This window comes from Taudactylus pleione, unplaced genomic scaffold (assembly GCF_031769625.1).
Source record: "Taudactylus pleione unplaced genomic scaffold, aTauple2 ptg000012l, whole genome shotgun sequence".
In the NCBI taxonomy this organism is placed as follows: domain Eukaryota; kingdom Metazoa; phylum Chordata; class Amphibia; order Anura; family Myobatrachidae; genus Taudactylus; species Taudactylus pleione.
Genome location: NW_028284415.1, coordinates 7602958 through 7747136, shown reverse-complemented (window position 1 = coordinate 7747136; position 144179 = coordinate 7602958). Strand labels below are relative to the sequence as shown.

The following is a 144179-nucleotide window of genomic DNA, read 5'->3' as shown; positions in this document are numbered from 1 at the left end:
TGCCTACACACTAGGCGATATGGTCACGTTGTGATCTCGTGTCCGATTTCCCATGAACTCTCCCCAGCAGCTCCCTGGCAGTCCTCGACACGATTTGGTGTTAAAAAGTGTCCAATGTGACAAACGATCTATCGTGCATCATTATTTCCAGTGCATCGTGTCCCAGATTGGCAGATATTGCCTCAGCAGGCAAGATCTGAGGATGTGATGTACGACCAGCGGGTACGTGCATCGGCATCATGATCGTGAGTGGACACTCACAATTTGGACATATTTTACACGAATTGTCGTTCCGATGCGTCGAAATCAGGCAAATCGTGTAAAATATCACCTAGTGTGTAAGCACCTATAGAATCAAACTGTCGGGCTTATTACTGACACACACACACACACAGCTCTCGCACAGTGATGAGGAGGATTACCTTTTATCGCTGTACACAAGGAGGATCTGCTGCAAATTCAGTAATTTTTTACCACCACGTGCTAGTGGTATCTCCGCTGTTGGCATCTTGTGGTCACTGTAGGAAGAAAAGAGCTACAGTATCAGACTGGCAGTGGCGTAACTACGGTGGGTCGGGCCTGGTCCGGCCCACCCTAGTTAGCCACCAGTGTAGCGCCGACTGCAGTGAGTGCGGTCAGGACTACACATTTACACAGGACCGGCACTAGGCTTCCAGCGCCGGTCCTGTGCTGCACAGCTGAGCCCGTTCCCTCCCCCTGAGCGCTTGCCCAATAGCGCTAGGAGGCGGGCTCAGGCTGTGCATAACACACGCATCGCCGACAGCAGCCAAAGAGAGTCAGATAGACTCTCATTGACTGATGCAGCACCCACTGCAAGAGCCGGGCTTCCGTCCGGCTCCTGCAGTGGGTAATGGGACAGACGTCATGATCACTACTGGGTGCCTGCATAAGGGGGACCACTACTGGGAAAACTGCATTGGGGGGACTACTGCTGGGGGCACTATATAAAGGGCACTGCATAGGGGGGGGGGGACTACTACTGGGGGCACTATATAAAGAGCACTGCATAAGGGGATACTGCTACTGGGCGCACTGCATTGTGGGTACTGCTACTGGGGGCACTGCATAAGGGGGAACACTACATGGGGCACTGCATTTGAGGGGCCACTACTGGGGATACTGAGTAAGGGGAACTAATTGGGGGCTGTATAAGAGGGACCACTACTGTGGATACTGTATAAGGGGCACTACTATGGGCCTGCATAAGAGGGACCACAACTGCATACTGGGGGTACTGTATAAGGGGTACTACTGGGGTTAAGGTGCATATGGATAGGAATGTTCAGCTTGAAAATAAAGGGGTGTGTCATGTTGACACGCCCCATTTTGAAGTGACCACGCCCATTTTTTGCCGTGCGCGCACATCGGGGGGGCGGGAGCTCCCTTTTTAAATTTGCCCTGGGCTCCAAATACCCTAGTTACGCCACTGCAGACTGGGCACCATGATAGCGCTGCCAACCTCCTCCACACCTTCCCAAAGGCACGTCCAACCTTCGCTGTCTACCATGGTCCGATAGAACACCATGCACGGCGGAATCTGCCGCCTTCTCACCTTAACACGCATTTACACAGCCGCTTCCAAGTGACACTCTCTGCCTGTCTGGTGGTGATCTCTCCACAGTTTGGACTCCCCTATATAGGTCACTGGCTGCAGCGGCTGGACACGTAGTGACATTATGCCTTTCCAGGCAACAATCAGTCTCCCCTCTGAGTCCTAGCTCCCTGCACAATGTTTTGGGCAGGCAGTGGTGTTATGTAGGGAACACACATATATCAGTGATTGCCCCCCCTCGGCCAGTACCCCTGACTAGTGCCATCTTGGCAAAGGGGTAGATACGCCCCTGCCTAAGGGCCCTCTCATGCCCTAGACAGCTCTGAGTATGCCAATCCATTTATCCCACTTCCTCAACCTCCACCACCCCCTCACACACACACACACACACACATTCTTCACCAGCATGCACAAATAGAAGCACACATGCAAGTCACGCACTCAAAGACAGAAACACGTTTCCTTCCATGTTCTTTTACCTTGACAAGCAGCAGAGTTTGGTCTCTGGAAGGGCCAGTCCTGGATTTGCAGCAACTTTTCCTCTCCTTTTGACAGCAGCAGCACTTCAAATCTCTCTAGTGACAGTCCCGTGTAGCTCTGCCCCTTAGCCCCATTAAGCTCCGCCCCCTGCTCAGAGTGTTGCAGGACAGAGCCGTTGTTAGAGCCACGGCGGGTCCTAATTGCCCGCTAGCTCTAGCAAACCTCACAGAGACAGCAGCAGCGCTGCTGCTAATCTCCTAAAAAAAAAAAAAGTTGCAGAAATGACAGGAGGAGGAGGACTTCCCGCGCTCTGGCCCACTCTGGCTCTGCCTAAGAAGTCAGCATACTCCACCTTTATGCCCACTAAGTCCCGCCCCCACACAGAAAGGGTATGGCCACAAAGCAGTTGGGTCCACCGGGGAAATACCCGATTCCCCGGCAGCCCAGTCCAAGCCTGCCCTGCTCTCTATGGCCCTGTCTACCTGCCATTTCCTGACCTCAGTTTGTGACTGCCAAGTCTGTCTACCATTTGCCCTGCCTACCCTGATCTTAGCTCAATTCATTTTTATGTTAGCCGCCTGCCATTTCTCCATTTCGGTTGTGACTATTCCTTTGTGCTTTTGCATTGTACAGCTGTGCATATTGCTGCATTAGTATTTTCCACTACTGTCATTTCATTTGCGGGGTTGTTCTTCTGCTGGGTTGTCTCCTACAGATTTGTTCTCATTTAACTATACATCTGGCCAGACATACTGTAATTTAGATAGAGAAGCTTTTAGTGATATGCTAATGAAGAAAAGAACATCTTGTGGGTGACAAGGTGACACAACTCATGATAAGATGTCACAAGCTACTGTAGTATTCTATAGAACTTTATACAACACCTTATTACAAGTTGGGACATCTTATCACAAGATGTTCTTTCTCTAACATATCAAAACCACGCAAATGTCTGGCCAGAAGGATATATAAATGAGGACAAGTCTGTACATTTGTACCTTTATTTAATTTACCTTATCTTTATTGCATACATCCAGTTTATTGTATTGTCTTGATGGCAGCTGAGTACCAGTTAGCACATTGCGCTCTATGGGAATGTGGACTGTTATAGATTAAATCTGGAGGCTCATTCAATAGGTTTACACAGAAGCTTCTATATTTAAGTTTATACAAATAAAAAAATCAGGAACATATAATATAGACAATATAATAACATTGATAAATAAATTGAACATTTTAATTTTCACTGGAAAAAAAATAACCTTTCTTTTTTCTAGAAGAAAGCATTTGATCTACTCCCCCATTTCAAACACCCTGATATACTGGTCCAATAATCCTACATTTAAGAGAGAACCTTCTCTTTAAAATGAACGATTATATAATTTACTTGAATCAGGTCATCCTAATGATCAGGGGTCAAATATAAATATGAAAAAAAAATTATTACACTGAGTTTTAACCTGAAAGTTCAAACTGTAAATTTTATTCAAAACTATATGTTTAAAACAGGGATGGGGAACCTCATTTGGTCTGGCCCTCAGAGCTTTTTTCTGCTAGCCTCTATGCAGCAGTGCCACCTGGAACGTCCTTAGGACACCTCAGACGGTCACACTGCTGCCCTTACAGCTCCCAGAGCATCCTCAGGATGCTCCAGGCATTGCTGTAATCACTGGCGATTGTGGCACCACCGCCGTGTGACATCACATGGAGGGGGCGTGGCCTGCAACGGGCCTGCGAATAATGTTATGTATATCAAAATGGCCCTCAGCAGAAAAAAGGTTCCCCACCCCTGGTTTAAAAACTAAATAAACTGTTTCCAAATACTCATTTATGCTAACTCAAGTACAACATTGTAATCACAATCTCACATAGGTATCCTCATTGTTATGGAATAACTTGTTCCATTTTCTAGCTCAAACTGTGCCAAACATGTTATAGATATATTTGTTTGTGCCACCTCCACTTTTGGGCCACTAAATGAACCTACACTTTGTTATGTTTCTTAACATCCTACTGCGCTGACCCATAGATGACATAGTAATTAATGGCTAATCATCCAAATACACAAACATCCCAATACAATAAGTGCTGCAGATTTGGAAGCTGTTCTATTTCTGGGGTTTAATGTCGCAGAACATGCCTGGGAAAGAGTAATGATAGATGTCAGCTGAGGGATGTAAGCAATCCTGCATTGTACAGACACAGTCATAGTAATACTGTTATCTAGAAGCCAAGTTGTTATGTAGATGGAAATCTCCTCTTTATCTGATCACCCCAGCTACTTTTGGAAATAATTATGCTAGATTGCTGCAATGACTTCATATTTCCAGGGTTATGTCTACTAAATGTTGCTTAGTGCATTTGATTTAATCCATAGGTTCTGCGGCATGTTCACTGCATAGTTTATCAAAGGTTTCTCTACATTTCACAAACCAATTTCTCTCTTATGTCTGTTAATGTGTATAAAATAATTAGGGCTTATTTGTGATAAGTTAGGGAACAACTATTTTTCCACCTAAGTCCCAGATCTGACCCGAGATTTGGAACACATTTCCAAAACGGGTCAGATCCGGGAAAGACTCCTTTTCCATTGCACTTGGAGAGGGGTTTATTTATCAAGCGGTGAAAAACTTAATGAAGCGGACCAGAGGAGAAGTTGCCCATGGCAACCAATCAGCTCCTACCTATTATTTGATAGACTGTACTTAATAAATGTTACTTCGAAGTTGATTGGTTCCCATGGGCAACTTCTCCACTGGTCAGCTTCACTAAGTTTTTCACTGCTTGATAAATAAACCCCTCCACACATGGACCTCCTGGCCCCTCCCCCCTCCCCTCCCAAGTAATAGGCACGGGGGTTCGGCCTGTGAAGCCACACCCCTTCCTGCATGGTCACACCCCCTTCCAGTGTGGCATGCCCTCTTTTTGTTTGCAGCGGGTGACACCGCGGGGAGGGACGCCAATGCCCCCTTCACACTTCTGCAACTTCAGAGTGTGACTTATGTAAGCTAGGCCCTCCTCTCTTTTCATTTCTCTATGTATTTATGTACTGTAATCTGCAGGTTCTAATTATGTATCCATGTAAATTTGTCTGTAACTCTTTTTTAGATCACCTTTGTACTTGTGTTACTTGCTGTATGTTCTATCCTGTATGTAGCATGGTACATAATAATAATTCATAACCATTTCAGTGTATCAATAATATGTTCCGCTCACATTCTGCCCCAAATGTCTTCTTTGGGCTGTATTGTTGGAAATATGTGTGTACAGTTGCGGTGGTGTGGCAGAGTTATGTACACACCAGAGGAAGGCCTTATCACTGCAGACAGCCCAGTTGCTTAACCAGTTGGTTAGTTTATTCTGTGATAAATGTTGTACAGCCGTACTCACTGTGATACACTGGTTAAGATGTAGCGGAGCTTGAGTGGAGCAGGATTTGATGCACCTTACCAGATGTTGAGTGTATACTGCAATCAGTTAGCGGTGCAGGGTACAGATCACTGATGGAACTAAGGCCTGTATTCAATTAGCCGCGAAAAGTTGGAATCCGCTAAAAAGTATCCGATTGGAGGTGCTTGCTGCAGGTGTTTTTTTATGTTTTTTTAAACTTTACTTTAGCGACTTGAAACCATGCTTGCACCCATTTTGAAGTACCCCAAATTTGACAGGACTACTTATTTTAACAAAAAAAAACTGCTTAATGCTATTCTTCACCACTAGTGCAAAGACGCTAAATAGAAGAAATTGACACACCTTAAGTACCCCAAATAGCTTTATTAGGGCTATTCGGGGGCAATTACATTGACACCCAATGTTAATGTATCTTTTAGGGGGTGTCAGGCTGATTTTCCCCAATTCTTATAGTACTTTTCGCCTGGTTTGCAATCGCCGGGTTGCGTGTTTTGGAATTGAATATGGCGAATAGCGTGGGCGCACACACGATAAGTTTCTGCAGCTAAAATACATGATGTAGGCAAAAAGTCCGGCATGCGAAAAAGTATCGCGGGTGCGAAACTAATTGAATATGGCCCTAGGTGGGAAAAGTACATCTCCCACTGTGTCACTCTTACACACTAACAAGATGGCGTTACGCATGTGCAGTACAGACCTTGCTGGCCATCTTGGATCAGGGAATGAAGCCTCTCTGGAAGTACTTTATGCATGGAGTCTGCGCAGTTGCTTACTTCACTGTCAACATGTATGACCAGCTGCTGCTGCTGACCCCTGGTTAATCGCAGGAAATATTGCAATGTGACCAGTGTTTTCCATATCATTCAAGAAAATAATGATAGGTACATGGGCAGAGAAGGTGGGATACCTGGGCTTCATCCACCCAAAAAAAATATTTTATAATCTAGTGAGTAGGAGACAGATTCTGCGGTTTCTTTGTGAGACTTTGACTAATGAAATTATACACTTAAGTGCTCAGTGCAGCCAGTTTTATTTTAACCATCTATAGTTTTTTTTATTTAGCCAAATGCAGTTATGTATTGTGCTATTTCCAATAGGAGAAAATGTTCTCTAGGTTTGAATTGAATGTTTTTTTGTTTTTTTTCTTCATTAAATTTCCAAACTTTCTCCTAGACTGCTCTCTGCTGCAAGGAATTTGAATGGATTTATTGAAGACTGATCACCGAGCGGAAGAAAGTCTTTTATTCAGAGCTGTTTTAGATCACAAAAGCAGACTGCAAGTGCTCAGTGCTGTTTCTAGTGAGTGAACTTCGTCTAATGAATGAACTTCCCAAATTCAATGCAATGTATGACAGGGTTGTACAAACTTTCAGGATTAGTTACTAAATATGATTCTGTGCATAAGGCACAAATATATATTTTTTTCTGGGATGAGCTTCTATAATGGTTTGAAACAGAGTATAATTAGGTGTTTCACTTTCTGTGTTACCAGGAGTCTGTTTAGTTACACGAAATTGCCTAATATTTACATGGAATAATTGGATCTTGAACACTCACTCAGTGGGTTGCCTTCTGTCTAATTATTATATTAGTTAGACTGCGGACTTGACCCAAATTACGCTCTAAATAGCAAAATAGGAGTATAGGTCAGCACATTTATATAACAGTTTCATAACTTGGATAAGGTGCAATAAGGGAGATTGCTAGACTCTTCAGGAAGTCAGGGAGATTACTACTATTTTAGGGAGTCTCCCTGACAATCAGGGAGAGTTGGCAAGTATGGTGCCGTGTAGCATGTGGTCCACTCTGCGTTACTTACAGTATGTTCTTCTTTGGTCAGTCTCTGGGCTGTGAAATTATAGGCAAGAACCACACCCCCAGCCGATTACAAACATGGAGGAGCAGCAACTGGCAGCTTCATGGATAAAAAGCTGCCAGCCTCTCCATGTCAGCAGCTGGCTGTCAGGGTGGGAGGGGAGTGCTGTAGTGACAATCAAGACACTAAATTAGTGCCTTAAGCTCCCCCTACACCCTGGTACCCCACACCATTGTAAAAAATGCCCAATACAGTGGGATTTGTCTTGCTTGTACTCCATTAAATTTTACTTTTTAACATATTTTCTGCAGAAAGGCAAACCGAGACTCAACACATTGGGCTGGATGTACTAAAGGGGAAAATGCAGTAAAACCCCAGAAAATGCAGTTTTCGGGGGGTTTTACTGCATTCCCCATATGTACAAAGCACAGGAATTGCTTCAACCTAATGGGTAATGCCATTTTCAGGTAGCGTTACCCAATAGAAGCCTATGGGTTTCTTATCAGGATGCTCCCCGTTGGGAGCATCCTTTGCAATATTCTAGGTACATACCGCGGTAATCAACCACGGTATGTACCCGAAGACAGGCAGGGTGTACCATATCGCAGATGCGATGCTTAGTACATCCCGCCCTGTATTTGAACTGGATGGTCCATATATGAAAATGTAACTACTTGTTTGGAAAAGGAAGGAGTGGTTCAGAGATGCTTTCTTCACAGTGGCTATTACTGTATTTAATAGACTAGATCATCTGTCAAATGTCTCCTCTTTCATTCACTCAGAATATTGCCATTAGTGAGTTCCACTCTTACATCACCACTACACACTATAGGGTATATTTTTATGGGTCGATTTTGGTCAATATTAGGTAGATTTTTGGTCAATATTTTGTCAATTTTGTATTTCTGGGTCTAAATCACACATTTACTAAAGTCAAAAATCATCTGTTAGTAAATGTGTACTTTAGACCCTGAAACACAAAATCAGCCAAAAATCAACCAAACTTCGACCGAAAATCGGCCAAAATCGACTTTTAGCAAATATACACCTATGTGCCTAATTCAGAGCTGTAGCCACTTCGACTGCAAGCTAGCCACATTGCATGCTCGGAAATAAATGCATACTGACCTGATAACCCAGCTGCTTTTTAGCCGCTTACCCTTATGGATAAAAGACACCACTGAGGGCACCTTCATCTGGATACCAGGAGGGACTCATCTTAGCTGCAGCAGGCCATTTACGGCCGTAAGGAGATACATAAGCAGGGGTGGTTCAAGAGTGGTGGGAGGGGGGGCATGTGCACCCTCCTTGCAATGCCCCCCTTTCTCACCAGCGCATGCCCCCAGTAGACTTTGGCACCACGCCAGAGTCTACTGCACATGCACGATCTCCGAGAAAATGGCGCAGGTGCCACTTTCCCTGCGATTTCTGTCATGTGTAGTTGCATGTTCCTGAAGATATCTGCGATGGTGATGAAGAGGTACTGTAAGTATCATGAATGGGTGGAGGGTATGCATTGTGGGCCCCTCTCTACTACCCATTATAGATTAACCCATTACAGGAAAATATCTGTATAGTAATTTTTCAGTGTTATTATAAAAGTTTGTACAAAGTTGGAATAAACACTTTTATATTTCATCTGCAAGTTCTAAAACCCCTCTTCCATCAATACAACACCTTCACAAACCTGACCCACATCATTTATACATCCACATACCTGTCCCACATCATTTATACCTCCATATACCTGTCCTACATCATTTACACTTCCACATACCTGTCCTACATCATTTACACCTCCACGTACCTGTCCTACATCATTTACACCTCCACATACCTGTCCTACATCATTTTCACCTCCACATACCTGTCCTACATAATAATTTACACCTCCACATACCTGTCCTACATCATTTACACCTCCACATACCTGTCCTACATCATTTACACCTCCACATACCTGTCCTACATCATTTACACCTCCACATACCTGTCCCATATCATTTACACCCCCACATACCTGCCCCACATAATTTACACCTCCACATACCTGTCCTACATCATTTACACCTCCACATACCTGTCCTACATCATTTACACCTCCACATACCTGTCCTATATCATTTACACCTCCACGTACCTGTCCTACATCATTTACACCTCCACATACCTGTCCTACATCATTTACACCTCCACATACCTGTCACATATCATTTACACCTCCATGTACCCGTCCCACATCATTTACGCCTCCACATACCTGTCCCACATCATTTACACCTCCACATACCTGTCCCACATCATTTATGCCTCCACATTCCTATCCCACATCATTTACACCTCCACATACCTGTCCCACATCATTTACGCCTCCACATACCTGTACTACATCATTTATACCTCCACATACCTGTCCCACATCATTTACACCTCCACATACCTGTCCTACATCATTTATACCTCCACATACCTGTCCTACATCATTTATACCTCCACATACCTGTCACATATCATTTACACCTCCATGTACCCGTCCCACATCATTTACGCCTCCACATACCTGTCCCACATCATTTACGCCTCCACATACCTGTCCCACATCATTTACACCTCCACATACCTGTCCTACATCATTTATACCTCCACATACCTGTCCTACATCATTTATACCTCCACATACCTGTCCCACATCATTTACACCTCCACATACCTGTCCTACATCATTTATCCCATTATTGAGCTTTTTTTTTTTTTAGAGAATTTCACCTGAAAACTGACATGTCTTTAATGCCAAATTATGCTATTTAAACCCCTCCAAGTGCATGATTATTCATTGGGAGGGGTGTTCAAGAGATTCTGCACTGTCCCGAAATTTTTTGTTTAAAATAAAGATTTTGCTTACCTTTTCACCTAAATAGTAGGTGCGCTCCAAAAAATGTGATGCAAGTTCGCAATTGAATTGCAAATGTAATTCACGGTACAAGTTCGCCATGAGAACAGCTCACAGAATCCAACACGCACCTAATTGAATTGACCCCTTAAACTCAATGTGGAAACCATAAGGCAAAATTTCACTTATAAACATATAACAGCCAATTGCAGATTGAGGCAAATATTCCACAGGTGACAGCATAGAAAAACCGCACTTGCAGCATGCAAATGCCAATGCCAAGACTGTGTTAAAGCAATGCCCTCACTTCTGAGCCTTGGTAATATAAAGCAAAATGCAGGACGAATCTTAAAATGTAATTGCGCATTAGCATACAGCCCACAATGTTTTCTATAATCTCTCTCAAATGGAGGTAACAGAACATTTATGTTTCTTTATGCTTAAATAAATCGTGTACTATCATATAAATAGCAAGTGATCTCAAAACTGACAGGTTCTCTTTAAGGAGGCAGCAAAGGGTTAGTGAGGAGACATAAATAAGTACCAAAAACATCAGCATCTCAGGAACGTATGTCTTTCATGATTGGGATAAATTCAAAGAGACGGGACCATTTTAACTTTGTAACATTGCATCAGTCTTTCAGTTTACATACAGTAATACTGTAACAACATTGATTCTCTCCATTAGGGAAATTGCATTAGGAGCTGTCTGTTTAACTAGAAGTCGCCGAGAGAAATGGTTACCTTCCTGATGGTCATTCAAATACTGATATCCGATAGCTGTAGACAGCATTGTGTTATGGATAGGCAGGACCTCCAATAGACCCCAGTATTACTGACAGAACGGTCCTCTACTCAGCTCCATGTCTTTTAGAAAATCATACCAGGCTGGTAAACTAACTCATACTCTTTTGTATAATTAAGCTGATTACAAAAAAAGGATATGGTTCATATTTACTCATAATTCCACATTTCAGCAATCACAAAGTGATCTAAGACATGTCTTAGACTAGCCAACAGCCTGACTTAATCTCACAAACAAAATGGCCGCAGCTGACTGAAAATGGATTCTAAATTGTACAGCATTTCTGAGGAAAATATTGACTTACAGTTATAGCTCGATATATGCTATAAATGCTAGCATTTAAAGTATTTCAAGAACAAATATGTGTTTTCTAATGTACAAAAAAAGGTCCCCTAACTTGCTGTTTGACTAAAATGGTGTCTTAAATTAAAATACAGTCATGGTTCCTAAAACTGGTCCAATTATTAACAGCTACGGCTTTCTTGACAAAGATACATTGGACAGAAGCCAAAATATATTCTATATATTAGACTAAAAAAAACAGTCCTGTCTATTAATTCCTTAAAAATATAGTTGTTAAAGCAGACAGGATGGCCATATGAAAAGCACCCTTTATTAGACAATTTGAAGTAGAAAAAAGTTAATAAAATAAACGCAAAGTAATTTCTATGCGTTCCCATGAAAAATGTTGCCCTAAGCATGTTGCCAGCTGGCCTATATGATAAGTGCAGCCGTGGAAACAGATACTCCATCAAACAAAACTACCCTCCTCTATAGAAGATCCCCATCTGTACTGTTACTATTCTTATATAAAGATTTTTTTCTTGGAGATGGAACCTTATTTTCTTCTAATCACAAGGGATGACTATGTCTAACTTGCTTTATGCATTTATTGGTTCCTCCACAGACACGATATTCAATATGTATTTGGAACATTGTCCTACAGTACTGTATATATGGTTTTATCTAATTTTTAAAACAACACAAAATACACATTTTCAATGAGATCTAAAGATGTCATATGCGTGTGAACATGCTAAATGTAATTGCATTGTAATTATTATTAGCAGATAAACTATAAAGTACCGCGCATCTATTTACAGTACCCATGTCATGCCCATAGATGCAATTTATTCAGTTATATTACCAGAAATATAATGCATGTACAGAGTCTGTTTCCTTCTGCGTATGTGCTGCTGCCATTTTTATTTCAGTGCGGAGTGTGTCCACAGAAATGTGCACAGAGGCCCCCTCCTGTCTTAAAACACCCATGTCAAGTTGCAATTTTTACTCATAAGTATTGTTAGTCTCCTCTCCGTCTGCCTATCTGGGACACTTTTAGCAGCTGTACTCAGTTTGGCTGCCAATTGAAGACAAAGGGTGTATATTTACTAAAGTGAGGGTTTTGAAAAATGGAGTTATTGCCCATAGCAACCAATCAGATTCTACTTAACATTTAACTAGCACCTTATAGTAGCTCAAATCTGATTGGTTGCTATGGGCAACATCTCCACTTCTAAAAACTCTCACTTTAGTAAATATACCCCTAATACTCATTAATAAACGAGGTGCTGCGCCTCTTCCAGTGTTATCTGATTGTATCCCAAGGTTCCAGAAGCCATCACACATTTAACCAAAGAGACATACGCACAACCTAATTAGTAGACAAAGGGTGTAGAAGATCCCTTACCATTATATAATAATAATAATAATAATAATAATAATAATACAGACTAAAAATAGATTACATAGAATTTTCCATGTATTTTTCAGGTTTTCATGTATTAATCCTTGTGTATGAATCCTTCAAAAGTGCCTGAGTACAGACATAGTAGACTTCAGAAACGATAATTACAAGCGCTCCCACCATAGTATAACAGCCCACCTAAAACGTGCTGAAGCTAATTTCTCTTAGTAGGAGCTGTGCTATAGACAGTTTCTTACCTATAGAAATGTGTAAACTACTCACGTCATGCCATTAAAGATGGGAGCCCCATGATTTTATTCACCACCGAGTAGTTACGTGGTTCACAATTTAGTGGTTGGCACTTGAATAAGTTGTATGAATCTTATTTAAAACAACTGAAATGAGCAACTTGGAACCTTGAATTGGCGTGTGCAGAAAGTGTGACTGCGAGCTCTCGAAAAAGGGAACACAGAGCCTGCAAAGCTTTCATGTATACATTGTCTGCACTGTACAATAAAAGTATTAAAATAGTTTATTTAAAATGTTAAGTAGGTCCTCGGAATGTACACACGTCCCCCATCCACTGCGCACTTTGCAAAAGAGATATTGGGCTGTCAAATCTTCCATTTTGTTTTGAAAAATACCATTACAGCACTGGCCAATCTTAGTGGCATTCCAACGGATATGTATACATTATATTTACAGAAAATATCTTGAATTTATCAATCAGTTTTTGTTTTTTTTTAGATTTTCTTTCCCTTACCAGATGTATTGAGTGATTTTTTTTTTTGGTAGAAGAATCTGGCCATTTTCAACCGATATGACTTTTTTCACCCCTGTGTATAATAAAATATGGAGTTTAACATTAATTAGTTTGACAGACTGAAAGCATCGCTTAACACAGGACATAATATGATTGTGACATTGTAGAGGGAACCAGGAGAGACTTTCTGCAGGGAGCACTGGGCTCACTTGTGTTAAATCAGGAAGGCTGGGATGTCTCTTGGGGAACTTTCTAAACAGTTTACATAGAATGTGTGCCGTTCAGAAGACATATGGCTTCCAGGCCTTACATAGAGACAGGCTCAAAGAGTCTGTACTATATCTTCCCAATCCTAAGCCATTTGTATCATGTCATATCATGTAGATTTCATTAAACTATAATCATTCACAAACTTCATCTGAGCATGGCTGTAATGTTAGTTATGATTGGACTTGTTATGGGTTTTCGAGAACTTGACAATGAATGTGCTTGATGTATAAATGGCCTTTAAGCACAACCTGTAGAGTACCACTGAATAAAGCATTTACTATACCACAGTTAACTCTACTTTTAAATTGTTCTCTCCGTGAGAGCTGAAAGGGCCAGTAGAGGTTTGATGTGCGCAGGGCTTTGTGCAGATGTGAACCACATCCTTGTGGCCCTGCCCCAGTGAGGAGTGCTGCTACTTGAGGCAGCAGGAAGGGGGGGGTGCAATGAGTCACTGTCAATCACATTATTAAACTACTGTAAGTGGTCAGTATCCAAGAGGCTAGTCTACCATCCCTCAGGGTTTGGGGAGAGCTCCCTGAAATTCGTATGCCTCCGGAACATTTTGGGAAGTTAGGCCAGTGATTTACATAAAGCCAGACATTTACATAAATATTAAGTGGGTAATCCATGTTGTTTGTGGCAGCTCTTATATTAGATACTTGTGATTGTGGTGGCTCCAGAGGTGGGGCAGTCCACAATTCAAATAGGGGAACCACACCAACTGCCAGTGAGTTCCAGCTGGAGATGTTTGGCAGCTTTTGAAAGGACAATTGGTGTGGCTCCCCTGTTTGAATTTTGGACTGTGCTGCAGCCCCGCCTCTGGAGTTTAAGGAGGGGCTCTAGACTGCACACCCTAATAGTAATGAAAGGTGCCATCATGCTGAGATTTCAAAGTGACATATACAAAAAACAGAGTTGCAGATGCACTATGTGATCATTACTGTATACATTTAAATTTATAATATAGAATTTCAGAAGTAGTTTGCATATCAATGGCCACTGATATGGGCCTGCCAACCAGCATCAAGGTCACCTCATTGAGCAGGTCCCTAACACTCTGGGGTCCACATCTGGGACGCAGGGCACCCCAAAAGTCAGCTCAGCCAAAGACCTCCCCAGGGCATCACACGAAAAAAAGGGTGACTGAAGCGTTAAAGTATCAGGTGTGTAAAGTAATTAACAAGTGTTATATAATAATGATAAGGATAGAATATGTGTGAAAAAGTACATAAATAATAAACAAACATGAAAGTGATATACAAAGTGACTATGGGGCATATGTATCAAAGCTTGATGTGAGATAAAATTGTGATATATATCACAAACCAATTAGCTTCTACCTTACATTATGCAGACTATGTTTAAGAAATTATAGTTTGGAGCTGATTGGTTGGTGATATGTATTTCACAATTTTATCTCACATCAAGCTTTGATACATATGCCCCTATATGTATTAAACATATCACTTTCATGTTTGTTTATTAAGGGGGGGCATGATCAGTGTAATCGCTCTCCTCCCACAGGCAAAGTTGACTGCTGTGGCTGCTGCTCCACAGCCACGAGCAGTCTCCCACTGCAGCTCAGCACACGCTGTGTGCTGGGCTGCTGAGAGAGAGAGAAGGGAGGGGGGAGCGGCGCCGGACCCGGGCCCCCGCCGGGCCCCTCAGGAAGCCCGGGCCCGGGTAATCTGTACCCGCCCCCCCCCCCCTCTCGGTGCCCCTGGGGGCACTGTATAAAGGGGGTGGCCGCTACTGGGGCACTTTGGAGGGGGGGACTACTACTGGGGGCAATGCATAGGGAGGACTACTACTGGGGGCAATGCATAGGGGGCACTACTACTGGGAGCACTGCTTAGCGGGGACTACTACTGGGGGCTATGCATAGGGGGACTACTACTGGGGGCACTGCATAGGGGGGGACCACTTCTGGGGGCACTGTATAAGGGGCACTACTGGGGGCACTGCATAGGGGGACCACTACTGGGGGCACTGTATATGGGGCACTGCAGGGGGACCACTACTGGGGGCACTGCATAGGGGGGCCCAAAGCATATTCTTGCACCTGGGCGCACCACTTTCCGCCACTGGCCGTGCTCATAGGTGTTGCTATCACCTGAAATGCTTTTCAAAAGTAAGCAAGTATGCTTAAGATTGATGCAATAAATGGCAATAATTACGTTTATGTAGCTTTATGTAGCCTTTGCTCTTTAAGGGACCTATTAATCAACAAATATTTGAGGGCTATCCCCCAAAAACACCCTTTTTCTGTGGTGTACCACATATATTAAGTTTGCCCTTGATATTTCCAGGGAGGATCGCAGCAGATATTGGAGAAATTCGCTGCAGTCCTCGGTTTTAAACCACAAAATTAGCCCCCATAGGTTTTTTACTTAAATCACAATATGTGTCTCTTTATAAATGAAAATCATAATATGGGGCCATTACTGTTTTTTATTTATTTTGCAACTTTTTTGTTAAATTATTTTTATGTCTGCAATATTTTCTGTAGTGTTATGGCTTCTATCTTTTTACTCACCTTTCCTTATCTAATGTAGATGAAGAGAATAGAAAAAAAAAACACATCATCGATCAAGCAGACTACTCAATACAACTTTTTCAATTAAAAAGTTGAGATTGACAAACCCGCTTATCCAAAGCAGCCAATCAGGAAGGGTCTCTTATCCTTAATTTCATCCTGCCCTGCCTATTAAACCAACACTGCATCTCATCAGGCACTGTATGTACTGTAGGTATACCACAAAGTAAAACTGGAAGTTTTAATCTGGATTTACCATGTGGTGTGACATACACCAAATACGTTTTCGGGATTAGAGACCACAATACTAAATTCCATTTTAGTAAATCTACTGCAAAGTGTTGATAACTGGTTGCTGTCAAGAGGGCCTGATTCAGCAAGGATCACTATTCTGCTAATACGCATGCTACGCGGTTGCTAATATCAGCGGTGAAATGCAAATGTTTGCAATCGCATTGCGATCACAGCCTAACACAAGGGCGCCTACTTCCCCTCACTCACATCCGTATACTAGGGTAACACAGCAAAACATTCGTTATCATCGAGTAACACTAGACCCATACGCACAGATAAGGCAGGTCAGAGCTCACTTAGGAATTGCTAACTTCTGCGCGCTATGAGACCTCAGGAGGCGTCTGGTATCGCAGTGGCTAATTTATGCACACACTTGCAACGGCGTTGAAACCCACTGGCATGTCTGCATTCAACAGACCACCCCCGTCACCATCCACAATGACACTTCCTGTCAATCAATCTGCTCTCAGTCTGCAAAACCTCTGCAAACGCAGTTCCCATCGCAATTGCTAGTTCATGCATGCGCACTGCGATGCACGTGCAATGCAAATTAATTGACCGATTGCGTGTATATTAGCAACTGCGTTCCTTGCTGAATCAGGCCCAGAGTCTGCCTGTCCCATGTTGCTGTGGAGCTTTACACATTTTGCACTCAAGTGCATTCTCTTATGAACTCCAGTTTCTGAGCCAAGCCCAATATAAGGGATGCAGTCATTATATCGACATCTAAAAAGTCAACACCACATAATATTGACTGCCGGACCCAGTAGACACGACTCACCGAACCAAGCAAGTCACCGTTTGACCACCAGGAATGTTCTGTCAACATTCTAATCATGTTGACATTTTGTCAGTGTCAATGTCGACATGCCAAGCATATATTTGACCCTGTAGACAAATATACAGAGCCCCCAATATAAACTTCAAAACATTAACTGGTATCCAGATAATGTTCTTATCTATACTACAGTACTAACCCCCAGTCCACAACCCACTACTCATATTAAAGCTTTTGTTACACTAGTCCACAATCTACTGTACCTACATTTACTTGTCATAATCTTACTTGTCCTAATCTTTTATGTTCCCAGTGCACCACTAATCTTAGCTCTAATGTCAACATTCCTAGTTCATCCCCACAGTCAAACCAACAATCCTATCACTTACCTATGATTGTATGATCAGCCAATAGTGTTTCATCAGCTACTTGCACATGACTAAGGGGGAGATGTATCAAGCCTTGGAAAGAGATAAAGTAGAGAAGTTTCCCAAAGCAACCAATCAGCTTTTAGAACAGTCTTTGAAGTGACAGTTAGAAGCTGGTTGTTTGCTTTGTGCAAATACTCCACTTTATCTTTCTCCAAGGCTTGATACATCTCATCTTATATGACTGACACTGTGCTAGCAAGACGAACATCATTACTATGTAAAATCAAAGTGCCCAGCTTTACCCCTAGAGCATGGGTTATCAGTGTGAGATGCAGTCAGGAAGCCGATGGTCGCAATGCCGATCGTCGGCTTCGCAACTGTCAAATCCCGGCAAGGTACTATAATGACAGGCGTTGAAATCCTGATGCCTGTCATTAGACCTACATTGGGAGGTAAGCCGGGCGCGGACAGCCGCGTAGTACTTAGGGTTAGGCAGCCCCCCGGGAGGGTAAGGGTTAGGCTAGGGGAGGGGGGGTTAGGGTTAGGCACCTCCGGGCGGAGGTTAGGGCTAGGCACCTTAGGTTTAGGCACTTAGAGGGGGGGTTAGGGTTAGGCACTTGCGGAGGAGGTTAGGGTAAGGCACCCCTAAATGAGGGTTAGAGTTAGGGGGTAGAATAGGGTTAGTTGTACTTACCTTTTTAGCTTGGGATCTTCACCCCTGCCGGGCTTCCACTGTCGGGATTTGCGACCGGTGGTATATAATACTGATTCCATCAGTGTATGTCTTGTACCCCTGGTTTACACATAGTATAAAGCTGTAGATGCTTCTTCTGTCACGATGAGCTGAAACTATCTCAGCTATTTCCGTGAGACAGTCATGGTAAAGCATGGAGTCAGAAGGTTTAATGGTTTTGTGCTAATACATGCAACCTTTACCCACCAAGTCACATAGGAAAGCACACAGCACGTAATCATTCCACAAACTGCTCTGTCACCAACTCGTTCTCATAGGCTCCTTAAACTTTGCTGGAAACCAGGCTAATTACGCCAACAACTATTAGACTATTACTCTGGTCTCAAGAAAACTAAATTACATACTTGTGTTTGTTGCTAAATAGTTAAATGAATCATGGTTAAAACATCCTGCTCTTGAAATTTAAAGGGTTTTTTTTTTTTCTTAGAAAAATTACAAAAATGTTACAAATTTATGTTAGAAATATACTGTAAGCAGTATTAAGTATTAATTTTGATCTAAGATTATATAAGAACAGGGGCGGATAAAGGGCCTGCGTCAGAGATGGGCGGAATCGCAGAGCCGCACACAAGCAGCTTTGCAATTCCAGCCATCTTAATGCAAATGCAGAAGGAGGTGTCAGACCATTTGTGGGCGACAACGGGGTTTGGTGACTCAAACGCAGGTGTGTTGCGACCGTTTTCGAGGAGTGTCTCAGCCTGCGACTGCAATCCCTTATGCAGTAAAAATCTGAGTCTCAGTGTTGGCAACCTTTCTGAGTAATTGATTGTCCTGTGACCGATGCTGCGCCTTTATGCGCAGTCGTTTGGATTTCTGAAACCGCTGGTGGGCATCTCAAAACAAATCCCGGCTTCTGGCACATTTGTATATTTTCACACAGGCGCTGCATACTAATTTACAGCACCAGTAAGTTTAGCGTCCATCAATGCCATAACAGGGGGGCGGGGTAGTCAGCGCCGTGAAGTGCACCACTGCCCAGACCCTCGACAGGACTCTCTGAGCAGCTGTACTTACATGTGGAAGAGTGCATGACATACTGAACAAAGGTAAGCCGGGCGCGGACAGCCGCTGTGGGGGAGGGTTAGGCTTCAGGGCTCCCGGGGGGACTTAGGGTAGGCACCTCCCAGTAGGGTTAGGGTTAGGCTAGGGAAAGGGGAGGTTAGGGTTAGGCACCCCCGGAGGGAGGCTAGGCTTAGCCGCTCCCCCTGGAGACTTAGGTTTAGGCTGCGGGAATGGGAGGGGTTAGGTTTAGGCACTTAGCGTTGGGTTAGGGTTAGGCACTAGGAGGGAAGGTTAAGGTTAGGCACCCCTAAGGGAGGGTTATGGGGAGGGTAGCATTACTTATGAATCCCGCTGTCGGGATCTTCACCCCTGCCGGGCTTCCAGCATTGGGATTTGAACCGCCGGCCATGCAGCCGGCGGTAATACATACTGGTTCCATCCAAAGGATGTTTCGGGCGGCACTGGCTGCAGGGTGCCGTTCCAGGCACTTTACTAGCCACAAGCAAGGCAACGACGGTGCCGCCCAGAGAATCCTGTGCTCTGTGCAGCAGCATTGGTCAAACACCCAGGAGCGTTGAGAGGGGGAAACGGGTACTACTTACATGTGCCTGGTCGGCTGGGGGGGACCGGTCAGTAGAATATAGGGCACACGCTGATGTGTGCTGGGACGCGGAGGGTCCAGGGAGGCTGCTACCCATGTATAAAAAAATAGGCTAGAACTCATGTTGGACAAGTTACAGTTCAATAATAATCTGACATTTGTATGTATATTTTGAGAGACAGGAAAGCCTGGGCTTGTAGAACTTTGCTGTACAATAAATCAAGAGAGGATAAACTGAGAGGGAATATAGCCAGGTTTCTTCAGGGAATGAAGGGGTCCTAGACCAAAATAACATTATAGGGCTCTTTGGGGCATATTAATCACAATCCGCATTTTTAATGCGGATGTGATAAATATTTTTGTGTAAATTGGCAAACTGAAAATTAATATTTCCAGCCAAAAGTATTAATGTTCTTTTGCCAGAAGACGGGCTCCTATAAGAGCCTGTCCTGGTGAAGAGCTGGAAGCAGTGTGATAGCGCACATGCACGGGCCGGCGGCAGGCGCATGCGTCACCAGAAAATCTGCAAATTAGTAGTCCATAGGCTACTATAGGGTAATGCTGTCTGGAGTTATCCTATCGTGGCCAAGCTCCGGAATGCTTTGCCTACTGTAGCGCGGTAAATCTGACAGCTTCGCAGCTGTGACTACTGTCAGAAATGGAGGGACCACAGCGTGCTGTATATCAAAGATATCTGCTTTGGTCCCTCCTTCATACGTACGGCTTGTAAGAATGGAAATACCTGGGGAAAATATCTTTAAACTGCTGTGTCATATGCAGAAGGACTTTAACAAACACGATGGTACTGTATAAAGGCATGATAAAGGAAGCCAGGAAGAAGGAAATAAGTAAAGGTTTCAGGATGACATGTACATAACAATGATGTCATGTGGAACCCCCTTGGTTCTATTGTTACACGGGTACACACTAGATGATGTCTAGTGTGTACCGACCACGTTAGCGACGGAACCTGGCAGGGTGCCGCCTTCGGCAAGGACATACACACTTGCCAATGCCGGAAGCGATGGAGTGATGGCGGGGGCCATGCCGCATTCAGCACTGACTACATGTGGGAGCGCGCATCATCAGTGACCTAGTGTGTACACACTGGACTACTTAGAGAATTTGAAGTAACGAATGGTCGTTATCGGCAAATTCATTTTAAAATGTCGTCTAGTGTGTACCCCGCTTTACATTTTTGAATATACAATGTGCTAGCTTTGTATTACTTAGAGGTCCATTCATTATGCTAATTATCAGGGCCCGATAACTAGGTATCCGACTCGCTTAATTTGCCCAAAACGTTGGTGAAAAAGTACATTTTTATCTGCTTTAGTATATATACCCCCTAGATTCTATCTATGGTACATGGTCATTTCCTGTACTCACAGGAGACACATCCGCACCCTGGTATGCCAAATAAAATCTGCAAAGTGGAACTGTGACATCAAATTCCAACTTTCCACCACGTTTCATGAAATGAAGCTTTTCTACGTTTCCTCTAAACAGTACTTGGTTTAGTCTTATTTATGGCTTAAATGAATCAGGAGAGTAAGTGTATATCTATACTGTATTTATTACATGTTGACTGTTTGAACCTCTTTATTTTAGAATTGGCAAAGTGCATACATAATGTACTTCTCTGTTGAATTGTAGTTGGAGGAAGCAGAATGCAATAAAAGTATACATTAGTAGGGGGTATAATCTCGGGTCCTTCTATGGATAGGAAATGGTGGTGCACCCTGTGCACGGGAAGGTATGGAATGGAACCTTGTATTTGCACTGCCCCACAAAACTAGGAGCCCAGGTGCATTTATTCAGCACTTATCCGAGGATGCCCTTACTGCGCCCAAACATCTGCTCCTTACGCCGCCATATTCCTTCACTAAGCCTTGTACTTAGCAGGAACCTAGGTGCAACAGAGGACATCGGAGCACCTTGTGCTGAAATTTGTGCCTTGTCTCTCTCCAAAGCATTAGGGTGGGGTACACTTTAACTACCCATTTTAATGATTTTGGGCCTGATTCAGAGATGTACGTTCATCCGATGATAAACGTACATCTCCGATGTTTCCCGGTCGTGTCGTCCCCATTTTCCAGAAGAGAGGGGGCCGGGGTCTGCATCAGCAAACGCAGATTAATGGCCTCTTACGTGACCAGCACCCAGTCAGGCTGCAAGAAGCTTCAGCTCCCGCAGCTTGACCAAAGGAGCAACCATCGCCACCATCAGCCATGATGGTTGTGATGGTGATCCCAGCTTGCGACGTCGATCATAGTGATGGGATCGCAAATGCAGCAAGGGAGGTGTCTGACACCTCCTTTCGCATTTGCATCAGAGATGGACAGATTTGCACAGCCACTTGTGTGCGGCTCTATAAATCCGACCATCTCTGAATCAGGTACTTAGGGCCTGATTCAGAGAGAGACGATAATGCGATCGCAGCTACAATTTCACACGTAACGCAGCTGCGAAAATATGGTAATGTCTGCAAAGATCACACGGGCATAATTATGCCCAATGCTGCCTGCTTACCTGCGTGCGACGACGCATACTTGCATAAATACCTGTAACATCGCTGCACTTCGGTGGCCATCTTGCCCTTGCAGGAGGTCTGACCTGTCGCAGCCTTTGGAGCTCTTTTAACATGCAGAGCAGCGTATGCACTCGCGGTGGCTAATTTATGCACACGTAGGTAACGGACAGGCACACCTGCGTTTCTCAAACCAACCACCTGTCACAACCCCCAAACGCTGACAACCTGTCACTCACTCTGCGATGGATTGCTATCAGTGACGTGCGGTGAGGTAAATGGCTGGGGAGGCACTGGCTAGTATCAGAGTCAGATTTACAGATACATATATAAACCCGAGGGTTCATGTTAGAGATGAGTGGCTCGGATTCTGTGGAATCTGAACCGCTCCGAACATAGGGGATCCGAGTTCCCCGCCTGACTCGGATCCCTGTTCAGGGCCGAACGGCGGCCTCCTGATGTCGGATTCTCGCGAGAGAATCCAACGTCAGGGCTCCTCTAGTGTAGGGCAGACCACTGTGATAGTGGTCTGCCCTACACAGACACAATCACACAGCCACCAGCAGCAGCTGTGTTTGTATTGTAATAGCAGCCAATGAGAGTCAGGCAGACTCTCATTGGCTGCTGCACGGAGGGAGTCGGTTGGAGCTCACTTATGAGCTCCGTCTTCCGGCTCCCTCCACGCGTAATAGAGCAGAGCAGACGGCGGCAGGAGCGGGGATTCGGGTAAGTTTTTTTTTTTTTTTGTGTGTGTTTGTAGGGGGGTGCTACTGGGGGCATGCTAATGGGGGCACTGCTACTGGGGGGCATACTACTACTGGGGGCCTGCTAATGGGGCCACTACTACTGGGGGCCTGCTAATGGGGGCACTACTACTGGGGGCCTGCTAATGGGGGCACTGCTACTGGGGGCCTGCTAATGGGAGCACTGCTACTGGGGGGCATACTACTACTGGGGGCCTTCTAATGGGGGCACTACTACAGGGGGCATGCTAATGGGGCACTACTACTGGTGGCCTGCTAATTGGGGCACTACTACTGGGGTCACTGCTACTGGGGGCATACTACTGGGGGCATGCTAATGGGGACACTGCTACTGGGGGCACTGCTACTGGGGGGCATACTACTACTGGGGGTATGCTAATGGGGGCACTACTACTGGGTGCCTGCTACAGGGGGCATACTACTGGGGGGAATACTACTGGGGGCATGCTAATGGGGACACTGCTACTGGGGGGCATACTACTACTGGGGGCATACTACTGGGGGCATGCTAATGGGGGCTACTACTCCTGGGTGCCTGCTACAAGGGGCATACTACTGGGGGGCATACTACTGTGGGCATGCTAATGGGGGCACTGCTACTGGGGGGCATACTACTACTGGGGGCCTGCTAATGGGGGCACTACTACTGTGGGAATGCTAATGGGGGCACTGCTACTGGGGGGCATACTACTACTGGGGGCCTGCTAATGGGGGCACTACTAATGGAGGCCTGCTAATGGGGGCATACTACTACTGGGGGGGGCATACTACTACTGGGGGCATGCTAATGGGGGCACTACTACTGGGGGCATGCTAATGGTGGCACTGCTACTGGAAGGCATACTACTACTGGGGGCATGCTAATGGGGGCACTACTACTGGGGGCCTGCTACGGGGGGCATACTACTGGGGGCCTGCTACTGGGAGGCATACTACTACTGGGGCATACTACTGGGGGCCTGCTAATGGGGGGCATACTACTACTGGGGCATACTACTGGGGGCCTGCTAATGGGGGCACTGCTACTGGGGACACTGCATAGGGGGCCCTACTACTAAGGGGACTGCATAGGGGGCACCACTACTGGGGGCATTGTGTAAGGGACACCACTGCTAGGTGCATTGTATAAGTGGCACTACTACTGGGGGCATTGTATAAGGGGCATTACTACTGTGGGCTTTGAGTATAAGGGTCACTACAGTGGGCATTGTGTAAAAGGGTCACTACTGTGGGCATTGTGTAAAAGGGGCACTACTGGGTGTCGTAACATAAATAAGAGACACGACTATATGGTGTAATGTGAATCAGGGGCACTATGTGGCGTAATGTGAATAAGATTGTGCACTGTGACTCCTAGGGCTGTAGCCAACTTTGTAAACAAGTACTGTGACTCTGCTAGCCGTACCCCACTGGGTGGGTGCACTACTTTTCATTTCTGCCACTGCTGTGTGGCAATGTGTCATAGATGTGCTTTAAACTGTGGTGTCTGTGACGCTGCTTTGTCGCTTGGTAACCAGTCAGCTCACTGCAACCTTTGGCCAATAATGATAAAAACTATAATTTAAACTGTGACGTGGGTCTAAATTGACTGTAAATGACTGGAAATGAAGGTTATTGAGGTTAATAATACTCTAGGAAAAAAAAAAAAGCCCAATTTATGTGATTTTAGCTTTTTTTGTAAATTTTTGTAAAAAATCCAAATCCAAAGCCAGTCACCGCATTTGGCAAATCCAAATCCAAATCAGGACGATGGATTAGAGCCAAATCCGGCAAAAATAGTCCAGCGCAAATCCCTAGTTCGTGTGGGCATTATACAAAGGTGCAGCAGTATATAGAGCTGGATATTTGGTGAGGTTTGATCAGGGATGTGCGGAAAAGGTAGACAGGGGAGGCAGTGCCTCACCTGCCATACAATTTTTACTCCAGAGTTTTGACTATAAAAATGACTAGAATAATACAAAGAAGATATTTATAATATTTTCTTAACATTTTTCTTATCAGAGTTTTGACTATAAAAATTGAGTATACCTAAGTATGACAACAGGAAAGGCTCTGCCTCACCTGCCTCACCTCACTGCACATCACTGTTTCCTATGTGCGTCCGTAATCACAGTGTGACCACTGCGCACGCACAGTGTGGCTTATACACATGCGTGATGGCTAACAATCACTTGATTGCATGCGTAATCGCCTTTACGTCCGTTTCTGAATCAGGCCCTTAGTACACAAGTTTTTAATTACCTCAGCTGCTAACATTTTTTACATAATAACACATCTGAAAATTGTAAATACTAGTTTGCAGGGGAGAAGATGGAAATAGCAGAAGGACATTTTTATCTGTTTGACAGATCTGTATTAACTCTGTTACTACTGTTGGCCTCTGCCTTGAAGCCCTTTATATGAAACTCTGCATAAAATATCACTGAAGGGGTTAAGTAAAGTGCTTTCAAAACAGTTTGTTGCAGAGTGAAATTATCTCATTGAATTGTTACATCATCCAGTGGTGAAATTCTTGTGGTTTTAGATTTATTTCCCCATCCTAGTTTTGTAGTAAATTTGCCCACAGGTTATTGACTAATAATATATTCATTGTCATTTCACTCATCTCCCCCACAGCCAGCTGCAGGTGCCCCTCACAGAGGTGTCCTTGCTGTCCGAACTGACAAATGGGGGTAATCTATCAAAATACCACAGGCATGTGAAATCCTTCAATGGATCCTTATTTCCTGCACTCAGGTGAATCTTAAAAGATAATTCAATTGTTGTCTGTATGAAAAAGATTTGCATAAGAAATGGCAGAAATCTGAGAAATGGGATAATGACATTTTATTTTGCATATATTAGTGTTGATATTAATATTGTAATCATAAAAAGTTTTAACGTTCACGGTCATGCCATTTGTGAGATAACATAAATTATGAGTGTACAGCCATGGCTAAACGTTTTGAGAATGGCACAAGTATTGGTTTTCACATTGTCTGCTGCTTCAGTTTTTATGATGGCAATTTGCATATACTCCAGAACGTCATGAAGAGTGATCAGATGAATTGCAATTAATTGCAAAGTCCATCTTTGCCATGACAATTAACTTAATCCCAAAAACAACATTTCCACTGCATTTCAGTCCTGCCACAAAAGGACCAGCTGACATGTCAGTGAATCTCTCGTTAACACAGGTGAGTATTGACGAGGACAAGGCTGGAGATCACTCTGTCATGCTGATTGAGTTAGAATAACAGACTAGAAGCTTTAAAAGGAGGGTGAAGCTTGAAATCATTGTTCTTCCTCTGTTAACCATGGTTACCTGCAATGAAACATGTGCAGTCATCATTGCTTTGCACAAAAAGAGCTTCACAGGCAAGGATATTGCTGCTAGTAAGATAGCACCTAAATCAAATTTATCGGATCATCAAGAACTTCAAAGAGAGAGGTTCAATAGTTGTGAAAAAGGCTTCAGGGTGCCCAAGAACGTCCAGCAAGTGCCAGGACAGTCTCCTAAATTTGATTTAACTGCGGGATCGGGGCACCACCAGTGCAGAGCTTGCTCAGGAATGGCAGCAGGCAGGTGTGAGTGCATCTTCATGAACAGAGAGGCGAAGACTTTTGGAGGATGGCCTGGTGTCAAGAAGGACAGCAAAGAAGCCACTTCTCTACAGGAAAAACATCAGGGACAGACTGATATTCTACAAAAGTTATAGGGATTGGACTACTGAGGACTGGGGTAAAGTTATTTTCTCTGATGAATCCCTTTTCAGATTATTTGGGACATCTGGAAAACACTTGTCCGGAGAAGGAAAGGTGAGCACTACCATCAGTCCTGTGTCATGCCAACAGTAAAGCATCTTGAGATAATTCATGTGTGGGGTTGCTTCTCAGCCAAGGGAGTGGACTCACTCACAATTTTTCCTAAGAACACAGCAATGAATAAAGAATGGTACCAAAACATCCTCCAAGTGCAACTTCTCCCAACCATCCAAGAACAGTTTGGTGACGAACAATGCCTTTTCCAGCATGATGGAGCACCTTGCCATAAGGCAAAGTGATAACTAAGTGGCTCGGGGAAGAAAACATCGAAATTTTGGGTTCATGGCCAGGAAACTCCCCAGACCTTAATCCCATTGAGAACTTGTGGTAAATCCTCACGAGGCTGCTGGACAAAAAAAAACCCACAAATACTGACAAACTCCAAGCATTGATTAGACAAGAAGGGGCGGCCATCAGTCAGTATGTGGCCCAGAAGTTAATTGACAGCATGCCAGGGAGAACTGCAGAGGTCTTGAAAAGAAGGGTCAACACTGCAAATATTGACTCTGCGTAAACTTAATGTAATTGTCAATAAAAGCCTTTGACACTTATGAAATGCTTGTAACTTTACTTCAGTATACCATAGTAACATCTCACAAAAAGGTCTAAAAACACTGAAGCAGCAAACTTTGTGAAAACCAGTACTTGCGTCATTCTCAAACATTTTGGCCATGGCTGTACATCTCATAGGATTATCAGTAACTTTAGTAAAACACCCCTGTTTCCTCGGGAATTGTTAGGCTACATTGTCATACTGTATGCAGGTGTATCAGCTAGTCCCACTGTACTCTCTCTAGTACCAGCAAATCACAATACAGACAGTATGATAAACACCATATCAATTGCTGCTGAACTGCCTTCTGTTATACAGCCCATCTCAGCAACAATCTTGCACATTGTGGGGCTGATTCTAATTTGGAGGCACTGCTGATGTTGGCTGATTTTCTTCTGTGAATGGGTCTGAGTCGCACTGTGCATGTGTACGGAGTCTGTGCGCACAGAATTGCAGTTGTTATAGAGACACACGGGAGATGCACAGTCTCAAACTGTATTGGGTGTTCCTGGGCGGTGATAGAGAGGTGGCACACTCATATAGTCCAACTAAAAGGGCATGTTACGGGGGTGTCGTGATAGTGGTTGTGGAGTCAGACGCACAATCATTCACATTGGAGGTCGCAGTCAGGAGTTTCGCTGGTGCGACCGATGGTTGCATCTAAAGACGCTGACAGTGGGCCACTCAGTCCTTGCACAGTCAGACTCAGTCCTTGCTAGAGTGAATATACATGGGCACTTATTTTGTTCCTGTGGTTCATTCTGTTCAAGCTGCAGTCACTGAAGGTTGGAAAAAAATAGATGACTGATCTCTATGGTGAATAGGATTATCAATACACGCTGACTATTTCCCAAACATTTGACGCATACATGACAGCAATTCAAAATGCTGCAAAGGCCAAAATGCAGGCTAGTTGGGCTTGCTGGGGGGTTGGGTATGAAATACTGGCGGCTGAGTAGCCAACGGTTAATAACCCGACAGCGGCATCCCGAAGGTTCAACATCCCGACAGGGGCTTGTAAGTATATTAACCCTCCCCTCTCCCTACCCTAACCCTGCCTTAGTGGGGCCTAACCCTAACCTTCCCCTGGTGGTGCCTAACCCCCCCTGCCCGCACCCTAACCCCCCCCCCCCCTAGGTGGTGCCTAACCCTAACCCTACCCTCCCCGGAGCCTAACCATAAACCAGAAACATGACGTCTGCTCACTGGTGTGGTTATACTCTAGACACAAATGCCACACAACAAAAATGCTAAATGCTACAACACAAGTCAGAGTTGGATGTAGAGGCAAGTTGCATATTTTATTGTTGTCGTTGGCTGCATCTTGCTCTTTTGTTAGTGCACATGTGTGTCTTGCAATTCCCTCTGACAAAGGTGCCGCAACAGAGGTTAGAGGTGCCGTGTAGACGCACCCAAAGTACAATAAGGAGGAGGTGTGGGCATGTTAAAAAAACAAAAATGGATGCCAAAAAAAGGCAAATGTATCTGTTTGGAGGGACTTGCAAGCAGGGCCGGCCCTGGAGTGTTTGGCGCCAGGGCCGGCTCCAGGGGTCTAAGCACCCTATGCCGGGCCGGTTCGTTGCGCCCTGTAATCCGCGATGGGGGTGTGGCCTCGTTACCATAGGCCATGCCCCTAAGTGACGATATTTGGAGGAGTGCCCGCATGGCACGCCTCCAAATAACGTCAGGCTGAGGGTAGGACCCAGCCCTCCGTCACCGGCTGGGTTTCCACCTTCCCTCTCCTGTCAGTGAATGGATGCAGCGCACATGCGCCCCACATCCATTCACACTTCGGGGGTCTCACAGCTGCAGTGATGGGGGTCCCCAACCTCACAATTTGACCACCCGTGGACCACTTCGGCCCACGGGTGGAACAGTGTAACAATACTGTCCCGCTGAAATCGGGATGTTCAGGAGGGGTGCGCCCTCTATGGGTGCCGCCCCTGTTCGACCGCACTGGTCGAACACCCCTAGAGCCGGCCCTGTTTGGTGCCCCCCTGCAAACTATAAATTAATTTGCACCCTCCTACAAATATGTCCTCTTGACATGTCTCTTTACAGTGTTTCATATTTTGAAATGTAATGTGCAACATGTTGTAAAATAAGTGAATTGACTCCTGTGTCTGTGCTCACCTTGTTTATTGCTCCAATAAAAATGTTTTAAAAAAAAATAATAATAATTGCCCCCCCCCCCCCCCGTTTTACATTTTACCATTTTAATGTCATTTATGTCCGCGGCTGCCCACCCTACCCCAGGACCACTCCTTAGTTTCACCCTGCCAAGCCCGCCCATGACTGGTGTACTGGCTGCCTCTGCCTGCATGTCACAGACGCGGCGAATGTTAAGGCGCCTGAAAACAAGCAGCGGGGAGGGCACCTCTCCAGCCTAGCACCCCCCTGCAATGATTTACCTCGCAGACTGCATTGTGCTGGCCCTGCTTGCAGGTCCTAAAACCCTGGGACAAGCTGCGAGCTGAATAGATGATGGCAACTACAGGCCATGGCCGATTCGTCCAAAGCATTGAAGACACCCAATAATTCAAATGAAGGTAAACTGTTGAGGAAATGATTTAACGATTAGATTACTGTGTTTAGCCTGTTTTCTACTCCGTTTGGGAAGGGGAAAGCTGGGTACACACGTAAAGATTTTCTGTCCAACCATCCAACGGTTGATTGGTTGGAATGAAAATCTGATATGTTATGGGAGTAAATGATGATCAGCAATTTGCTCCTAAATGCCAGAAAACAGATGAAAATGGTCGGTCAGACAAGTTGGTTAAATGTTTGATCTAAACAATTTGTTTAAACAACAGTTTATGCATCCGAATACTTGAATAAGTTTGAGGATAGATAAGCACCCTGTTTGATATGTAATTTTGTTAGGTAAGTTAAGGGTTAAAAGCTGGAGGGGGATGTGGTTAGTATTCGTCACTTGAGGAGTATAAGCTTATGGTAGGATTTATGGGAGGGCTTAGAGGTTCCATATAAATAGCCTGGTGAGGGGAGCCATCTTCCTCTTTCCAGTTTATTTCAACCAGGCTGGCTAAGTGACATATGTATTGTATCTTATATGTCTGTCTTTCTCTTCTTCTTTCACATTTCACACCCCATTTATTTCCCCTGGTCTTCCACCCTCTCTGTCTCCTGTTAATTTTATCTTTTACTACCTTCCTTTTTCTAATTTCCCCCCTGTCCTTTCCTTTCTGCACATGTTCCATACTCCCCCCTTCCCCTGCTTGTGTTTCCATATAGTCCCTGTTACCTGCCAGTGCCCTCCCTCCCTGTCATTTCCAGATACACAGGCCCCGTGTCCCCCCCCGCCCCCGGCTGCCAGGCCTCTCACCTCCGTGGCTGCTTCCCCAGCCAGGCGAGGGCCATGGTCCGCTCAGGCGCAAGGCTCCACCTGCCTGCACTCCCGCTGCCGGCTCTCGATTGCCGCCCCCCCACATCGACCACCCCTTCCCCGCGGCCCCCACTCCCCGTCTCCCCTCACGCTAAGCGCGGCCATCCTGCTCCCTGCACCTGTGGCTAGCTCCACCCACAGGGTTGCGGCGGCCATCTTGTGCAGCCAGGCGACGCATGGTGCTCTGCCGCACCCCTCCGACCCCCCCCATGCCCCCACTACTTAAGAACAGGGGGGCACCTCCCTGCACAGCCCCCCCCCCTGCTCTGCCAGCACCAGAGACCCCCTTGGTGCGGTGTCCCCTAGCGCGCCACCCACCAACTTGTCCCCTTTCCCCCCCGCACCCTGGGGTGGGGGTTACACCCCCCCTTGCATTTAGGGGCGGCTGGTGCACAGCACAATAATCCTGCCCCATTCAAGCCTACAATGACGCGCCGCCGGGCTGCCCCCCCCCCTTATTTCCCTGCCACCGGGATGCTGCACATAAGCCCAATGCATTTTTCAGCCACTTATCATCCGCCCCGCTTATGCACTGCCAGCCACTGCCCCCCACTCTCCACCAGTTCGCCCCCTCCCTGCTAACTTTTTTCCCAGGGATTGGCGCCTCACTACAAGGCGCAATAGCTATGCCCATCCAGCCGCATGCCACTACAGCTGTTTTCCTGAACCCATACATGTTTCCACCCCCTCCTCACACCCCTCCCCCCAAAACCTGATCCCGTACCCCCGCTGGCTACAGCATCTCCTGCTCTTTCTTCTGCGGAGGGACTTTGTTGCGTGGGTTTCGCCGGATATTTTTTCGAGCCCCCAGGTCACAGTTTTTTGAGCTTCTAGGACCATTGTCGAAGTCCAGCGGACAGATGGTGCTGATGTCGAATCAAGTCGTGGTGGGCGCACCGCGCAGCGAGGGACTGTTGGCGAAAACAAAGGAGCCAGTGGCTGGGCCTTCCACGTCAGGATCAGGTGAGCATGGTGTTAACCCATTTGCGCAGCACACATTCCCCTTCCACTGATGATTCTAGCGATTCTTCCAGTTCATTTGTAAATCCGCGCAAGCTTAGGCGTTACTTAGTGAAAATTTAATGGGTAGCAAGGGTGCCCTTAGAGATTTAACACAGTGTCAGCAATTGAGGTAACGGATGAAGCGCGGTTTATGGTTCACTGAGCGAATACGGCTATCCTTATAGATTTAAAGTTTTAAAGTAGGGAGCGGTTAGTGAAGAGTAAATTTGTGGATATGTTTGTGATTACGGCTCACGCACATAGGTTTAGTTCAGGCTAAGTCAGCAGGAGTAATGGCGGGGGCCTTCGGGTATGTTATGTTTTTTGCGGCGTGCTACCTTGAGTCCAGACACAACAGGAGGGACAGGCAGTGTTTTCAATTAGGTTTCAAGGATGTTGAGGTTTGGCTTGTTCGACCAACTGCCTAGCTTGCCTGCGGAATCCTCGGTTGGTCGGAAGCAGCCCTTTCTGGCCTGCCCAGATCTGTGGGCATCAGCCGCTGGTAGTGCTACGCGTGTAATAACACGCAGGGTCATATGGGGCAGGCTGTGGATACAGTCATATCTGCATGCTCTGTGGGAGCATTCATCCAGCCAAGGTGTGCGCGTTGGTCTGCCGCACAGGGTCAAGGAGAATATTGCAGCAGCAGCGCAGAGGTGTTCAGAAAAGCACCGTCATTGATTAATTTGGGGGTTTTTGGCGTGGGTTTGCATTTATCTTTGACACAGGAATATCCGTGGTTTCTGAGAGGAATCTGAAAGCGGAAGTCGGGTGCGGGCCCATGCGTGGCCCCTTTTGCTCCACCCACTTTTGGTAGGGTTTAGGTGCACCGCCTTCAAGGGGGTGTCGTAGAAGGAATTGGGTAAATTGGGGTTGTTACAGAGTCTCTTACATAAATGGAAGGGTTCGGCAATCACACAAAATATCTGTCAGATCACTGCGCCGTTTAACAAACGGGGGGAGGGCTCTACTAGCTAAGGCAGATATCGCATCTGCTTTTTGACTGCTGCCCATTTCACCCCGAGTCCTTTAAATATTTGGGGTTTGGAGTTGCAGGGCTCAATTACGTTACACAGAGGGAAAGCCCTTATGGCCTTGTGGTTAAGATGACTGTTTTTACATGCCGGCCGATTGGCTTTTTCATTTCGTGTACTTTAGTTGAAGGTTTTAGTTACTTTTTGCAGTAGTTGTCCATGCGGGTATTGGGACATACTGTTGTGTCCCGCTACCTGGATGTTTTCATGTTATGGGGCTAGTAGATACCAGAGTTTGCCAGTATTCAATTAATTTCCTTAGTTTAGTCGTTATGGGAGCCCCGATGGCTCGTGACAGGTAAGAAGGTTCAGTTATGCGCATTATCTTATTTGCGGATAGAAATCGATACCTTGATAGGATTATGCCGCTTGCCTAGGGCGAAGGCGTGGCGTTTTGGGGAGTTGCTAGTAGCATTTCATTTTGGCAAAAAAAAAAGTTTCGCTAGTACAGTTGCAGTCGCTATCGGGCCCCCTCAGTTTGGCATTTAGAGTCATACATAGGGGTCGGTTTTTCAGTAGACAGCTAGAAGGAGCCACAGCAGGGGTTAGGAAGCCTCGTCACCTCATATGTGTCCCTCTGGAGCGGAGTGGACATGCTGCGCATTTGTTTGTTTTTTATGCGCAAATTCAACGGAGTACAGTTCTGCACACGTCACCCGTAGCCAAGTCCAAACTTAGACCGTTACGTATGCATCCTGTTCATTAAGTGGTGCATTTGAAGGGGAGTGTGGCACGGAGCCTTGGCCGGTTTCCTGTGGGGTTCAGGGCCTAGACAGGAACATCCTTATTCTTGAGAATTTTTCAATTGTAGTGGCGGTCGAACTGCGGTCCAGCAAGCCTTGCATTAGGCAAATCCTGTTTGGTGATAACTTAGGTGTGGTATAAGAAGGCTCTAATCTAGGACGGACTTGGATCCGGCCTCGCAGTGGTTAGGCATCTATGTGTTTAAGGAATATTGAGTTTAGGGCACGGCATGTTTCGGGCGTTGCTACCAAGATAGTGGACATCTTATATCGTTCAGTAGGACATGTTTAATTCGCTCGCGCCTCCTGCTAATTTACATGGTTTCTCCGTCCCCTTCCATGCCTGGCGGATCGTCACGCCGGCATCCAGGGACTAGCACGGAAGTCATGGGCACCAAGTACATTAAGACCTACACGCTAGTTTTGTGCGATTGGCAAGGTGTTTAGCTTCCAAGAGCGGGCGGTTTCAGATGGTTAATGATTGTATGGCAGAGTTTGTCTGTAGCTGCTATGACAGGGGTCGTTCCAAGGCGGCTTGTCTCCAGCGTTACCCAGTATAATTTTCCAAGTTGCACGTTTGGCGGATCCTGACAAATTATTTGTATTAAACAAGGCATTTAATAGGGTGGGCAAGAGAGTATTAACAAAGGTATTTAATAGGGTGGGCAAGGGAGCGTCCTAACAAAGGCGTTGCGTGGAGCCCCATCAACGCAGCCCTATTACAGGATTTGATTGGGCCAGTAAAGGAGTGGCTTCGGTCAAGTGCTTGGCGCCTTCCCCCCCCCCCCCTTTTTGGTTAGCATTTTCATTAGCTTACTTTAGGGCTTTTAGAATGGGTGAGCTAGTTGCTGCTACTAAGATTTCTGCGCTATCAGGTTTAATGTTAAAATAAGGTGGTTATCAAACCGGTATTGAGCTTGTGCTGAATAGATGGGTCTAAGACAGATTAACTGGCAGGGAGCGAGGGATTTCTATTCAGATACATGCAGATCCAGTGATTTGGCCAGTTGCTCTATGGGGTACTTTAATAGGGTTTGCCCTCCAGGTGGCGGGCAGTGGTTATCCATGTTAATCTAACTCCCTTTTGTCCAGGTCGTAGTTTATGAGGGTGTTTCAGAATTAGATTATAGCTAGGGCAGTGGAAGTCGTATTTAAAACAAGTAGCATTAAGTAGTTGCGCTCCTTGCGAGTTTGTTGGGAAACCCAGGGACCTTATGCCTACTGCCGCTAGGGATTCTGAAAGGATTTTCAGCTTTTGCCCTCAAGGAGGTTTTGCTGTTTTTCATCTTCAGATGGGTCACCCAACTATTTGTTTCCCTTTCCTTGTGGTTAGATTATTGTTATTATACATAGCAATTTCTGTTTGTATTAAATACCAATATCTGTCTGTATAAATGCCAATTCTGTCTAGGTGAACTTTCGGACAAGGTTGTCCGTGAGTGCTAACTGTCGGGTGTGGGAAAATTCCTATATTTACTGGGCTAGCCAGCACCCTTTGGAGTTACATGCCCAATTTTGGTTGTGAGTGCGTAAGTGGCATTGCTTAGGATTACGAGAAATGCACTGTAAGTGCCTGCTAGATGCCCCATGGGCAGCAAAGGAGAAGTTTGGGGCCAGACTTGGGAGGCAATGATTTGGTCGCGTTCATGGGTATTGAACAGATATGGCCATTGCACGCTTGTCATTTAGCGTTTGGTGGACGCGTCATACAATACCCAAGTTTATGTCACGGGGCAGAGAGCTTGCATAGGCCCGACGAGGTACATCTCACGAGCGCGGCTAGAGCAGTTGACCGATGACCTCTGCAGTTTTCAATTTCATTAAAAAGGTCACAGTTTTGGTGGCGGGCCTGGTTCTGCGAACCGGGCTTTGGCGGGAAGCAGTGCTCATGGGCGGCCTATTATTAGCGCAGGAGTGCCTGTGGTAGCATTCTTCCTTTGAGAGCGGCCAGTTTGTCACCGCCTAAAGGGGGGACATGGTCATTGTTCCAAGGGAGGGACCAATGCTGTGCCAATTAGGGAAGGATGGTACTGCCCCAGGTCAGTCTGTGCAGGGCGGGGATCCGCCCCTTTTTATTTGTATTGATATCCACTGGGCTGTGGCCTTTGAGCACTGCTTTCTTCTTGCCACCTATTCTAGAATTTCAATTTGATCAATAAATTCTGGCTGTGACCTCTTTGAATTCCATGTACATGTGTCAGTGTGTTTATTTCTAGGTTTAGGATTAAGTTAAGTTAACAAAAGGGAATAATAAAACAAATGGGTGACTTATTGTCCATTTTCCAGCATTTGGGAGCAAATTGCTGATTGTCATTTCCTTTCATACCTTACCAGATTTCATTCCAACCAATCAACTAGTTGGATGGTTGGACAGAAAATCTTTACGTGTGTACCCACCCGAAGGCTATTAATGTGGACTTTAGAAGTTAACCTTTATATTTGCATCTTGCTCAATTTGCATCTCACAGGCTCCATGTGACTAGGGTACTTATTATCTACACTTTTCTGCCATTTACTGTAACATGTATGAATTCTGTATTGCAATTTTCAGCATATTTGGTGCAGCTACACTTCCGGAGGTATTACTGGTACCTGTGCTCCTGTAAAGGCCCCCATACATCAGCAATCTGAAAACCACAATTGAACAATTTGAAAACTTGTTGCCCGATATTAGGATTTCCCAATCTAGCAATCTGCGACCATACACTACACTACAGATCTTTTTCAGTGATTTGCAGATCGATTGCAGCAAACACAGATCTGCCAATCTTGAAAGGCCAATCCTTTTACTAGTAACGGTCTGCAAATCTGCTGATCATCTCCATACACTAGCAATCTACAGCCCCAATCCATCTGTGATATCCAACATGTTGGACAATCTGATTTAACAATTCCAATCACTTTTTGGTTGCAATCTGCAATCTGTGAAGCCCATACATTGCAGATTTTTATACACAATCGATTGCCAATTGCAGAATTGCCACAATCGATTGCTGATGTATGTAAATTGTTAGTGTATGGACATGATCAGCAGATTTGCAGACCGTTACCAGTAAAATGATGGGCCTTTCAAGACTGGCAGATCTGTGTTTGCTGCAATCAATCTGCAAATCACAGAAAAAGATCTGTAATATATGGGCGCAGATTGCTAGATTGGGAAATCCTAAAATCGGGCAATAAATCTTCACATTTTTCCATTGTGGTTTTCAGCTTGCTGATGTATGGGGGCCTTAAGGCAAAGTGGTCGCATTTTGCATCTGTGACCAATTCAGAACAGGTTGCAAAAAGCAACTTTTTCTCCAGATGCATCTTCGTCTGCATTCAACAGTCTGAATAAGGTCCAAAATGTCTGACAGTATACAATATATGCACATACAGCAGTTGCCACATGGGTCCTTTATTACAAATAATGGGGTTTGCCTCAGGCAAATCGTTGCACAAAATTGTACAACAGAGAGTTTTATTGTAAAATGGCCCTTACAGTGTAACTCCACCCATTCAGCAGCAATATAAGCTTATGTGGGCGATGCATCAATATTAGGCCATTCTGAAAGATGAGGGTGGAATGTGGCTCGTGAACATCTAAGAACATGGCCAACAGAGAGAAGCAAATAAGCCTTTGATTTTCTATTTTAACCCTTTGTACTCCACCCAAATATAAATATTTTTATTTTTGGGCAGAATTAAGCTGGATACAAACTATACGATGTATTGCACAATATATATTGTTCTGCCACGGATCAGACCGATATATCGTACACATAGTATAGTGTGCACGTCCGGTCCATGTTCATCACATCATCCTATCTGCTGTTCTGCAGGGCAGATGAGACGATGCAATGAAAGGCACTGTGCTGCTACATGCAGCATGTAACGATACATTGCGCCGTTGTACACTGTTTCGTATGTGCATGATGTATTGTTACGTTGCATCGCTGGGTCGCACCATCGTACATTGTGTACCCAGTTTTACTCTTCAAGAGCTGAAGATGTATTCAAATTTTATTTTTGAAATATAGGTCTGCATCATTATCTCACAAACATATGCAGCACTAAACAGTGCTTTCTGCTGGTAATCTTTAAACGTTCCCATGGTGCATGTAAAAAAGTATACTACTTCAGTACTGTATAATAAAAATAATAATAATAATAATTACACTAAACTTAAATAAATGCTTGTATAGTATAATCATTCATCCATCTTCTAGTGTGTTTACAGCTAAAACAGCCCTAACAGCTACATTTCATTAAACATATTTTAATAACATGCCACCAACAATAATATAACAAGCAGGAAATAAAATTTCTAAACAGAAGATTAAAACCACAGGTAACGTACCACAGAAACACCATTTTGTAACAATTAGGAGTCTACTATATGAGAATTACTGTGAATGCTTGCTGATGGTTACAGCACATTTGAACTGTTTTGTCTTTGTTAATAGATATGTTTTAAAATGTGCCATGAGTTTACTTTCTGCTGTCAAATTCAAACCATCCAAACAGAGCTGCAGATGACTTGTACTAAACATCTTCTCCAGAATGCGAAAACAAAAATAGCTGTCAGACTCTTCAAACACCACAGTCATGTTAAAGATTGGTTAATTTCCTCCTGATGAAATGTCCTAGACATTAACACACACACAAACAGCTACTAGAGATGCTGTACTGTGTGAGCAAACCACTGTTATAACACTGCCTGTAACACTGAAGTGCTGTAAGGTCCCTGGGCTATTCTGTCTGCTGGAGAGGGCTCTGGGAGCTGATTGGTCAGAAGTTTTTTCTGGAGGTCTTACTGGTGGTAATGAAGATCAAATATCAAACTCATGTTTCTCCTAGACAATGACATCAGCTGGAAGAGTGATGCTGATTATAGTAACGGGGAGGAGAATCCAGAAGGATGGAACTTAATTAATCCAGCACAGCTGAACGAGAAGCATTTGCCTCATGTACAAGGTCAGTGTTTGATGGGACCACATTCTCTGAAGCTTCAAAGTTTTTGCTGCTAATCTAGAAGCAGCTGAGCCGGCTGAGGACGATTGGATGTTTTGCTGACTTTCCTCATGGTGGTCTTGCTAAGGACTCATTTTTGACATTGGAATTGCAATTTAAGGAACAAGATGACACTTCTTGGTTCTGAACATTCTTTACTGATACGGAGCAAGTTCAGATCAGGTAGGGGGCACCTGTACTCAGATCCTTTTAATTGTTGAAATTAAAAAATAAAATCTATATATATATATATATATATATATATATATATATATATATAATATTTTTATTTATTTTTTATTTTTTTATATATGTGGACGAAGCATCCAAAAATATAATCTTTTTCAAAATCTATTAGTGATCTTTATTTGTAGATGGCAAAAGTCCATAGAGCCGATGATGGCGATTCGGAAATTTAAAATAAAATTGGTTAGGCTGTGTGGTTAGGGCAGCCGAGAGAGAATAGCAAGATAGGTGACCACAGCTGCTGCAGAGACTCTTTGTCAACTCACACTAATTCAGCATACGCCGTCTTTCGTTGGTTCATACATTTGATCTACAAGAAGAATAATTAGTAGGTCTGATTTCCAAGAGGTTCTGCAGCAGCTAGTGCTTGGTCATATCTGAGGAACACAATATGCTATTTCAGAATGACAGCTAGTAAGAGATTGTGTTACTGATCAGTCTAATATGTCAAAATACACCTCCTGTACATAGGAAAGGAACAAGACAAATCGGTGCTTTTATTATACCAGTACGGGCTTATTATAACATTTGGGGCTTGATAGTTCTTTAACTTTTTTAGCAGCTCCCTGTATCCTAGTACTTCAATAACTGACAGTTCTAGTCCCAGTGTCAGCAGCCAGACCAGTATCTGTATAACTGTTGAATAGATGCTGAATTTAGCCCCCAGCACCTCTTTCTTGGCTGTTTGTGAGCTACTTAAATAAGCATTATCCGGAGGAGCAAGCCACTTCCTACCACAGCCTTGTTAAGCCGTTTACATGGAAAATGTTGTGTTTGGAGAGTTTGCAAACAGCTACAGTATACAGGCATCTGTCTCCATAAAGGCAGAGACACGTGTATACACACTATTTTTCCTAATATACATCATGAGTGGGGACAGAATCACAAAAAGTCCACTTTTTAAAAGTAAAAAAGATGTGCATCAGATTTGCAACACTTTAACTTGAAGAATGCTAATTAATATATCTTTGAAGTTTAGACCTCCTAGTAAACCTGATGTTTTTGGTGTGAGTGTGTGTGTATATATATATATATATATATATGTGTGTGTGTGTATATATATATGTGTATATATGTATGTGTGTGTATTCTAGTAATTATGGTATTATCAAAAAAGCATATTGCAAAATACTGTACATAAAAACCTGTTGGTGTGTGTTAGTGACAAATAAATAAATATATATATATATAACGGTATTATTTTTTAATCTACTGGGATTTGTTTCCATTTGTGTTGCCAATTACTGCTGTATGTCAACCATTGTTGTAGCCAAGAATACTGGTAAAATCAAATAACTGACCCCTGAGTATTAACTTTTACCAATCTACTGTATAAAATGTTGTGTGGCATCAAAGTCTGAACAAGTGCATGGAATATATAATGACTGTGAACATGTGTCCATTGAATTCTATATTGTATGGTTTCTCTTCTAATACCTAAACAGTTTTCTGTGTTGTAAAATACCCAATTTAATAACAAACTCACATTTGCATTATAACAGGTGTTTTTTGAAGTGTGCAATTTACAAGCAACAGTTTAACAACTTAACAAATAACTAATATTTTATATTTGCAACCTGCAAAGAATGACTGTCATAATTTTAGGTGGCAGCAAGCGGACCATCCAGTAATCCTCCCTAGAGTGTATTCTCCTTCAGAACTCTGGTACACACATACAGGCTCCTTCGCATTTTGTAACTACAAAAAGTCTGCTTGCATTGGGGTATAAAACAAGGGGAATTGAAAGACACTTGCCCAATTCTGTCACCACCTATTTTAGCCTCAAAATTGATTTTGTTTGTAAACCGTATATGTTATACTGTATGCATTACCAGCGGCACTGTAGCCTAGAAAGAGAAGGGACTCCGGAGTTAATAAACAGTATGATTACTTTTGCAATACCGTGACACTATTTTATGCTTCTCGAGCTGGTAAATATGTAATACATGGCACAGCATCCAGCAGCCGCGGGCTTTTTTTTTTAATACAATTTTTTTTCTGTTGAGGAATGTTTTGTGAGTGGAAACAGGTCATCCAGTTCTTTATCATGTACCAGAGGTTGGAAAGTCTGTGCCTCTGTCCAGTGACAAACATTAAGGTGACACTCGGATAAGAGGTGCACTGTTTCCTGTCACATGCTGCTTGTCAATGTCAGTTGTACCTACTCTGCAAGATAAATGATGTAATGAACACAGGGATTATGTACTGTACTCTAATGCATTAGCTAAAAGTTTACTTTAAGGCAGCACTGCCCTCTTGTGGAACAAAACAGAAATGACTGCAATTAACAAGTCTGAACATTAGGCTGTGACGTTGTAAATTGTTGGTATTAAAACATTATAAAGTATAAATGTTAATAAGCCATATAAAAGTAATTTTGTAAAAACTTATAATTCTTGTAGCAAGAACTACCTTTTCATACAAATATGCCTGCAATAGCGTTATCCAATTAGAATTATAGTGGGTTACAGAAGAACATTTTCAGGTTTCACACATTCATGCTATGCTTTTATTTCTTACACTTAAGTATTTAGTTTATACCCATCATTGTAATGTTGCCTCTCCACATGAGTCTATTCTGTGAATCAGGCCTTGTACTTACGGGACTGGAACTTCTGACAATTTCAGTTTTTGGTTTCACTGTTAGGACCACATTTTATAAGCATAAGGACAATTTTTAGGAAAAAATGCACGGCGTCTTAAGCTGAAATACCTGGAACATGGCTTTTGGTGTGTGCCCTGGTAAAAAAAAAAAAGTACTTCAACTGTATTTGAACAAAACAAGTGTATGTTTAAAATACAAAATCTTGGGCGCCATTGACATGAGCCTTTTGTAATAATATTCTCACGCTGTGTTTCAAATGGAACCTGTTGTGTACAAACTGCTCTAAAAATCGTGCCGTCATCGGGATTACTGATTGCACACCTCTGCTGCTAACATAAGCTGGAAGACTCTGCTGGCATGATTTTACAGACCGCTGCGAACCACAGTTTATACTGATCATCTGTACAGCAGAGCATTTTCAGAGCAGTTTATTCATTGTGCTCCATTTGAAATATGACATGAGCAAATTCTTGCAATAGGTTCATCTGAGTAATAACCCTTACCCTGAGTCATTTCTTCTCATATTAAGTCATTCATTGAAGGCCCTGCTCACAATGACAGAGGAGGGGAGATATATACAGTACACAATGGATAGAGATGTACAAAAGTAATTCTGTCTAGCTGACAAATACATAAGCTCTGCTCCATCCCTTTTGAAGAATCAATTCTTCAGTGACCCTGGTCTTTCAGAACATGTCTAACCGTAAGTTCATCCAACTTTTTCCAGATCGGTGTACATTATCTAAAATAAGGCGAATATTTATAGCTTTGATTTTAAAGTTTCAAAACACTTGCTTAGATTTTAAAGCACTTTTATGCATTAAAGTTATTTGTGATGAATCAATTGTATTTTTTAATACCCTTCATAAAATTGTGGTCCTGTGACTTTGCTTGCAATCAAGAATACCATCGGCCTTAAATAAGTATAAATAGCAGCTATTAATACCTGAATAAACAGTTTATCATACCAATCCAGGTAACAACTTTTTACACCACATACAGACCTTTTCATTATACTGTATTATCAATGCATAGACTGTTAACTCTTAACCCACCACTAGCATAGACATATAATGGAGGGTGTAGGATTATTGCAGCACAATCTGGTGCACCCATTACACTTTGGGGGTTATACACATTCATCTCATTGTGCTCCATCTGTTGTGAGGAACTGCATGCCCTATAATGTTATTAACTGCAAATGTGACTTTTATACTTGCCAAGTATTTTACATTATGCCCCTATTTCTCTTATACATCCTGCTAAGACTGTTTTATTGATTTGCTTATGGATGCTGACTGGGGATGTTATTGTTTTGTATAACTTCTTTTGAAGTAATTGTGCTCTTTGCATAGCTCAGGATGTACTGGCCTGGGACTTGCAACACCAATGGTGCTCCTCTTGCTAGGTAAAGATTGTGTAAGTTGAAGTAACAGTTGGACATTATAAGGATGTGTTCACCTCAAGTTTGGATGATCTACGTTTGCACCCAATTGGATAGGGGAAAAATATAAAGATAAATACCCCAAAAACCTTGACGTGTAACATCCTCCATCTGAGGTTTAATATATTAATATTACTGATGTGAGTGCTGAACTCTGGAACTGTGTGTATATATAACAAATATATATATATATATATATATATATATAATGATCCTTTTTCTCATTCTATGAGACTTGTATTACTTCCTACAATCAATATGATAAATCCTTTTGAGACTATTTTCACCTTTTTGCCAGTTATTTAGTCTAGTTCCTAAAGAGGAGGAGAGAATATTGATAGATGGGATGAGCGAAGGTTTCATACTGTGCCAGTGAGGAATAGGAATGCACAATGGAAACTTTTTTGTGATGTTCTGACAGAAGAAAATAAATAAACATGTAAGTTTGTGTTAATAATTTCTCTTTTTATACTCATGATGATGATGAGAATCCATCTTAGGTTTCAATGCACTCTAATGTTACTAGTGCCGCTGAGAATAGTTTTATGCATCAACCAACAATATCCCATTGTTATTTATTCTAGCATGTATTGCATATATGATATGAGAGGGAACCTAACATAGATTCTGGGATCCCATATGTGGTTCTTACCCCTAGGTAACATCACTCTGGTCATGATATCACTTTCTCCAGCAAAGTGGAGCCCAACTAAGATCTTGTGCTGTGTTAGACATGAGTTGACTTTGTATTTAAAGAATTATGATGCATGAGGAGGTTCTGGACAGCTGCAATTCTCCATTGTACTCCGGCACTTGTCTATGGCATTTAGGTAGGACAATGCCATGTGTCCTGTAACATTTAAATTCCCCCCCTCCCCCCCTTCCCCTTAACTGAGTCGGGAGACTAATGACACTGCAGCTCATGTCATTGTAAAACTCGATCTATCTTTAATAGTCCTTCCATCTGATACAAAAAGTAGGGAGCTTGCTTACCGATACTGGTAATGGATCGTTATTCAGGGCTGACGCCTGCTTTACTTCATGTGCAGCGTAGAATTGATTTAAAAAAAAAAAGGTTGCAGTAAAGTGACTATTCCATTTAGGTATTTGGTGCTCATACATGCAGTAAATATGTCTGAACTGTTATCGGTCAGTCCTATATAGCAACGGCTACAATTGGTGGATCTTTCTGAACGTCTAAGTTCTGACACTTTCCCTGTTAGATTTTACTGTTTCACTTTTTACAATCATTGTCTGTGTAAAGTACGTAAAGCTGAAAGTTTCCTCAGACTGTCCATGCTATAATAATTAAAATGTTAATTTATTTTGTAAATGCATTGGAAGGATTACATAATGCACATTATCTAGTAAACTTATCACACCTCTCTTGACATTAATTAATGAACCCCACTCAAGTACCTTTCCAGAGTTTAAAGACTATTATCTAAGCAGTTATATGTACACTTGTTCTATGAAGTGGTAAAACCATATAATATTATTTGTAGGGACAAGAGCATGCCATTAAATGAGAAGGGGTTTTTTTGTTTGTTTTTTTCTGGTTTGTTGACTCCCTCCCTCCCTCCCTCCCTCCCCCAACTAGTACATCCGTGGGGTTTCTGGACCTGGGATCACTGCAGTTTTGAAAATGCCTCTCTTGCAGATTAATATTGTTTGTGTTATAAAGCTCAGAGACCCACCACCAAGACAATTTCTTGCAACCATTGCTAAGAAATAAAGTGATTTTCTATTTGCCCCCACACAGCTATAAAAAAGGTATATAAAACCAGTCTTATATGATGACTAGACATTGCAAAGCTTACTGCCTGTTGCCTGGGAAATACATGTTTGTTTTCTGCCTTGCCTCCTCCTCAAGTTGATTAGTTTCACATGCCATGGGTACCAGTAAAGGCCCTCATACATCAGCAGTTGTTTGCAGCAATCGTGCAATTTGCAGTCGATTGTGTATAAAAATCTTTCCCTTTTTCAATCGATTGCAGATTGCAGAATTGCCACAATCGATTGAAAAAGGGAAAGATTTTTATACACAATTGATTGCAAATTGCAGGATTGCTGCAATCAATTGCTGATGTATGGGGGCCTTTAGAAAACAAAGCATTCGCTGTGTCCTTGTAATAAACTCTTCGTATGAACATAGCTACCCTAATACATTTTGATGTAAGTGATCACAATATATCTAGATTGGGGCATTCTTAATTTTAAATAAATCATTAAGTAGCTCGGTGTTTGCAAAACATAGCTTTACGGAAATGGCATCATTCATTTGCTAAGACCTAATGATGGCACTTTGTGATGTCACTAGGTTCTAAAGAATTAACTGCGGGAATATTGGTTCAGCCCACAAGCTAGCCTACAGTGATGGCTATGCGTTGGCATAGGCTTTGCCATAAGTTCTGTATCATAATGTGGGTTTGAAAGACCTGAACACAGTTTTTCTAAATTGTGCATGGAATAAACATTTTTAAATTTGAAGAAAGTGTTTTGTACTAGTTTAATCTGGCCTGTAATATGCATCGTTATGGTTGCATTATAGATGAGAACAGTTTCAACATCGGCCACTCAGCTGGTGTGAATGACGCTGATGTATTCATTTCTACATAAACTGTACTTGTTGCCCAACAGCTGACTGCTCCAGGAATGGCTGGCCAAAAATCGGCAGGGTTTCGTTATCACTAATATGCCGCTATTGGGTGCTTGTCAGGAGAGCTAGGAACAGAGGCACCAGTCACTAAAATGATGTGGTGTGACCCATTAACCCTTGCCGAAGCTCAGGGGCCTGCTAAGTAACTTATGTATATACAGCAGATGTGTTCTGTACAGGAACACTTTCTCTGTAAATATTGCTCTTTGGGAGTGTGTCCCAGAGCTGATGGTTAAATTATATTAACAAACATAAACCAGATATGTTGAAGGAACTCTTGCTACAGAAGTCCCACAATAAACCTTAAATTAGTTAAATAATTTCTTATGTAAAAATAATCATTTATATTTCTGTTTTAGGAATAAAGGTACACTGAGCTTATTCTGTAGTGTTTAAACTGTGCTCTATATTAAATATTGAAATAAAAATAATTATAAAGAAGTCCTACTAGATTGTATTTTATAAATGCTCACTCATTAATTTTTCCTTTATTAGTAGAATGATGATTGGCACCTCTACGCTACCAGCTGAAGCTATGAATTGAGGGATAGCTTTAGGTAGTGCTTCATAGAATCTATAGAGTAAGGTGCATAGTTTCTCTTCCTAGGGTGGAAATGCAACTGATCAGTTCATTGTGAATAGAGTTTTTATAACGTGTGCATACATTTTACAAAATGGTACTACATTTCTGGGATCTGCTTTATCCAATCATCCTATGAACTTAATTAATGAATAAATACATTTTTATATGCAGAATATTCACTTGCAACGAAAAGATAAGTTAAATCCGATAGAGCCATGGATAAGGATAAGCACAGTGTCAGAGTATAATTATGGTAGGTCAGAATCAAAAAACAAAACACCATAACTCCCTCTTCTCTACAAGGCTCCTCTAGAAGGGTCGGGCAGAGGCGTGATGTGGCACCCCTGAATGCAGTGCACAACATTGTCTATGTAGCATTAGGAAATGGAGACAAATGTTATTGATATTGCCTCAGATCAGCATCTTTTAACAATCTGTTTTCTGAAACTCCAACCTTGGCCACCATAATAGTATATATAGTTAGGTGGCCCTTGATTGTAAGCATCAACTGTTCTATATTGCAAACATCTTGTAACCCTCAATTTCATTTTGGCAATAATTGCTTTTAGCATTTTTTAATGGCACTAGCCACTGTAGCCTATAGACTACACTGCACAATCTTTTTTGGGAGAGGGATCTGTAATGCACAATGCGCAGTCATCAGATCGACAAGGACAGTAGCACTGCCGGCTCCCGAAGAAGAAGTGAAGTGATTGCATTAGAGATCATTTCACTTCTAACACATTGCAGGGACGGGCAATTATAGGAGCCCCTGTACCTACATGTGTATTTTGCTACATACAGACAAAACTTCATTTCTTATTGCTGAAAATATCGATTAAATAATATAATTATTGGGTTTAAAACACGATCATTAATAAATTTGTCCCTATATCTGCACAATGTATATGTATTTTGGTGGTGTTGCTTGATCTAATGGTACCTCTATTTCTAGTGTGTTCATATATCTTTAGAGTGTGCTGATTAATGACCTAGAGAGATTTTTGGTAATGACAGTTGGAAGGAGTGTGCACATACCCCTTGCACAAAGAGCGACAAGGGTGAGGTTTTGAGAGGAAGAAACTCTGTGCTGCAGACAGACAGCAGCAATAGTAGCAGCTAACAGTCAATCGCATGTCCTCGAGAGCTACCAACAGTGGATGTTTTCCAGGTCTCCTTACAGAATCGCAAGTGTAATAATTAGCTCTACCTGTGGATCTTTTCAAACGTGTCAGTGAGTAATGAATACACCTGTACACCAGCTAGGTGGTCTGGAAAATGTGAACTGTTAGTAGCTCTCGAGGACCAAGGTTGCCTACCCCTGTCCTATTCTATAGCACTGACTCCCCCTCCTGCACACCTCTTCCTGAGGTCAGCATTAATACACCCTGAAAAGTTGGAATTAACAATTTATTGCTTTTGCATAAGACCTTCAGTTCTTCAATATTTGCTTTATTACTCAACTTATGGAGGGCACGCAGGCAGCGTCTAAGTGAGTGGAGTGCCGGACCCTTTTGGACTTTGTTTAATATTGGCTCCCCTCCTCCCGAATGACCAGCAAATTGTGGCATTTTGCTGTGAGGGGGCGGGGCTTAATAATATGGTGCTCTCTTGTCTGTCAGGGGGGTTTCTAGGTACTCAGAAAACCACGCTGCGTGCACTACTGTGTTAATAGTGCATTTTTATCAATTAACAAAATGCAAAGTGAATGAACAGAAGGGAAATCTAAATCAAATCAATATATGGGGGTCTATTCATAATCACTTAATTTTCACATGCTTTTTGTATAAATTAACACTTTCATATACTTTTGGATAAATTAAGTGTTAGGGCTATTCAAGTTTTGAAAAAAAAATTGGGGGGCAACTTAGTGGTCTTAGTGTTCGCCATCCTCAGATGGCATACAGCCCCCGATAATCTTCACAGGCTGCTGTATTACACAGATTTACATGGCAGACACTGCAGCCAGCAGAGGGATCTATTCAAATCCCTCCCTGATGAAACTGCACTGCAGAGCCCCGGGAGCTGAGAGCAGGTGAGAAGGAGAGGTGAGAGGAAGCTCACGGCAGGGGAGAGGTTCCTCCCAGCTTCTCGGCAGCGGTGGCAGGTGGTGAGAGGGAGCGGGGGAGAGGATGCTACCATCCAGACTCCTGGCAGCGGCAGGTAAGAGGGAACGGGGGGGTGGGGGGGAGAGAGCAGAGGGGAGAGAGGATGCAGCGGCGGAGGATGGGAGACTGCAGCAGGGGAAGGAGAGAGGACACAGGCGTAGACGGAGCAGACATCGAGGAAAGGATGGGAGGTGTTTTTTTTACGCACAGCAGCATGGAAATTCATAGGGACATGGCAGGTGTAGGGGGGAAAGTTATCAGTTTTCCGAAAAGCTGACTCCGCAAAAGGAGCAGCTTTTCAGAAGTGATGCTTTTGTTAGTGAGGCATGATGAATGCCTCCAAACAGCTATTTAAACTCGTAGCGAGTTTATAACATAATTTTCACTAGTGATAATTATGTAATGATGAATAGAGCCCTTGGTATGACCACCCTTTAGGGAGAATTTACGAAGCAGCGGCGCCTGTAAGACACTGCTTCCCTGCGGTTTGCAGGTTCATATTTAAATCGGCACCTGCAGTCAGTGTAAAGCCCGGCGTGACTCCAGGTGTAGTTTAAAATATTCCCCTGCAACCCGCCGGGAAACCGTGGCTTACAGAAGCCGCTCTTTCAGAAATTCTCCCCTTTGCCTTCAAAACAGTATCAATTGTAAGCTAAAAACACCCACAAGGTGGCAGAAAACTAGTCTCATGGAGGGAAGTGCCTGTCTGCACCTATATTACTAATTTTCAGTCTGTTTCTGTGTGAGCATTGTACAGACTTTAGAAGAAATGAGGACTTTGCATCATACTTGCCTACTGTGCTGCTACATCTGAGAGGTGTGCCATAAAATTGATTTACATCCAAATGTCTACAAGTCCCAAAGCAGTTAGTAAAATCTATTTGTTGATGAAAACACACTGATACTTTTCAGAAAATACATGTAGCCATAGGGATCATTGTGCCTTATACCCAATGCAGGGAAGTTATACTAATGATCCCATTTGGATGTACAGTATATATCTCTGTTTTATTTTTATCGGGGTAATGTGCAATCAGGGAGATTGCTAGACTTTTCAGGGACTTGTTTGGGAATGTTTGACTGGCGCTGAGTTTCATACAAAAAGAGATCCAATTAGATATGCAGCCATGAACAGCAGGGGCTTTTCAACAGAGCTCCTCAAACAGACAATAGGAAGAATTGGTTCTGGGCCTTCCGGCGCTTCCTTTGGATCTATGGGTATCTTGGTGTTCCCCTCAAATGAAGGAAAGTGTACACATGTAAAAACTAGCAGATAAGCAATAGCGATGTAAGAATCACACTCACCATTTTTCCGTGAGTGTGTAGCGTTGGGCCTAGTAATCACCGTGGTCCTACGGTGGTTGCCAATTGCAATAGTGATGTCACCGATGGTCTAACTTGATATCTTCAAATGGTCAGAGGAAGAAAAACATAGAAAGCACTTCCATGGTGCGGATCAATATGTTTCAGAAAGCCAGGTTATATCCAGTACAATATTGTACTCACCTTTTATAGAATATCATATGGTCTTTGGACATTTATTTCATTTTCTGTAAGACCCCGATGTCTGTCGGTGTCTGCCCAATCAGGGTTTTCATAGGGCACCAACTGTCCCACCACAATTCAATGTATAATAACACTCAGTTCCAGTTGACGACTGGATAATTTTTTTTTTTTTAAAAGGCAACTTTAAACAGCAGCTTTGTTTCGTGTGTATTGTTGTTATATTTCTTAATTGCCTTGTGGCTGCTCTGCTTTCCTCTCACAGTACAAAAACATACTGATAGTGTGTGTTAGGGAATATGAACTGTAAGCTCCAATGGTGCAGGGGCTGATGTGAATGATAAATATTCTCAGCACTGCGTAATATGGTGACATTATGTAAACACAGCAACAAAAATAGTTATGCTGCAAATGGGCAGGACATACTGCTTGTGTATGCAAAGGTTAGTAAGCAGATCTTTAAAGCGAAAGTGGTGCTGTCTTGAAGCAAAACCAGTATATAAATAAATACATATCTTTTCACAAAGTGGTTTAAAGTTCTGCATCTGGCCTGAATGTATCTACCAGTTTCATAAAAACTGGAACTAGGGCTAATACATTTTAACAAGGCAGAGACATAATAGCAATAGGAAATTTGGTATTTTTGGAATGGAAACCCTATTATACAAAAAGGCATAGACTAACCCGCTTGGTTTTGACTTTAACATTCTTGCTGTTTTAAAAATACTGGAATACTCATATGTATTCCCGCTGCAGTGCCGGTTTGCTCTCTCTTACATTTAGCCCATGGTGACTGAATGAGGGAGTAGAGTGTGGGGGAAGAGGTGGTTGGGCGGTAGGTGGATTAGAGGGAGGGAGTACAGTGTGTTCACAGCGGGCTGGGTTCAGTAGAGTGGTGGCAGAGTGCGGATTGTATTTAGCGGAGAGTGGGGGGACAGAGTCCACGGCTGAGCCCCAGCTGCTGGGATCACTTTACATTTACTGCAAATCTATTTTACCAACAAGGCCACCAAGTGCTACCTCGGGCCATGGCATGGTTGTTTCTTGGGGCCCTCACCTTAAGGCTGCTTGTGCAGCCACTCTATTTATCTAAGCCCGCATAGTGGACCAACATATATGAAGATAAATATTCGGTAGAGCAGCAAATCTATACAATAGCCTTCCCACCCTCTGAAAAAAAATGTAATTTACACTGCAAAAAATGTTAACATAGTGATTTTCTTGCTGGAGAGTAATATTTGTTCTTGTTTAAAAACTAAAGCATTGGTATGCTTACATGCAAGACAATAAATAACTATATCCACAACATTTATATTAAAAATCAATCTGACTTATCAATGTATACGTATTACAGAACAACTAGGATTAATAGGCCTCAAGTTTTAGCACCTAGGAAAATGTCAGGCTAGGTAGGCCGAGGACGTCTTATCTCCTGTCACATTCCATATCCATGAATTCAACATCAACCGACCTGTATGCCACTACAGTACATAAATATAGCCATAACTGGGTCACTCTGACTGCGGTTAAGAATACTGTTTACACCATCCCATCACAGTCCTGGAGATTATATTTGATCTAGTGATGTAAATAAACTTCTATCTTGCAGAAAAATAATCTAAACACGGTGAAAGAGACCTGATAGGGCGTCCTTTCTCTCCATGTTGTCATCCTGACTGCATCTTTGGCAACTTATGACTGTTGATAATTTAGAAGGCCATCACATATTTTCCAGATAGACCGATGTTAACTTTTGCCTAGAAAGACTCTGTGTCTCCCTTTGAAGCTCTTTATGAGATAGAAAATGCATGTTTATGAGTTTTAAGGGGCTTGTAATTAGCCTTTTTTCCTTGTTTGACTTTTTTTTATTTATTGTAAGTGTACTTTTTACAATTCTAATTTTTCCATGGTCAAATTTCCTTTAAATCCCAATTGAATAAATTGGGGTAAAAGAAAAACATGTATAGCTCATTTTGGATCAAAATCCATGGAGCCCCCTTCCTCTTCAAAAAAACAGAGCTAAGCCCCCAATGCGTGACGGTAAAGATAAAAGACATAACTAATGTTTATAGAGTTTTTAAGATTTGTGGATTTGTCCATTACTTACAGAACAAGAAAACTAAAGTTCACTTGATAAGATGGAAGTTCAGGCAATGATTGCAAAGGAGAGGTTGACCACTTGGGCAGTTACCTGGAGGCTTGCTTGGACTGCCATTTGGACATATATGTGAGTGGGGTATTGCCTTAGACTCAGTTGTTTGGGAATTGAACTCAGGATTCGGTGGTCACAGCACTTCTAAAATCTGGACAATCTATATCCATACTAGCTTATACAGACTGTAGCTGGTCTATGAATCAAGGCATACCCTTCTACCTTCTTCGTCTCTTCCCTTGTATCTTGGGACATTGTAATCTCTTAGCATTTGTCAAATGCCAGCCATATTTCATATATGTATTTATAGTTGGTACAATCATTGTCCAGAAATAAAAGGGCTGTAACTTTTTGGCATATTCCTCACTTTTTGGTCCCCATCATTGTTCTATTGTCATTCTCAATTCTCCTTTGTTTTTGGCAAAAAAAATGTTTGTACTCTTTATCCCCACTACAACTGTGGCAATGGCAGCAGTTAGGCCAGCCACTGGCTTTTTGTGACAGAGCAGAAGATCCCAAAGCAAATATTTGTGGCCTTCCCCACTTGTGGACGTGGCTAAAAGATCGGAAGTGTAGAATTGGGTAGGTAGCAAGTCTTGGAATTGGGTGAAGGAAACCTACGCATATTAAGGCAACTGGCTCTCAGTGATAGAAACTAGCCTTATTGGATGTAGTAGAAATGAATATTCGTATCTCACCTCCTTTACACTCTGTCCTCTTTCAGTCTGCCTTATTTTTATTTTTGTGAATAGGATTACTTTATTTTAGAGATGTGCAGGTTCCGTTCCCAGAGAACCGACAACAACCGAATTTAGGGGTTCCGAGTTGAACCGAGTCCGGATCTTCACGCGGTTCGGAACTCGGATTTAAAAACTGAACTCTGGTTTTGGATTGCATGTAAACAGGTCAAAATTATATAATTTTTAGCTGTTTTTTCAAATATTTATAAAAAAAAAAAAAAAAAGAACCAAATCCAAAAAACCAGGATGAATCTGGATCCAAAACCAAAACACAGGGGTCAATGCACATCTTTACTCTATTTGCATATTGACCCTAGCAAGCAGCTTGAACGTTTCCTTAACACCTCTACTTTTCTCTCCAGCGAGGCTGCCTCTGTGGCACTTAACTGCTGTCCAGAAATGCCAATCCATTAATGAGAAGACCTGACAGTGAAAAGAATCTGTCTGTAGGGGATATTATACGCCAGGACTGAGCCTGTATCTTTCTCTAAAAAGCTAGTGGTCAAAGCATTGACACACAAGGTTTCATGTTAATTTAGCATTACCCAGAAGTCTATTCTTCAACTCCAGCTAATAATCTTAGGTACTGTATAGCATCTTGCAGCAGTGCTTAATATACACCAAGCATAGTATCTGTTACGTGAGGTAAACTGCTAATGGCCTCATGTCATGGTTATGTCGAACTTTTTACATTTGCTTACATTTTTATTCCAGTATGTCAGGTGGTGGCCAGACATCTTTGGTAAATATGTAGGAAATTGACTCTGTCTGTTATACATATACGATAAAGCCTATGACCAGCATTTCTAAAATAAGCCATTGCAACATCTGTACTTAGCCGGAGGCAGAAAATAACTCTTTGATAATTTATCAAGGGAAGTGGAGGCTGACACTGCAGCTAATACATGAATGCTGGACAATATCCATCAATCGATTTCCACAACTGAACTGACTACTGTAATCACAGCCATAAAAGCTGCACTATAAAATTGCATGGACTTGTTGAAAGAAATCTTTCTCTCCTATATAAATGTTTTTTTTTTTTTTTGCACAACCCCTGTAGAGTCGTCTGCTAGTTGCCGTTACTGCTAAACCTATTATTTATAATGTATGACTTCTTGTACATCCAGCATACAGTTCCTGCAGCTGTCACCACTTTCTTTCCATCTGTTTCTAGTTAGATATGAAGAACGGTTCCTTCCATGTACAGAAGGGGAGGAAAAGCCTTGTATTTCCTAGGCCTGCTCAGCACGTGCCTGCGGTGCCTATATTGTGACTTCAATGGGCCACTGCTTTGCTTTGGTTCTTAACAATATCACAACCAATGTCTATTTAAGCTCAGTATAAATAACATTTGGGCATTAAATCACCACCTGTTTTTCTTTTCTCCACTTTGTGGTTCAAACGCATGATACACTTTAATACAACCATTTATTTCTGTTTCCTATAAGCCATGCGCCATGTCTCCTATAAAGTATCTAACAAGACATGGCCGTGCTATGGGGATATTTCATTAGTTGTGTTCCTAAGATATTTACAAATATTTTTGGATATATATCAGTGGATTTCTTATGCTGGGCATACACGGCCAGATAAAATGTCTGTCAGACCGACAGACATTTTATCTGGCAGCCTGTCAGCCGCAGATGTCGCTGGCATACAATGTGAGATTTCTCTCACAGTGTATAGCCCGACATCCGTGCTCCGCCCCTGGGGAGGAGACATTTCCCTGTTCTTTCCGTAGGAAGGAACACAGGAAATGTCTGACTGTCGGCCGCGGCTGGGCATACACTGCCCGATGCGGCCGACAGTTTGCCGGTAAATATCGCATCGGACGGGCATGCTGGACAATCCAGCATGCCCGACCGAGCAATATTTAACCCTCGGTCGCCCCCCCACGCTACAATTATCGGGGCGATCCGCCGATATCAGGCGGATCGCTCCGATAATTGTAGCGTGTATGGCCAGCATTAGAGGTGTAAATTTGTGGCAATCTTCACATTGTGTTTTGGCTTCAGTATTCCACAGAATGACATGTCACACTTTGCTTCTAAATTCTGTATCCCAAAACTGGAGATGGAGGCCCCTGTCACTATGCTGTGGAGTGGTTTGGGTATAATAAGTAAGAAGTATGGGCAGTATGGGGATTATCACGCACGACACATATGTGCAAATTCCAAGCCACAAATGTGAAAATGAGGAGAACGTTACATTTCTGAAATCAGATGTAAAATCCTTCTCGACCCTCATAGTCCAGTTACTTTGGGTATATTTGAGATTTAAAACAAGGGGTTCTCTCTCCAGAACCTTGCTGCCCCCCATTAAGTAGAGTAATACCCAAGTGAGCGCAAGGTAAATACCTTTCGGGTCCACACCAATATTTGAGATTTGGGTATAATGTAGTGATCTTCACAGATAGAATCTTGTTTACCAAAAGTGTCTTTCTGGCTCCCTGGTTTAATAATTAAATCTACCCTGCATATTTTTGTGATTCCTAGCACTTCCTGATGATGCATTTAACTTGTAGTTTTATTAGACATCTACAGAGATTTCTGCGTGTGGATCCAGTTAGAAATTTTACATACAATTTTTTATTTTGACAAACTCATATGAAAGAATCATTTTTGACTTTTTTTTTATTTGAGGTGTTCTAGTTGTATTGCTTTGCATAGGGGCCCTGTCGCGGGAGTGGCCCATGTGACCAGCAGCGCTATACAGACTGGTGGCAGCAGCACCTTCACCCACCACTCACACCACTGTCACTGTGTGCTCTGTGCACAGACTGCTATGTAGCCTATCCTATTCAAGTGACCGTGGGCCAAAGCACCTCTCCCTCCACCCCTTACCGGCTGCACACATGGTGCCACTGCTATTTCTTGCATTGAAGATGTCAATTAATTTTGTTTTTGTTATTGCTCAGCTCTAACTTGATGGATCGAAATGAGATGCAGGTTATTTATAGGAGTTTCCACTACAAAATGATGCAGTTTTCATTAAAACCAGTTCAGCAGTCTTTGCGCCAACTTGGAAAAAACAGACAGACACAACCTTCATATTATATTAGTATAGATCTAGTATCGTCCTTTTTAGTAATCAGTCAGCCACGTGGTGTTAGAATTCTTATGTCAGCCTTCCTACATAAGAGGGCATTTGTAATGTAGAGAGCAATCTGTGAATAATTACAGGAACATAAAGTACCTCAACTACATTAGTGTTATTAGTGCTAATGCCCAGCCAAACACATTTCGTTTTAGCTTCTGATCTTAAACCACTAAAGTGCTAACGTCAAAATTCTCCAGCTTGGTGTGGCCCAGTAACCGTGATTTTGTCTGCATGAAATTATACCCCAATATTAACTTTGTTAACAACCAGACATTTTACATCTAACCCTACTATGCAAATGATAGGCAACAATTGTAGAAGAAAGTGCATGCGCCTTCTTTTCTAGTAGCAGATCCTTGTCCATTGGAGACAACTGATTGGGGAAGTCCTCATTCTTGACATTCTTCTTCTAACAGTTCTACAGTTACGACTTCAACAGAGAAGAAACCGACAACATCTGGTGGATCATGGTCTCATACCCCGTGAGTATACCAGGGTAACATTTCATCCTTTCTGGACATACAAACCATTTTACCCTTTCTAACAAAGATCTGTCCTTTTTATGATATGCTGAGTAAAAAGATGAATTATTAGGCAGCGGCGTCCTGTGCTGTTGGATTTTTTTTTTTTTTATAAATATATACTTTTTTTTGTATTTTAGGGGCTTCATTTTGTGGAACTGAGGTTCTGTTGTAAATGTTTTAGGAGATTTATATAGAGGTAGACTAAATGCAGTGTTATACAGAGAACATCAGCCTACATGTTTATATAACTCCTGCAGAACCTAATGATGTCACAAACTTCTCCATCATTCATAAGCTGGTAGTAAAGTGGGGAACGAGCGTGCACATTGAAGTTGGTGTGGTCCATTAGATTTTGTTGAAAGCAAGGCCAAAGGGCTAACAAAGGGGGAGCAGTCAATGTTAACTAAAGTTTGGGAGTCCAGACCAGCCCCACTCTAAAGCTGGCCACACACTAGACCAACTTACATCCAACCAGCCAACTTGTTAATTGGTTGGAATGAAAATTTGGTAACGTATGGGAGTAAATGATGATCAGCAATTTGCTCCTAAATGCCAGAAAAGAGATGAAAATGGTCGTTCAGACAAGTTTGTTAAATGTTTGATCTAAACTATTTGTTCAAACAACAGTTTTGGTCCATTTTCCAACGTTTGGGAGCAAATTGCTGATTGTCATTTGCTTTCATACATTACCAGATTTTCATTCCAACCAATCAACTAGTTGGCTGGTTGGACAGATAATCTTTAGATGTGTGGCCAGCTTAAGGCATATCAGCCGTTCTGGCATATGACAGCATTGCAACGTTGTCCATCCAGGCCTCCTATGATAAGTACTGTGGTGCAATTGCCATCATCATGTTACAGTGTATTAATTGTTGAATATTTAATTTTTAATAAAATTCTGTCACATTTTATAAAATTTTATTAAATACTAGCTGGGATACCCAGCGTTGACCAGGTTGAAAAATGGACCTTGAAATACATCTGCAGACTTCTTTTTCTACACTGCTACCTCAACACTGAGGTATAAACAACGGGCCTGATTCAGAGCTGAAAGCTATTCCAATGTTCCCACTGTTGAGCGATGATCGGTGGTTTGCACATGAATCACAGCAACATTGCAAACGTGCTGTGAATGGATCGCGCTCGCTGTGAGGATTCACTCACAATTGATTGACAGAAAGAGACCGTTTTGTGGGGGTTTACAGGGAGTTCCGGCCAAAACGCGGGTGTGTCGGGGCCATATCCTGGACATGTACAGCCAGCATCTGCAATTGCGCACACAAAGAACAAAGTTCCAGTGTCTCAATTACCATGTCCTTTCTGAGTGACCATAGACTCACTTGAGGAGTCGATGTTTTGAGGATCTGCGTACAATGCTGCGTTTGTGTACACAGTTGCAGGCAGCTACGAGGGCTCCGGTGGGTGTCTCAATACGAATCCTTCCAGCTGCTGCATTAGCATATTTTAGCAATTGCTAAGCGGCAAAATTCACTAATGCGTTTGTATTCGCGTAGAAGTATCATGCCCAATGTTTGTTTTTACATTAGAAACCAGAATGAAAAGGCTGTTGGAAGTCCCCCTCTTGAACATGCCACATACAACTGCATAAACTTAGTTTGAATGTGGTATACTAAAGGAGGAAAGCTTTGACAAAGAACACAGTAGTAATTCACACCTGAATAACAATGCAATTTAGGAATAAATGGCAGTGCAGGCAGGCGTATTCTCTGACTGTTTGGAATGGGGTATATTAGGAGCAGAGTGACTTACACGACAGAAATCAGTATAGATTCCAAATCACTGCTGAGCAGAAATCAGTGGAGAACAGAAATCATTGCCAAGCAGACATCTCTGCAGACTAACATAGGAGAAAATGTGCTTGGAGGAAATTAGTAGCTGTCAGTGCAGGTGCAGTGTGACAGTTGATCCTCTGACTCACTGCTCGTCCGTTGGAGCTCTGACTGCCCCATTGGTACATATCAGCCTGTGCCTTCAGATCACTGCAGTTTTAGGCACTAGAAGACAGCCTAAGCGAACTTGCTCAAACCAACATTTCAAATCAGAGACTCCACTGAATACTTGGTGGGCACCATGTAGACCTCCAAGGCCCTGACGAACTTCAAACATTGCCAAAAACCTAATCCTCGTCTAACTACACCACCATGCCAAATTTGGTGGGGCTAGGTACAAAACTCTGGGTGTGCATAAAAGGACAAACAGACACACTCGCTTATTATATAGATGATTTGTAAACTCCAGTTTATTATTTGTCACAAAGATTAATCTATTGTAAAAACTCTACCAACCTGTATTATGTTTACATGCCCAATCTGGATGCAAGCATTTATGTATTTGTACTTGCTTGGTCTAGCTTTCGTCAGACTGTAGTGGCATAGGGCCTGTTCCAGAGGTGGGCGCTATGCCAATTTTTGCGCAGTTGGCTGATATACATACATACAAATTATTTTATTAGGATGTGTCATATTTGCTGACTTTCTGTATGTCCCCTCCAGGAGATTTGCTGGAGGCGTAGTGCTGCATTGTCGTCATTGTGGCCCCACCCCCTAACGTTTACAGCTGCAATATGTGGCATTTTACACTGGGAGACAGGACTACATGTCTTGTGGCTGCAATTTGCAACATTTTAAAGCAGGGTGTGGGGCTAGGATGACATGATTCAATGTGTATCCCGTCATCCAACCTCCTGGCCACTCACTTCAGTCAGGATGTACGGAGCAGCGGAAGACTGTCACACTCTGTCGGGAGGTCAGAAGAACCTCCGTAAATTAGGGACTCTCCCGGACCTTCCAGGAGAATTGGCATGTATTATATGGGATGTGTACATGCCTGGTCACATTGCATGTTTCACAATCTCTAAATTAAAATACATTAAATGTATGGTTAAAACTGGAACATGACATACAGTATTTACCATCTATTTGCCCATTTTCAAATTTTGAAAAATAACAGTAAATGTGGCATGTACAAAAGTTGGGTCACCCTTTCCATCAAAGTATAAATAATTGATTTTTTTTTCTTTTAACAGCTCAAAACATAATTGACTCATTAGACCTTAAACTGAGCCAGGAAATGACCATTCCAGAGATTCATAAGTACTGACCCTTCTGCCCTCTTAGGATAGGGTGCCTAGCAGCTGACTGGGGACATGCAAATAAAGATGACTGACTGTTACAGAGCAGGAAATGTTTTTAAAAGTATCCAGCTTGGAATTTTCACTGTCAGAGACCACAAGAAGTGAAGGGGAAAGGGTTTGACAAGATTTGGAAGGCTCAGAAATGTCTGTGTGTCCCAGGGTGTAAGACTGCCCAAGAGCAAGTGAAGACATTGAACTGAAAACTGTAGGATTCCTGAAGTACTTCACAGTTTCTTAGACTTCTGTTATTGAAGTTTTGTGTGGAGATCTCGCACATGCAGTGCACACTGGAAGACTTGCGAATATTTCTACTCTAGAAGATTTCTGCAAGGAAAACCTCCTTAGAGAAAGGATAGAAAGACTTCCAAGGGAAACATTTAAAGTGATAAATTCTGTCAGGAGGTGCTATGAAGTAATGACAGATGCCCAACTTCTGCACATGACACATTCACCGTTTTATTTATTTTTCATATATTAAAGTCAGCAAATGGTAATTGTGAATTAAATTGTGAAGAATATATTATATTTAAGTCTGTACCCTGCAGAGCTCATGTCAACTTTTCTCTTTTTTTCACTTGGAGATAGAGTATTAATGTCCAAAGAGGCCTGTGTGCAGCGGGAGCCCACCTCTAAGCAGTGGGCTCCCGCCCCAGCCCCAGATCTTAACTTGTACCAGCAAACTGGTCTCGCCTCCGTAGCGCCATCTTCCAGTGATATTCAGGAGGATGGCGCATGCAAACAAGAGAGCAAAGGTTCTGGCACAGTGCCAGAGTCTATGCTTTCTCTGCGCAGTACAACCTTCCCGAAGAGGTCACTGGGAAGATGACGCTGCAGGGTGTGCGGTGACCAATATTCACGCAGATTATCAGATGCTCTGATGCTGAATCTTCGGATGCAGTGGATCACGAAAGACTGAAGTGGGCGCCTTTCTACAACAGAGGCCCCTGCTGCTTTTGCATATTTTAGTACAGCCACTGTGTACAAACATGCAGCAGCTGTGCAATACTGCCCATCTGTATATCAGGCCCATACTATAACATGCAATTGGACAAGGGGTACCCACATCCATACAACTAAATATCAACCATAGTCTACTCACCCTCTTGCACCCTCCAATTCTCACACTCCTGCTTACTGCCCTTTACACTGGTTCATTCCATATGTCTTCCATTTGTCTACCCCCTTACCTTTAGAGTAGACTGTAAGCTCCATGAGCAGGGCCCTCCTCCCGCCTGTTCTCATTACCTACTTCTCTTACACACCAGCTACACTCTACACCTCCTTCTTGGGCTCTCTGCCCCAGTACTCCACTCCTTTGTTGTTTTCGTTTCTACAGACCTCCTAGACCAGTTATCTGCTCCCACGCTAATAGGTAAAGGTTTCAGCATACTCTGAATATTTCCAATGTACCACTTGCATCAGTGACTGTGTTGAGAGTTGTAGTGCTATTTGTTACTTATCTAATGTATTCAGGGGCGTTTCTAGAGAGGAGGGGGCCCATTTGCACTCCAACATGTGCCCCCTTCTCTCTACCCAGCAGCGCACTGAGCTGTGCGCGGCCAGCCCCAGGGCTATAGACTCTGGGCACTAGAGTGTGCCCAGACTCTATAGTGTATGCACAGGGCACCAGAAAAATGGCCGCGGCAGCCATTTTTCCTGTACTGCGCATGCGCAAACGACGGGAAAATGTCCACCACGGCCACTTTCCAGTCGTTTTACAGCACCGGACCCCTGTAGAGGTAAGTAATATTATGGGTGCAGGGTGTGCGGGGCCCCCCTGGACCCAGGGGCCTGTGTTCCCCGCACACCCTGCACCCATTATAGATACGCCCCTGAATGTAGTATATTGTTCTCTGTACTGTACTGTTTTACCCTGTACTATTTCATTGTTTTAATTTTCTGCACTGCACTGAGGACCACTTGTGGTGCCCTATACAGTAAATAGTTTATTATTATTATTATTATTATTATTATTATTATTAATACTGTGTGTGTGTGTGTGTGTATGTGTATATATATATATATATCTGCGTATTCAATATGTGGGGGGTGTTTATGCCTTTGGTGAGGCCCTGCAAGTAATGAAATTATATAGGTTTCATTCACTTTCTGTGATTTGGTAATTTGGTTATTTTAAGCACAAGGGTTGATGTGTGATGTACAATTCTGATAGTAGTTGTATAGATATATACTGCTGGTACAGCAATGTCCCACCTCCTTTTCTATTGTTGCAGATTGGTGTGCTATGTACACGAGTATTACATATTATGTTTGTAATGGTCTAAGGCTGGGTACACACTAGAGAGATATTGGCACAATATGTTGTTTAGAGGCAAATTGGAATGACATATCGTGCAGATCGCAGTGTGTACACTCAGTTGCGCTCTCCTGTGCGTAGTATACAACATCTTCTGGTTGGCCTTGCTACAGGTCAATCAGAAGATATCATGAATTAGGAGGTGCACATCATCTAGTGTGTATGACCAACCGGATGACCAAGCGGTATGTCATTCTGATTTGACCTCTAAAGTAGCCAGTGAGCTAAAGATGGTTGTTCTAGTGTGTACAGGAGCAACGAGAAATTGTATACGATCAAACGACATGTTAAATCGTTCCGTCGCTTGAAGGATTGCACAGTGTGTATGCTCAATATCGTTTGTTCTGGGATGAAGGGAAACTGGAACAACCATTGCCATGTTTTGGCATCATTCTGATGTGTACCCGGCCTAATGATAAGCTTACTATTTTATACTTTTGCAATCTTGCCTGGAATCACTGCTAGTGAAAGTCACTAACCACAATACACTGGTTGTTAAATGCACTGTATTATAAAGCATATTACACTGAGTACATACAGCTGTGCCTGTAAAAGACTGATGTCTCCCTGCTGTACTATTAACCACATCAGGAACCAGGAAGGGTTTTCTCTCTATGCTGAAGAAACTCCATTGTCGCAGGTGAAAAAAAAAAAATCTGTAAACTCAACACTGTTTGTTATTTTTTCTTTTCCCCTAGCGTAAGGGAGTAAGTAGGTCGGACATGATTTTCGTATTATTCCACTGTGTAGGCAATGTACAGTCGGGATATTGTTGATCTTTTTGGGCCTGACGGTGCTCCTAATAACATCATGCTCTGCCTCCAGTGGTGTCGCAACCATCACTTGTAGCTAGGCCATCCAAAGCTTTTGTATTGTGAGAGCTATAACAATCTCAAGATTGTCAGGAGAGCTCAGGGAAAATATACAAGGATTATGGGGAAGAGAAGACTAATAATGGTACTCTTCATAAATAGTGAGTTCTTCAAGTCGCTGAACTAACCAGTCATAGAAACTAGGTACTGTATGTCCTACAACAAGATTATTACAAATTCACTCCTTAATATTTACATTACGAAAAAGAGTTTTAATTCAGATTTTTACATTATAAATCCAGGATGCCCAATGTTAAACCTGTTCATTAATTCCTGTGGCTCTCACCATAAATAAATAGGAACTCCCATATTTTTATCTTCAAGGAATAGTATTTTAATTGATTAAACTGTCACCTAGGACCATTGGCCAGCTTAGGTCTGTACATTGCAAACCACATACAGACCAGTGATAGCAAAGATGCTTGATATATGCTGAAAAAACTCCTGATGTTGACTGGTTGGGCGACTTTGGTTGCAACAAGGTGACATTTGGGAGAAGTGTGTTGAACATACCACCCACTGACAAGAGCGTGATGTGTTTTAAAAGTGAATTTGCTACTCATTAGGACTTCATATACTGTGCATACATCATCCATGAGAGGATTAGTCAGCAATGAAGCAAATGGATCATTATGCCAAGTCTTCATGGGTCACCATTAATACAAGAATTAAGAATGGAGATACTATGGCTATGATGTACAATATTCCCATCAGTAGCACAGATGTACAAATATAAATAATATCATGTATACTAATCTGTCTTATTTTTCTGTTTTGCTGTTGCAGCCCTCAAGAGTCCAGCTGCATTCCAAGATCAGAGAAAAAACTTGGAACGAACCAAGGTACAGCCTGTAATCCTATATGCTTGCCTCCAAATATCAGGAGCAATATTTATATCCAGACACTACATACTTCTGTATCTTAATTTCTCACGCTGGAATCCAGATTTGTAGATATGCACAGGGTCACTAATAAATATATATATTAGACCAAAGTGTAAACCGTGGAGCTAGGTAAATAATATCGCTCAAGAAAGTCCGAGGTTCCATATATGTGTATTTTCTTAAAGTGCCTAGTGAATTACCATCAATAAGGAATGGAAGAAAAACTTGTCGAGATCACAATGAAATCCAATAATCAGAAAAATATAAGAGAACAACGGCACCTCCTAGTGCAATAATAAATCACAACACCACTATGATCTATAAATATAAAAAGTGGCACTGTAATAAATATAATAATACAGCTTATCTAATAAACAATCAATGGCTCCAAACAAGATATCTACAAGAACTTTGCCTTTTATTAATTCACTCAAATAGTGTAATATTAACTTAGCGTATCATAGTGTAATCCTGTTTAAACATAAATACAGGAGGACAGCGAGGCCAATTAAATACATGCAACATTTTAAAAAAATATGAATAGCTTATCTTTTGGCTCAGCCAATATACCAGGAGGAAATAGAAGTTCCAACACGTTTTGTCATTGAGCAACTGAACGGTGTCACCTTGACTTCAACAGGGGCATAGTATAATGGTAAAATTATCCACTGATTATATATATATATACAGGTTGAGTCTCCCATATCCAAATATTCCGAAGTATGGAATATTCTGAAATATAGGATATTTTAAACAAGGCTGAGATAGTGAACCTTTGCTTTATGATGGTTCAATGTACAGAAACTTTGTTTAAGGCACAGAATTATTAAAAATATTGTATAAAATTACCTTCAGGCTTTGTGTATAAGGTGTATATAAAACATAAATGCATTCTGTGTTTAGATTTGGTCTCGTTCCCAAGATATATCATTATGGTATGCAAATATTCCAAAATACGGAATATTCCGATATACAAAATACCCCTAGTCCCAAGCATTTTGGATATTGGAGACTCCACCTGTATACCAAATTCATTAACGTAACAGGTGGATTTGTAGTCCGACAAATAAAAAATGAAATAACAAAAAATACATATATACTGTATATATAGAATACTGAACTGGCACTCATCTGCAAACATAGAAATACCTCTCCCCCGTTGCCCACCAATGTCAGTACAGGTAAATCATAGTCGGATGTCATCTTCACAGGTAGCACTCAGAGAATAAAGCACACACTTGTATGGGTAAGGAAACCATTTTTTTTCCTTACTTTTCTAAGTCTGTGTTTCATTCTCGGAGTATCATCACATCTACCTGTGATGTGCGTGCGTGTGTGTGTTTGTTTCTGTCTAACTAATGATCATATCTCTGGTTTGTTTAGTGAGGTGACAAGTGCGTATTATAGTTATGCTAATCAAATAAGTCATACAATCACTCCATCTGCATATACTATAGTTACCTTAGTACCTAGAGCTGAGCTGTATCCCAGTCCTGCGTTTTGCGGTGGAACAAGCCGTTTTTAGTGTGATGATAGTGATACAATCTTTCAATTTTGCTTTTGAGTTCCCCTTCTGCGCTGCATTTATAAATCACATTTTGCACAATGTGAAGTCTATGAACAGAGCTGACACAGTGACGGCCTATTCATTCTGCCCTGTAATGGGGTTGAGGTAGGGCTGGATACACTTGAAAGCAAATTCCACCAGAGAAATGTGTGAAATTTTGCTGCCAAATGCAGACTGCGGTGACTATCCCACAGATGTAAAGTCCCCTTGCCTCCAGTAACCATGACATTATGTGGCCTTTCATTAAGGACCAGCTTGTGAGACCTGTGGATTGGTCAGCAAAGCAACAGTTCCACCATCATGAAAAAAAATAATAAATAAACCCCACAAATCATGACATTCTTTTTTGGTATTATTCCAATGCAGTAGTGTTGTCCATGAATAATATTTCTTAGTACTTATTTGTTGGATTAGGATAGCAATTTTTTTTCGGCACAAAAATGCATATGTACCCTTGTAACTTTGTACGTTGTATTCCTCTGACCTTAAATGTACGTTGTATTCCTCTGACCTTAAATGTACCTTGTAAAATAAAATCTGTTTTTATAGTCGGGCAGTAAGGAAGTTTGCTGTCTGGCAAGAGAGAGATGGGAATAGAATCTGACCCTAGTAAATATGAACCCTTACAACATGGGTGACCAGTCTATCTGGAGAGCATAAAGTCTCTTTCTGAGACTGCTGATCTCTAAATGCAGGAAATGTACTGAGTCATCCCTCACTCACTAATCATAACATTTTACCTCCTGCTTTTTCAATCAGCGGATAAAATATGAAGTCATAGTTGAAACCAAGGACCAGAAATATGTAGATGAGTTTGGAAATATCATAAAATGGTACCTGTTCTTCATTCCTTTCTCTTCAGTCTTATAGTGGCAATTTGTAACCCTTTGGTTCCCATCATTTGGGAAAGTAGGATTTATTCACTAACCTACTATTCATTGAATGGGGAGGGGGATTGGAGATTGTAGTCAGTTGATTTATAATCATTCATTAGTCTCACTTGCCCTACCCAGAGCAGCACTGATATATCACTTTGGAATACAGTATATGTAGGGCTGTAGAGAGTACCTGGCCGGGCCTGGGTAATGACAAGGGGGCTTGAGCTTATGTTTGGAGGTGTTGCCACGCACCCTGCCAAAAATAAAATAAACTATTATTTGCGATGTTGCATAGCGATGGCACTCTCCACAGGGGGCGCCGTTTTTCCCCCTTACTATTTGGTGCAGGCAGAGAAGACTGCTGCTGTACTCACTGCAGCCCAACACACAGCAGTGTGTGTTAGGCGATGCTGCCGCTGACAGGAGGGGGGAGGGAGCAGTGGACCCGGGCCCCCACCGGGCCACTCCAGCAAGCTCTGGCACAGGTAATCAGTACCCGGACCCCCACCCCCTCGGCGTCCCTTTGTACAGTTGCACTGACTGTACCCAGTGATTTAATTTGCTTTATTTGGCTCTATACTCAAGGGTCATATGAGAAATGGCAAATGCCACCTACCAGAAGTCCCATTTACAAGCATTTTCTACTTCCTAGAAGTAATGGAATATCTCTGACCTGTCAAATGTAGAAATTCAAATGTTTGAAATGTCTAATTGCAGAGATTACCTACTTCAGATAGTATGCTAAACATGGCAGTCTTCCCAGTGTATACAACCTGTTCCGTAGCCTATTGCAGGTACTCTAAAGACTGTGGGGTCTATTTACTAAGCAGTGTTAGGAGACAGAGTGAAAAGTGATAAGTCTGTGATAAGGTGCCAGCCAATCAGCTCCCAACTGTCATTTTTCAAACACAGCCTGTGAGATGACAGTTGGGAGCTGATTGGCTGGCACCTTATCACTTTCTTATCACTTTTCACTCTGGGCAAAACTTACTAAGCGGTGGTTTGATGGAAGTTTCTATTCTATTCTAAACCCCGGCGGTTTGGTGGGGGTTTCTATTCTATTCTAAACCCTGGGGGTTTTGTGGTGGTTTTTCAGGGGTTTCTAAATGACAGCCCTGTTCTATTCTATTCTAAAATGTATTTTGACTGTGGTTTGGTGGCAGTTTTGCTATCTGCAGATTTACTAAGTCCAAAACCGCTGCAAAACTGCCATCAAAACACATGTTATAATAGAATAGAACAGGGCTGTCATTTAGAACTGCTGCAAAACCGCCACCAAACCCCTGGAGTTTAGAATAGAATAGAAATCGCCACCAAACCGCCGGGGTTTAGAATAGAATAGAAACTGCCGTCAAACCGCCGCTTAGTCAATTTTGCCCTCTGTCTCCTAACACTGCTTAGTAAATAGACCCCTATGTGAGACATCTGAAATATTTGGGCAACTATGAAGACCCAGTAAATTCATGGACTGTTTTTTTAATTTGTTTAATTTTTATTTTATAGTAGTCTGCTTTAACACAATCTATACAATGCATTTTAATGTACTGACTTGCTGTGATGTATCTACGATGTGATGTCCACTTAGATCAGGAGGTATATTTCTTAATATTGGTGCTTTGCTCAGTTATATATTGGTGTTTGTGGAGGATTAACTGCTAGTTATTGTGTACCTCCCAAAGGAAGGGCAACATTATTCTCTTTGGGTGAAAGACATTCCACATTACAAGCCACAAAAGTTTCTGGAGTGCCGCCACCACCACCATCACAACAACAAATACAAACATTTACTAAAATAATAAACGAGTACTAAAAATGTTAGTGGCTCACGTGTCCTTCCTTTTTTTAATATAGTTTGCCCAGGTTAGGGTGATAATTTGTAGTCCGGAGATGAAGACATGCATCAGAATTTTGTACTGTTATTCAACTGTGAGCAGGACTAACTGTGGCAAGGTCCACTCACCAGAGGGCCAGGCTGTGCTGGGTATGCAGGCCTCACTTTGGTTTAGTGGTGGATCCAGGGGGAGGGGCGGCCAGCCAGACCCCCTCCCTTAGCACACACACTTTCTCTAGAATAGCATTTTGGATGGCTTCCCTCTCCTCCCCAGCTCCTCATCTCCTTCACAGGGCAAATTCTCATCCATCTCCACCTCTTCCCTCACTGAGCATCACTGAGAGCTCGGCCCCGGGAAGGAGATGAGGCATTGAGGAGAAGAGGGACACCACCCGACGTACTAATCACGATTGGCACTGAAAACCTCCTTGACTGCCACCTTGTGGCACCAGTGACAAGGTTGCTGACTCCTATTCTATTCTAAAGTGTGTTCATATTTGCTTCACCTATCTGGGAAACAATGGAAAGTATAGAGCATAGGTATAGAGTATCCACTTGTATTTGTGTATATACTCCCTATTTAAAACCTCCCAATGTTCATATTGTATACATTTTATTTTATGACTCTTTTCTAGAGTGAAGATTATTTGAAGCACAAGGTCAGAAGCAGGCCAGAAAGGTCTGATCTGATTAATATGCATATTTTGCCAGGTAAGTCTGATGTCTGTATCTAGTAGATACAAAGTATTTGGCATTTTAGGGCCAAAACATTTTAAAGAAATGATAATATATTGAACAAATTTGTACCAAAATCATCCTTTATTTTAATTTTGTCCTAGATTCAGCAGCTGAAGGCTCAGCTCAGGCTACTCAGATGAAACTCAAAAGGGCTCGCCTGGCGGATGACCTGAATGAAAGGATTGCCCTTAGACCAGGTCCTTTGGAATTGGTGGAAAAGAATATCATTCCTTTGGAATCTACTGTGAAAGAGGCCATGAAAGGTAAAACATGTTCTCTTCCATTGCATGTCTCTCACCAGAGTATATGTTGTATAGTCCCTGCACCCACAATTATACTCGCTTCTCCGAAGTCCCACGTCGGTCAGCACTGCAGTACAGCAAAAATCACTGGGAAAATGGCGTGGTGTCCATTTTCCCGATGTTTTGCACCCGACGGGTGCCATGTTCCCAGAAGCCTGCACATGCGCAGTAGACTCTGGCACAAAACCAGAGCCTACCGTTCTGCCAGAGAGGGGAGGGGCTCTCACTGGCCCTCTCCTCTCTTAAACTGCCTCTGCTCATACACCTTTCCTTTTTGCATAAGACATCTGCTGCGACTTAGGGCTCCAGTAGTTTTAGCTACTGTAAACTCATTGTGAATGCAATTTAAGAGCTGCAGCCATTTATCATTAGTGATAGAGCTGTTCTAATGCAGCGCTATCGAATTTTAATTTCTTCATTAGAAAGAACAGGGTGCTGATATTTAACAACGAGCGATATTCGTGACTTACTGCTCGTTGTCTTAATTTCAACTCTCCAGCTTCTAGTACCTGTAAAATAGAGCAAAAGCGTTGCAGTCCTGGTGGCAATGAAACAGAGCCGTAACTAGACTTTTTGGTTCCCTGTGCGAGAAAGAACATTGGGCCCGCCACTCCCCATTTGTCAAACAGGGACATAAGACGTGCGCCCGAAAAAGGGTCATGGCCTCTTGGGGAAGGGCCAGGGAAGAGACAAGGGAGGCCAGGAGATGCTGGGGATAAAAGAAGAGAAAGCTACATGTGGAAATGATAATAAACAGAAAATTGACAGGCCTGATCAACGCTTCCTGCCCTGCGGTGCCCTGTGCCATGGCACTGGTCGCAACACACAAGTTACGGCCCTGCCATAAACAATAGAAGTCAGAGGCTGGCTGCGGGTGATGCTGGAACTTGTAGTCCCACCTCAGTTCCCTCACAGCAGCCAATTACATGTTCGAGTGCAGTGAGAGCTCGGTGCTAGGGAGGACACAGCCATGCAGTGAGTGCTCGGTGCTAGGGAGGACACAGCCGTGTAGTGAGTGCTCGGTGCTAGGGAGGACACAGCTGCTGTGTTACCCCACCCGGTGCTCAGTCATGATATGCGATATGTGACTGTGACACCGCCAGCACTGCTCCCCGCACTGGCTCGACTATGATATGGGTTTTGGCACCATCATCCCGTCCACTTCTCCCTCACTATAGCGCTGCTGACATCGAGTGTGACGAAGAGACCAAGGGAAACAGCTCCGGTGGATGCAGCCTCTGTGTATCGGGACGGGTGAGCTTGGGTCTACGGGACACTGGTGCACTCCTACAGGCACATGTGTTAAACACCGCATATGCGCCAGGAAGGCCAACTAATGGCGCCCGCATTGATTTCAGAAGAAAAAAAACTGCTTAATTCATCAGCGCTGTTTGGACAAGAAAAAACGCTGCCCAGTTTCTAGCACTACCGCATGCCGGCGAGCACGTCATTGATAAATACAAGTAAGAGAAAAAAAGAAAACACAGCGAGTGGTAACATTAAATAGCATTGCAGGAGGAACTCGTTAGTAAATGGAGCCTTTAGACGCTTCACCACCGGTAGCGATTCCTGCACTTTAAGTAATTTTCATGAAATTTGTACCTTATTCGCATCATAGCCACATACAAATTTGCTTATAGTGTACTAGGTGCTTTGGATTCGTATTTTTGTCACAAAGGAATTGGTATAGCCGCAGATGAAGCAAAACGAGGCATGGCGCGGATCTCTTATCGGACTTCCATCTTTTGTTGCATTAGTGATGGAAATAAGATGCATATTTTGTCAAAAAGCCTCTGGCGACGGGCTCAGTCGCAAAGTCTGGGACTTGCCAAATGCAGCTGTTTGGCGCGATTTGAGGATAGCTAGATAAATAATGTAACTGCGCTAATATGTGTAAAGCAGCTCAATTGTGAGCAAATTTTAAATAGACTAATAATATGGAAAAATTAGCGCTATATGAAATCAGTGTTAATAATTAGTGGCACTGTAAAAAAGATTAATTAGTTATTATGTTTATAACGCATTATGGAAAGGCAAAGTTACTTGGGAACGGGACCCACCATATTTCAACTCTCCATAAGGAGAGTATTTACAGTGCCACTAACACTGCACAACAATGAAAATGTTTCCGATGTGAAAATAGTTACTTCTAATTGATTTCAGCATGCAAAGAATGAATATGACATTAAAACTCTCAGTTAGCTCTGAGTGCCGAGATATAGCCCATTTATGACGATGTATGGGTATTCCTTGTGAAGTGGGCAGAATGGAGAGAACCTTACCAGCAATCTGCATTCCGCGCAGAGGGGGTGGGGCCTAATGACCCAATTAAATGAATCAGTTATTTGTCCCCTCCCCTGTTCAAATATATGCGATTCACGGGATTACCCACACAAGATAACTAAGGTGCACTGAGTGACAAGCATAGTGAGCGATTCCACCAAGACATTTCAGCAATGGAACAAAGAAATCAGGGTAGGTGAATCACTACTGTTGGACAGTGACAAGAGATGCCCCATAAGAGGAGTACAAGCGACAAGCAAAGAGAAAGCACTCCCATGAATAGGCAACTATATTAGATAGTACTTTCGTATGCTGTATGTTTGTTTCGTATGCTGTATGTTTGTTTCATTTTGTGTTCTTATTTGTGATTGATTGAATTAAAACAACTGTTATTTCTTTTCTATCAAGAAAATTTCAGATTATTTTAAAATAGCTTTTCACTATGACTATATTACTAATGTACATACAGTATAATGCAAGTAGTGTAGCTCAAAAAATAGAGCTAGTAAAAACATTCTGAAATCATTTTAGTTTTTCTTGACCTCAAATTAATAATGTATGACTATTTTTAGAAAGGAAACAAATGAAAAGTATTAATTTGTTGTACAGTGTAATTATTAACACTGATTTCATATAGCGCTAATTTTTTCCATATTATTAGGCGATTTGAGGATAGGTGTATGTTGCGCCCATGAACTGTCCCTGCCTGTCAATCACTTTGCGAATAAATCCTCTCTGCAAGCGACAAGGAAAATTAAACTTGATGCATGCGTAGTGCAACTCGTATGCATGCGCAGGTTACGATAATCGCTCAAACTGTGCGGATGGCGTTTTTTGTTTGCTTCTTTTACAATTTTTTATTTCAAATATATTAGTTAAAAAAAACCCACTCATGCTGTGACCTTGCACCTGTGATTGATATCCCTGAGTATTATTGAGAGGGGACCTTATTATGTGTCTGTGTTTGTATTTACTTATTATATTTTGTCAAATGTGAACTATAGACTATGGGTCTGATTCAGAGGTGCACACAGATGCGTCTTTTGCCGCATATTTAGACGCAACCACTGTCAGCGACACACCCACGTCTGGCTAGCCACCCCCTGCTTCCTCCCAGGAGCGCCCATTTAAAATCCACAGCTCTTGCGTACAAATTTGTTCTGCGCTAACCATTGGGTCACATGCAAAGTGCGACTCAGAAGCATGCGCAGACAGGAAACATCGGCTGATTGCGTCTCACATTGTCACAGCATCCACCTTTGAATCTGGCCCATTGTCAGCTATATGCTCTTCTTATATATAGCCATACACTAGTTACAGTATTGTTGATTGACTCCTGTATTATTAATCTATGAAGGCAGTCCAGCCACATATCCCAAGCCTGTGGATGCCTTTGCTTTTGAAGAAGACAGCAGCAATGATGCCTTATCCCCTGAAGAGAGAAGCGATGACTCCCAGGGAATCTCATCTTCATCTCCACAAGAGACCAAAAATATGGACACCGCTGGTTCTCCACATTCTGCTCCAGTGCAGGTAAACTTTCTAACCAGTCTTAAAGTTTAAGTAACAGTCTCCTTAGAGGATATCTTTAGCAGGTTTGGTATTCTAAAGCAGTGGTTCTCAAACTTGGTCCTCAGGACCCCACACAGTTCACATTTTCCAGGTTATCCAGCAGGTACACAGGAGTATACATTACTCATTGACACATATTGAAAGATCCACAGTTGGAGATAATTATTTCACTTGTGATTCCGTGAATAGACCTGGAAAATATGCACTGTTTGGGGTCCTGAGGACTGAGTTTGAGAACCTGTGATCTAAAGTGTCACAAATGCCATCAACCACCATTGAAGATGTTCAGCAATTGTAGTTTCTGTGGTGGTTATGGAGCTACATTACAAAATGAATATAAGTTATTGGCATTTCTGACTTGGTATTCAATTAAGGACCATTTCATTAATGGTGTCTTTAGGCATGGAGCCTCGGGGACGACAAGCCACACCTCTGGTACACAGAACATGATATGTCATCAGAATCACATACCCCTATTCATTACCTCAGGCAAAATAATGTTCACTAGACATTACCAGAGTCGGAGAATTTAGCTGTTCTGCTGCCTGATATGTTAAGTGAAATGGTGCCCATCTACACCTTTATATAAAGTACCATAAACCTTTGTAAATAAACTGAGCACAATTAAATAAAAAAAAATTCTAAATATTAGATCTACCAACAAAAGAAATTGAGATTTTGCTATCAAGGGCATTCCCATTTAAAATACATAATGACCTTAATTTTCTTGCTATATAGATGAGTAATATTGTCATTTGCCTCAAGTTTTTATGCCCAGAATTCCTCCATCATTTTTGCTTCATTTAAATTTCTCCCTTATTGTTATACTTAAACAACATCACAGCCGAATAAATTGACACCATTGTCTTCACAATAATTTTTTTTTTATTATAGAGATTAAAATACCACGCACAGTACCATTATACCACATTATACACATATGCCTGCATGCCAATTTCCTTTAAATAATTTATTTGATGTAAAAAGAAAAATTCAATACATACTAAATTTTAATAAATATCTTATCAGCGTTGGTTTGGAGGGGTGAGAGGGGGAGGGGAACAAAACTGTTCACCACTTATGCAAGTATTACACTTCAGTTTATTTTTAGTCACACCCCACTGTAAGATTGGCATTCTAGATTCCAACTCGCCCCTTTACTTCAACATAGACTAAATCAAATATATACGTATGAATCAACGTGTGGCCAATGGTTCCATTTTCCATTAATAATGTACAGTACTTTAGTTATCTGCTTAATTATTAATTTGTTAAAACAGTGAATAAGAATTGTGGACCCTGTATTAAGTAACAATGCTAAAAGACAATTATTAGTTGTTGGTACACACAAGGCTGCCAAATAAAGTATCCGAAGGTCCTGCCCCAAATGGTAATATAAGAATCTCATTGGTTAGAAACTCGTGGTCTATATGGTTGTCAGTTTCATTTAATAGCGGAGTATACTCAGCACAAATGGTCTGTGAGCAGTAGCAACCAATCAGGCTTTCGGTGGTGTCACACAAGCTGTTTTTCACAAAGCAAAAGGACAGCTAGAGAAGCACCTGCCCAATAAAGCAGAATGTTTTCCTGTTTGCAGAAAACACATTAAAGGTCTCATTCAGAGGCACATGCAATTTGCATGCAATGCCATTGTTCACAGTGGAGCAATTATTTGCAACTGCGCATGTGTAAAAATTTCTGAAAACCCCTATGGTGCATGCTTTACACAGAGTGTGTGAGCAAAGATGCTGTTGCAACTGGGACAGACTGTATAAGCAATGTAATGGTAAAGTGCTAGGCGTTTCAGGGTGGTGACTGGGAGGTGGCTGTCACAAGATGGTATTTGTGCGGTGGGCTTTCCCTTACTGCATTAATAATAGTATTCTGCAGCAGTTTTTATTTTTTAGTAGCTGCCAGAGCAGAAAATCTGCTTGTGTGACACGATCTGGACAAAATGAAAACCTTTGTATAAGACAGCAGATTTTAAAAAATGGCTACTATTTTCTAGAAGAAGAGAAGGACATTTGTAAGATAAAGCAAAAGCTTTGGTATTTCCTAACCTATGCTACAAAATTGACAGTGTAAGATGACTTTGATATTAGATACACCACATATGTTGACATTTTCTCCATGTTAATTAGTGAGCCCCTTCTACAGTATATCTGTATGTTAAAATCAAAGGTGGTCTTTCAGTTATGCTATGGCATGGAGGAGCTATTTAAGAAAACTCCTCCAAAAACCATTTGATACATTTAGGTGATACTAAAATAACAGGGTGCGAAATGAGAATGTAACAAGTCAGTCAAAAACACAAATGAGTTGTCCTTTCTGTAACAATTAGTAGACATAATATAGCATTAGCTTTAAATATACTAGGAAGTAAAAAAAAAATGTTGATTTGTAGTGACAGGTTCACAATAATACACTTTTATGTAGATAGCGAACGCTGCTGAAATATATATTCGTACATGACGCTGTCTGTATAAATTCTGATTTGTTGTCTAAATCCACCATTAAGCTGTCATGCAGTTACAAAACTGACACAAAGCCTATAGATCAAATCTTCTTGGACTCCATGACTAATACCTAGAGCACTGACCTTTAGAAGAGTTGAATCTATCAATTTATTTTGTCAATTGCATCATAAAGGACATTAAAATAAAATCTGTACATCATTTTGTTTAGAAAACTAGATCACTGACTGACATTAGACGGGGCTAGTAAACTTTCCGTGTTGTAATAATGCTTCAGAAGATAGCAATGTTCTGTGTAGGGTATACAGGGGGATTGTTAACCCAGATATGACAGGACTTTGGCTCATGCTGCTTACTCCTCATTCCTGTGTCTTTGTAACACAGTGTACTTGGCATAAGAGCCTTTGATTTTTCCAAGCTCTAAGGGCAGTCAGCCAAAGTATTGTCTACGTGCTATGTCTGCTTGCAGAGGGCTCATAAAATATGATTGGTCTTGGAGGCTTGTATGTTGTAGTGAGGGCATCATGCTCACAATCTAGCAGTTAGGATTTTTAGGTAAGAAATATTTTTGTGATCTACATCATGTTGTTTTTTGTTGTTTTTGGAGGTCTAAGGCCCCAAAAAAATTCAACATAGCAAGAATCTGAGAACAGATATGTTTTCAGCCCACCCGCAGTGTTTCTTTTCTGTCTGCCATGAAATCTATTTGAATGGTTGACATTTTTTTTCCAATTTACTTATAAGATAACTACATAAATCTACAGCAATTGTTAACCTTGTTTGTAATATAGTATACCACCTCTGCCACGAGGCAATCCCATGATTCTGCAGCTTTGCATTTAAAGTATTAACTAACTGACTAATTAATTATAATTAATTCATTAATTAAATAAAATGTGTTCCCACTCTTTCAAGGTTTTATTTATGGGGTTCTTTAAGAAAAGACATACAGTATAGAAGTTTTGCCTTAAAATTTCTTTAGGATTGCACTTTGTGTAACTTATGTAGCCTCTTCCTATAAAAATGTAAAAAAAATAAAATATAGGGTTAGTTAACTTCATATTAAAATGTACCTTTTTATAAAATACACATTCTGTAGTCCTTTATTTCTATTTTCTAAAATGATAGATATTATTATTATTATTATTATTATTATCTCATTTTTTTTTTTTAACCTGAGTATTTTAGTTACTTATCATTTTTTAGAATATACAAAAATAAGTCTCATTCTTGGCACTGCACCCCAAGGCAGCAGAAAAAAAAATGTACAATAAGTCACCCACTTATATTTCAAGAATACACAACAAAAAAACGGTCTTACAGTTCAGCGCTATGGGTTGGTGTTCTGTTTTTTACTCAGGTTGTATCAATAAATTTCCCTCAAGGAATTTCCAGTCATTAGCCATAGCTGGACAGAATTTCCAGATATCCTGAATTAAATAAAATGTCCTCTAGAGATGTATTACTAGGTGTCTGCCAAGCACGCTGTGCAACATGATAACTAGATACATATAGTCTCTTCTAGTCTGCACAGAGTAGGAATTTCAGTGCTTGTGTCATTTTCCAGACATTGTGCAGATTATTGAATTGTCGCCTCTGTTTTACTAGTTTCTGAATACATAATTTAAGAGCTCTCAGATTACTGTATTCTGTATATGAATTACTGGAGAATAGATTTGAATATCTGTTTTATACCTACTCTTAAAGGTTTTCCCCATATTAAATCATTATATTGGATGCTATTAACACTACAGTAACTCCTGATACTTAATATAGGATTACTCTCTGAAATTTGATAACTGATTACTGATGCTGTTTGACAGGTGAATATTTGACAAGCTACTGATTACTAAAGAGGGTGAATTTATTACAACCTAACTATCAATTGGCAGCAACAGGGTATATTTCATTCTCAACAGGTAGTTTCAGGCAGAAATAAAATTTTAAGTATTGAAAGTCATTCCAGTAAGTTCTAGTAAACAGTTTAAAGAATTTAAGAAGGAACCTAATTTTCTTCTATCACCCTCTTAGTTGTTTATAAAAATTACAGAAAATAGTTTGAATTCGAAAAAAACACATTTAAATTGATTTTATTCTGTTTTCATTCTTAGTGGTAAATTTACGAAGATGGGAGTTCTATTAAGAAGTGATGTTATACATAGCAACTAATCAGATTCTAGGTATTATCTTCTAGAAGGTGCTAGATAAATGAGAAGTAGAATCTGATTGGTTGATATGGGCAACATCACTTCTTAATAGAACTCCCATCTTAGTCAATTTACCCCTTAGTATGTTGTTATCTGTGGCAAGCATCTAAACCACCATCATATATGGCTATGGATACTCTGTTGCTGTTTTTCAGCTTTGCATTTATCTAATGGAAATAATTACCTATGCATGAATATATAATATTGTAATTTACATGCAGAGTTCATAACTCAGTAGACATAGGGGCAGATTCAGAGGTGGACAATAACTTGACCGATGGTTTTAGATCTGCGCATGTGCAACTCTCGCTGCAATGTTGATTCATGCTGAGTTTTTGGATGCATGCAGCAGATCTAAGAAGCCTGGAGGCCTGTGTCTCATGACTAAAGACACCAATTTCAACATTCATATACCTGCTCAAAATGCTGCTACTGAAGATGAATCACCAACACCACTTGTGTCCACCTCTGAATCAGATCCATAATCCTTTTCTCAGTAAAGAGCTTGCCCATCAGTCTGACATGCGATAATCGTCTCATAATACAATATTTCATAGGCATAAGTAAAAGGTGGAAATCTCACTATATTGGATGGAGGTTGATATCATTTGAACATAGCCAATATCTGGACGCAGAGGAGCCAACTCTTTGGGTGTTTGTACTCCCAATACACTAACTGCATCTACGCAGGACATTTTTCTGTCATATGAAGGAGGGGGGTTTTGACCAGCGTACCCCCATTTTTAAAAGTTGGCTCCTACTGTATATTTGGAGGAATGAGAACATGACAGCAGGAAAATATGGGGTATGCAGTCGGGATGCCGACGGTCTAAATGCCGACTGCCGGCATCCCGACTGTCTAATCTTGGCAAGTGTCTAATGACAGGCGTCAAAATCCTGACGCCTGTCATTAGACCCACAGCTGGGAGCCCGACACCTGGCATACCGATCGAAGGACAGACGCGGACAGCCACGGGGGGGAAGGGTTAGGTTAAGGGCTCCCAGGGGGGACTTAAGGTTAGGCACCCCCTGGGAGGTTAGGGTTAGGCTAGGGGAAGGGGGGGTTAGGGTTAGGCACCCCTGGGGGGAGGTTAGGGTTAGGCACCCCCCCGGGAGATTTAGGGTTAGGCTGCAGGGAAGGGGGGGTTAGGTTTAGGCACTTAGAGGAGGGTTAAGATTAGGCACTTGGGGGGGGTTAGGGTTAGGCACCCCTAAGGGAGGGTTAGGGGGGGGAGGTTAGGTTAGTAAATAGAAAAAATACTCACCTGTCGGGATCTTCACTGCCGGGTCTTCCGCTGTCGGGATTTGAACCACCGGCCTTGCAACCATACTGATTCCAAATATGGTATAGACACCATTGGCTTGCTCATTGTCACAACAGGGGGATTGCATGTCTACCATAAATAATCTTCAGTATCAGACAAAATTAAAGAAACAGTAAAGTTATATTTTGTTTAAGATGCAGATGGCCACAACAGCCATTTTAAGATGTAATACTAATCTAATAATTAGTGTAATCAGAATCCCTATTAATGTTCCACTGCATAGGTTTACCTGATTACTTCTGCAATAAGGACATGACCTAAACTTATCCTCCACTAAGAAGTTTTAAAATAAACAGCTTCATAGATGACATATAAGTATTCATCTGTAATAAAAAGGTGCATTATAAAACAGTAATTTCATGGTTTCACATACCTAGTCTATACACTATTTATCATATATCATACCAAATTGCAGGTCATCTGCCCAATGGAGGGCTCTGTGTCTGGTGGTAAAACCCAAGTACAGATTGAGAGCTCAATATTTTCCTGTGACATTGTACACTTTTTTGCATTTTATTCCAAGCAGCCTTAAATTACTGCAGTAAAATAGGGAAAGTATGAGTATAAACTGTCCATAAATCTGTAGCTTTAAATCTGTGACTGTCATCTTAGAAATTCTGCCTCTAATCCTGGTGCGGTGTCTGAGAGATCTGGCATGTCTGCTGTCTCACTGTGTGGTGGAATAAATAAATGCATTTAAACAGAGACTTGTTCTCCACTTATACTAGAATCATACCCAAGAAATTGAAAATGATGTACAGGATATGAGTGCATTCCAGAGTCACCCCTGCTCACATCACTCTGAAAACCAGCTGTCTACAACGGGACCTCAGACAGCTATCTCTACAGCAGTGAAGGTAAAAGTCAATAATTGTTGTCTTAAGCTGCTATAAAACCTATAATGATTACTTTTAGGTGATCGTCAACTAACAATTTTGAATTTATAACGTAATCAACATGTAGAAGTTTTTTTTTTTCATTAATTGTATACAGGTTGAGTCTCCCATATCCAAATAATGCAGAATATTCCGAAATACTGAATTTTTTTGAGCACGTCTGAGATAGACACCTTTGCGTTCTGATGGTTCAATGTACACAAGCTTTGTGTAAGGCACAGAATTATTAAAAATATTGTATCAAATTACCTTCAGGCTGTGTGTATGATGTGTACATGAAACATAAAAGCATTCTTTAGACTTGGGTCCCATCCCCTAGAAATGTCATTATGGTATGCAACTATGCATATATTCCAAAATACGGAAAAACCTGATATCCAAAATTGTTCTGGTCCCAACCATTTTGGATATGGGAGACTCAACCTGTATTTCATTGTGAATCACATTGAACCTGAATGATGTCATATTACAAATACAGGTGCCTGTTTCGTCATACTACATATACAGGTGTACAGGTGCCTATTTCGTCATACTACATATACAGGTGTACAGGTGCCTATTTCGTCATACTACATATACAGGTGTACAGGTGCCTATTTCATCATACTACATATACAGGTGCCTGTTTCGTCATACTACATATACAGGTGCCTGTTTCATCATACTACATATACAGGTGCCTGTTTCATCATACTACATATACAGGTGCCTGTTTCTTGAATGTGTTGACGACAAGTAAACTTAGCAGATAAGTACAATAGATGAATTTAACAAAATGCACCAGAAAATTACCAACTTGTAGCAGAGAGGCTCTGGGTAATGCATACATTATAAAGTAGAACTACTGTACAGCAATAACTTCTGCTCTTGTTTGGAATTTTCAGTCCAAGTCTCCAGCAGACAGTAAGAACAGGCACAAGAAGCCAAAAGACATCAAGCCAAAGGTGAAAAAGCTGAAATATCACCAGTACATTCCTCCAGACCAGAAGGCAGAGAAATCTCCTCCACCCATGGACTCTGCCTATGCCCGGCTCCTCCAACAGCAGCAGCTCTTTCTTCAACTGCAGATCCTAAGTCAACAACAGCAACAACACTTCAGTTACCAGGGCATGCACCACTCACATCTCAAGTACGTGCTAAGCTCCATTTAATGTATTATTTTACCCCATTACAACTGATGGATTGAGAACTTATTAGCTAATGGCTCTAAATTGTTTGTCTGTTTGCCGGTTGAAAAACTACATTGTTTGGTTTTCATTTCATTTATAAACCTAGGAAGCAGCAGATTGTAAGTGGGACAGTCACCACTACTGCCAGGGAACTAACTATTTCCTAGATGGCAGTTCCAGTATTTGTAGGCATCTCCATGAGATAGTTGGTTCAACACATATTTGCAGCAGATAGCATTATGGAAAGGACCACAAAAGAAAAAGCAGTTATTCTTAGAAACTATGTAGTTTACGTGTTGTGACAACGTCCAATGGGCTTGATTCAGAGCCGGACGCTCTGAACGAGCGCCCGCTCTGAATCAGGGCGTTTTTTTGGAGCGTCCTCCTGGACGCTCGCATAGCTGTGGGTTACCACCCACAGCTTATGCGAGCGTCCATGAAGATGGTCGCGATGGTCTTGGGGCTTGCAACGAGACCCTGCGGTAGGGTCTCGGTGACCGCAAACCCTGGAGTGATTTTGGCTCTATCAGAGCCAAAATCACTCCCACTGACATCACTAGTGATGTCAGTGGGGCCGGACCCAGATGGTAGGCGTTCCCGTCTGGCAGCCACGCCCCCGGCACGCCCACCAAAGGGGGCGTGCTGTCACTCAACATCAACAGCACGCCCCCTTTGGTGCGAGACCTGGAGCGACAGCTTGGCTGTCGCTATCTGGGTCTCGCGCATGCGATAGCTTCCTCTGTCGTGCGCATGCGCACTAGGGCACCATCGACCCGTTTGCGAGCGCTCAGCGCTCGCAAGCGGGTCTGAATCAGGCCCAATATTCCTAACTTTAGTACATGTACATAGTGGTGGTAAAACTCTTTCTCTTAGGGGCATATTCAATTGCCGGCGAAAAGTCCCGGACTTTTCGCCTGCATCGCTGATTTTGGGTCCAGAAAAGTATCGCGCATGTGGCCGCTTTTCTCCTTATTCAATTCCAAGGGTTGCGAAAACAGGACCCGGCGAAACTCAAACAGGCGAAAAGTGCTGAAAGTTTAGGGGAAATTAGCCTGACACCCCCCAAAAGATGCACTGACATGGGGGATCAGTATGGATAGCCCCGAATAGCCCTGCTCAAGGTATTTGGGGTACTTAAATGGTCTCAATAGGTGCAAATTAGTGTATTTGTATAAAGGGTGAAGAATAGCATTTAGCAATATTTTTTTCATCAAAATAACTTGTCCGAGCAAATTTGGGGTACCTGAAAATGGGTGCTAGCATATTTAAAAGTTGCTAAAGTGAAGTTTTAAAAATTATGGAAAATCCACCTGCCGCAAACACCAGCAAAGTAAAAAACACCTGGGGCATACTTGGGCACCCCCCTGGAGTCTATTTCGCTAGTTTTTAAGTTTGTCCCCCAACTTTGCACTTTTTCACCCACAAAATTAAAGTACTGTTTGGGGTGTTCTAAAGTTTTTTTTTTTTGTTTTTTTACTTTTTTTGACGCAGTTAACCTTTTGGGGGACTGTCCAAAAACTGCACAGGGGTTCCCGCAACTTTGCACCCCAAAAACTCAAAACTCCATTCAGAGGCAAATCTTTTTTGCCTATCTGAATGCTGAGGCGAAAAGTCATTGAAATTGAATTGGGCAGAAAGTCTTCAACTGACGAAATGTCGTCATCCGCGAAAACTTTTCGCCGATCACGGCTTTTCGCCTGCAATTGAATACGGCCCTTAGTTGTAAATATATTAGCTGGAGAGAACATGCAAACTAAACCACTCAAAGTTGCGGGGACTTAAAGAACTTGAAGACTTTTGAATAACACTCATTTTGTGTATTATACATGCATGCCTACAAGTTTTGATAAAATTAAAAAATAAATAAATAAAAATATATGTGTGTATGTGTGTGCATATATATATATATATATATATATATATATATATATAATATATACACACACAGGGCTCTTTGCACTGAATACAATTTTAATTTAGTGTAATGGTGCAATAATAATGCAACAACATTGTTGAAAAAAAAATTTAATCTAATTGGAAAATGCAAAGTATAGATTGTTTAATTAAACAATCCAAATCAGGTCATCAATGTTTTATTTCCTTATAGGCAGCCAAATGATCAAATGACTCGGAATGCCAACACACCAACAGTTCACAGTCCTTCCTTGTCTCCCGTTAAGACCACTTTTTCTGGCCAGACCAATGTGTCATCTATGAAACCAGGATTACTGCCCTCCAATCTGGATGACTTGAAAGTATGTTATAATGGATTGTCTAACGAAAACACTTTATGCATTTTGTCTGAAAATTTATAAGAAAACGATTTCAAGTTGATTAAGAAGGATCTGCATAAACCATAATGATTAGGGTTGCAAAATCCTATAAAAAATATTTGTATTAATAATATTTGGAATGTACTAACTAATAGTATTTTTAGTGAGACATTTTGGTTCTATATCTGTGAAATATAGGAAATATGTTTTATTTCAGCCTGAAGTAAATTAATGTCAATAAAAACTTTTTTAAAATAAACATTTAAATGACGATTCACAAATGAAAATAACTTTAAAGCTTTATATCCAACTGGTATAGCAACAAATTCAAAATTTTAGAATACTTTCTTTCTTTTCAAGGTTTCTGAGTTAAGACAACAACTTAGAATACGTGGTTTGCCTGTTTCTGGTACAAAGACATCACTGATGGAACGACTACGGCCCTTCCAGGAGTGCAGTAGTAACAGTGTTCCAACATTTGGTGAAATTACAACAGTCACTTTCCCAGTTACACCAAATAATTCACTTTCAAGTTACCAAACACACCCATCAGCAGGTGTTATGTCAAATGGATTCTATCAGTTTGGTAGCACTAGCTCCACCCCACCAATATCCCCAGCTTCTTCTGACCTTTCTGTTAGTGGTTCTCTGCCTGATACTTTCAGTGATGGGCCAATGTCTTCTCCTCAGTTTGGTCTACACCCATCCCCTATCCATTTAAGTGCTGAGGAAAGTCTAATGAGCAGCATAAACAGTGGTAGCTACCAAGTAGAACTGGAAGGCATTGATGCTGAAAAAGACAAAATGTTGGTGGAGAAGCAGAAGGTCATCAATGAGTTGACCTGGAAGCTACAGCAAGAGCAAAGACAAGTTGAAGAGCTGAGGCTGCAGCTGCAAAAGCGGAAAGGGAGCTGTGGGCCTCAAGACAAGACTCTCCCATCTCATCACTTTTTTGGGGTACCTATCAAACAGGAAAATGTGTCCAGTTGTCCCTTTGCATCGAAGCAAATGGCTATGAAAACACAGACAAATAATACAACTGAGAAACTGGGATCATGCACTACGCAGCCAATGCCTTGCCTGCTAAATAATCATTGCATGGAGACCACAAACCAAAACTCTATCATGTCTTCCACATTCTTAAGTCCCCAGTGTTCCCCTCAACACTCTCCACTTGGAACTACAAATAGTCCACAGCACATCAGTCTACCCCCATCTCCCAACAATCACTACTTACTGTCTGTATCGCCAAGCTCCCAAGGAGATGCGCGCAGCGTATCGCCACATATCAACCATCGGATTCGCACAGCCCAGGTATAAATAAACCCAGACGTATACATGTATGTGTCCTTTTATTGTCTGAGAATTCAATAAAGATACCAGTTTACATATGATTTTCTTTTGGTGACATCATTTTACGGTATACAGTATGGCAAATTTGTGTACATTTTTCTTGGTTAAATAAATTGGTGGGTAAATTTGTATTTACCAAGCAATTTATTTTTAAAGGATTATAAAAATGCCCTCCAATTAGGGAACCCATATTTAAGGAACTAGTTTGGTGGGTCTCAGGCAAATAATTTAAGCTTAAAATAACTATTTATTTTGACTTATTTATACTTTTTATAAAATGGATTAGCAGATTCTAACTCTGTCCAGCAAACATAATTTAAATTAAAGTGAAATTATTAATCTACAGCAAACCCTAAAATAACTACAACTAACTATTGTCTTACAAATTTGCTTTTATAGAATGCTGGGAGCACAGTCTGCTTTTCTCCAAACCAGAACATATTACAGCCACCTTATCTTGAACAATCAGAAAACAAGCATAGCAACAAAGATGGAGTACCCCCAAAGAGCCCACCAGTGCTAGGAAAGGTAGGATCTTCTGGGACATAACATTTTGAGTGGGCTGAGAATTTAAAATATTGCAGTTTGTATCTGTTTGTGGACATAATGCTGTATCCATCTGGTTCTAGACACTGAAATATACTCAATATATTGTACTGAACTAGAGCAGATTATACACTCATAGTACAGTATATTAGGTATGGCAGCTCCTGCACAAACCTTGAATTACAGAATATTCTCTGAACAATTTATTATTTATTGTTTTTAAATTAAAAATAACAAACTTTTATTTGTGCATAATAAGCAAAAAAACATATTTGGAACAATCTGTAACTGATTCCGTAACCCTGCATACCTGCAGGTGTTTTATACATTTATGGCCAGAGCTATTAAGTCAATATCAGGTATAATTAACAGGACTAAGAAAAATTGTACTTAATCGTGATTCTGCCCTTTTCTATTTTTACACACTGCAACCATACCATCTTGACCCTGAATCCATTTAGCAACTCAGAAAATTTGTAGAGAGTGTGTGATTTACACCAAAATTGGCAGAACCGGAAATGGGTCTATGGGGAAAGCTTAAATTAAGCTTTTTCCTTTTAAGAGTCAATGCAATCATTACAGTAAATATGTTTTCAAATCTAGAAATAATAAAAAATTTCAACACTGTTCCCTGAGATAGTCACCTTTATTGTTCATTTAGCTGCAAAATTTTACACATAATGCCAACTAAAATGTAACTTAAGTGCTTCAGTACTGCCTTAACCACCCCACACAACATCATCTACACAGCTCTGTTCATAATATCAATTCTCTGAAATGTAAATATGCAAAGACAGTACAGAATGTCATTCCACAGAATGGTAACACACAAGTGATATTTGAAGATTGCAGAGCTGGAATCATTGCAAAAAGGACAGTTTCACTGTAAAACTTGGTTTGCGTGAAAAGACACTACAATTTTGCTCCTTTCTAATCAATACATTTAACCTTTCCAAAGGCTTCTCCATTTGACAGATTCAAAGTTGCATAACTTGCCAAAGTGTCCTTAGTGCTTCAAAAAGGCCTATTAAAAATAGATAGTGTGAAAAGTTTTGAAAAGAGGCAAGCTTAAATGAAGGATGAAAAAAGCATAGTATTACTTATAAGGGCTGTTGGTGTTTGGAAATCACATCTTCACATTCAGAAAATGCCATTAAAATTGAAAAATGACTGATTTTTAAATGACACATGGATAAAACTATGGTGATATTTCTTGAGTTTTGGACCTTTTTTTTATTGTATATTGAGAATAAATCATATCTAAATTTAAATATAAAAGTTAAAGCCAGTTCCAAAAGGGCAAAATGATCATATAGTATTTGAACCTAACATATTTAAAACAAAATACTTTATATTCTATACATTCAAACCAGAAAATATCTTTCCATTCATATTTTTCAGCACAGTTTTTTTTTCCCTGGAATGTGGAATTCTTTGTAAATTTAAACATCAGTGTAAATATAAACAAGAAAACCTAATCAAATTAATATTAAGTATCAGATAAAAAAAACACATATTTAATTATACTTTATATACTGTATTTACTTGCAGATAACTGCTTTACAACCATCTCCCCAGGCAGGTCAAAAGCTTTCAACCCCATGTACGACTTTCTCTAACGCAACCTCATCAGTTTCCAAGCAGCTCCCCTCCTATGAGGATGCAGTCAGACAGGTAAAAAGTTCTAGGTCATTTACTATATTTTCTAACCCTTTTTTTTTCAAGACATTTTAAAAACAAAGTTTTTGGAAAGATTTGGACTAAGCATAAAATTACCAGGGTCATTATTGTAGCACATGCTGAAATATAATTACTCAAATATTACTATGCTTTGTCTTGGAATCATAAATAATTGGTCCAAAAATTTCACCATGGAATCCAGTGATGTCATTGATAGGTGGTTAGCTATTGACATTTAACTATTTGGTATGCAAACTTACTTAATATTTCACTGTAAAGCATATGCAGCAACACTCCATTTTAAAAGTGTGTTTTTTGAACATCAGAGAATATTTTTGTATTGTGTTATCTTGCAAATCGGGATAGTAGTATATTTAGAAAATATTACCTTTTTTAATCATTAAAAAATATTGTCCCATGGAATACAAGTTGAGATTTGGCAAACCTATTTTATTAAGCTATGGTTGGCAGGAATCTGGGAAAGATGACTAAAGCTGGAGATACATGTATACACAATGTACTGAATTTGTTCCTATCGACTTTTTTGTGTGACTTGTAAAATTTAAATACTGAAATAATCTTACATTAGTCAATATTATTACATACATACAATCATTTGTTAATAAAGGTTCTCATTGCAATCTGTTCCTTCCACAGCAAATCACAAGAAGTCAGCAGATGGATGAACTTCTTGATGTCCTGATTGAGAGTGGAGGTAAGACTGCAACCAAAGAAAATCTTACAATATAAGATTGCAGCTTTCACAAATGTGTACATTAAACATTTTTAATCTTAATTGAACCACAGATATCCTCACAGGATCTTTCCAGTAAGCCTGATGTCAACTGAATAAATGTATCCAATTTAGCTACACACATAGTGGTGCTTGAAAGTTTGTGAACTCTTAAGAAGTTTTTATATTTCTGCTGAAATTTGGCATAAAACTACCTCAGATTTTCACACAATTCCTAAAATAGATAAAGAGAACCAAATCAAACAAATGAGACCAAAAAATTAGACATGCTCTTTTTTTTTTTTTTTTTTTTGAGAAAAATTATACAATACAGTATTACACATCTGTAAGTGGCAAAAGTATGTGAACATTTCCTTTCAGTATCTGGTTTGACCCCTATGTGCAGCAATAACTGCTTCACCACTAGCCTACAAGCTGTATTTAGCCATTCATCTGTCTGTGCCAACTTGTCCACACTTCTGGAGGATTAGGCCAGATGAATAGTACTGCCCACCTATTAGAAACTTAAAAGTGTTATTTGGGAAAGGTACAAAATTGCTTTAACTTAGTCATACCTGTATGATTAAATGTGATGTGTCCATTATATTGCTTCAGAAATGCCAGCCAATGCCAAAGATGAGAGGCCATGTGGGCAGAAGCTCAGTCAGCTGAGTGTGTCAACTGGAAACTCAAATGTGTCTACTTCAAACTCTCACCTTCCATATGACAACTGCTCAAACAATGACAACCACCTTGAAGTCTTACTAAATTCTCACAGCCCCATCGGAAAACCCACTGAAATCCCACTGCTTAAGATTGGGAATGATGAAGCACATTTTGAACGGGTTATCAATGGATTTCAAGGAAAAGTTAATGAAGATATACTACCATCCCGAGAAATCTTGGACACTTCACTATCTCCCATGGAGACCCAAATGTCGCCATCATCTGCAGAAAGCACTGCCCTCCATCATTTGAGTTTTACTGAATCTCCTTGGGAAACTATGGAGTGGTTGGACTTAACGCCACCAAGTTCAGCTACAGGTTTGGGGTCACTTGCAACTACTGGTCCTAACATTTTCAATACTGATTTCCTAGATGTTACAGATCTCAACTTAAATAATGCAATGGACCTGCACTTAGAACAGTGGTAGAGGCTTTTGGGAAGTTCCGGTTATACAGATATCAATGCAAAATGCCAGATAGTGACCTTACCAATTACCAGCTTTGTAATTTAAGACATTTAGGCTTCTATGTGACTGATAGGGGTTCAAAATAAGCCATAAATGATCTACAGTAACTAGCAATAAAACTCCCTATTGCCTCTGCTGCCTAAATCACATATCCAAGAGAGCAGTATTAAGCTCTAATGCAGCATGTCAGGATTGTATAAATCACAGCAATATTCTTAAAATCCAAAATAAACAAACTAAAAGAGGGAGTAACTGCTTTGTACCAAATATGTACACACAAAAGAATTACAAAACTTGTGGAATAACTTTTTTATGCATTTCTCTTTTTTTACACTTTAGTGTTTGTGCGGTACACAGAAGTGTCAACTACATTGGTGGCATTAGACCAAAGATTGTCTACCAACACTGTGCTTTAATTGTGGTTTAATTCCTGCCTAGTAGTGTTATAGACATCTCAAAGATGAGTTTAGTAGAGCAGGTGTCCAATTGAAGCATTACATTTAAATGAAAACACAACTTCTTTTTGGACAGTCATATGTGCAACTAAATAGAAAAAATGCAAATGAACCTAGCTCTTAAAAATACATGTTTAATTCAAAATATTAATTCTTACTGGAAATATCCTTTTACATTAAAGTTTTACTTAAAAAAAAAAGAAAGGTCCACTATGCCTTTTTGTTTGAAACCTACATTATGTGCCAATATTTAAAAGGAAAAAAAAACTTTAATTAATCAATATATTTTTTTTTTATATTCATTTCAATATTGGTACAATACTGTAATCTGCTGTACTATAATTTTAATGTTCCCTTAAGGTGACATTTTGGATGCTGTATAACAATAGGTCATATATATCACTTTATGTCAGTGTTTTAGTAATTTTGGTGCTCATGGGAAATTTTTTTTTTATCATGAGACCTATTATCAATTTTTCCTCCTAAAATCTTGTCTTCCGTGTCAAAAATTAAAAGGACGATTTCATAAAAGTGAACTTCAGTTTCTGAAATGTTCTCCAGTAGAGAAAAGCTCACAACTTGCAGTCAATGGGAAAATTCTAATTTGAAGGGTGCGAAACAGTGGGGGAGATGTATGAAGCCTTGGAGAGTGATACAGTGGAGAATTTACCCAAAGCAACCAATCTGCTTCTGTCAATTATCTAGCACAGTCTACGACATGACAGTTAGAAGCTCATTGATTGTTTTGGGAAACTACTTCACTTTATTTCTTTCCGAGGCTTGATACATCTCCCCCAGTGTCACATAGGTTTCCCTTTATGCTCTATGCACTTCTTCACCCTTGACACAACTTTCCTGCTTTCTCTAGAAGTTTTCTTCTAAACATAAGCTGGACTTCACAACATAAACAATATTTAATGACAGACTGCATTATTAGCCTAGATGTCCAATGTTGGACTTAAACAGGGTCCTGTAGATCTGATGTAACCAGCACATGCGTTTGGAGAACACGTTTGCATCAAATTGTTATATATAATATATTAGAGATGAGCGGGTTCAGATTAGTTTGGATCTCCACGCCGAGTTCTGATTTTTCCCTGCACAAAACGGGACTCAGAAAGAGGCAAAACTAAATTTTTCATGGACAAACATCATCATTCCTGGGCTCAGAAAGAGGCAAAACGTAATTTGTCATGGACAAACATCATCATTCCTGGACAAGGGGCCTGATTCAGAGATGAACGCTCTGACCAGATCGCTCGCTCTGAATCAGTGCCCTCCTCCATGAAAATGGAGCGGCCTCCTGGCTGCTCGCATAGCTGTGGGTGACCACCCACAGCATATGCGAGCGTCCATGATGATGGTCGCAATGGTCTTGACCATCGCGACCATCGGGCTTGCGACGGAGACCCTGCGGTAGGGTCTCGCTGCCGCAAGCCCTGGAGTGATTTTGGCTCTATCAGAGCCAAAATCACTCCCACTGACATCACTAGTGATGTCAGTGGGGCCGGCTTCAGACGGGAACGCCTCCGTCTGGCAGGCACGCCCCCTATCAACATCGACAGCACGCCCCCTTTGCTGCGAGACCCGGAGTGATGGAGAGCCCGTCACTCGCCGGGTCTCGCGCATGCGCACGACGGAGCTCCCTCTGTCATGCGCATGTGCATCGACCCGCTTGCGAGCGTCCTGCGCTCGCGAGCGGGTCTGAATGACCCCCTTAGTCCAGGAATGATGATGTTTGTCCATGAAAAATTAAATTTTGCCTCTTTCTGAGTCCCGTTTTTTGCCGGGAAAAATCAGATCTCTGCTTGGTGATCCGAACTAATCCGAACCCGCTCATCTCTAATATATATATATATATATATATATGTGTGTGTGTGTTTTTTATCTGGACTGTATAAATTATACAATAAATGTTAATACACAGTGTAGTCTGTTAGCCTGGCAAATACAGATTCTGTACAGACATCACTTCTCCCAAATATTAAAGGGTTGACAACTACTTTCAAATTCACTTTGTATTTACGCTACTGGAAGAAAATACACACTAATTTTTTTATTATTATTATTTTTTACTGTTTAGCCCCATTCCTTCATCTGTAAAGGATTTAATAGGACACATTTATGTCAATCAAAAATGTGTAATGTAAAAGCAGAAACTTCTACAACTAGTTGTAACATTTATAATGTATATATGGTGCAATTCTTGTATGTGTTTAAAAGCATTTTTAAACTACAGAAAGTGTTTATACAAGATAAGTTGTTATGTTCACCATGTTAACGATACATTGCTGCATGCTGTATATAAGTAGAAGTAGCTGTTTATGTTGAAGGCACCATTTTCTTTTATTGTACAAATGTTCACTGTGCACTGCTAATATAGAGTATGATCACAGATTGTGTCTAGAGATGTTATTTTTAAGAATTACTTAGAAGCCATTCCATACAAATCTAAGAGTCGCACTTTATGTCAGCATAGTTATAACAGTTTTTCGCTGTTTAATAGCATTTCCTTTTGTTTCAAACGTGTTTTTTTTTAATTAAGATAAAGCCCTATATTTTGACCCTATTCATTTTTTAAACCATTTTAAACAGGTTAAAATTAAAATACGGTCTCTCAATGGAGAAGTTTTGAGGCACATCAGTTATTTCTCAGACATCCTTGCATCTTTTTATTTAGCAATCAATTCACAGTATGTCCCACAAAAACGGTTTATTTATGCACAGTAAATAAAATAAAAAGTATTGGATACTGTTACGCCATATGTAAAGGTTATTCATGCCACATTAATAATAATGACACACATTTTGTCTTTCACTAAAACCAACCAACATTCATTTGTGATAGAGCTCATAAAAAAATATTAATTAATGTGGTGTGAATGGCAGGAATTAGTTGTAAATCATAGTATCCAATAAAATTTTAACTGCTCATTCAGTCGAATATCTATTTGTTATGGGTTACAGCATATTTTAAGCATGCACTCACATAAACTTAAGGAAATGCTAATACTCTTTTGTATTGCTCTACAAGCAGGAATTATCTGCATATAAAGATGTACGAGGCTGATCACCATAAGAATAATTTGATTCCTGCTATTCACATTGACAAGAGCGTACGATAATAAATTTAAAGCTTTGCATATTTTCTTATGAAGACTTTAAAATTAAATGTCCATCTCAGTCTAGGGGGAGATATGTTAAAACTCCCAAAGAGGACAAGTGGAGAATTTAGCCATAGCAGTCAAGAACCTCTTCAGAAGGTTTGATTTCACACCTAGGGGTAAATTTACTAAGATGGGAGTTCTATTAAGAATTGATGTTACCCATAGCAACCTATCAGATTCCAGGTATTATCTTCTAGAAGGTGCTAGATAAATGAAATGTAGAATCTGAGTGGCAACATCACTTCTTAATAGACTCCCATCTTAGTAAATGTACCCCCTAGTCTTATGAAGTCAGGGATCTCTGTTAGACTGTACATTAATGAGCAGCATAAGCAAAGAATGTGAGTCTGGGATTCTGGGAAATAATTCTGCTCTTCTGAGGCAATATCTTAACTTTATTTAAATGAGCAATTCAGAATTGGATCATTTTGTCATATCATTATTTTACAATTAGAATGTCTTTGTTACATTTATATAAGGGAAAATAAATTTGTACTTTTTTGCCAGCATTTCAGTGAATATGAAGAACAGTTAGCAGCTGATTTTTATTTTTATTTTTTTATTTTCAGATCCAAGTTCACTAACATGATACAAATAATATTTTCTGTTAGAAAAAAATAAAACAAAGATACATTATATTTTGTAATAGTTGCAAAATAAATTATGAGCTTAATATAATATGGATTCATAGTCTATTAAAGTATTCATTAATATATTTTAAGTTTCAGTAATATTTTGGAGGCAGTCATTTAATCATTTCCTGTTGCTGATGGAAAAAAAAAAAAAAATTTCCAATGTTATTGTTTTACAGTAACAATTTGTGAAATGTTACCACCAGTATAGTTATCAAATATTCTGATGAATCTTATAATGCCCAGCTACTGTCTGTAACAGCCGATTCAATGTGCACCACCTCTAGCAATTCCCACTTAATCAATCTTAACTACCAAGAGGACATAGATTTATATTCTGCTAGGGTGATACTGGAATAAATGCTAGGTATGTTATGATATCTATAAGGGGACCAAGTCCTTCTTGGACACAATGATGCTTTTTAATAAACTAAACACTATGGTACAGGAACTCCATTTTCATGTGTCATGTTTAGTAACATGATGGATGCTCTCCATATCATCCACAAAAGAAAAACATTTTCATCTTTTTCATCTATACTATTGTGGGGAAATTCATGAAAGCATTTGATATAATATGCGGCTTTATGTAAAACTAAAGTCAGTTGGCGAGTGCATTATCTCCAAATCCATACAATAATCTCTTTGGTGAAGTCATTAAGTTCTCTCATTATTCAGGTATTTGAATTGCCAAAAAACTACATTTCAATGTCACTGATTTCTGCAAAATGTCTGAGCAGTAAAGACTAAGTTACCACACGTCTAGCATAAATAATTAATCTTAAAATTGCCACCGTCTCCATCATGGGGTTGCTACATGTAGTCATTTTTCTTAGGCTCTATGGTTAGTGCGTCAGCCCAGAATGAAAATCAGGGCTGAGTGATGCTGTTGAGGGGAAATGTGAGAAGGAAGACCAATTTGAAGCTATAATTCTGGGCATCGCAGTTTATGATTGGTTCTCCCACTTTCACCTACCTTGTGCATCCATTCTGAAATGCTGAACTAAAATATTCACCCACATTAGATGGTAATGGAACTTCAATCCTATTTAGTAGCACAACTGACTGAAATAAGGTTCTGTAAAAAAAATATATTATTTCTAATATGTTGCTTTTCCATCTGTAGTGTTTAATAAAATTCATTGGCATTTAGAATTTATTCTAAATATTAGTATTCCCTTTTATAATGTGGTGTGTGTTGAAAGAACTTGACAATTCATAGTTCTGACAAATGCAATCTCTAAAGGACTAAGGGGGAGGGCAAAAATATTTTGTAAATGTCCTACCATTTCCCTGTTGTATATTTTTTGGACTTTGGTGATAACAGTTTTATTCAGTGTATGCAATAATTTAAGTATGTGGTAAGAAGTACAAAATTAAATCAAAGCAACATTTGAGGTCATGAAGGGGATAGTGTATGCCTTAATTAGAAATATATCTTTTAGTTTTCTCTTCCTGACCAGTTAGATGCAAACATTGCGATATAAATTATAGGGTTATTCCAAAAGTGTGCCTTAAATAAAAAAAATATATATATATTTTATGCAACTTTTTAAAGGTATATGTTGAACAAAAAAAATCTATGTATATTTTTTCCAGTTTTGAAACTATGTAAAATATGTTATGCCCTTTTGTGAAAAAATCTGCAATTCCATTTTTGAATAAAAAGTAAAAAAATGCATTTTTTCATCTTCTTTTAAAAGAAAAACAATTTTAGCTGCTAGAACAATGCAAAACATAAAACATTCTTAATACAGAGCCTTAACCACAAGGAAGAAGACCAATTACAATTTCCTTTTGACTATATCAGTACCACTTTCTGTTTTGACATAATGTGCGACAGAAGGGACATTTTTACTATGAAAGTTGTACATGATTTGAGGTAAATACTGCATGACAGAAATACATTAAAAAGCTGCTTACAGTATCTGTGTATTTTAGTTCTTCCTAGGTCCACTTGGAAGTTGTGTTTTAAATGTCAACTCAAAACAGAAGGGAAATACATATATATAGGGCCTCATTTATCAATGAGTTTTATCATTCACCATAAATGATAAAACTCATTGTGTATGATAATGGTGGTCCAGTCTATCAACTCCTAACTGTCACCTGTTTGAAAAATGACAGTTGGGAGCTGATTGGCTGGAGCACCATTTATCATACGCAACGAGTGTTATCACTCATTGATAAAACTTGTTGATAAATGAGGCCCATAGTTTATTACTTTAAAAGACATTAAATTGTGTATGTAAAAATATAGGCTATGTCCCAAAAAAACAAATGAAATCAGTTTATCTGGATATGATATAGATCCCTCCAACAGGTGTAAGCAGGGCTATTTTTCTGGCAAAATAGGTTCAGGAACAGTTGGTGGAGCTACTGGGGGTGGAGCTATAGAAAAACATATATATAATTAATATTTAGAAAAGAAGTCACTCAAAGGGGACTTTTAAATAAAACTTAAGTTATGGAAAATACTTTTTGGCCCAGCATATTATGCCATAGTTAATAAGAGGAGTTCCTGCTAAAAAAATTAGCACTGTGTGTAAGGCTGCACCCAGAAGTTAACGATTCAAGTATTCCAAAATGTTTTAAAAGATCCAATTAGTAAATAATTAAGGGCTCAAACACATCCCAAAAATTCCAGTAAACAGTCAAGAAAGGGAAATATCTGTAGGAGTCATCAGATAGAACAATCCTTACACATTTTGTCTGTATCAGACTTCAACAGGGAAGATCTACATGGTTTGAGGTAAAACTATCTCATCATATTGTGGGACATACTCTGTGTAAAATAAACAATTGTCAGTATACACAGTATATATGTACTATAATAAATATATATATATATATATTATATATACTTCTCCCCTGATCACGGTTGGCACCGAAACAGCTGTAGGGATCATGTGCTGGGTGTAATGATGGACCCCAGGAACGCAGGCGCATAAGTGTCATGTAAAGTATGATATGTAAAGTATTATTGATTTATCGCTCATGTTTGTGCTGGCATGAAGTAATTTCTTATAGATGATGAAACAAACTGGTGATTTGGAGAAAGTGTGCTGGCCTCATCTATGCTCAAGCCCCTGGTGGTGCCTCATACATTGGATGGGCTTTGTATACGATATGCAGCTTTATCTATAGTAACTTTATAAGTGTGGAACTAACCTGGTTTTAGAAGACTTTTCTTGGTCGATTTCCTGTCACAGCACAGCAGAGGAACAGAGAACCCCAAATCCCAAATACAAGGCGAACACCAGGAAATAAAGTGACATTTAGGTTATTAAATTGCAACACTGTGTCACTGTAACTGTTTAAGGTAAAAGAATAGTCAACAGATATATGATAAGACAATACCTCAAACCTGTGTAGGGCACTGTTACTGTAATACTGTATTACTTGAGATCCAGACCGTTGCTATTGGGCAACACTATTAGGTCTTATCTAGATAAGCTGTGCACTGTCAAGGATGCAATATTCAAATAGTTTGTAAAAGTATTCTTGATACTGTACACTATAGAGGTAACTTTCATACTGTTCACCCAGAATACCCTGTCACATGACTGTAAAGCCCTACAGCAACACACAAGGGGGTCGAAATACACTTACTATATAGTTATCAGCAAACACAATGAAAACCTATTAGTGAAATAATTCAAATGTATTCAATATCAATATAAATACCATTCACTTTAAATTGAGTAATGGAAGGCAAAACAAATACTTAATCACACTATAATAAGTGCAAATAGTCCAGTAAAGAAACCTAATTCTAGCAGAATAAGTCCTGGCAATGACTGGGTTAATCTGTGATCTTCACTGGCCAGCTCTTGCGTCAGTGCACATGAAATGGGGGCAAAAGGTAATTGAATATTAAAATGGCTCAGTATGGACTGAGGTCCTGACTTAGCATGAATCGCTAGTGCAATTGCAGCTGCGATTACGCTCAGAGGTCTGCTGCGAAAATATGCTGATGAATGCTATCGCCAGCATAGAGACGCTCACCATCCCTATCTCACATCCGTAATATCTTGCAGTCCTGCGTATACATCGGGAACATTGAGTAACATCGCCCCTCATGCACAATTACAGTAGGCCTGACCTGCCATAGAAACTGTAAGTCTTGTTGCAGGCAGTGAGTACTCAAGCTGCATATGCCGTCTCAGTGGCTAATTTATGCATGCCCATGCAACACTGTTCAAATGGACAGACACGCCTACGTTTCTCCAACCAGTCTACCGTCACAACCCCCGAACACAGAGCCTGTCACACACTCTGCGATGGCTTTCATTTTGCTTGAGTGACCGCAAAGCAATTGCAATGCTAACTCACGCATACTGCACTGCATACGCATGCACAGTACACACCATCAGTCGCTCTGTGTATGCTGTTGCAGTTGCGATCCATGCTGTATCAGGCCCTGAATGTCTGTATATGTAGATGCAATGAGCATTCCTGTTGCTCTAGTATAGCAACAGCTCATACATGTCTACCCTCACGGTTTTCGCGGGAGGCTCACGATTTTTCGGGTAGCCCCCCACACCCCTCGAAGGGTAGGCACTTCTCCCACATTCTGCCCACTTCCTAGTGAAGTGGGCAGAATAAGGAGAATTTCCGCGGTGATTGCGGATCCCAGTGCGGGGGGCGGGGCTTAATGATGTGATTCTCCATGAATAGCGTCATTTAACCCCCCCTATGTAAATGTGCTCCAATCGCGGCTATTTACCACAAAGGGGGTGGGGCTTGATGGCGCAAATTGTCAAGCCCTGCCCCGTCACAACTCACTTGCTTCTCCTCCTACCTAAAGGTAGGCAACTACGCAACTGCTATAGCATTTAGTACCAGGGTCAATGCAACTCTGTGGGATGTCAGTGTTGCTGACACAATTCTGAACACAGGCTCTTGAAGAAATGCTGCACAGGACTACTGTTCCTTTGTTAGTGCTATCACAGGCTATGGTGCACTTTAAGCACACTTTGAGGCAATGCAGGGGTCTGTACCTGGGTTGCAACTTGAAAGCACCTGTGGGCCTGATTCAGCTTTTGGAATAGAGTGAGAAATAATACTTACCGTATATACTCGAGTATAAGCCGAGTTTTTCAGCTCCTTTTTTTGTGCTGAAAAAGCCCCCCCTTGGCTTATACTCGAGTGACCAGGGCCGGTTCTCCCGTTACGCAGCCGAGTAGGGCACCACATATTGGAGGGCGCCTCACTCAGCTGCGTACCATGCGGGCTGCGGTGCAGACTGTGTCTCTGTGACACAGCTGCACCGCGTGAGTAGCGCTAACTGGACGGAGTTCGGTCAGCACTACACAGTGCCAAACACACAGCCACCGCCGCCGGTTGTAATTAGCAGCCGATGAGAGTCTGTCAGACTCTCATCGGCTGCTGATGCTCCCACTGCAGGAGCCATCTTCCGGCTCCTGCAGTGGGTAATGGGAGATATGTCATGATGTCATGATGTCTCTCCCATAATGCAAAGCGCCCGGAGGAGCCGGTAGCAGCGTCAGGACCAGGAGCGGGGTCTCAGGTAAATGTTTTTTTTTTTTTTTTTATTACGTCTCTCTCTACTGGGGGGGGCTACTACTGGGGGCAGTACCAGGGGGGGATATTACTACTGGGGGTACTACCAGGGGGGATTACCACTGGGGGCACTACCAGGGGGGATATTACTACTGGGGGCACTACCAGGGGGGGATATTACGACTGGGGGCACTACCAGAGGGGATTACTACTGGGGGCACTACCAGGGGGGATTACTTCTGGGGGCACTACCAGGGGGAATTACTTCTGGGGGCACTATCAGGGGGAATTACTACTAGGAGCACTACAAGGGGGGCTACTACTGGGGGCACTACAAGGGGGGGCTACTACTGGGAGCGCTACAAGGGGGGCTACTACTGGGGGCAATTTTTTTATTTTTAAAATTTACCAGTAGTTGCTGCATTTCCCACCCTAGACTTATACTCGAGTCAATAAGTTTTCCCAGTTTTTTTGTGGTAAAATTAGGTACCTCGCCTTATATTCGGGTCGACTTATACTCGAGTATATGCGGTAACTGTGAACCTGGACAAACCATATTGCAATGCAAGGGGTGTAAAATCTCTGCGCTATTATTGGATTCGAAAACGAGGAGCAAAGTCTTCTTCCTGGCATCGGATCTTGCATGTTTTGGATCTGTTATAAGTCCCTCCCATGGTGATTTGACGTCATTTGTCACAGAACCATGGGAATGGAAGGAGGATAGGCTACTTAGCTTAGCTAGTAGTGACAGTGACAATTAGTGACAGTGAGAGTCAGGAATAGGACAGGTTTAGTGACATTGTCCACCCACAGTAACAGTCCCCTAGGTAAAACTGACCAAGCTAGTTTGTTCAATAGGCTGTCAGCAAATCATTTTTTTTTTGTTTTTTTTATAGTATAATTTAATATAATTAATATTGTTGTGTGTGACTTAAAAAAAGTTTTTGTTATTTGGTGCTAAAAAGTAACTTCAGGTTGTGATACTATGCCTGATATAATAGTCAGTAATGTTCAGTAGGTCAAGGGTCACCGCACAGTGGCCCTCATTCAGAGCCGGACGCTCGCTCTGAATCAGGGCTTTTTTTTTTGGAGCGGCCTACTGGCCGCTCAAATAGCTGTGGGTGACCACCCACAGCTATTGTGAGCGGCCAGGATGATGGTCACAATGGTCAAGACCATCACGACCTTCGGGCTTGCGACGAGACCCATGTGGTAGGGTCTAGTGGCCGGTGATATCAGTGGGGCCACCCACAAATGGCAGGCGTTCGCATGGGAACGCCTCCGTTTGTGAAGCCACCCCCCCGCCACGCCTACAAAACAGGGCGAGCTGTCGATCAACATCGACAGCCGCCCTTTTGTAGTGAGCCGCTGGGCCACCTTGTATATCACTTGTGTCAGTCCAGCAATATTGGATACAGATCTACCACTCTGTTGAACTGTCCAATTATCAGCTGTGGTATACATAATATACAATATCCTTTGGTCAGGGCTGCAACTAGGGGGGCTAAGGGGGCATGGTCCCCCTTGCGCTGGACTTGAGGGGGGTAACGAGGAGAGGCTGCAAATGTGGGGCGGCTCTAGGTAGTTGCACATGTGGGTCTGGGCCACACGCCGGAACCTGCAGGCAGCCGCCTGCAGCCCGGCCTTGAGAGACACAACGCAGCCATCACTCTAATGTGACGCCAGTCGCAAGTCAATCAGAGTTGCTGACCGGCAGCCAATCAGCAGTGGCTGTCGGCCCGGGAGCTCCAATCGGTTTGCGACCGGCGCCACATTAGAATAAGTGGCGCTGACCGATCCCCGGCATGTGGCATCTCTGTCCCGTTCTGCGCTGCCCAAGCTAACCCATCACGCAGCCACGGCAGGTAAAAGGAGGGTGCTGGCGTACTGGGAGATCCCATTTTAATGTGAATGTCTGATTTTAATAGTATTTCATTTGTCAGTTCTGGGGGGCTGCTGTCACTGGGGGGCATTACTGTGACATAATGTGTAAGAGGCTGTACTGTGACATAATGTGTACCCTTAAGGGGCATTACTGTGCATAATGTGTTGTAAAGGGCATTACTGTGGCATAATGTGTTGTAAGGGGCATTACTGTGTCACAAAAGCACACATCCTTTTTGTGCTCTATGTTGTTGTTGTTTTTTGGGGTGGGGTGGGGCGCCAAATTACTGTCTTGCCCCTGGTGACAGAAAGCCTAGTTTCGGCCCTGCTTTGGTGATCCCACACCAGTGTATTTTTTCTTGTTTTTTTTATATGCATTAATTCTTGTTTTTTTTATACATGATATTTATTATTATATTGACATATAATTAATTTTTTATTGCATAACTGATTTTTTAGGGTTACACACATAAATACTCATATGTTTAATTTCCGTAGTTCACAGCGCTGTTGTCTTTTTCCTTTATTTTGTTATTCTTCTGGCTGGCTACCTTCTAACAGCAGCATTGAACACTGATTTTGTATCCATATTTATATATTAGATATCCCACTTTTCAGCTTATTATGGAAATGTTAAACATTTAATTAAAGACTTTACTCTTTGCTAGCCAAAAGATTATTACAAGTCTCAGTGTCATGTCTCGAAGCCTACCCATGAGCCTTCTGCAGTTCTAAAAGGGGCATCTGAACTTCTAGAATGGGCATCTGTTCATACAAGCCCATGCGAGATTCAAGGTGACACAAAATTAGTCACTGGTTTTAATACTGCTCTCTCAACTTTGTCTTTCAGTTCCTCAAATTTTAGTTTGTATTTCACCTGTTCCAGTTCCAGCCAGGATTCTGTTTGCTCTGGTCCCACCCGGTATCATCCACCGTTGGTTCCAGCCAATTCAAATACCTCTGGACCTAATCCGGTTCCATCCACTAGTCTAAAATCTTCTTCGGTCCCAGCCAATTCAAATACCTCTGGACCCAATCCGGTTCCATCTGTTGGTCCAAAAACTCCTTCGGTTCCAGCGGATTCAAATACCTCTGGACCCAATCTGGTTCCATCCGTTGGTCCAAAAACCCCTTTGGTCCAAGCCGATTCAAATACTTTTGGACCCAATCCAGTTCCATCCGTATGTCTGGTTCAGTCTCATCCGGTTCCAGCCGATTCAAGTTCCACCAGACCCAATCCGGTTCCATCTGTATGTCTGGTTCAGTCTCCTTCAGTTCCAGCCAATTCAAGTTCCTCTGGACTCCATCTGGTCCCATCTTTAGGTCCAAATAAAAAATGTTCGTCTTCCAATATCAACGGCGGTAAGTCTGGTCTGCCAAGCCCAGAAGGGGTGTCTGAGTTGCTTACCCCAGGAAAGGTCATTCTGGTTCCAGCTCGGATTCTGCCCATTCCGGTTCCAGCCCGGAATCTGCCCGTTCCAGTTTCAGCCCAGATTCTGCTTGTTCCAGTAAAGGACTCCAGTCTGTAGCCCTAGGGAGGGGTTCTGTTTCAACTCTATTAACAAAGTGTTCTGAGGGCCTGATTCAGCTTTGGGAATAGAGTAAGATAAAGCAAGTAACTGTGCACCTGGACAAACCACATCGCAATGCAAGGGGTGCAAATACATAAAAAAATAGCATGTAAGGTAAATACTGGCTGCTTTTGCATGGAGTCCACAAGTACTGCACAGCTTTATTTTTAGACTGCAAATTAGATTTCAGTTTGGACACACCCCTCCCAAATCTAAATCTCTCTGCACATTTTAAATCTGCCCCACCTGCAGTGAAGCATGGTTTTACCAAGATGCTCAGTTACTTGCTATATCTTACTCTATTTCCAAAGCTGAATCAAGCCCTGAGTCCACAGCTTTTGTAGGAGATGCAAGTGCCTCAACCCAAGTGGAGGCTTCAGGCACCATACCACAGGATGGGGTTTCAAGTATTCTGACGGTCCCAATTGGGGACTTCAGCCAGCCCATTCCAGGCATGGCATTCTCTCACCAGACTAAAGTTCCTCAGGCTAGTTCCATTTCAGATCCTGTGTGTGCATCACAAGTTTCATCCTCACAGAATTCGTCTGATTCTTCATCATCTGTCTACTTTGATGGAGATTTACTGCATTACTATGCACTGGTTAATCAATACCTCACCTTGATGGAGTCTGATCCTTTGTCTGGTGTTACCCCTTCCAACGTAACTAGATATTTACTCTTGAACTTTAGGGGGAAAGCTTTAGAATGGCGTAACCCACTTATCAAATGTAATGATCCTGTGCTCCAGAATTTAGTTATCTTCAGTGACGCAGTAAATAAAGAATTTTGTCCAAAAATTTTGAAAACAGATTCCTCTAAAGACACCTTCCCTGAAGAAACTCCAAGTTCATCTCATCCTTCCAAAGTTAATCCAAGTATTTCTTCTCACAGGTATCTGAACATTCTTCCCGATTTATCTGAAGATAAGACCAGTCTGAATAAAGCACAAAAATCACAATCCGCTGAAGCTTCTATTTCATCAGTTCCTGACTCTCCTGTTCCTGATTCTATTCACGTTTCCTAGTCGTCATCTGGTGACTTGACCATCAAGTGTCCATCTGAAGTTTTAACACCTGTTTATTTTGAGGGAGATATAACACAATTCTGTCTTCTAGCACATCAATACCTTGACAATATTGAGTCCAGTTCATCAACTGGTATCATTCCAGCTAAAGCAATTAAATATCTCTTCCAGGCCTTCAGAGGAAAAGCCCTGATTTGGGCTAATTCTCTCATCAAATCCAAGGATCCACTGCTGAATGATATTCCCGATTTCATTAAAGCTGTTAATTAGGGTTTCACTCCCAAGTCCACACAAAACTCCCTGTCCGTGAACTTAGGGGTTAAGTACACTTCCCTGTCTTCTCCATACTGTGGTTCTTCTGAGTATTCCGATTCCCTTGTTGCAGCATTTACTCCGTCTTCCAGTCCTCTGAATCGTATTGTTTGTGTAGGCTCCATTGCTTCATGTTATTTCAAGGATCCTTTAGAATATCAAGCTCTTAAAAAGGAGAAGTTGATTCCCTCATTGAATTTATATTCCAACTCTGATTTTGACACTGAAGCTGATGAACCTCCAATTCTAGAAGGTCCCATGTTCCCTGACAAAGTTTTTTTCCTTACAAGAGATTCCGTTTCCTTTGGTTGGTTCAAGATGTTCTCACAAGAAAATGAAGAATCAATGAGTTATCGCCTTTCAAAAAGTTTCCCATCATCAAGATCATCAATTTGGTGAGAATCCCCAATTCCTTTCATCTGTCTCTCCTCAAACCCCTTGATCTGAACAGGTTCCAGACATCGCTTTCAAGACTCCTCCAGTTAAGAATCAGCGTGGAGTGGAGTTTGAAATTAAATAATATTATTGATTCTCGATGTCGTTTAGGGGAAACTCCAGTATCTGGTCCGTTGAAAAGGATACGGTCCTCAGGAAAGATCCTGGGTGAGTGCCGAAGATGTTAATGCTCCTCGTCTTGTTTCTGGTTTCCATGTCAAGTTCCCTAAAAAACCAAAGAGATGTCCTGAGGCCACTCCTCAAAGGGGGGGTGGGGTACTGTCTCCCAGGTTTATTATCCATGCCACTGGGTCACTTACCACTCCTGTGTCCAGCCAGCTCACTCCCTGAGCTCAGTTCATGCATCCACTGTTAACCCTGAGATGCACTTCATTGTTTCTGGCCTGCTAGGCCGGAGCACACAGCCGGCCAATCACTAGTCATCCTGAGTCAGCCGGTATCATCTGACACTGCTCATCCAATCCTGGCTAACTCCGGGGTATATATTCCAGTCTCTGGCTCTCAGTTATTGCCAGTACAATGTCTAGCTCAGTCCCTACTGAGTGAAGCTTACTGAGCTCCTGCTGCTTTCATTTGTATCCTGCTGGTGCAGTTCTGATTGTGTTTGCTGCACTGCTATAACTCCTATGCCATTCTATTCCTGTGTAATCAGCATCTTAAGTTGCACAGGTAATTCCAGCTTGTTCCAGTGTGCTGAATCTGTGCTACACCCATGCAAAGCATCCACCTGTCTGCTGTTATGGCTTCCCAGGCTGTTCCATGTACACCCCTAGAACTCAGGCTAGTGAGGTCTTCCGTCACTAACAGCCACGCGCTGTTCCCTTAGAACTGGGAGACGTTCATTGGTACTAAAGTGGTTGCCTGGACTTATTACTCGAAGTAGTAGGGGTTTACACTGGTTACCTTCGGAACCCAGAGAATAATGGAAGATGCTGGAAACTGAGAGAGAAGTCAGTAGTTTGGCTAAGAAGCCGATGGTGCGGCTATGAGAGCTGATGGTGCAGCTTTGAATGCCAATGATACAGCTAAAGCTGGTAGTATAATTAGACGAGTTGATGCAGTGGCTCGGAGGCCAGTGATGCAGCTTTGAGAGCCAGTGATGAGATGCTGCTTTGAGCCGATAGTGTGGCTGCAGAGGTGGTGGTGGTGAGATGCGGCTTTGAAAGTCGGTAGTATGCCTTGTGGGCCACTGGTGAAATGCAGCTCTGAGAGCTGGTTGTATGGCTTGTAAGCTGGTGGTGAGATGCGACTTTGAGCCAGTACTGTGGCTGGAGAGCTGGTGGTGAGATGCAGCTTTGAGAGTCGGTAGTATGGCTTGTAAGCCGGTGGTGAGATGTGGCTTTGAGCCAGTAGTGTGGCTGGTGAGCTGGTGGTGAGATGCGGTTTTGAGAGCCATGGTATGGCTGCAGAAGAGGTGGTGAGATGCGGCTTCGAGAGCTGGTGGTGCGATGCGGCTTTGAGAGCCGGTAGTATGGCTTGTAAACCACTGGTGAGATGTGGCTTTGAGAGCCGGTGGTATGGCTGCAGAGGTCGTGGTGAGATGTGGCTTCAAGAGCTGGTGGTGTGGCTGGAAATCCGGTGGTGCGATGCAGCATTGGGAGCCGGTAGTGTGGCTGGAAAGCCAGTGGTGAGATGCGGCTTTGAGAGCTGGTAGTATAACCGGTGGTGAGATGCAGCCTTAAGCTGGCAGTGTGGCTGGAGAGCCGGTGGTGAGATGCAGCTTTGAGAGCCGGTAATATGGCCTGTGAGCCGGTGGTGAGATGTGGCCTTGAGCCGGTGGTATGGCTGTAGAGCCGGTGGTGAGATGCGGCTTTGGGAGCCAGTAGTATGGCCTGTGAGCCTATGGTGAGATGCAGCCTTGAGCCGGCGGTGTGGCTGTAGAGCCGGTGGTGAGATGCGGCCATGAAGCCGGTAGTAGCTTGGGAGCTGGGTAGTGCGGCTGGAAAGCAGATGGAGCGGCAATGAAGCCAGTAACAGCTTGGGAGCTGACTGTGAAGCTGATACCAAAACAAGGAGAAATACAGGAGCGCTGACCATGCAGCTGAGCCGAGAGATCCACAAGGAACGCTATAGTCGATGAGGCGGCAAAGGGCCAGCATGCAGAAATAGAAGAAACCAATCAAGTCGTGCTGCGAAGAACACGTGACGTCCTGGGGTGTCCAGATTGCCTAGCAACCGACGGAACAGGAACAACATTGCTAGAAGGAGACAAGTCGTGACCACAACTTGTAATATCTGCTTAGGTATATCAGCCATTCCTGCTTCCCTGGTTCCGTGCCAGATTATTTTAGAGCTACCATCCATTCCGGTGTTTGGTCTGTATCCCGTCCTGTCATCTCAGAGTGCTCCCAGACTACAGAGAAAACCCAGTCCAAGCCTGGTAAATACTTCTGCCAAGTTCTTTCACTCTACTGTGCTAGACCACAGAAACAAGTAAGAAGAGTGCTTTTATTAATATCACGTAATAACCCAGTTCAGCCTGGTAAATCTACTGCCACACTATTCTCTGCTACATACATCATACCATCAACAACACCAACGTCCCTGGTGGTCTAGTGGGTATGCCACCCAGTCGCTTGGTGAGTGCCTCTGTAGAATTCCGTAGTGTGCATGCACCTGGGGGGCTACTGTCTGGGGTGCTACAGGGTGTTTATTCACCTGGTTGTCTGTGGAGGCTATAGCATCTTTCATAGCATTGTATTACAGGCCCCTGGATGTATGCCAGGGTATATAGGCAGGCAGACTAGAAGTATGGTAGGGTATAGGCTGGCAGTGTATGTGTTCCCCTCTCTGTCCTTATAGGACTTGGTCAAACTTTGAGGCACCTCTGGAACTGGGTGCCCTCTACTCCTGGTAATCCAACTCCTGTAGTGTCTGTAAACACATATGCACAAGTTGCAACTCTTGTTGTTAGTGCAGCTGGGGGCAGCCCCCCGGACACTCACTGCTGAGGGGGTATCTATACTGGGATCAGCCCCCTGGGCACTTGCCGCTGAGAGGATACCTACACTGCATACAGCCCCCTGGGCACTCACTGCTGATAGCATACCTAGATTCTGTCCAGCACACTTGGTCACTAACTGCTAATGGGGGTACCAAGCCGTTAGCACCCTGGACACTTGCCGCTGAGAGGATACCTACACTGCGTACAGCCCCCTGGGCACTCACTGCTGATAGCATACCTAGATTCTGTCCAGCACACTGGTCACTAACTGCTAACGGGGGTACCAAGCGGTTAGCACCCAGGACACTCACTGCTGAGGGGGCACCTAAACTGGGTGCAGCCCCCTGAGCACTCACTGCTGAGGTAACTACAGTGGGGTCAGGCCCCTGTATACTCACTGCTGAGGGCATGGGCAGATTGGCCATAGCTTCACCAGTATGCCCAGTGTGCTGCTTTGTGTATTTATTTTGTATATACTGTAAATAATATTTTTACGCTGCCCAGTGGTGTAACTCCCCTGTGTGCAGCCATTCAAATGGGCAGCATAAAACAGTCTGCACTTACTGTGTACTGTAAATGTCTCTGCCGCCTCTGGGCACCTCTGTGTGCAGCCATTCAAATAGGCTGCATACCACAGTCTGCACTTACTGTGTATTGTGTAAATGTCTCTGCTCCCTCCGAGCACACCAGCTGAAGTTCCACCTCTTGCCCTGCCCCTTTTGAAGAATAAGCTACCTAAAGCCTTGCTTCTCCTAACCATGGCTGACAGGCAGGGCTGCATTAAGGGCTACATGGGCCTCAGGCTGTAAATGTTCAATTGCCTATATCGAGAAGGGGAGAATCTGTGACCACTGCTGTGTGGATGTGGCCACCCCTATACTCTCAGCCCCACTGTCTCCCTAAATACATAAAAATAGAAAAATTGCAGAATTTTGTGGAAAAATAAAATAGAAATACCATTTTAATAGTTAAGATTTATGGCTGACTATTTGATGCAGCGGGTCACCATCATGCTACCATGATGATGGGCCTATTTTTATAGGCACATCCACTCCATTGATAATCTGGAGGAGGAGAACAAGTCCCCCAAGCCCAGCAGTTGGGAAACTCTCTCACAGAAAGGAAAGTCCTGTCTACTTAGTTACCAGCCAGCTTGAGGACAAAACAAATTACATACATCTACTGTACCAGTGAAGCCTACGACCAATCCGCCCTGCTGTATAGGTGCACATAGTTATTCTAGTCTACATTTTAAGTAGGGATGTGCGCTGGACCATTTTTGCCGACGCAGCGACACAGACACCACAGTTTAAAGCACATCTATGAAACATTGCCACACAGCAGTGGCAGAAATGAAAAGTAGTGCACCCACCCAGTGGGGTACAGCCAGCAGAATCACAATACTTGTTTACAAAGTGGGCTACGGCCCTAGGAGTCACAGTACACAATCTTATTCACATTACACCGTAAAGTAGTGTCTATTATTTATGTTACGACACACAGTAGTGCCCCTTTTACACAATGTCCACAGTAGTGACCCTTTTACACAATGCCCAAAGTAGTGACCCTTTTACACAATGCCCACAGTAGTGACCCTTATACACAAAGCCCACAGTAGTAATGCCCCTTATACAATGCCCACAGCAATAGTGTCCCTTACACAATGCCCCCAGCAGTGGTGTCCCTTACACAATGCCCCCAGTAGTGGTGTCCCCTATGCAGTCCCCTTAGTACAGTGGTCAGGGAACAGGGGTAAATTACTCTACATGGGGCAAAAATTTAATTCCTGGGGGTAATGGACGGACAGCCAGGCATGCATATGAATCATTCTATAATATAGAATGATTCATATGAATGCCCAGCTGTGCCGCAGGGAGGCTCTAAGCCGGACGCCCGCTGAGATGTTATTACCAGCGGGCGCCCGGCTCCTTCCCTGCAGCACTGCGTTAGCCAGAGGCTGGAGTTCTCTTCTGAACTCCAGCTTCCGGCTCTCTCCATGCGCAATATGAGATAGATGTCATGACGTCTCTCCTATAGTTCCAAGGAGCAGCCAGTAGGACAGGACGGCGGCTGATGCTGGAGCAGGTTTTAACGTAAGTGGTTTTTTGGGGTTTTTTTTATACAAGCGGCACTACAGGGGCATTATATGGGGGGCACTACTACAGGGGCACTCTATGGGGGCACTACTACAAGGGCATTATGGGGGCACTACTACAGGGGCATAACTATGGGGGCACTACTACAGGGGCATTATATGGGGGCACTACTACAGTGGCATACCTATGGGGGCACTACTATATGATTTCCTTCCTTTCAAATCAAGGGGGTAACATCAGCGTATCTAAATATATTTTGGGGAAAAAGGTAAAAAAAGTTCCCTGACCCCTGCCTTAGTAGTAGGGCTCCCTTTGCAGTGCCCCCAGTAGTATGCCCCCAGTAGTATGCCCCTAGTAGTAGTGCCCCAGTAGTAGTGCCCCCAGTAGTATGCCCCCAGTAGTATGCCCCCAGTAGTATGCCCCCCAGTAGCAGTGCCCCCATTTGTAGTGCCCCTAGTATGCCCCCATTAGCAGTGCCCCAGTTGTATGCCCCCATTAGCAGTGCCCCCAGTAGTATGCCCCCATTAGAAGTATGCCCCCCCAGTAGTATGCCCCCCAGTAGCAGTGCCCCTTTTAGTAGTGCCAACAGTAGTATGCCCCCATTAGCAGTGCCCCCAGTAGTAGTGCTCCCATTAGTAGTGCCCCCCAGTAGCAGTGCCCCCAGTAGTATGCCCCCAGTAGCGCCCCCTTGCACACACACACAAATAAAAAAAACTTACCTGAATCCCCGCTCCTGCCGCCGTCCGCTGTGCTCTGTCACCAGCTGAGGAGGGAGCTGGAAGACGGAGCTCATGAGTGAGCTCCACCCGGCTCCCTCCGTGCAGCAGAAAATGAGTCTGTGTGACTCTCATTGGCTGCTATAACAAACATACAGCTGCCGCTGGCGGCTGTGTGTTTGTTTCTGTGTAGGGCAGACCGCTATCACTGTGGTCTGCCCCTACACTAGTGGGGCCCTGACGTCGGATTCTCTTGCGAGAATCCGACATCAGGAGGCTGCCGTTCGGCCTCGAACGGGGATCCGAGTCAGGCGGGGAACACCCGAACAGGGTTCGGGTGGACTCGGATCCCCAATGTTCGGAGCGGTTCGGATTCCACAGAATCCGAACCGCTCATCTCTAATTTTAAGTAATTGTTTCCTATAGTTTAGTAAAATCAGCCAGTATTTTGGTGTAAGTTATTATATAGAGGTATGTTTTCTCATAACGTGTCACTAGTTAAAGTTAGTATTTTGCAGACTAGAGTTCAAGAATGCCAAATTAAGTATTCTTGATTCAGTTTAATCACAATTGTATTTTGATTGCTGGCAATCTAAATAGCGTGTGTTTCTGTTAGTTTGATAAAGGAATCTTCATATGTGCACAGTATGTTTGGATGTTTATGTAATATTTCCCTCACCACATTTATGAGAGAGGAGGTCAATTAAATGTTGAGGAGGGGAGGTCTTGTTGGCTGGGACCCACTCTACTAATCGGGCTCCCAACTATAGATAGACAGTAATTAGTTAGACAATGTCTAGATAGACACCAAATGTTAGACAGTCAATAGTTAGACAAGGATAAAAGTTTGACACGGAAAAAAGTCAGACACACTAAAGTTAGACATGTAAAAAGTTTGACAGGTACAAAAGGTCAACAGGGTCAAAAGTTTGACATGAAAATGATCAACACATTTTTTTTTTTATAGGGTTAGGGTTATGCACTTACTGGAGGGTTAGGGTTAGGCACTAGCCCCACGGTTAGGGTTAGGTACTTACCCAGACTTTTAGGGTTAGGCACCAGGAGGAAGGGTTAGGGTTAGGTACCAAGGGGAGGGTTAGGCACATACCCCCACGGTTAGGGTTAGGCACTTACCCAGACGGTTAGGGTTAGGCACCAGGAGGGAGTGCTAGGGTTAGGTACCAAAGGGAGGGTTAGGGTTAGGGTGAAGATTAGGGCTACAAAACACACAAAAAAATTGTCCACCATTTTTGTGTCGATCATTTTCATGTCAAACGTTTAACCCTGTCGTCCTTTTGTACCTGTCGAACTTTTTACATGTCTAACTTTTGTGTGTCTGATTTTTGTCTGTCAAACTTTTTTCCCTGTCTAACTATTGACTCTCTAACATCTAGGAATGTGCGCCGAACCATTTTTTCCGGATTTGGTTCTAATTCGTTGTCCGGCTTTGGATTTGGATTTGGATTTGGATTTGCCAAACTGTGGTGACTGGCTTTGGATTTGGATTTAGATTTTTTACAAAAATTGACAAAAAAAGCTAAAATCACATAAATTGGGCTTTTTTTTTCTTCCTAGAGTATTATTAACCTCAATAACATTAATTTCCAGTCATTTACAGTCAATTTAGGCCACCTCACAGTTTAAATTATAGTTTTCACCATTATTGGTTGCAGTGAGCTGACTGGTTACTAAGCAACAGAGCAGCGGCGCAGTGGCACAGACACCACAGTATAAAGCACATCTATGACACATTGCCACACAGCAGTGGCAGAAATGAAAGGTAGAGCAAGATGGAATGGTCCTTGGGCCCTCCCACCCACCCAATGGGGTACGGCCAGCAGAGTCACAGTACTTGTATACACAGGTGGCTACAGCCCAATGAGTCACAGTGCACAATCTTATTCACATTACACCGCACATAGTGCCCCTGATTCACATTACACCATAAAGTAGTGTCTCTTATTTATGTTATGGCACACAGTAGTGCCCCTTTCACACAATGCCCACAGTAGTGCCCCTTTTACACAATGTCCACATTAGTGACCCTTATACACAAAGTCCACAGTAGCAGTGCCCCTTATACAATGCCCACAGCAATAGTGTCCCTTACACAATGCCCCCAGCAGTGGTGTCCCTTACACAATGCCCTCAGTAGTAGTGCCCCCTATGCAGTGCCCCTCAGTAGTATGCCCCCTTTAGTAGTGCCCCTAGTTGTATGCCCCCAGTAAAGTGCCCCTAGTAGTATGCCCCCATTACAACTGCCCCCAGTAGTTGTGCCGCCATTAGTTATGCCCCTTGTAGTATGCCCCCATTAGAATAAGTGCCCCCAGTAGTTGTGCCCCTTGTAGTTTGCCCCCAGTAGTTATGCCTCTTGTAGTATGCCCCCATTAGAATAAGTGCTCCCAGTAGTTATGCCCCTTGTAGTATGCCCCCATTAGAATAAGTGCCCCCAATAGTTGTGTCCCTTGTAGTATGCCCCCATTAGAATAAGTGCCCCCAGTAGTTATGCCCCTTGTAGTGTGCCCCTTGTAGTATGCCCCCAGTAGTGCCGCCTTACACTGAAAAAAATAAAATAAACTTATCTGAATCCCCGCTCCAGCTTGTGACCGCAGCTGTCCGCTCCTCTCTGAACTACGAGAGAGACGTCACTCGTGACGTCTCTCCCATCACCCGCAGCGGGCGGAGCCAGAAGACGGAGCTTATGAGTGAGCTCCAACCGGCTCCATCCGTGCAGCAGCCAATGAGAGTCTGCCTGACTCTCATTGGCTGCTGTTACAAACACACAGCTGCCGCTGGCGGCTGTGTGTTTGTGTCGTATAGGGCAGACCACAGATCACAGCGGTCTGCCATACACTAGAGGAGCCCTGATGTCGGATTCTCTCGCAAGAATCCAACATCAGGGTGCCACCATTCGGCCCTGAACATCCGAGTCAGGCGGGGTACACCCGAACAGGGCTCGGGTGGACTCGGATCCCCTATGTTCGGAGTGGTTCGGGTTCCACAGAATCCGAACCGCTCATCTCTACTAACATCTGGTGTCTATCTAGACATTGTCTAACTAATTACTGTCTATCTCCTATACCACACCCCTGCTAATCCCCAGAGGTGAATCCTCAAGCTGGTTGGTAAGCGAGTAGACAGGATATTCCTCACTGTGAGGGAGTTTCCCAACTGCTGGGCTTGGGGGCTGTTGTTCTCCTGTCAGCAGGGCCAGATTAATCATGGGGTGATGGAGCTACAGCTACAGGACTCCACATAAAAATAGGCCCATCATCATGGTAGCATGATGATGACCAGCTGCATCAAATAGTTGTCCATAATTTTAATTTATTAAAAACTATTAAAATGGTTTTTCTATTTATTTTTTTTTTCACAAAATTCTGCAATTTTTCTAATTTTATGTATTTAGGGAGAGCATGGGGCTGAGAGTGTAGGAAGTGGCCACATCCACACAGCACTGGTCACAGATTCTCCCCTTCTCAATATAGGCCATTGAACATTTGCAGCCCGTGGCCCATGTAACCCTTAATGCAGCCATGCCTGTCAGCCATGGTTAGGAGAAGTAAGGCTTTAGGGGACTATTCATGTAGCAGTGAAAAGCTCTTTTTCAGTGATAGAAGGAATCAGTAAGACTTCTCTAGCATTGCCCCTGCTAAGAATACACATCGCTTCCCCATACAGTTTCACTTCTAAAAATGTTTTCTCCATCTCAGGACATCCTGAGCGGAGAAGAGCAGGGAAGACAGCTGTCACCCTGCCTCCTTCACTGGCAGCAGCCAATCAGAGGGGCCTAGGGCCAGGCCGGCTCCAGGGTTCGGAGCACCCTGTGCCGGCCCTCGAGAAGGCGCCCTAACATTGCGCCTTCTCGAGGCTTAGCCGCACGCAACCGAATTTGGGGGCATGGCCTAATTACCATAGGCCACGCCCCCTGTGTGACGTTATTTGGAGGCGTGCCCGCATGGCACGCCTCCAAATAACGTCAGGCTGGGGGTAAAGCCCAGCACTCCATCACTGGCTGGGCTTCCCCTAGCCCTCTCCCATCAGTGAATGGTTCCCGCGATGCACGCGCATCCATTCACACTCCGGGGGCACTCCGGGTGTCCGGTCCCCAACCTCCCGATTTGACCACCCGCAGGCCACTTCGGCCTGCGGGTGGAACAGCGGGACGGTACTGTCCTTCCGCTGAAATCGGGATGCTGGTTAAGGGTGCCGCCCTTCCACGGGTGGCGCCCCTGTGCGACCGCACTGGTCGAACACCCCTAGAGCCGGCCCTGCCTAGGGCATATGCATATGCTGGGTCTCCTTGGTCCTTTACTGCCCGCAGCCCCAATGGCCCCCCCAGCTCTGCTCCTATCCCCTGCCACTGCTAAGGTGACCCCACCCCGTTCTGCTCCTATTGTCTGCCTTTGGTTTTCTTCATCCTGACCACCCTCCATCCCCCTTCCCCCTCCTCCCTCGCACAGCCCCACACGCAACACTGAAGTTAGAAGACTTGGTGGCCGGCACATGCGCAAAAGAGGAGAGCCTTACCTAATGAAGAGGACTGTGGGAGAAGACAGCATCGCTGGAGTCCTGGATACCGGATAGGTAAGTATACATGAATTGCTACTTAGACAAGTTGTATATTGCATCAAAATGATGCGATATATATAGTGATAAGTAACAATTCAATATTACAAATATACATGAATAGACCCCTTATTCTTCAAAGGGGGAAGGGCAAGAGGTGGCACTTCAGCTGGTCTGCCCGGAGGGGACAGAGACATTTACAAAAATATTATTTACAGTACATACAAAATAAAAACACAAAGCAGTACACTGGGCATACTGGTGAAGCTATGGCCAATCTGCCCATTGCCTCAGCAGTGATTGTACAGGGGCCTATCCCCAGGGTAGTTACCCCCTCAGCAGTTAGTGGCAAAGGGGCTGTCCCCAGTGTAGGTACCCCCATAGCAGTGAGTGTCCGAGGGGCTGCCCCCAGCTGCACCAACAAGAAGAGTCACAACTTGTGCACATGTGTTTGCAGGCACTACCAGGAGTAGAGGACACCCAGCTCCAGAGGTGCCTCAAAGTTGACCAAGTCCTATAAGAGCAGAGAGGCGAACACATATACCACCAGCCTATACCCTACCATACTTCCAGTCTGCCTGCTTATATACCCTGGTGTACTTTCAGGAGCCTGCTGTAATACAATGCCATGAAAGATGCTATAGCCCCCACAGACAACCAGGTGGGTAAACACCCCACAGCACCCCAGACAGTAGCCCCCCAGGTGCATGCACACCCCAAAATTCCACAGAGGCATCACCCAGCGCCAGGAAATGCTTGGTGTCCACTGCTGGCTAACGAATGCCCTGTGATGAAAGAGAAGATGGTTTCTGGGAGTCTGCAGACGGGGGAGGGGGAGCGATGGGTGACCTCTGCTGCGTGACCGGGATAGGCAGCAGCCACCAATCCCAGAATCCGCAGAATAGATTCACAAGCAGACAGACAGGCAGTCAGTGTGTGTGTGTGACCCTAGCTTTGAGACCCTGCCTGTGCCGCTCACCTCACATCCCTACTTTCCAGCACCTGACGCACCAGCAGGGAGCCAATGGAGTGTGAGTAGTGAATCTGGAAGGGGTGGTCTGATCTGTGAAGCATAGCCACAGGTAGCTGGTCCCTGGGGAGGGGTCAAATACCATGAACAAATCATGTCAGCTATAGCCATTAATATGCTAGCGCCGACTCCCATTGGGTGGGTTAGGTCAAATATTTAAAAAAAGACAACAGAACAATATTTTTTTTCTGTGGCCCCAAAACAGTCCGGCCCACTAGGAAAACTCCTAGTGAGGTCTATGGCCAATTCGCCCTTGTCTATATAATAAACAAAACCAAAATACTGGCTCACTTTACTAAAGTATATGAAACAATTACTTAAAATACTGATTTTATTCTAGAATAACTATGTGCACCTAAACAGCAGGATGGATTGGTCATAGGCTTCTCTGGTAGATGTATGTAATTTGTTTCGTCCAACATGTAGCAGGAATTGGGCAGCAAAGGTCACTCAAGCATGGTGATCTCCCATGCTGGTGTCCACACAGTCTGTTGGACATGGGATATGGCCAGAGAGCTGTTACGTGAGCTTGTCATCCAGAGGTGATCAAGCTACAAGTCTGGGGTGCTATGTATATTATGATGTAATGTATGGCATCACCTTGATGCTCAATGTACTGTATGACATTCAATGGAATGCTGTCTGTACATTATGGCAGTCACTGGGATACTGTATGGTGATGATGGGATATAGCCTTTGCTGTATGATGGTAACTAGGATGCTGTTTGTGCTGTATTGTCACTAGGATGCTCAATTTAATGTGTTGCAGTACCTGGAATGATCTCTGGGCCCGATTCAGACCCGCTTGCTAGGATGCGTTCGCACGCAGCCAGCTGATGTTTGCATTCTGCGCATGCATATGCATCGCAGTGCGTGTGCGCGAACCAGTCTGAGCGATCGGGAAGCGTTCACTCACTGTGAATAGACTGCCCAGCTGAGGGAGTGACAGGACAAGCCGTTTGTGGGTGGCGACAGGGGTTGGTCGATGAAAACGGGGGAATGGAGGTACGAACGCAGGCGTGCCCAAATGTCCTAACATCATTTCAGAGGCATGCATAATTAAGATGCAGCATCATAGTACACATCACCTGGCTGAATTTTACACTGAAGTGCTCGCAGTGCTTGCGGTAGGGTATGGTCAACCACAAGCGCTGCGTTTGCTTCCGATGGTACTCGATGTTACTGATGGTTGCATACACTTCCTGGAGATGACGTGCATAAGTGGGCATCTTAAGACAGGTTGGTGGGCGTCTGTGTACACAGAGCTTTCGAAACTGGATAATTGGCTGAGACAAGATCAGTTTAAAATTGAAGCGTGCACGACGCCATCTTGCGAATGGCAGCTAGACTCCATTTTAGAAACAAGAATCTGCAAGACGCCATTTTGCGACCAGCGTCACTTTAAGTTACAACTCACGAGCTAAGAACAGATGGCAATGTTTTTGATAATCTACCAAGGGCAACTGGAAGAACAGCTTTCTGAGTAAAAGTAAATAGAATAGACAATGAGTGTTTTTACATACATTTGGGAATCCCTGTATGCAGACAAGTATAGTTGTGGCAATTGTAATATAATCCAGGCATTGATCTACACAATTGGATTTGTCTGAATCCTAAACAGGTTTTAGCCCCATGCCCAGGCAGGATGGCCCCAGCTTCACAGCTTGGGGTAACACATTTGCATTCACACAAGAGTCTGGGAGAACATAAGAGCTTTTCCTTTGAACACGGGAAAGGTGGGGGCTGCTGAGACAGGGGGCATGTGGAACTATCATGCTCAGCAATCCACACTGCTAGGTGTTCACTTAGTAAGTGTTAAGTGCACCATTTCTCATACACACATTAATACGCACGCATCTGCCCCAAGTTAACTAGCGTCTTTATATCAAACCCCGCATACTCACACATTACATATCCACATAAAAGGTTTAGTAAGCTTTAAGGTATAAGATTTAAGTTTGTTCAGTTAGTATAAATGCTGTGAAATAAAGATATTTGATAACTAAGGTTTTATACATGCTAAGAAAGCCGTGTTTGGTTTCGTACTGATGCGTACTCTTTCAACAGAATTCCGGTACTATCGGTGTGGAGATTGCATCATGCATTCTCAACTTATGGACCGCAGAGACTACAAGCAACAAAATGTATATTTTATGAACAACTGTTAGCATGCAGCATGGGGGTGGGCAGAGACCACCAGCTGTTAGTGGCTGGGTGAGTCTATTTGAACCAGCCTGTTAAATGCTCTGTAACAGATGCTTCTCCCCTGGGAACCAATGATATCAGCAACAAACTTCTCTATTGTCCTGTCTATTCTAGGGGGGTATAAATATGTGTGCTCAAAGACTGGGTCTTAGTCTTCATGCTGAACGCTGAGGGACGAGGGGTTTCTTGCTGATACCTAACATCTGGACCAGAATGCGCTACGTATGTATACTGTACTTGGGGTCTGTATAATTCCTTTGCATCTAATTGTGTATGGATCAATAGCGTGTAACTGACTGTACTTTTTACTTGAATAATACTTTGTGCTTCGGAACCACACGTTCCAAGTCTGGAGTCTTTTATTTACTGTATGACTGCGTACGCAAATTGGCGTCACCCTTAGAGGTTTACAGGTAGGATTTTAGAAGGTACAGGCAGGGGTATATAGAGGTTCATTTCAATATCGTCAGTTGGGGGCTCATCGAGTGAAGTCACTTACCTACTCACACGGCACATACGGCTATCGATATCTCAGCAAAGGGTGGAGTGGCCACATACAGGGTTTTCCTGTAACCGCTTTGTGCTGAAAAATCGCTATCCGTTTTCGTGTGAGCCAAGGAAGCTGACTAGAATCCAGGGACAAGAAAGGAAAAATTTTGTTTTCCTTTGTTGATAGAACCTAACGTTTAAAGGGGTGCCGCAGTATTGAGTACGCGGCTGAGTTGCAGTTTTGCGCACAGCAAAGACGCACTTTTGCGTACGCAGTTAAAAAGTCATTATACGGTTGTGTGGTAGTCGCATTATTTTGTATGTGGCTGGTCGCACAATAGCGTATACGTACTTCCGGTTGTGCTGCCATGATGTTTAAACAAAGCCGTTGAGGTTTACATTTTTCAATTGTTAGCAATATCTGGGTTAACGTTTATTTTTCTGCGCAGGAAAAAGTGTGTAACAGTGAGTATGTGTTGGACAGTTAAGGGTATCGTATGATCCTTAAGGCTAGGTGCAAGGGTTAGTCTAGCCGCTCGGTAAGCAGCTTACCGTTCAGTATACAGATCAGGTGTATGGTTTGTTATTTTTGTTAGGGACCGGCTCTCAGTGTGACTGCAGTGTTCAATAATAAGGTTGGGTTATTTGAGCATTGTAGTTGAGCCGCACTAGGTGTGATTGTGAGCTGATATAATATATAATTTCTTCCGTAGGTGAGCGGGGCATCTAGAATTTCTTCCGTAGGTGAGCGGTGGCATCTAGAATTTCTTCCGTAGATGAGCGGGGGCATCTAGAAATTTCTTCCATAGGTAAGTGAGAGTATCTAGATTGTCTTTCACCAGTTTAAATCTTTATTGAAAAGCGTAAGATTTTGTCTCAGAATGGAAGCCATGCAAACAGTAGAGATGTTAGACAATGATGTGCTGCTAATGGAGGAGCCGATCGGATCGGCCCGTCGTATTATGCATACTAAGTACGGTACTTATGCAATAAGGTATTGTGATGTATGGTTTAAAATGACGATGAAGAGTGTTAGACCATTTCTCAGAATTGGTAGTTTTGATAAGGATGTATTAGATAATGTCCGGGATCACATCAGTTTGATGCGCTCCCGAGAGAAAAAGGTCAAATATTGTGAATGTTTAAAATTGTGGCATCATGAAGGGGATGCGTGGCTTTAAAACGTGCAAGCGACGCAAACTAGCATCGCGAGCGCATTGCCAGAAAATACATCCGCGACGTTAAATTGCAATACGGGCGAGCCGCAAAATGGCGCGCACGTGCGACAAGGTAGCGTTGTGAAGAGTATTGCCAGCAGTTCACGCTCACCTCCCCCACCTTATGTGGATGGAGGTGCAAGTACAGTTACCAAAAATACCCATATAAATGTAACAAGCAACTTGTACCCCCTCTTAAGTAACCATAAAGAAAATGTTTATGATGTGGATGATGAGCCTATTGTAATGTCTGCCATTTCCCATGCTGTGCAGATGATAGATGCTGCATCACCACAATCACGGGTGGTGCCGCCATCTCCATCGGTAACAGCAAGGGAAGTGTTAACACACTCTGCACCAGTAGAGGAAGTTGTTAATACCATACGTAGCAGCAGCAGATTAAACCCCCAGCCAGGTAACCAGGTCAGAGGTAGCAACGCTACCGATCTGCATCCCATTCGGACGATAACTGTTCCGAATGGAAATGCAGATGCGAACGGTGTAGTGCCCACGAGGGAAGTAGTAATGCATTGTCCTTGGACAAGAGCAGAACTAAATTCCATCATAAATGATTTCCCCGATCCCAAAAAGGAACTAGCCAAATGTCAAAGATTGTTGAGAAATTTGGGTAGTTCTCATGAACCAACTAATAAAGATTGGCGTGTGGTGTTAAGGGCCTGTCTACCACGCAATACCGACGTGACAAAATTTATCACGGATTGTGTATTGGATGGGGATGTTCCCTTAACAGACCAAGTAAACCAAGGTAACATTTCCCGCATTGTGACTCAATTGGGTATATATTTTCCAGTAGTAGTTAACTGGAACAAAATTTTCACAATCAAACAAAAGGAGAGTGAAACTGCAGAAGACTATTGCGACCGGGCTCTGCAGGCTATCACCCAGTTCACTGGGATAGAAGATATTAAAGATAGCACTCACCGCAGGGGAATGATAGTCACGGTACTCATGGATGGTCTGAAAGAGAATTCAAAGACTCGGGTTCAGACCTCACAGCCTGGCTGGAGGGGACTTACAATAGATAACCTCATAGAGTCTGCCATAGAACATGATAAAAACATCTCAAAAAAGATGGAGATCCAGAGCGAAAAACTAATGGCTGTAAGTATCCAAGCTCTGGAGGGAATGACTGTAACATCACAGCCAACAGACACACTCGCACCTGCACACACACTTACACCTGCCCTCACTAACCCCACACAACAACAAACACAGCTCTATTCCGCTAACCCAATACAACCACAGGTCCCATACTCATATCCCCCACAACACCCTTACCCTCCCTATCCTTACCCATATCCACCACCTTTACCCTCTGCTCAAACCTCACAACAACACATGTTTTCACCTGATCCACGGACATGTTTTAATTGTAAACAAACAGGACACTTAAGTAGAAATTGTACAGTAAAATGAGTAGGAACCCCAAATCAGGGAAGATCTGGATATTCCCATAACTGATATGCACAGAGACCAGCAAATGTCCAAGAGGCACCAGCTCCAATTGCGGCCGTAAATGCTTTATTGGAGAATGGTAGCCAACGCTAGGGGTCAGGTCATACCTGTAGTCTACAGATAGTCAGCTTAACAGGAAGTACTAGGGAAGAACCGGTCATGATGGTTGATGTAGCTGGTACTGAATATCCTTTTCTTGTAGACACAGGGGCGACCAGGTCAGTGATAAAATCTCCCGTTAATTTACAGGTGACCAACGAGACAGTACCAACAATGGGTGTAACAGGTAAAGTGGACCGTTATCCTTTAACAAAGTCCACAGAGGTTACTATTGGGCCGTTGCATACCAGACATTCTTTCCTTCTGGCTGCTGCGACTCCTACTAACCTGCTGGGAAGAGACTTGTTATGTAAAATGGGATGTGTTATATATTGCACCCCTGATGGTGTATTTTTAGATATCCCAGAGAGAATGGTATACGAGGTGCGGGATATGTTAGACACTCCTCAAAGGATAATGTATCACTCTACAGTTTTAAAAGAAAATCCATCACAGGTAGATGAAATGTTGTCCCAAATTCCAAATTCTCTTTGGACTAAGGATGGACAGGACACTGGATTAATGGCAAACGTAAGCCCTGTAATGGTAAACTTAAAAGGCGGTAGGCAAGCTCCAAAAATTCCCCAGTACCCACTAAAACAGGAGGTAGAATTAGGGGTGTTTCCAATAATTGAGCGATTACTGCAACAGGGAATTTTAGTTTGTACAGCTAGTGTAGCCAACAGTCCCATCTTTCCAGTGAAGAAGAGTGGTGGGAGGGGTTATAGGCTGGTACAAGACCTTAGAGGTGGTAACAAGGTAGTAGAGAGCCAATTCCCTGTAGTGCCAAATCCAGCTGTCATCCTGATGCAGATCCCACCAAATGCCACCCATTTCACTCATTAACCTCTGTTCTGCTTTCTTCTCTGTGCCTCTCCACCCTGACTGTCAGTACCTATTTGCATTTACATACAGAGGTGTGCAATATACATGGACACAATTACCCCAAGGTTTCATAGACAGCCCCAGTATCTTACCCCAGGCATTGCACGACTGTTTACAATCTTTTCAACCTGCCAATGGATCTGTTCTAATTCAATATGTGGACGATTTATTGCTGTGTTCTGACTCGTTTATGTCATGTTTGAATGATACTAAACTTTTGTTACTTCATCTCTCGCATACAGGACACAAGGTGGCTAAGGACAAGCTACAGCCGTGCCAATCCAGAGTAAAATATTTGGGACACTGCCTAACCCAGGGGTTACGACATCTTACAAATGATAGAATACAGGCCATACAAAACATGACACTGCCGCAGAATCAACAGCAAATTCGTACCTTCTTGGGAATGTGTGGATATTGCCGAATGTGGATCCCAGGTTTTTCTATTTTGGCCTTGCCTTTTCAGGAATTAGTCTCTTCCTCAAAGCCCGATCGTGTCATACACACAGAGGAATCAGAGCAGGTTTTCCTTAATCTTAAGGATAGCCTGACAAAAGCTCCTGCATTGGGAATACCTGATTATGAAAAACCTTTTGATTTGTATTGTACGGAAGCCGATGGTTGGCTGCAGGTGTCCTTACACAAAAACATGGTGATGCCAGTAGGCCCGTAGCATACTACAGTGCCCAATTGGACACGGTAGCAAGATCACTCCCCACTTGTTTGAGAAGTGTAGCAGCTACCGCTCTATTGGTGAGTAAAAGTGAGGACATAGTACTAGGCCATGATATGATTGTCTACACTCCCCATGCTGTATCTGCTCTGTTGAACTCAGCTCAAACCAGACACGTCTCTTCGGCTAGGTTTACCAAATGGGAACTAGCTCTAATCGCACCCGCAAATATCACTGTTAAACGTTGCAGCACGCTGAATCCAGCAACGTATTTACCATATGTACAAAATGATGTACAAAGGGTGGAGGGAGACGAGTTGCTGGCAGGAGGTGAGTTCAGTGGACATAATGATACGCACGATTGTATGACATATCTGAATCAGACCTTTACTGATAGACCTGACATACATGACACACCTTTAGAGAATGTGGATGTGACTTTTTATACGGATGGGAGTTGTCATAGACAAACAGACACAGGTGAATTATGTACAGGTTATGCTGTTGTAAATGACACAGACATCATAGAAGCTAAACCTCTTGGTCCTCCTCACTCAGCCCAGGTGGCAGAGTTAGTAGCACTAACTAGAGCGTGTGAACTGGCAGCAGGCAAATCTGCTAACATTTACACTGACTCGAGGTATGCGTTCAGGGTGGTGCACGATTTTGGGGCTCTATGGCGTCTGAGAAATTTTATGACAGCAGCAGGCACACCAGTTGCACACTCCCGACACATAAAACATCTTTTAGAGGCAATCCAACTGCCCAAAACAGTGGCAGTAATTAAGTGTAAAGCCCATACATGTGAGGATGACCCGGTGTCACTGGGCAACAACAGGGCCGATGAAGCTGTAAAATGGGCAGCAGGGTTGAAAATGTTTTCTCCAACTGAAAAAATTATGTCTTTCCAAACAATTGATATGCTGAAATTAGTTGAGATGCAAAATTTGTGTTCAATTCAGGAAAAATCTATTTGGAAGTCCAAGGGATGTGGGCAAGAGTCCTCCAGGCTCTGGGGGACGGACAAGGTAAACCAGTAGCCCCCAAGGCATATTACCCCAGCCTGGCTGAGGCAGCACACGGTCTGACTCATCTTGGAAAACAAGGTATGTGCAAATTGGTGAGGGCATACTGGTGTGCACCAGGTTTTTCTTCACAAGCAGAAAAGATAGCAAAGTCCTGTCTGACCTGCTTTAGGAAGAACATAGGGAAAGCGATCCCTACCAAACCATCCCACATTCCACCGACTGATGGACCTTTCCAGGTGATACAAATTGATTTCATCCAATTACCACCCTGCGGGAACCTTAAGTATGTGTTAGTGTGCACCGATGTATTTTCTAACTGGGTTGAGGCCTACCCAGCGGCCACTAATACTGCTGCGTTTACTGCCAAGAAAATAGTCCAGGAATTTGTATGCAGGTACGGTATCCCTAAAATCATCGAGAGTGACAGGGGTACTCATTTCACAGGTGATGTTTTTCAAAATATATGTAAGCTGATGGGTATTAATAGCCGACTTCATACTCGATACCGACCGCAAGCCAGTGCCAAGGTAGAGAGGATGAACGGGACTATTAAAAATAAATTAAGCAAAATTATGGCAGAGACTGGACTAGGATGGCCAGAAGCATTACCTTTGGTCCTACATAGCATAAGGACCACTCCTAGACCCCCTCTAAATTTGTTCCCATTTGAAATACTGTTCGGTAGACAACCTCATTTGATTATAAGTCCACAGGAAGACTTGAAGGGTAACAACGAGGTAACTGTAAAGTATCTTATATCAATGAGTAAGCAGTTAAAGCAACAGCAGCAGAAACTGAAATTGTTGTCTAATGATATGCCTGAAACTAACTGTCATGATGTTGAACCAGGAGAATATGTTATGATCAGAAATTTCTTGCGTTCAGGTTGTTTGACTGATCGGTGGGAAGGTCACTACCAGGTGCTGCTGACGAGTACTACATCTTTGAAGGTGGCCGAGAGAGATACCATTCCACTCACTGCAAAAAGGTCAATCAACCGGTGGAGAAGCAAGTCGGAGACAAAGCTGATAGCGTGGACCTGTCAATCGCGAGCTGGTCCCGGGAGGATTGAACAGGTTGTAGTGAGATACCTGAACTGAGAGAAATTTGCAGATCTTGTTGTGACAATGGACAGGCCTGCTGTGTTCATTTTCATATTCTCTTTTAGAGTGTTCACCATCCTGGTCAGTTCGGGGATATCCAGTGTCTGTGATGGGGGACCGATTGAGGAAACGGGAGCTGATGGCAGTGCTGATGGAATGGAGTCAGGAGGAGTGCAATGCCAATCAGGGGAGTGTCTGACCAATCTTAGTACTGTTTTTGTTAAGAGAGCTGTCATTCCGGATACTCGGGGAAGGTGTGGAGGTTTATCGACTGAAGATTCCTGTATTTGTGAGCTTTGTGAGTCCCTAGTTGATGAGAACTGTATCCAACGGTGCCAACCTAAATATAACTCGTACTGGGGTGGGTATCCTTTAGAGGATTATCATAGCATGGTAGGCAAAGTGTTAAATCAAACTGATTGCTGGGTGTGTTCACACATGCCACAGGGACAGCATAATGTAGGGTTGGTGCCATTTCCGCTGAATACCATGGAAATTTTAGAATTACAAAAAGGGAAAACCTTGGATGGAAAATTTCTCTCATCCAAACCACCTAATTTCAAACTCTCTCAATTCCAAATAGATAGATCACTTTTGTGTTTAAACATAACCAACTCCAATAAACCCGAAGGTTGGGAATAATCATACGATGACCTTCTCACAAAGAGCTGATAATTAGTCCATAAACCATGATCTGTTACGCTCAATTAAATCTAGTGGGAAACATTTTAGGTATCGGTATACACTGAGTTCCACCAAAGAGATTATTGGTAAGGTGCCAGATGGTTATTATGCTAAAATAATACAGCCAGAGACTTGCATGAACCAGATGGAAAACCCAGAAATAGGATTATTTGCAAGAGAAATGTGTTTAATGATAATGATGCATACCATCCCTTATGTTCTCCCTGATAATGTATATTTTGTATGTGGAAGAAAAGCGTATAAATGGCTCTCCCTGAGTTCCGAAGGTTTGTGTTACCTGGGAAGAGTAGTCCCAGAAGTTATGACCCTCACACATATTGAAATGCTTGGTATACATAAAAATACACCATCACCATATCTTCACATGCAATATGAACACAGAGGCAAGAGAAATATGATGCCTGGTGATGTGCATAAAGCCACTCAGTTAATTAGTGAGACAACTGGCTTTCAAGTTTTAGTCGCACTGGATCCCACCAGAATTGCTCGGGGTACATTAAATTTTAGATATATTCAGGAACTTGCTAAATTGATAGATAATATCACCAAGATGTACGATGACACATTCAGGTATACAGGGAGAGAATTGCAAGCGTACAAGAAAGAACTGGTGCAACACAGGCTAGTGTTAAATTATTTAACTGCTGTTACTGGAGGGTATTGCGTAATGTTAGCCACCCAATTTGGAGTAAACTGTTGCACCTATGTTACCAATGATACCAGCGACCCTAAGGAGGTGATAGACCGGAGGATGGATGAAATTCTGCAGCTAAAATGGGAATTTCGTAAGAACCATAATGCTTCAGTGGCTGAAGTAGGGGAAAAAATAGAAGGATGGGTGTCATGGCTGAACCCAGTTAAATGGTTCTCAGGTCTAGGGGAATGGGTCCAGGATGTAATCGCCAGCATAGGTAAATTTTTAATCCTTATACTGATTGTCATCATAATAATTGCCATATGTGTCCGGTGTGTTCCTATTGTGTTGAAGTGTGGAAAATGTAAAAATAGAGTAAAATGAAAGAATGAAATTATGATGGTGGCCAGAATGAATATCGAGGTAAATACAGAACTGCATTACAACCCTGAGCTAGGAAATACCATCATTTAATGTATTATATTTAGCCATGCATAAAAATGTATTATTTAAATGTTATTTTTAAAACACCTCGGATAATGTAAAGTCTAAATTCACCTTTAAGACTGCTTTTATAAGACTGGTGCATCCCCACACCTTTCACATGATCTTCCAAGAGCCGCGGTGTGCGTATAATAGTAGTTTTATGTCCCCAACCAGAGACACATTATTGATGGATTAAGAACCACCTTGTGCCATCCCATAATTACACTAAATAATATATAAATGTAAGCCTAAATTAAATTCTAACAGCAGATTGTGATAGCATGTTGTTCGCTATCAAAGGGTGGACTGTCGAAACTGGATAATTGGCTGAGACAAGATCAGTTTAAAATTGAAGCGTGCGCGATGCCATCTTGCGAATGGCAGCTAGACTCCATTTTAGAAACAAGAATCTGCATGACGCTGTCACTTTAAGTTACAACTCACGAGCTAAGAACAGATGGCAATGTTTTTGATAATCTACCAAGGGCAACTGGAAGAACAGCTTCCTGAGTAAAAGTAAATAGAATAGACAATGAGTGTTTTTACATACAAATTGGTAATCCCTGTATGCAGACAAGTATATTTTATGAACTGTTAGGATGCAGCATTAGGGGTGGGCAGAGACCACCAGGTGTTAGAGGCTGGGTGAGTCTATTTGAAGCAGCCTGTTAAATGCTCTGTAACAGATGTTTCTCCCTTGGGAACCAATGATATCAGCAACAAACTTCTCTATTGTCCTGTCTATTCTGGGGGGGTATAAATATGTGTGCTCAAACACTTTGTCTTAGTCTTCTTGCTGAACGCTGAGGGACGAGGGGTTTCTTGCTGATACCTAACATCTGGACCAGAATGCGCTGCATATGTATACTGTACTTGGGGTTTGTATAATTCCTTTGTGTCTAATTGTGTATGGATCAATAGCGTGTAACTGACTGTACTTTTTACTTGAATAACACTTTGTGCTTCGGAACCACACGTTCCAAGTCTGGAGTCTTTTATTTACTGTATGACTGTGTACGCAAATTGGCGTCATCCTTAGAGGTTTATAGGTAGGAGTTTAGAAGGTACAGGCAGGGGTATATAGAGGTTCATTTCAATATCGTCAGTGCGATCGCACACCAAGACATAGTGGGCGTGCTAATGCCTTGCCGTGCGATCGCCTACCTTGCTGTTAGTTAGCCGGATTTGCATAGGCTCTAGCAAGCGAACGCATCTGGCGAGCTGGTCTTAATTGAGCCATTATGGTGGTAACCAAGCTGGTCTCTATACTTGTGGCAGTGACTGAGATGCTCTCTGTACGGTATGCAGTCGAGAAGCCGGCGGAGCTAATCCCGACAGCCGGCTTCCCGACTGCTTAATCCCGGTGAGAGTTAAATGACAGGTGTCTAAATCTAGACGCCTGTCATTTTACCGACGCCGGGAGACCGGCGCCTGGCATCCCGATCGAAGGGACGTCGGGCACTGAGCGCGGATTGCCGCCGGGTGGGGGAGGGTTAGGTTTATGGTTCCCAGGGGGACTTAGGGACTTATGGTTAGGCACCCACCCGGGAGGTTAGGTTTAGGCTAGGAGAAGGGGGGGTTAGAGTTAGGCACCCCCGGGGGGTACTTAGGGTTAGGCCCCCCCCGGGGGACTTAGGTTTAGGTGGCAGGGAAGGGGGGGTTATTTCTAGGCACTTAGAGGGGGGATTAGAGTTAGGCACCTGGGGGAGGTTAGGGTTAGGCACCTCTAAGGGAGGGTTAGGGTTAGGGGAGGGAATTAGGTTAGTCAATACTTAACTTAGGGACGATCGGGAGTTTCACCCATGTCTGGCAGCCGCTGTCGGGATTTCAACCGCCGGACGCCCGGCGGTAAATCATACCAATTCCCTCTGTACTGTATGTTGATCACTGGGATCGGGGGCTTGGCAAGACCTATGGGGGCCCGCCCCCCCTTTGCAAATTATTTAGCAGTTTATCCATTTTTATTGTAAATTATCTAATATTTGCACTATCTGCCTACTTAGCTGACATGCAGGATTAAATTAAAGTTGCTTAGCATATAGAAAGCATTATAAATGAAAAAATATATTTAAAAAAAAATTATATAGTCTACCTAATCCTAAGTGTTTATGATATAACATGGTATATAAGAAGGCTATGGTTCACTAATAAATCAGTTAGTGGGGAGAGATGGAGACACAGATGTCTGGGCCAGTGATAGCAGATGCCTTGCAGCAACACTCAGAGGCAGCCTGGTCCCATAGCCAGTGGTGCACCTCCTTGCGGTGTCACCTGGTGCGGGGAGGGATGCGACAGAGCCGGCGCCGATGAAAAGAGATGTGGCCTCATGGGTAGGGGTGGGGCCATGTGGGAGGGGGAGGGGCCTTGCGACCAAAACCCCTGTGGTTATTACTGGGGAAGGGGGGTGCCAAGGTGCGTACTGCCCTGTTTGCAGTGCCGGCTCCCTCACAGTGTCAGGGGCTGAGTGCTGCACTTATTGCTACAGTGCAGCATCCGGCTCCTGTCACTGAGGGGGAGTCTGCTGAGTGGACAAAGGGCCTGATTCTGCTGCGGCTGTGCAATACCGTACAACTAAAAAGCTGTGTGTAGGACGCCTCCTGCATGCATCTACGATCCAAGTGCTACTTCTGAAGATGCAGCATCGGATGACCATCACGACTATTGGTTGCAATGGTCGCAGGCCAGTCTGCATAAGCCGACACTTACTCGTCGGAACTGGTCAGCTGGGCCCAAGAAGGCTGCATCCAATGGCGCAGACCCTGGGCTCGGCACATCTACAAAATAGGAGGCGACACCTCCCTGTTTTGCAGAACGGTCCTGATCTCCGTCCCCGGTCCACCGCTGAAACACTGCATGTTAATTTAGGGGGGACATGAGCGATTGTGGAGGATCCATTCTGCATATGCGCAGACCAGGTCCTGTGCATGCACAGATCAACAAACATCGGTTTTGTATGTAAACATTTGGGTTTACATACAAATCAGAATCAAGTAGAAAACAAAACATTCAAAGGGTTAACGGAAAGATAGTGTCAAGAGACTGTGGGGTCTATTTACTAAGCAGTGTTAGGAGACAGAGTGAAAGTGATAAGTCTGTGATAAGGTGCCAGCCAATCAGCTCCCAACAGTCATTTTTCAAACACAGCCTGTGAGATGGCAGTTGGGAGCGGATTGGCTGGCACCTTATCACAGACTTATCACTCTGTCTCATAACACTGCTTAGTAACTAGACTCCTGTAACTGGGGACATCCGCTTACTGAAAACAAAACAATGTTGAAAATAAAAAGATCTATTTTAAAGTATATAAAAAGATACATTTTGTTGGATGTGTTTTAAACACAGAATAATTACCTTTCCCTCTCATACTAGTAAGTAATTTTGATCATAATTTATATATTAGCAGTTAGTATTGTTCTATGGGGGGAATTCAATTCAATGTGAATTAAATAGCACCCGAAGCTATTCAATTCACTGCGCTGTTATGTCGGAGAATGCCGGTTCTCGGGACTTAACAAGGCTGTTAAGGCGCAAGAACCGGCATTTTCTGACTAAAGTGTTGGATTTCTCCTCGCATCCCCAGGGGGGGTGCGAGAAGAAATCCTTTGCCTGCCCAAACAGCACGGTGTATTGAAAAGCTTAGGGAGCTCCCTCCCACGGCTATTCAACATCGCGGTGAATTGAATTCCCCTTATGTAATAAAATATTAGATGTAATTTTGCTTCTGATGTTGGATGGGTACACTTGCACCAGTATGCATATCTGTAATGTGTTCCATATTATGCTTAGTGAAGCAGAACAAGGGAGGAAAGGGGCAGTCTAACACAGCCAGGTACAGAAAGGATGTGTTTGAGTAATTGCAAAAAGAAAATGCATATACAGTAGGGGTGTGCACCGGCCACTTTTCGTGTTTTGTGTTTTGGTTTTGGATCTGGATCTTTCCTCGTGTTTTGGATCTGGATTGGTTTTGCCAAAACCACCCTTCCGTGTTTTGGGTTCTGGGTTTTGTGTTTTGGATCTGTATTTTTTTGTAAAAAAGCATAAAAACAGCTAAAATCACAGAATTTGTAGGTTTTTCTGCTCCTATGCTATTATTAACCTCAATAACCTTAATTTCCACTCATTTCCAGTCTATTCTGAACACCTCACACCTCACAATAGTGTTTTTATGTCCAAAAGGTTGCACCGAGGTAGCTGGATGACTATGCTAAGCAACACGAGTGGGCGGCACAAACACGTGACCCATCTAGGCGTGATACTGAAGTGGCAGACAGGATGGCAGTTTGAAAAACTAGGCCCCAAACTGTACATAATGCAAAGAAAAAAAAGAGGTGCAAGATGGAATTGTCCTTGGGCCCTCCCACTCACCCTTATGTTGTATAAACAGGACTTTAACTTTAACACACTTTAACAAACCAATCATTTCAGCGCCAGGGTCTGCCACACAACTGTGGCTGAAATGATTGGTTCGTTTGGGCCCCCACAAAACAAGCTGGCAATTAATCTGTCCCTGCACAAACTGGCTCTACGGAGGCAAGATGTCATCCTCATCCTCCTCATCCACAGATTCCTCACCCTCTTCAGTGTGTACATCCTCATCCTCACAAAGTATTAACTCGTCCCCACTTGAATCCACCACCACAGGTCCCTCTGTACGTTCTGGAGGCTGGTCTCCCTGGAAGAGCTGATAATTCATTTTGATGAACATCATCTTCTCCACATTCTGTGGAAGCAACCTCCTACGCCTTTCGCTGACAAGGTTCCCGGCTGCACTAAACACTCTTTCGGAGTACACACTGGAGGGGGGGCAACTCAGGTAAAATAGAGCCAGTTTGTACAGGGGCCTCCAAATTGCCTCTTTTTCCTGCCAGTACAGGTATGGACTGTCTGACATGCCTACTTGGATGCTGTCACCATTCTGTCAATGGTGATAGTATCATATGCAGTGACAGTAGACATGTCAGAAATTGTTGCCAGGTCCTTCAGTCCGGACCAGATGTCCAAACTTGGTCCTGCCTGCCCTGCATCACCGCCAGCGGGTTGCTTAGGATACCTAAGTTTTTTCCTGGCAGCCCCAGTTGCGGGAGAAAATGAAGAAGGAGCTGTTGACGTGTCACGTTCCGCTTCAGCTGACAGTGTGTTCATCAGCAGGTCTTTGCACCTCTGCAGGCTTGTGTCGGCCGGAAAGAGAGACACCACATATGCTTTAAACCTAGGATCGAGTACGGTGGCCAAAATGTAGTGGTCTGATTTCAACAGATTGACCACCCTGGAATCCTGGCAAAGCGAATGAAGGGCTTCATCCACAAGTCCCACATGCCGAGCGGAATCGCTCCGTCTTAGCTCCTCCTTCACTTTCTCCAGCTGCTTCTGCAAAAGCCTGATGAGGGGAATGACCTGACTCAAGCTGGCAGTGTCTGAACTGACTTCACGTGTGGCAAGTTCGAAGGGCTGGAGAACCTTGCACAACACGGAAATCATTCTCCACTGCACTTGAGTCAGGTGCATACCCCCTCCTTTACCTATGTCATAGGTGGATGTATAGGCTTGTATGGCCTTTTGCTGCTCCTCCATCCTCTGAAGCATATAGAGGGTTGAGTTCCACCGCGTCACAACCTCTTGCTTCAGGTGATGGCGGGGCAGGTTCAAGAGTGTTTGCTGGCGCTCCAGTCTTCGGCACGCAGTCGCTGAATGGCGAAAGTGGCCAGAAATTTTTCGGGCCACCCAAAGCGTCTCCTGCACGCCCCTGTCGCTTTTCAGAAAATTCTGCACCACCAAGTTTATTGTGTGAGCAAAACATGGGACGTGCTGGAATTTGCCCAGATGTAATGCCCGCACAATATTGGTGGCGTTGTCAGATATCACAAATCCCCAGGAGAGTCTAAGTGGGGTAAGCCACTGGGCGATGATTTCCCTCAGTTTCTCTAAGAGGTTGTCGGTGGTGTGCCTCTTACTGAAACCGGTGATACACAGCGTAGCCTGCCTTGGAACGAGCTGGCGTTTCTGAGATGCTGCTATTGGTGACGCTGCTGCTGTTGCTGCGTAAGGTGATACATCTACCCAGTGGGCTGTCACAGTCATATAGTCCTTAGTCTGCCCTGTTCCACTTGTCCACATGTCCGTGGTTAAGTGGACATTGTGTACAACGGCATTTTTCAGGACACTGAGGACACTTTTTCTGACGTTTCTGTACAGTCTCGGTATCGCCTGCCTAGTGAAGTGGAATCTAGACGGGATTTGGAACCGGGGACACACTACCTCCATCAATTGTCTAAATCCCACTGCACTAATGGCGGATACCGGACGCACGTCTAACACCAATATAGCAGTCAAGGCCTCAGTTATACGTTTTGCTTCAGGATGACTGCTGTCGTACTTCATCCTACTCGCTAAGGACTGATGGAGGGTCAATTGTTTAGTAAAAGTAGTGGTGTTCCTACTTCCTCTCTGGGATGATGAACGACTCCCAGCAGCAGCAACAGCAGCAGCGGCAGCAGTAGGCGTAGCAATGCAGGATCCTCCGGAAGAATCCGGGATAGGAGAGTCAGTCATGCCAGTGACATGGCCTGCAGGACTACTTCCGATCCTGACTAAGGAGGAAATTGACGAGGAGGGAGTTGACGGTGTGGTTTGCAGGCGCTTGGATACAACAGGACAACGGGATTTAGGTGTCCCTGGACTGCTTACGGTCTTAGCCAAAGTTTCTGAACTTGACAGTAACTTTTTATGAACGCGCTGCAAGTGCCGTATAAGGGAGGATGTTCCTAGGTGGTTGACGTCCCTACCCCTACTTATTTCACCTTTACATATGGTACATATGGCAAGACAGTTGTTGTCCGGATTTGGATAGAAATATTGCCAGACCAAAGAGGTGGAATGTTTGGTCTTCTGCCCAGGCATGACCGTGATGGGCTTTTTCATCCCACGGACAACAACTGTCTCCCCCGGAGCCTGATTTAAACAAACCACATCACCATCAGAATCCTCCTCGCCAACTTCCTCCTCAGCGCCAGCTACACCAGTATCCTCATCCTGTTGTACTTCAACAGTGACATCTTCAATTTGCATATCAGCAAGTGGACTGTGGGTGCTCCTTTCAGCACTTGCAGGGGGCGTGCAAATGGTGGAAAGAGCCACCTCTTCCCGTCCAGTGCTGGGAAGGTCAGGCATCGCAACCACACTTGGACTCTCCTTGGGGATTTGTGATATCTTCTTAGAAAGCACAGTTCTTCGCTGTGCTTTTGCCAACTTAACTCTTTTGATTTTTTTAGTGGGAGGAGGGCTACCATCGTCATGTGAAGCTGAACCACTAGTCATGAACATACTAGGGATCGACCTTAGCCGTTCCTTGCCACTCCGTGTCGTAAATGGCATATTGGCAAGTTTACGTTTCTCTTCAGCTGATTTAAATGTTTTTTTCAAGGTCATTTTCCTGAACTTTGTCATTTGGGATTGTATGTGCCCTCTATTATGACATTGGGCATCGGCCTTGGCAGACGACGTTGATGGCATGTTATCGTCTATGTCATGACTAGTGGCAGCAGCTTCAGCACTAGGAGGAAGTGGTTCTTGATCTTTCTCTATTTTATTTTTATCGGAGAAAGTTTGGTCCTCCATTTATGTTATATCAATTTGATATATACGTGCGGCTAAACACAGAAAATATTTTTTTATTTTTGCTGGAGAGTAGTGCACTTTGTGGGTTACACCAGCCTTTAAGAAATGAGCCAGCCGGCTCTTTACTTATGGGACACAGGCGCATGCTTGGCGCTGCTCCTTTGTTGATGCACGTGCGGCTACTGCGCACACAATTCACAAACACAGAAAAAATATTTTGTTATTTGGTTTGGAGTGTACTTTGGGGGTTACAGCACCCTTTAATGGTCAAGCCAGCCGGCCCTTTACTTATAACACAGGCGCACGCTTGGCACTACTTTGTTGATGCACGTGCGGCTATTGCGCACACAATTCACAAACACAGAAAATATTTTTTTTTTTGGTTTGGACTGGAGTGTACATTGGGGGTTACAGCACCCTTTAACTGTCAAGCCAGCCGGCCCTTTACTTATTACACAGGCGCACGCTTGGCACTACTTTGTTGATACACGTGCGGCTACTGCGCACACAATTCACAAACACAGAAAATATATATTTTTTTGGTTTGGAGTGTACTTTGGGGGTTACAGCACCCTTTAACGGTCAAGCCAGCCGGCCCTTTACTTATAACACAGGCGCACGCTTGGCACTACTTTGTTGATGCACGTGCGGCTACTGCGCACACAATTCACAAACACAGAAAATAATTTTTTTTTTGGTTTGGACTGGAGTGTACTTTGGGGGTTACAGCACCCTTTAACGGTCAAGCCAGCCGGCCCTTTACTTATGACACAGGCGCACGCTTGGCACTACTTTGTTGATGCACGTGCGGCTACTGCGCACACAATTCACAAACACAGAAAATATATATTTTTTTGGTTTGGAGTGTACTTTGGGGGTTACAGCACCCTTTAACGGTCAAGCCAGCCGGCCCTTTACTTATGACACAGGCGCACGCTTGGCACTACTTTGTTGATGCACGTGCGGCTACTGCGCACACAATTCACAAACACAGAAAATAATTTTTTTTTTGGTTTGGACTGGAGTGTACTTTGGGGGTTACAGCACCCTTTAACGGTCAAGCCAGCCGGCCCTTTACTTATGACACAGGCGCACGCTTGGCACTACTTTGTTGATGCACGTGCGGCTACTGCGCACACAATTCACAAACACAGAAAATATATATTTTTTTGGTTTGGAGTGTACTTTGGGGGTTACAGCACCCTTTAACGGTCAAGCCAGCCGGCCCTTTACTTATGACACAGGCGCACGCTTGGCACTACTTTGTTGATGCACGTGCGGCTACTGCGCACACAATTCACAAACACAGAAAATATATATTTTTTTGGTTTGGAGTGTACTTTGGGGGTTACAGCACCCTTTAACGGTCAAGCCAGCCGGCCCTTTACTTATGACACAGGCGCACGCTTGGCACTACTTTGTTGATGCACGTGCGGCTACTGCGCACACAATTCACAAACACAGAAAATAATTTTTTTTTTGGTTTGGACTGGAGTGTACTTTGGGGGTTACAGCACCCTTTAACGGTCAAGCCAGCCGGCCCTTTACTTATGACACAGGCGTACGCTTGGCACTACTTTGTTGATGCACGTGCGGCTACTGCGCACACAATTCACAAACACACAAAAAATATTATTTTTTTATCACTTGGGGGGAGCACCCCTGATGGACAGAGCACCCCCTGGACAACACTACAGCACCCCTTTAGGACTGGGACACTGCACAAGACTTTGGAGTGGACACAGCCCCTATGGAGAACTGACTGCACAACACAGTCCAGCCAGCCCCTATGGACTTTGAAGTAGTGGACACAGCCCCTATTAACAACAGCAGCACAGCACAACACAGCCAGCCCCTATGGACTTTGAAGTAGTGGACAACAGCAGCACAGCGCAGCACAGCACAACACTACTCTGCACTACACTACACTACACTACACTACACAGCCCAGTCAGCCCTAACTCCCACCCTCCCTCTTCACTGTCCACAGCCGAGTGAGAAAATGGCGCCGACGCGGGTACCTTATATAGGATCCAAAACCCGCGAGACCCGGTAGGCGGGATGATGACGTTTTGCCTCGATTTCAGATCCGAGTCAGGCGGGAAAAGTCGAGCCTGACTCGGCTCTGACTCAGATCGGGGGGGCTCGGGGGGGTTCGGATTTCAGAAATCCGAACCCGCTCACCCCTAATATACAGTATGCCTGTCAGTAGTTGTATCACTTGTGGATGCCTAAGGGCAGGTGCAAATACACCCTGATGAAAATGCTTCTCGGTACCAGCTAGCTGCTTCCTATTGGCCGTTTGTGAATTCACCTCTGAAGCTGATAGGTGCTTTCTTTATTGATCATGCATATATTGTATGATTTTGGGGGCTTATTGAAAAATACATTTACTTGCTACTTTCATTCGTACATAATTTTATATTTGTTGTATTTTAGAGGGTGTTTTACTTAATTGAAACCAAAGAGCGAAAGCGTTTTTAGCTATCAAAAGCAATCTTTTCTTATGACCTTTTTTGGTGTAAGTGTATCTGGATGTAAGTGTATCTGAGTGTAAGTATACCCAGGGGTGCCATGACAGGGGGAGGGAGGTTGATGCAGGTTACCCAGGCTTTTTCGGGGGTCCGGCCGGGACCCAAGCCAGCCAGAAAGGTAGACCAATCTCCCTCAACAGCATGCTCTGTTGCTTTGCACGCATGTTACTATTAGGGCCTTGCATTACACTTGTGGTGAAACTGCGTCCTCATACTTGGTCTCACCCCCTCTCTAGCAAAGGCCCACAAGAAATGTCTACATGACCTAAACCTGCCACTGGTGAAGAGCTAGATGTACCTTACTATACCTATATCTCAGCATATCGACATACATATGCTATTTTTGGTAAGAGAGAGCGCCCTGCCCTGTCTTTGTCTGGCACTAGGACCACAGACTGGTAGCGGCGTGACCTCCAACCTTGTGCACTACAAAGCATGTTATACTATGCTATTCTGCGCGTTTTCAGCTCCTTCTTCCATACTAGAAGGAAGTGCCCCTGAGAGTCTCCAGCACTACTGTACATATGAGACATGGCGTTACAGAGGCCAGTGACCCTGTTAGTTCCCCTGCTCCACCACCACTATACAGCTACATGTATAGCACCAGTGTGCATACTCCCATATGTCACACACCAGCTGCACTGGATCTGGTACATACACCCATCAGCTATAAAATTAAGACCACCTGCCTAATATTGTGTTGCCAAAACAGCTCTGACCCATCGAGGAATGGACTCCACTAGACCTCTGAAGGTGTCTTGTGGTATCTGACACCAAGACATTAGCAGATCCTTTAAGTCCTATAAGTTGCGAGGTGGTCCATCCATGGCTCGTACTTGTTCTTCCAGCACATGCTCGTTTGGATTGAGATCTGGGGAATGTGGAGGCCAAGCCAACACCTTGAACTCTTTGTCATGTTCCTCAAACTATTCCTGAACAATTTTTGCGGTGTGGCAGGGCACATTATCCTACAGAAGAGGCCACTGCCATCAGGAAATACCATAGCCTTGAAGGGGTGGACTTGGTATGCAACAATGTTTAGGTAGGTGGTTATGTGTCAAAGTAACATCCACATGCATGTCAGGACCAAAGATTTCCCAGCAGAACATTGCCCAGAGCATCACGTTGCCTCTGCCGGCTTGCCATCTTCCCATAGTGCATCCTGGAGCCATCTCTTCCCCAGCTATATGACGCACATGCCCATGTCAAAATTGCTCAGATCCTTTAGCTTGCCCATTATTCCTGCTTTCAACACATCAACTGCTTTTGCAACACATCATCAGCTTCCCAACTGCTACCCTGCTAAAGCTGGCCACACACTAGACCAACTTACATCCAACCATCCAACTAGTTGATTGGTTGGAATGAAAATCTGGTAATGTATGAAAGCAAATGACAATCAGCAATTTGCTCCCAAATATAGTACCTTACCAGATTTTTATTCCAACCAATCAACTAGTTGGATGGTTGGATGAATGCTGATCTAGTGTGTGGCCAGCTTTAGCAGGGTAGCAGTTGGGAAGCTGACGGACGTAGTACCGACCGCCGGCTTCCCGACTGTCTAATCCCGGCGAAATCCTGACGCCTCTCATTAGACCTACGCCGGGAGCCCAACACCCGGCTTACCGATCGAAGGTAAGCCGGGTGCGGACAGCCGCGGGGGATAGGTTAGGGGCTCCCAAGGGGGACTTAGGGTTAGGCACCCCCCCCAGAGGTTAGGGTTAGGCTAGGGGAAGGGGGAGTTAGGGTTAGGCACCCCTGGGGGGGAGTTTAGGGTTAGGCACCCCCCCAGGGGATTTAGGATTAGGCGACGGGGAAAGGGGTGTTAGGTTTAGGCACTTGGGGGGGAGGTTAGGGTTAGGCACCCCTAAGGGAGGGTTAGGGTTAGGGGGTAGAATAGAGTTATTACATATTTACCTTTACACGATCTGGATTTTCACCCCTGCCGGGCAGCCATGTGGCCGGCGGTAAATCATACTGATTCCCTTTAGCATTCACTTGCTGCCTAATATACCCCATTCCTTCACAGGTGCCTTTGTAATGAGATAATCAACGTTATTCACTTCACCTGTCAGTGGCTTTAATGTTATGGTTGATTGATGTACATTATATGAGAGCTGTGCACTTGTTATACATAACTGCGTACAAACTCTGTGTCATCCTGTAAACCTGTTCTACCTGGTTAATAAACAAAAGACCAGCTTAAGTTATCTAGTGTTTGGACTAACCTCCATCACATACTACTGCCACCTATATCAACTATAGGATCTGCCAATCATTTTTACCGCAGTTCTTTAGAGCTCAAATTAACAAATATGCAGCCAAATCAGCATCAGGCCCTTTGTGTCCAGTTGAAAAATCAGAATTCAGATCAGTCCTAAGGATTCGGATGATCTTGAATTAATTAAACATTGATGAAATGATGATGTACTCTGGTACTTTGGGCCTGATTTAGCAGGAAACACAGGTGCTAATACGCACGCATTTGGCCGATTGTTGCGTACTACGCATGTGTATGCATCGCAGAGCGTGTGAGCGAACTAGCCATTGCCATCGGGACTGCGATCGCAGTGGCTATGCAGACCCATCGCAGAGTGATTGACAAGGTGTGCCGTTCGTGAGTGGTAAAGGGGGGGGTGGTCGTCCGAACGTAGGCGTGACAGTGTGTATGAAAGCCATTGCTGGAGTGTGCATAAATTATCTACTGTGATGCCCTACGCAGCCTGAGGCCTGTTAGCAATTTCTGAGTAAGGTCAGAGCTTGTGCAAGTGTACGTGAGGCTGTAATGATACTCCATTGTACCGATGGTTTCGCAGTTTTGCTACACTTTACTGATGTGTGTAAGGTAAAGTGGGCGTCCTTATGTAGTGCAGCGGCGGCATTGTGATTGTAATGGATTAGCATGCTTTCGCAGAGAGACTGCGTACGTAATCGCTATTGCATTTGCACTTGCGATCCTTGCTGAATCTGGGCCTGATTCAGACCCACTCATGAGCGCTATGTGCTCGCAAGCGGGTCGATGGTGGCCCAGTGCGCATGTGCACGACGGAGCAGGCTCCGTCATGCGCATGCGCGAGACCCGGATAGCGACAGCCAAACCGTCGCTCCGGGTCTCGTACCAAAGGGGGCGTGCTGTTGATGTTGAGTGACAGCACGCCCCCATTGGTGGGAAGGCCGGGGGCGTGGCTGCCCAAACTGAGGCGTTCCCATGGGAATGCCTACCGTCTGGGGCCGGCCCCACTGACATCACAAGTGATGTCAGTGGGAGTGCTTTCGGCTCTGTTAGAGCCGAAAGCACTCTTGTGCTTGAGGCAATGAGACCCTACCAGAAGGGTCTCGTCGCAAGCCCGATGGTCGCAATGGTCTTGACCATCGCGACCATCTTCCTGGCCGCTCGCTATAGCTGTGGGTGGTCACCCACAGCTATGCGAGCGACCAGGAGGCTGCTCTAAAAAAACAGAAAGCCGGCCCTGATTCAGAGCAAGCGCTCTGTCAGAGTGTCCGGCTCTGAATCAGGCCCTCAGTCCCTTTATACCAAGACTTCCTTTGTAAAATTAAACAAGAAATCCATCCTGTCCTTGCTGGCAATGCAGATACTCTGCTCTCAGTGTCCCCTTTTAGATTATAAATTGACATATGAAAAAAAGCAAAGGGAATGTGCCTAATGATACCATCAATTTCTTCCATTGCTCCATGCCATCTTGCATGGCTATTGTCAGTGTGCTTATATTGCAGGTCTGTGTGTATATACACTTCATAGCATAAAAAAATTATTCAACTACGTGGCATTGCTTGGCAGGATATCAGGAAAATCCAGATCCTAAAACACAGGGCAATGTGTTCTATCTTGAAGTCTGTAAATTGTCACTTGTAACATAAGATTTATACATTTTTAAATAAAGGTAATTCACAATTTTAGAGATGACAGTACCCAGTAGATAGAAGAGTGAACCACTGAATGAATAACCTACATATACATTTACAACTATATGATGTCAATCCTGTAATTATAATTTATATTTGGAGAGTAGTGATGTAATTTGTGTCCCATGATGCACTGTGAAAGAGAAAGGATCCTATGATGGATTGTATAAATAAAGAAAATACAACAGGATATGAGAAAGGACACTTGTTTCTTTTAAATTAAAATGTTTGCATTTTGCAACAATAAAATAATGTTTTTGCTGGCCATACACGGTGCGATGGCACCGTGCGAGGTGACGGGGGGATCCGACGTCCGGCATATCGGGTGGTCCCCACACACGGTGGCTGCCCGCCCGATATGCTGGCTCCCCCCTCCTCCTCCCGCATATCGCTGCATGGGATCGCACATTGCATCCCCTGATCGACTGATCCTGCAGTAAGATCAGGGGGTGCGATGTACGACCCCATGGGAGCACGCTTTGTCTGATATCATGGCCATACACGGCTGCTTTATCGCACCGTGTATGGCCTGCATTAGAAGTCACATCTCAGTTCTGTGACCTTCATAGAAGCACTGTAACTGTAATCCATACTTGCCCACTCTCCCAGAACATCTGGGAGACTTCCAAATAACATTATTGGGGAGTCCCATGGACTACCATAAGAGTAGGGCACTCTCCTGCCAACTTCCTAGTCAAAGGGGGAGGATGGTGGAGTGATGATGCAATGGTGGAGGGATGATAACTCTGATTTAACACTGTTGTTATTTTATGCCTTAATCTGGTATGTGCTTTGAACGTTCGATGTTAGGATTTAATTTTAGATGTAAAAACAGCTGGTAACATGGTTGGAGACAAGTGAGACTGGATCAGCCAGAGAGATAGATTATGGCACAAGAGCAGGGGAGGTGACTGCTGGCAGTATTGAGAAATGGAAATGAAGAGGCTGTATTTAGAGAGGATGATCTCTGTATTATATGACGTCATTCACATGCTCTCTGTATTATATGATGGTCATTCACAAGCTCTCTGTATTATAAGGCAGTCATTCACATGCTCTCTGTATTATATGGCAGTCATTCACATGCTCCTTATATTATATGGTGGTCGGCTCTCTCTGTATTATACTGCAGTCATTCACATGCTCTCTGTTTTATATGGTGGTCAGTGTTCTCTGTATTATATGGCAGTCATTCACATGCTCTTGGTCACAAAAATGCTCTCTGCAGTGCATGCACAAAAATTAAAAGAGGGGTGCATATCTCAGTCCTATCACCAATTGCGATTGGGTGGGTATAACTGGACTGCAACGTGAATGGCTTGCTCTGCTGTACTGATAGAGTTGCAGACACGGATTGACAGAGTTATCTATCATCGCTTGTCATTAAGTGACCCTATGTGTTTTACCTCTTTATAAATTAGTTTACTTTGTAATATATTTTTGTTTCTGTAGTAGTGGGAGGTTCTTTGTATGATGTTCCTTCAGCTCCAGTTTGTCTAGAAAAGGTATCCATTGTATGAATGGATCGGGGTGGGGGCCCCAAACCGGTATTTTGCCTAGGGCCCTGTGAGGTCTTAATATGGCTCTGGTCCAGAGCATGGGCTCCATCCATCCACAATATGCTCCTGCCTGTGCGCTGCTAACTTGAAACTACATGAGGCTAAATATACAGTATTCAAATTACTTACATTTACAACCTAAAGCTAATCAGGGCATAAAGGGGCCTACAAACTATGCAATGTGCTCACAATGCGATTTCATGTCCAATTTCCCTTGAACTCTCCCCGGCAGTCCTGGGCACAATTTGGTGCAAAAAGTGTCCAATCTGACCAACGACCTATTGTACATCCTTAACTATATCCAGTGCAGCAGGCAAGATCTGGATATGCGATGTACGACCAGCAGGTACGCACATCGGCATCGTGAGTGGACACTCACGATTTGGACATATTTTACATATTTTGTCGTTCTGATGCGTCGAAATTGGGCGAATCGTGTAAAATATTGCCTAGTGTGTAGGCACCTTTAGAACATTAACAGCAGTAAGTGAACAGACTCAGTTGCAATACAAATATGTATATGAAACTATTTTCATATGTCAAATGCATTGTAATTATTACTTAAAGTGTACCATCATACAGTCTGACATTAACAGTACAGCTTGAGCAAAATATTCATTTTAATTATTAACACATCAATGTTGACAAAAATCAGCTATAAAACTCTTCTTCCTTTCTGCCATAAATGCCATAAGCTTTGTTCTACTTACCTGTTTGTGTGAGGAGGTGACCGTGCAAAACCGAACCTGTGTTTCATTCAGAGCTGATGTAATGCAAGCTGGCAGGATTATGATGTGATGTCACAGATGTGTATGCTCCTGCCGGTACATGGGGAGTTCTCTCGTTAATGCTTATTAATACTAAAGTCAGTGTACCCAATATATACTAATACCACACATCAGTACCATTATTACACACACATCAGTGTCACAATACATAGTATGTCACACATCAGTGTCTCCAATCCATTAATTATACCATAACAAATGTAAATACATCTGCTAACATCAGGCCAGGTTGACACAGAGACAGACAGATGCCGTGAACTTGTGCTGGGAGTGGAACTGAGATTCCAAAATGGCCATAAAGGCAGAAAACTGAGATCTCTCGGTATAGGAGGAAGTGGCACGACATAACCCTCCTCCCATACAAACAACTGTCATCCGCACCTCAGCATGGTGCTCCAAAAGACATCAGGGTGCATTTTTCCATCTTCAAAATGAACAGGGAGCAGTGCCCTCTAAAACTACCTGGCATGAACCTACACATCGCACATCCTTGGTGAGATGCACTATATAGAAAATGCGATTAAAACCCCGTTTCCGGGGATTTACCGCATTTTCCATATGCACTATTGGCCTGGCCGCCGGGTCTCCGATGAGGAGGGTAACGCCAGCTTTTGCTGGCGTTACCCTATAGAAGCCTATGGGCTTCTACCGCATCACGCTGGTATGAGGGATCCGATCGGATCCCTCCCAGCATGCCCTGCGGCCGCCGCGCCACTCTGCGCTTGTGCAGATGGATTCCCGGGTCATAAACCTGGAAGTCCACGGCGCAGGGCAGATCGCAAAGGACAGCTCTTATCGGAAGAGCTGTCCTTTGTACTACTGATCGCATATGTTAGTGCATATGCGATCAGTAGGTATGCGAAGCATGGCGGTAAGTGTTAGTGCATATGCGATCAGTAGGTATGCGAAGCATGGCGGTAAGTGTTAGTGCATATGCGATCAGTAGGTATGCGAAGCATGGTGGTAAGTGTTAGTGCATATGCGATCAGTAGGTATGCGAAGCATGGCGGTAAGTGTTAGTGCATATGCGATCAGTAGGTATGCGAAGCATGGTGGCAAGTGTTAGTGCGTATGCGATCAGTAGGTATGCGAAGCATGGCGGTAATGCGAAGCATGGCGGTAAGTGTTAGTGTGTATGCGATCAGTAGGTATGCGAAGCATGGCGGTAAGTGTTAGTGCATATGCAATCAGTAGGTATGCGAAGCATGGCGGTAAGTGTTAGTGCATATGCGATCAGTAGGTATGCAAAGCATGACGGTAAGTGTTAGTGCATATGCGATCAGTAGGTATGCGAAGCATGGCGGTAAGTGTTAGTGCATATGCGATCAGTAGGTATGCGAAGCATGGCGGTAAGTGTTAGTGCATATGCGATCAGTAGGTATGCGAAGCATGGCGGGTAGTGTTAGTGCGTATGCGATCAGTAGGTATGCGAAGCATGGCGGTAAGTGTTAGTGCGTATGCGATCAGTAGGTATGCGAAGCATGGTGGCAAGTGTTAGTGCATATGCGATCAGTAGGTATGCGAAGCATGGTGGTAAGTGTTAGTGCGTATGCGATCAGTAGGTATGCGAAGCATGGTGGCAAGTGTTAGTGCGTATGCGATCAGTAGG

General features: G+C 43.0%; 1 protein-coding gene across 4 annotated transcripts; it reads left to right on the top strand.

The window, feature by feature from the left end:
• Positions 1–38823: 38823 nt before the first annotated feature.
• Positions 38824–90972, top strand: MYOCD (myocardin). Of its 4 annotated transcripts, none has more exons than XM_088468308.1 (14): positions 38824–39039; positions 56415–56480; positions 63652–63707; positions 68661–68736; positions 68865–69026; positions 72706–72881; positions 79655–79783; positions 80707–80951; positions 83099–83246; positions 83625–84578; positions 85017–85145; positions 86742–86837; positions 87501–87558; positions 88192–90972. In XM_088468308.1, the coding sequence occupies exons 1-14, from the start codon at positions 38985–38987 to the stop codon at positions 88728–88730; spliced, it is 2889 nt and encodes a 962-aa protein (XP_088324434.1). In that variant the 5' UTR covers positions 38824–38984; the 3' UTR covers positions 88731–90972. The 4 variants fall into 4 exon arrangements, with proteins under 4 accessions (XP_088324434.1, XP_088324425.1, XP_088324443.1 ...); XM_088468299.1 differs by having other exon boundaries at positions 86715–86837; XM_088468317.1 differs by lacking the exon at positions 56415–56480 and having other exon boundaries at positions 86715–86837.
• Positions 90973–144179: the final 53207 nt, after the last annotated feature.

Coding starts and splice junctions, on each gene's coding strand:
- MYOCD (XM_088468299.1), top strand. CDS start 38,985: ATGACACTTCTTGGTTCTGAACATTCTTTACTGATACGGAGCAAGTTC. Junction 69,027..72,705: donor TGTGAAAGAGGCCATGAAAG/GTAAAACATGTT, acceptor TAATCTATGAAG/GCAGTCCAGCCACATATCCC. Junction 83,247..83,624: donor CCAATCTGGATGACTTGAAA/GTATGTTATAAT, acceptor TTTCTTTTCAAG/GTTTCTGAGTTAAGACAACA.